At 46.2% G+C, this 123,018-nt stretch overlaps 4 protein-coding genes and 1 long non-coding RNA gene across 6 annotated transcripts; all 5 read right to left on the bottom strand.

Annotated features, from left to right (window-relative positions):
• Window positions 1-645: 645 nt before the first annotated feature.
• Window positions 646-7,827, bottom strand: MMP1 (matrix metallopeptidase 1). Its single transcript, XM_015073920.3, has 10 exons — window positions 7,644-7,827; window positions 6,979-7,223; window positions 6,737-6,885; window positions 6,383-6,508; window positions 6,066-6,221; window positions 5,818-5,935; window positions 3,654-3,787; window positions 1,989-2,151; window positions 1,364-1,467; window positions 646-1,183 (listed from the first exon to the last, which is right to left on the bottom strand). Exons 1-10 carry the CDS (start codon window positions 7,752-7,754, stop codon window positions 1,074-1,076), a joined length of 1,416 nt encoding a protein of 471 aa, XP_014929406.2. The 5' UTR covers window positions 7,755-7,827; the 3' UTR covers window positions 646-1,073.
• An 8,751-nt stretch (window positions 7,828-16,578) lies between these two features.
• LOC128311965 (uncharacterized) lies at window positions 16,579-17,235 on the bottom strand. Its single transcript, XR_008290734.1, has 2 exons — window positions 17,072-17,235; window positions 16,579-16,839 (listed from the first exon to the last, which is right to left on the bottom strand). It is a non-coding gene; the product is annotated as an uncharacterized LOC128311965 (long non-coding RNA).
• An 8,588-nt stretch (window positions 17,236-25,823) lies between these two features.
• Window positions 25,824-34,120, bottom strand: LOC106976485 (stromelysin-1). Its single transcript, XM_053204191.1, has 10 exons — window positions 33,896-34,120; window positions 32,889-33,133; window positions 32,650-32,798; window positions 32,401-32,526; window positions 30,664-30,828; window positions 30,330-30,477; window positions 29,264-29,397; window positions 28,681-28,840; window positions 27,486-27,589; window positions 25,824-26,217 (listed from the first exon to the last, which is right to left on the bottom strand). The coding sequence occupies exons 1-10, from the start codon at window positions 33,998-34,000 to the stop codon at window positions 26,117-26,119; spliced, it is 1,437 nt and encodes a 478-aa protein (XP_053060166.1). The 5' UTR covers window positions 34,001-34,120; the 3' UTR covers window positions 25,824-26,116.
• Window positions 34,121-48,281: 14,161 nt separating this feature from the next.
• MMP12 (matrix metallopeptidase 12) lies at window positions 48,282-93,268 on the bottom strand. Of its 2 annotated transcripts, none has more exons than XM_015073940.3 (10): window positions 61,451-61,617; window positions 60,048-60,295; window positions 59,287-59,435; window positions 59,074-59,199; window positions 56,634-56,795; window positions 55,993-56,116; window positions 51,639-51,772; window positions 51,118-51,277; window positions 50,279-50,382; window positions 48,282-49,376 (listed from the first exon to the last, which is right to left on the bottom strand). In XM_015073940.3, the coding sequence occupies exons 1-10, from the start codon at window positions 61,553-61,555 to the stop codon at window positions 49,276-49,278; spliced, it is 1,413 nt and encodes a 470-aa protein (XP_014929426.1). In that variant the 5' UTR covers window positions 61,556-61,617; the 3' UTR covers window positions 48,282-49,275. The 2 variants fall into 2 exon arrangements, with proteins under 2 accessions (XP_014929426.1, XP_026907757.1); XM_027051956.2 differs by lacking the exon at window positions 61,451-61,617 and adding an exon at window positions 93,050-93,268 and having other exon boundaries at window positions 48,283-49,376.
• Window positions 93,269-104,123: 10,855 nt separating this feature from the next.
• Window positions 104,124-117,742, bottom strand: MMP13 (matrix metallopeptidase 13). The gene is made up of 10 exons (XM_015073941.3): window positions 116,173-117,742; window positions 115,844-116,085; window positions 114,765-114,913; window positions 114,479-114,604; window positions 112,390-112,551; window positions 110,528-110,645; window positions 109,386-109,519; window positions 108,290-108,449; window positions 106,145-106,248; window positions 104,124-105,478 (listed from the first exon to the last, which is right to left on the bottom strand). Exons 1-10 carry the CDS (start codon window positions 116,287-116,289, stop codon window positions 105,378-105,380), a joined length of 1,413 nt encoding a protein of 470 aa, XP_014929427.3. The 5' UTR covers window positions 116,290-117,742; the 3' UTR covers window positions 104,124-105,377.
• Window positions 117,743-123,018: the final 5,276 nt, after the last annotated feature.

The raw sequence follows: 123,018 nt of genomic DNA, 5'->3' as shown, positions 1-123,018 counted from the left end.
AGCATGAACAGGGAGGGTCAGAGAGAGAGGGAGTCACAGAATCCGAAGCAGGCTCCAGGCTCCGAGCTGTCAGCACAGAGCCTGACGCGGGGCTCAAACTCACAGACCGTGAGATCATGACCTGAGCCGAAGTCGGACACTGAACTGACTGAGCCACCCAAGCGCCCCAAGGAAATTTAATTTTATCTTCAATTCTTTTTGCCTTTGTTCTCCACATCATTATGGGTCCCTTCTGGGCACAATCTGCTGGCCAGGACTAGTTAGATGGCGCTGCCCGTCCCTCCTCCGTGGCTACCAGGAGTGGGACCTTAGGAAAGCAGAGCCTTCCCTCATGCTCAGAGGGTGAGGGACATGCCCTTAAACAACTCTACCAGGCTGTCAATGCTTTTGCCTAAAACCAGTTTTGGAATCTTGACATGGGACATGGGAAATCGGTTTTAACCTCTTGCGTATGATGTAACTTCCATGAAAACGGGAGAATATTCCACCTTCCTGTGCACCCTCACTTCCCACATGAAGAGTTTGCCTATTCCCACTTCAAACTTGAAAACTAGTCTCTGTAAGCATGGCTTTATCACCAGGAAGTAACAAGGTAATGACTTAAATGTACTAGAAAGTTTATAAAACAGTAGAGATATGCATGGCTTATTCCAAACATAAAACACTTTATTTTCTGTAACAAAAGTTGTTCTTTGCATATAAGGATGTTCTAGCGGCTGCTTAGATGTTAGGGGACTGCTTTTCCTCTGGCAAAGGCTTGTATCTCTGGTCTCTGTTCTTGAAGAGCTGCACTCCAAGATCAGGGTGAGAGTCTTCTACTTTGGAAAAGAGCCTCTTTGCAGAAATGGCCCATTTGAATCTATAACCCATGAACTTGACTGTCTTAGTTCTCAGTTGTGGAACTAAATTACAGCAGTACATAATACATTGCATTCTAAAGCATAAAAAGGCATGTAGAATGAGATATAAATAAGATTATACCTAACAGCTCTGTATTTCTTTTAAACAAATGGCTCTCCAGGAAGACACTTTCCTTAGGCTCTTGAAATATATTTTTCTGCTGTAACAGTGGGTCAATAATTTCTGCAGTTGAACCAGCTATTAGCTTTCTTGAGAGACAGAACTCTCTTAGTTTTAGGATCAAATTCGTATTGCCTTGTTCCATGAAAGAAATAGAAAAATCCTAGAAAGAAAAGAAAAGAGACTTACTATGTTATACAAATGGTTTCTAGGCTTGACTTGAATTCTTGAAAAATCCTGTCATTTGTGAGAATATTTTTGGCGTCTGCCATCCCCCTAATAACAATACTGATGTTATTCTGTCACAACAACATAGAGGAAATATATTCATATATTCACTTACCATCTTTCTGGAAAACAGCATCAACCTTACTTCCAATTCCAGGAAAGTCATCTGCTATCATTTTGGGATAACCTGCATCCATGGATTGTTTATATTCATCATACCTGGTCAAAAAATAATTGGAGGCATCAGAATGCATCAAATGTGTAGACTTCGCAAAGTCATCACAGGGAATTTGGCAGCAGGAGTGTTTTAAGAACTTTTAACTGCAGAGATGTTGTGTGGCATAGGGGAGGGTGACATGGGATGCTGGATGGAAAAGATTTATAAGGTCCCTCTGAACGCCAACCACTAATTTTAATTCTCCAGGAAGTACCACACGACATCCCATTAAGGCAAACTGCAATCAAAGATACATTTCTACTGGCAGAAGGGCCCTGTGAAGATAAATGCCCTCCTTCTTAGGTGTCCTTTTTCAAATGTAGCCCCACGTATTCCCTGGATTCCCAGTATGGGTGTTGCACAATGATCTCTTAAGAATAGCCTTGGATACTTGCTACAGCCATTCACAGAAACAGCAGCTAGTCAAGGCAGTAAGAGACTCCCGTGGGCACGGTTCAATCTAGAATGTTCCCTCTGTGTAGAAAGAGCTGGTGCACTACCACTTTCTGTCCTCGGTCTTTACCTCCAGTACTTGTTACCAACAAAGAAGTACGTTTTCCCAGTTTCTTCCTCAGACACAGCAGCATCGATGCTCGTCACAGTTCTGGGGAAGCCGAAGGATTTGTGGATGTTCCTGGGGTATCCATACAGCATATCCTGCCCCTGGACAGCCCAGTACTTATTGCCTGCCAATCAAAAAACAGAGATGAAAATACTTATCCAGGGCGCCAGAAGACGGTAGGCTGATTTCCAGCTAAGTTCTCAGCTACACATGCCAGAGCAGTGTCTCATCTGTACGTTAGAACCATCCGGGGAGGTTTTTCAAGATGCCTAAGCTAATTTTGTGCCCAAGGTCTATTAGATCAGTATGTTTTTTAAATATCTGCATCTGCAGCAAGCTTGGAAATGGCCCAAGCGTTGATCGCGCCACCTCCGTGACACCAGGCTCGCTTCTGCGGTTTCCCCTTGACTCTGAAAGTTCCCGCCAATGGCTTCCCAAAGGCCAGAGTGTTGTAATGACTCACAGTCTGTAATGACTTGCAGCCTTTGTCACCAAAAACCATTGCATCTGGCTAGAATACAGTTCCAAACACTCATTTATGCTGTGTCCAGATCTATATATTTAGACTTAAAAAGCCCCATGTCACATAACACTGGTCTTCCACCTTGAAGCCAGGATTATTCTCATTGCACAGATATGCTCATATACCCCTTATGAAAAAGCAGCTTGAAACTTTGTGCATCTGACATCCTACTTAAGGGGCGCCTGGGGGGCTCAGTTGGTTGAAGATCGGACTCTGGATTTTGGCTCAAGTCATGATCCCAGTGTTGTGAGATCGAGCCCTGCATTGGGTCTGTGTTGAGCCTGGAGCCTGCTTAAGAATCTCTCTTCCTCTGCCCTGCTCCCCTTCTCACATACACACACCCTCTCTAAAAATTAAATAACTAAATTAAATTAATTGATTTCCTATTTAATTTCATGATCTGAGGGATAGAAAGCCGGTTTCCAAGTTTTCTGTCCACCTAAACTGCATTCGATCCTTTGCCTTGAGTGTACGACCGGGTCAAGTACTTTAATGTTTGCGTATATTATTTGCAGAAATAGTGATGTTGGCCACAGTGCCTTCAAAGCCAGGAGCCCATCATTGGATTACGTTTCATTGTGATAGAATCAAAGAAGCTTGTCACATTCAATTCATGATGATTCAGGACTTCTCACCCCTTAATGTACACGGCAGCTGAAGGACGTGGACAGACCTTGAGGATGTCAGGCTAAACGAGAGTCTGTGGTCTTAACAGACTCCTCAGGGATGTCCACGATACCTCCCCCTCCCTTCATGTGTCTGTGCTATCCTCTCTCTAACTTTGGCCTCAGTCTCTCCTTTTCATTCCTGAGCACCTCCAGGGGAGATTTGTAAAGAGCCCCACACAGAAAACATTTTCAAAATTCCAGGTTCATAAAGCAGCAGAACACGGATATCTGTAGTCACATGCTCTTTATGGAAAACAACTCAGAGCTGCACTGTACCGTTCTCAGCTACAGTGATGAGCTCCCACTGGTGTGAGAAGCAAGATCATCAGATTTCCCAAAGTGGGTGGAGAGAAAGTAGCTACAGCTGTCTTCTATCTCAGCCCCGAAGCAGATGAAACATTAATCCACGGAACGGAACCATCGCAGAAACATTACCTTTGAAAAACCGGATTTCGTCTCTCTCTGCAGCTTCGTAAGCTGCCTCAAGTCCATTGGGCAGGTTTGGCCAGAAAATAGAAATGAAATTCTGCTCAACGTCCGGGGAGTAGTGGCTTATGCGCATGTAGAACCTGATGATTAGAAAGTAAAGAAATTTGAGCTAATGGGGAGCCAGCGTGGGCTGACACCTAAGGGAGTTTACTGCCGGCCAAGAGGGTCCTGGTGAATGTTGAACGTCCGTCATCCGGGCTGGGGTCCGGGCGGCGGTGGGGAAGCCTGGCCCGTGGTGTCCACTCCCTTGCACGGTGACAGCACCACGGCAGGGTCCTGGGGCTTCCCAGGAGCGCACTGGTAAGTCCAGAGCATTGCTGCCGTCCACGCACGTCCGGCACAAACAACCTCAGGAACCTGGACAGTCAACTGCAGTAGAGTGACTACACAACCATCCGTGTCACTTATCTTTAGTGGCTTTGGTATTAATATGATTTAAGTTACTCAAATAATGGCTGTGATTGACAACCAGCTTGCACCAATTCCGTCTGACAGCTGGCGTCGGAGCCGCGAGGAGCCTGTGGCAGAACACAGCCACGTCCGTGCCCCTGCCAGCCCAGGCCCTTCCCCCCGTCACGCCTTTCCTCACAAGACCCTACGAGAGTGTGCTGCTCGCACCTCACAGAGGAGAGACAGGGGTCAGGGAGGGGAAGGGAGGTGTCTAAGGCAAAAGTCAAGTTTAAACTCAGAGCTGGCCGCCGGTCCCATTGTCCCCTTAGGCTGGTGGCTCACACCGTCGGTCCTACAGTCCACAGGGACTGGGTGATGGAAAAGCATAGACTGTAACGCGGCCGCAGAAGAAGGGTCCGGACCACAGGCCACGGGGAACGATGGGCCCGGCAGTCAGGAGCCCAAGTGGTGGTCCGGCCCCACCTCTGCCTGGCGGTGAGGCCCTGGGCAAATCCACTGCCATCTCCAGCCTCCCACAGCTTCCTGCTTTGGTGCCACTTACATGACAAAGGACACAGGTAGAGGAGTTCCTGCAAATCCTAGACTTGCTCCTGTTCCTTGAAGAAATCCCTCAAACACTTGCTTTGCTAGGGGTGTCCTGCTCTATTCAGAGCTTTCCTTTAAAGCCAGCTGCTTCCTTAGCTTTCAGCCACACCCTATATGGTTTGCGTGCAGCCTTATCTATAGGGGAGAAGAGGATGGAAAGCATTTGGGACCAACACCCTGCATTCTGGGGTGGATGTGACCACAGAGCAGTCAAACAGCACGGGCATGACTCTAGCAAGAGCGGCTGAGAAGTGAGCCCATCAAAGCACCCCTACTTTCTGTGCCAAAGCCCTGGTCCTTCTTCAGGGCTGTTCTTTCTGTGGACTGCATCGTTCAAAAAAGGACTATGTTATAAATTTACACGGTCCTTTAGGAATCAGGATGACACAGAGAGCGGGCCTATTCCTTGGGAGGGAGCCCTGGATGTTTTGAGGCCACACACGGTACTGGGGGGTCCAGGACCCTGCTGTGAGGAGAGAAGCATGTCGTGACCCCACATATGTGCTCGAGGGAGGGCTCTCGTGAACTCTTGGGAATTTTCCCCACAACGGCTCCTTGTCCTTCCCTAGGTCTCTGGGGATCGCAGGCTTTGGGGGAGCATCTTTACTAGGATAGAGGGGTGACATTTAAGGGTGGCTACAAAACCCCCATCAGCATAACGGTGCTGTGGAAACCACTGGCTTCTCCTACCGAAGTGCTAACGTGAATCTCATCACGAGAGTGGGCATGAACGAAGAGAGCTCGTCAGTACGAGCCAGAAGCTCAGTTGCTTCTCTGTCACCACTCCGTGCGCCGAAAGGATCTCTTTCCTTCTCTCTGCCTTACTTTACTGATCTGCAAAATGGGACTATATTTCCTGAATTTTCTACTCCAATGTTGTTGTTGTTGTTTGTTTTTTTTCTGAGCCCCAAACAACAGAACGCATGTGAGGGGAGAAGTTGTCGTAAGTTCATCACATTGTGCAAATGTATGTAATTGCTTGCACTTAATCAAAATTCTAATTATGCATGTAAGCGTAAGACAACATGTGGGGCAGAGTATAGCGCATGGGTTCCCCTAGTCATGAGTGTTGTTGTGGTTACAGACACAAAACACAGAGGAACTGATGTCCTACCGGTCTTTAAAGAACATCACTTCTTCCCGAATCGTGGTGATTGCGTCAAAGGTTAGCTTGCTGTCACACGGTTGTGGGGTTTGGGGGCCTGTTGGAGGGATGGGATTCTGGGAGGGTCCTAAAGGAGAAAGAGATCTGCAGTTAGTTCTGCTGGAAAGCTGCATGAACCACAAAGCCAGCTTCTTAAAGGTCCCCACTGACGGCCTCTCTAACGGCCCCTCGTCCCCAGTGTTGTTCTGTACACTCACCATATATGGCCTGGATGCCATCGATGTCATCCTGAGACAGCTGGACGTCACCACTGTAGATGTAGTTGGGGTACATCAGAGCCCCAATATCAGTCGAGTGAGAGAGTCCGAGGGAATGACCCAACTCATGAGCGGCCACGCGATACAAGTTGAAATCTAAAAGTTCCAGTAGACCCTGTTTGCAATTCTTTGGGAAGGGTGTTCGTAGTGGAAAAATACATACTTCTACTAATGCACCTTTTCAGTTAAGCCAACCAGTATTACAATGAACTGAGGAGGGGTGGGGGGATCAAGAGAGACAGGATTAGCTGGCTCACCCCTGAAGTCGTTGGTCCACCTTTCGTCTTCATCGAAATGGACATCTCCGCCAAGATTTGGGCCCGGTTGGAAAGCATGAGCGAGGTTCCCTCCAGGTCCATCGAAGGGAGAATTGTCATGGTGATCTGCCAGAAACAGAATTCAACAGGTGTCCCTCTTGGCTCTAACTCCGGCTAACCCAGGAGGGTCAGCTTTGCTGAGAGGGCAACAGATTCCCACCCAGTGTGGCATAGTCCCTCCTTCAGCCTGTAAAAGCAACACTCCTCTTGAGCAAGGTCCTCCAGCAGCTGAAGGGATCTAGGGTCAAGGCAAAGGGAAGGTGAGAAGAGTTTCCTGCTACAAGAAGGGCTTACCTCCCCACACAAAGGATAGCATTATGTCCGCTTGACCCTCAGAGACCTTGGTGAAGGTCAGGGGTGAGACATCACTCCAGAGTTGAAAGGCTTTCTCAATGGCACGGTCCACCTCTGCTCTTGGCAGATCTGGTGTGTAATTTTCAATCCTTCACGTGAAATAAAACAGAGACATGTCAGACCTCCTCTGCCATGGCTCTGATGGGGAATAGAGTCCTCGCTCTGGTGCCCGTTCTGGTTACCTGTAGGTCAGGTCTGTGTGCTCCCATTGAGGGTTCCCCTCAGTGAGGACATAGGGAGCCACGTCGGGCACCCCACACCTGGCCTGCTGCATCACGTGCAGGGTCTCAGCATCTGGCCGCCCAGTCACCTTCAGCCCAAAGAATTTCTGCATTTGCTTCAGCTTCTCAACCACTGGGCTATGGTTTCTCTGCTTTACCATTTTCTTCCCGTCGTCCTTCAGATTGTAGTAGTTTTCCAGGTATTTCTGAGGAAAGATAAAGGTACTGAAACCACCAGATGAGAACTTTCTCTTCTCTGAAGATTGACAATATGAAGTTTTCACAGAAGTGGAGAGCCACTTTTAAAGATTGTGCTTGGATTTCAGGGTCCTTGTTATTGGTGGAAACTAATCTCAGAGTAGGAATCTCCTGACCTCTCAATAGCATGAAGTCAGAATTACAATTGGCTCCTTTAGTTCCCTCCGACAGGAAAAGGGAAAAGAATCTGTTCTGGGGAGAGGACCCTTCCCACCACAAGTTTCTCCTCGTAAGAAACCCACCCTTTATTTATTAATCAATAAAGCTCATTCCTTAAGCCCCTTTATGCTACTACTGCTTCTCTATAAAGCCATGGGAAAATGCAGATAAAGGCTCTTCGTTTCTGGCATGTGAAATTCAGCATTTACCTGGACCATCTCCACATCTTTCTCTTGTGTGTCTGAGGTCACTGCTGGGAAACCGTGGGACCCCACGCCCCAGAGCAGCAGGAGCAGCAGCAGCAGAGGAAGGCTGGCCATGCTGACCTTGGCTTTTCTTCTCTGGTGAAGGCCTCTGATGCTCTCCACCTGCCTGCTGTTGAAGTACCTCAACTAGGAAAAGCTCCCTCTTTATATAGTCTGTGTTTCCAGAAAGCTGGAGGCTGGCTGGCTCACATTGCGTAACATCCTCTTTGATTAGTGATGAATACCTCCGGCAATTATCAGAAACGGTGACGCCACACAGATTATTTGGATCCACTCGGTGTCGCAACCTTATGATTAATATCAAACAGTCCGTGAGTGTGAAGGAGACACATTGGTTTTCTCCAGTTCCTGTCTGTCCTTTTTGAACAGGGCCTTGTCAGAGATGGTAGAGTAAGTATTCCGTGATCATGTGAAAAGGTAGGCTTTGCTACCTTTTGCCTTTGCCAAACTGTCTAGTATACTATTTCCACAGCCCACGGTCTCCGTCTTTACGTGGGCCCAGGATTTGAGAACCTTGGCTCAGAAGCCCTCGTCCAGGTCTGGTGAGATAACTCCCACCCTGTGCAGACACTGCCCATTGGCATCATGGGAGAAATATGACCCTTCTCTGAAACCTGTCACAATGTACCAGAGGAGGCAGGGGCTGGCCAAAGACCAAGTCTTATTGTCTTATTTTGAGTCTTCTGGGGCAGAGAGAGAGAGAGAGAGAAGTGGGGTTCACCTGATGGGTCAGGGGCGTGGGTCTCAAGCTCATCACCTGCTAGACTCGAACTCACGAACCGTGAGATCATGCCCTCAGCCGAAGTCCGATACTTAACGGCCTGAGCCACCTGTGGCCCCTCTGCTGTCTTATTTTTAATCATCCTCGTTCCCGTTGATGCGAGCACATGCTCGTTAGGGCTGGGCTGCAATTATTCTCTCATGTACGCATTCGTTCACGTATCTTTGCATTCATTCATCCACATGATCGTATTCAGCATCTTCTGGGCACCAGTTCCCATGGGAGGGAGTTAATTAGTAAACAGACATCGTATGAGATATCTTAAGGTGGCTTTAACAGAAGTCCATACAACGCTGCTCAGATTAGATTTACCAGGAAGTGCCAGGATGCACGAGACTATACAGCTGGTCCAACCCTAAATTTCCTAACGTTCACTAACCCTCCTATCTCTATCATAGTTTTTGCCAAATCTTAGTGCCACCTGGAGTATTACTTTTGTATTTTTCCTTAAGTTACAGTTTGCCTCATTATAGGCTATCATGTCTGTAAAAATCATCGTTTAATGGTTATTAGTTTTGTATGCATATTGGAATAAATACATGGCTATGTCATGAAAATGTTCATTTGTGTGTCCATGTGGGAATATGTGTCTTGGGGGCTATCCTTCTGGCCCTTGGTGAGAAAAGCTGATCTAAGTCCGTGGATTCCTCTGCTCACACCCCAGCCTCCTTCCTCCAAAGTGTTTAATGAGATACGAAGCTGAGAAACACCTGTGTCCTCTTTTCCCCTCCAGCACCTGATGGTGCCCCTGCCTTTCCCACCCTGGCTAGACAGCTTTCTCTGGACTTTTCTCACCGTAGCAACTTCTGCTTTCCTCGCCACGCTAAGAACAACACCTTGTGTATAAATATCGCTTCAATATCTTTTGGACTGACGTGAAAGGGCTCATTTTCTCCCTAATTACCTAGCCACAACTTCCTCATAAGTGGACTAGTACGTGAGTTCAAGACCGTGAGAGGAATTGGAAGAAGTTCTCACCAAGGTCAAAGCCTCTCCTTCTCATGGGCATCAGATGAAGGGTAGGGCTGAGACCAAAGAACACCAACGGTTGAACTGACTTCAGTACAGGCAAGGAAAATACTGGAAGAAGCTTTTATGTCAGAGGTTGTGTGCACAATGTCAAGGGATAGCACATCCCCCCTGACTCCTAGGGAATCTGGTCAGTGTGAAGAGGATGCACCCCACCCTCCGGGCCAGTGAGAAGCAAGGGTCACGAGGTTAACTCGAGAGCATGTGACCTTCTGGGATTGGGCAAGGCATTACAAAGATATCACCCAGGACGAGTCTCATGAAATATTCAATGTGGCGACAGCTTACGTACCCTATGGTCTACAGGTTTTCCCACTTTTGTAAATGACAGTATCCTTTAAACAAAATCCCTCTGGGAAATCTGAGGGACACAGAGCCTCACCTGCCTCACTCCCACCTGGTCCCCTGTCTCCTCTCCACTAGCAAAGCCCGGACGTCTGTGCCACAGGGAGGATCCAGTGGAACGAAGTTCAAAAACCACGGGTCTAGCCCAGCACTCTGGTCTTCCCCACAAGACCCTGGGCAGCAGGGAGGTTGCCCACAGGCCCGCGGTCATGACTCTGAAGGGACAGGGGTGGGGGGAGGACCTGGTCGGAGGAAGCACGTAGAGCTGGGACTCAACCTTCTGCTCCTGGTCTGGGTGCAGAGCTCCCGATGTAAACCGTGTTTTTCCCTCCAACTTCAGGAATGCTGACGTGGATCGGACACTGGTCACTTAAAATAGCTTTTTGTTACATCTCTTCCCAAAACAACAACGAGTTTTAAATTAAGTTTCAGTTCAGCAGACAGCTTCAAAGACTCATGGTGTCCTGAATCTTGAAATTTCCAGTTAGGTATTCACAGCAGAACACATGAGCTCCTTGGCTAGTGCCGGCATGTGAGAGATTTGAAAGTGGAGAGGAAAACATACAAATTGGGACCAGAAAGCTGGGGATTAAATCCTACCCAAAGCCTAGCAATGCCGAAACTTTGTATAGTTTCCAAGAAGCCCAAGACATGTTAGAATTTTAGTGCTTTTCATGTCTGAATGTTTTTTTTTTTTCCTCTGGGAGCTTCTTTTTCCCCCATAATCCCCTTTCGGATGTAGTTTTGTGGAAATGATTCCTCCATTGTGTATCCCCTGGGGGGAATGGCAGATTTAGGAGGGCTTTTGAGAGTGTGAGCACGTCAGCTGACTCCCGACTATTTCCAAATAGGCAAATTATTTCCAAGGTTTTCTTGGTCACTTCATGCTGCTCTATGCAAGGACTCAAGCATGTTTGTGTCTTTGCATATGAAGTTGAGTCTTGGAATATCCCTCTTGCTCCGTATTTTTTATGCTTGGAAATTCAGCCTCTTTCATTTTATAATTAAATTTGAGTCTCATTTTTTTTTCTAGTTTTTTGCTCCTACAGGTCTTGAAGTGACCTTTAGCCAGAGGTTTAATGTTTTAATAATTTTTGTTTTGGGAGTGACATGAGGGAAAGCTTTGCCCCGATCCGTATCTTCTCCCTCCCCGTGGCCACATGGTGGCTTCATGGACAATCACTTTGTGTGTGCCAGACATCTGACAGACACGTTGCACCTGTTGGTTCCTTCAGACGTCATGGTTTCCTTCCGGGTAGAAATGACGGACGCATCAACCTGGAGGCACTTACTGTCACGAGTCTGTGCAACTCTAGTCCACCAACCTCCACGGTGCTCTGTCGCCGGATAAGTCACACACGCTCTGGGTATGGAGACTTGGCCTCCCTAACGGGGAGATGCTGTGAGACACCAGGCCGGTTCTGTTACTTGTGTCATGTCTATGATAACGTCTCCATGCCACCACCCAATCCCTCAGGCCTGAGAGAATCTTAATTGATCCCCGAAGACCTCTTCATATGCTTGACGCTGGGATGCATTTCTTTGTTCTCCTAGGAAATTATTGTTGAAAAGCCGGTGATGTGGCACCATCCCTCTTTGCTGAAGCTGATGTTATGGTTCCCCTCCATGGTTTGGGGAAAGGAAACTAGGGATATTCCCAGGCCATACAGCTTTCGAAAGGGGAGAATGTGTACAGATATGGTGACTAGGGCATAAAGGTGTTTAGAGAAATAGTTTCCAAAGAGAAGAGCCAGAAGCCCTGAGAAGCCTCTATCCTACAAGCTACGCAACAGAGCATCGGGTGCTTTCTTCCCTGTCCTTGGAGATCAGCCCGAGATCACAGAGCCCCTCAAATCCCCCGGAGTCCTCTGCCCTCTGCCAAGGTTGCAAAAGCAAGCCTACATCGTCATTTATACCGCGGGGTTAGCACAGTCTCCGTATAAAAGGGGACCAGTGTGTTTTGCATATTTTATATATACGTGTAGATATATATTGATCTTCATGACTCGGTATCTATAAATATGCAAACCTGTGTAACTTTATATACACAGATATACTTAGCACAGTGCCTGCAAAAGAATACATACATACAATTCTATAGACAATAGATGTCATAGGATAATATATTGGGATGTAAAATTGCATTTTTTGTCTCATAGTTTGCCCTGACCTTGCCAAGAGCTCTGTATGCCCTAGTTCACAGGTGTCTTCAGGACTGCAATCAAAAGCGACTTGATCGAAGGCAAGATCTCTTTCCAACTGTGGAAAAACCTGAGAACACTTGGGGGAGGTTATGACAGGCATCTTTGGCGAAGAGGGGAAAGGAACCAGTTTTGAGGGAAGCATGAGACAGAACAGCAGTTTCCTTAAATGGGAAAAGGGAACGTTTGGTCAGTTCCACCAGGCGTAAAGACCCACGCTTGGCTTCCAGCACCCTGGAAGCTGCTGGGGTGGGGGTGGGTGGCCACAGGGAGGCTGGATGCTTCCACACTTTGGAGATGGAAACATATATCACCTCCTCCGAGGCACCAGTATGTGGCTGTCCGTTTCCAAGATCAAAGTGCATTTCGACACCGGCGTTTGCTCACACAACAGTGGCTTCCTACTGTAGGAAGCGTGGACAGTCACCTTGTATTTGGGGAGGGTATGGATAAGAGAATTTTCTTTCAGGTCCCCTCCAAAAGGTGTGGTAGAAAAACCACAGCATTTTGACTCAAACGACATGGGTTTGAATCACAGTTGAGCAATCTTGGATGTTATCATCTGCAAAAAGAAATTATAATGCCTAGCCCCCTTTTTTTTTTCTTTTTACGATGTGATTGAACAGGCAGGTACTTTGTAAATTGAATGACTGCATATGGTAATTATCATTACCTCCTGACCTTTGAGAGTATCTGCACCATCAGGTACTACCTAGTGATACAAGTTAACCAGGGTTCACAGACCCGAAACCCATTTTCTGGGTCTGCAGTTAGTATTTTCTTGAAATACGAAGATAGATTTGCCTTTAGAATATTAACCAAAATGTATGCGTGCATTACAAACTCGATTTACTCCCACTGACTGATATTCCAGGCGGCTTGATCGCAAACGTAGACTTATAATAGATGTACACAGACACAGAACACAGACCCGGCGGCAGCATTGGATGTGAAGGAAATCTAATCTCCACGTAAGGCAGATTTGAATTCAAAACTCAATTTCGTAGCTTTTTAGGCCTTAGGCATATTAACCTTTCTGATACCTCATTGTCTCGCATATAAAATGCAAACAACAACATTATGGTTTTCCGTGACGGTTTTAGGGATACGTGAATCCCCAAATGCAAATATACATCATGCTTACTGTGTAATAGCTGCCCATTGAGCATTCATTGCTCCGAGAGGGAGAAGACACCTAAAATCATCTACGTTGGCCATTTTACATTGGACACGAGGAAATCGAGCCCCTACATTTTTATTTGTTTTAATTCTTGGAAGCAAAACTGTTGCAATGATGAGTCCTGATGAGAACATGTCAATATGCCAGATATTGATAGTAAAAAACTATCTACAAATTAATTATGATTCTTGAAGAAATTGCTATTATGCAGTGACGTACAGCAAGTCAACGTCAACATAATTTTTGGCTACCTGCACATAAACTAACGCAGTGAGTTACCTCCTTTACTAATTTTGGAAGCTCGCCCGAGAAGCAGCCATACTCTAAGGTGTAATGTCATCGTCACCTTCACTGACACCGGCTAGATGTGATTCGAATAGTAAGTAAATGGCAAGGCAGCAAATTCGTTAGTTGCATAAATCATGGCCAGGAAGCCATGTGTCATTACATACTCACCTTTAGTTATATCTCGGGAAAGTGAAACAGTTTCCTCTTAATCATGCTAAGGAGTTTTTATTAATAAATGCAGTTATGTTACGAATCAGCTGTTGTTCTGTGACCTGACACTTTTCAGGACCGTATCCCAGGGCGGGATTTCCCCCAAAGCAGCTTTTTTTCTACTGACCAATATGGAGCGAATGATGGGTGTGGATCTTGAAGCAGCTCTCTGGTGAGTCTGGAAGGCCCAGTACTTATCACCCGATTCTATGCCCCTGTTTTAATCTACTTCAGAAAGGCTTAGGAAATATACTGTGTGTGCAGGAGGTGATGCTTGCTGAAGTTAATAATTCAATGTATTGTTCATAGCCTGATGACTTCTCAAATGAATTTACTGCTGAATTATTCGCTGACAGAATTAATTAATATGTTTTGAGGAGTGTTTTCTCTGTTGTCACCCTTATTAGTTGAAATGCAATGTTTTCAGCTATGTAATAGCAAGTTGAATTCTTAATACTCTTCCCTTTACGATATAACTCAGGGAAAAAAATCTTTTCTTCACTACAGTCCAACCAATTCTTTGTGATTGCCCAAAATGGATAAAGGTATGTCATTTTTACACCACTGCACATGCTGTTCCCTTATCCTCCATGCGTGGCCTGCTAGACTCCAATTGGCTGAAGAACATCTAGGATCAAGCATTGCTTCCTTCCCAAACTCCATTCATTCATTCATTCATTCAATAAAAGCTTAATAAGCAATTGTTAAGAGGCAGGCATGGTGCTGGGCACTGAGGACAGTCCAACGTAGGACATGTGTGAGGATAGTTACTGCACATTGTGGATTACTGGGTACACATAAGAGGAAGACTGAACACAGCCAGAAGGCAAGGTGGACAGGTCAAAGAATGTGTTCCGGAGAAGGCAATCCCTGAGCTGGATCTTCAGGAGCAAGTCAGCTGGGAATATGACATCTTTGTTTTCATGGGGAACCATTTCATTGGAAAGAATGACTGACTTAATTAAGAGGAAGTTTATTTTAAAGAACCTGAGGGATCTCGTGAAATGCAATAATGAGAAGAGATTTGAAGGGATAGGTTGAGCAGGTAGATCTCTCCCAGCCCTCAAGTTCTCCATGTCCCCTGTCCTGTTATCATCCTGAGAACACCCCACTCCTGCTGACACCCAGGAGGGCAGAGCATCAAAGTGCTGTGGTTGCTCCCTTTAGACATTTTCATAGTTTGAATGTGAATCACAGGCTGGAAGGGCTTCTGGCAACAGAGTTATTTACTGTTTTCCCCTTATTTCCAGTAAGGAAACATGGATCGTAAAATATGCTTTTCCTGGTAGACTTTAGATGACAAGAAGTAACCAACAACTTCAGACACCTTTACTTTCCATCCCAAGACCCTAAAACTTTGCCCTCAGAGAGCCCACAGCTGGAGTTTCAGTAGTGGAACCAGCTGCTTCTTCTCCCCTCAAGGGCTGTTGGCTTCACCTTGACCAGACATTTTCCTCTGCCTTGCTGGGTCCCCACCACCAATTCCACACGTTCTCCATGGTTTGTGCCCACTCCCACTTATGTCTAAGCCAAGAATCGTTGTGTTGGGAGGTTAATTCGAGTCGATCTACAATAAGAGGCTTGGGGACTCTCATGGAATACAATCTCGGGACAGCCTTCCTGAGGAATGGGAGGGTTCAGCCTCTCTGTCTCTGTCTCTGTCTCTCCCTCTCATTCTTAGCCTGAGCCTGAATGTTTGCTGCTTTTCCTTTTTCCATAGACCAGCTTTGCTCCAAGGATGATGCTCCCCTATGAATCAGCCTGTGTAGGACTTTGAGCTACCATGGTCCTAATCCTGGTTCAACCTGAGATGACCTTGTAGACCCTGTGCCCAATGTGGGGACAGGAGGGCTGGAGGAGCCAGAGGACACCGGCTTACATAGATAACTCCAAGCGGTTGGGTTTGTCTGGGGTTAGCGCTGAGGGCGGGACATGGTGAGATGGCAGAAGGCCTGAAGTTCTGAAGTTCCTGGATGCCATACTCAGGGGCTGACGCGGATAGAAAGCCGAGCTGCATCCCCTTTACAGCTTTGCACACGGTGTATGTACCTTGCACCTGGACGGGAACCCTCTTCCTCTTTGCTCAGGAAGTATTTACCGTGTGAGCTTCAGCTTAGAAGCACCTCCTCTGAAGGTCTTCCCTGACCTCCCCAAGCACGGTCAGTTGCTGTGTGTCTCCCCAGCTCTGCGTGCCTGCTCTGGGACGTGTTCACCGCCCACTCGGTATTCTAGCGGCCCGTTCACTTTTCTGTCTCTTCTGCTGGAGGATAAGCAGGAACCTTGTCTGAATGCATATTCCTCCCTCGCCCAGGGCCTGGCCATCTTAGACATTCAGTAAATATCTGCTTGAGGAACGAATAAATCACTGAACGAACGACACAGAGAGAAGTCAAGTCAGGGTCGTACCCCTTTTCTGGCCTGAGGGCCAAGTCTGGCTTCACTTCCTGGGTGGACCGGCCAGAGAGTTCTTGACCCCCGGTCCGTGGGGAACGCACACCCTCCCGCAGGTCTCCGGGCTCAGCTCTGGGACCCTGGACCAAAGTCCTCTGCAGACACCTCTCTCCTCTGTGTTCCTGACCCACTTCCTACAATACCGATCGAGCCTCCTTTCCTCACGTAATTCTGTCTGTTGTCACCTTAATCCGTTCCCTTCTTCACTCACGTTTGCCCAGTTTTCTCCTAGACCCGCTGAGACACTCTTACCCCCATCACCTGCTCATCGTTGGATGCTCCTTCAGAGTTTACAGGCTCCGGCCCCAAACTGCCCCTCTCCAGGTCAGACACACTTATGTACAGACAGTAACCCCGGGCTCTCACAAGTAGCAGGAGGAGGCAGCCTGTCAGTGTAGATTACGATACACCTGCTGTATGTTATTGACGACTGTGATGCTTCAGGTCTGTCCTTGGATGAACACACACGTCGCAAGCGTAACACATGCCGGAAAGTGAGCCCGCGGCGTTCCCCCACAGCCTGCTCTGCCCTCGGCCCCCACGGCGTCCCAGGTGGTGCCAACTTGGTGGCCTCTCCTCCAGCTGCTTAGTCGTCCTGACCCTTCTCTTGTTCTCACGGTTCACAGCCTGTCCGTCACTAATCCTGTGGGCTCTCTGTTCATGTAAAGCCAAATACATGCCTTCACTTCCACGCTGCCCAGGCGGGAGCCCCCTCCCCGAGCTCTGGTCCCCTGCCCTTGGTCCCCTCCAATCACATCCAGCAAAGCCTGAGGACACTCTTCTGAGCACCCCCCCCATGCCCTGCCAGTTCACTCAGAGTTAGAGCCAGGTCCCCCACCCCCCCCCCGCCCCGCCCCCTCGTGAGGTGCTCCAGCCCTGGCCTTACCTCTGACCGTGTCTTCTAGTCCCCCCTCCAGGCCCGGCTGGAAGTGGTTCTGTAACCCAACCATCCTCCTTCCTCGGTTCTCTCCTGGGTGAGTCACGGGTTCAAACAGCAGCTGCCCTTGTCACACAAAGGACCATTTATTCTCAGCAAACAAGGAGACGGTGCGGAATGAGTCCCCGGATGTGACTCTCCGAGCAGGGGCACGGGGGCGGGGGGGGGGGGCCCTCTGTCGCTCAGGGTTAGGGGCGTATGCGGAGAGGGGTTCGCCGTCCATGTACAGGTGGGCTGGTCGTGCACACGCACGTAGGACAAGAGCCTGGACACGCCCCGTGCGTGAATGAGCTTCCTCCTCGGGCACAGGCACCAACAGGGGAGCCAGGGGGTCACCGTGCGACACGCTGTGGTCAGCCCAGCACGTGCGGTACTGGCCCCTGCAGCCCTCCCTGGTTTTCGCCTCAGAAACATGAGGTTAACTTCCCCGCGACAAAGCGGGGAGGGCAGGGGCAGTCCCTCTGGTGACGGTCTCCATCTCATGAACCCAGTGGGGCCTGGTTTCCTACCTGCAGAAGCCACTTGAGAACGCATGTGAGGGCAGTCTTCACTTCTGGGACAGCTCTGCGAGTTTTAGCACCGATGTACTGTCTCTGCTGTGGCTGGGCTACCTCCTGGCCACATAGAGACGGCTCGTTTTTGCATTCGCGGCTGGAGGGTTTGCTTTCCTGCGTCCCCAAAGCTCCCAGAAGCTTCCACGAGCAGCGCGCTGGGGGCAGGGAGGGGGAGCAGGGCAGCACAGGTCACGGACAGCGGCTGGGGGCCTACGGTGACTCCCTGTGTCCTGAAAGCCGGGTCTCGTCTTTCTACTTCGGGGGAACAGCTCGCATTGGCCACGCGCGTTATGTTGCCAGTCCTACAGTCCTACGGCCTGCAGCGCTCTGTGTTTGCAATTCCCTTCCCTCCGTGGTTTTTCTTTTCCCCCCGAGGGCACTTCTCCTAAGGTCTGATACAGTGTGTTTACAGCTCATCATTCTGGTTCTTGTCCGCCTTCCCCCCGAGGGTCGGTCTTAAGCCAAACGTCTTCGTCTGTTTTGTTCCCTGACGGATGCAAGGTCTTTGCAGAATGCCCGCACCCTGCTATCGCCCGCAGTGTGAACAGAGAAACAAATGAGTAGCTCCGGTCAGGGTCTACCCTTTATGTTTGTCCCCACATCGGCCCGACCGTCCCCACACCGGGAGTCCCAAAAGGGCAGCGAACATTTCTGTCTGTGCCTAGCAGAGCAGAATTCTGACCCGATGGCCCGCACCCTGCAGTCTTGTGATGGTGGCTCCTGTCTTACGTTCATCCGCACAAGGGTGTAATCTGAGCCTGATTCATCACAGGACTGATGTGGGCTGAGAAGATTGAGACAAACACTCATCTGCTTCAGAGTCAAATGGTGACAAATTAGGGCTTTGTGGGAAAAGAAATTCAAAACCAGTTAACGTACAGAAAAAAATACAAGAATTAACTTGTCATTTTCAGGCACAGAACTCAGGGGTATTGATGTGAGGTCCTGTGCCAGGTCTGTGAAATATTCTCTGGCTTCAGAAATGTACTTGTGGTTTCAGGAGTGTGGGGTCCCTCCACGCTGGGGATTTATGAGTCACCACATCTCTTCCTGTGGGTCAGGTTTTGCAGTGATTTCTTAATGAATTAATCCACTGACAAATGAGCAGACACTCTTGAATTATGAAACAGTTGCTTTATTTATTAATAACAGACCATATTCCTACTCACTTAGATGCACCCGAAATACTCCACTACATGGCTTAACATTCCTCATCTAAATAGAAAATAGTAGCAGCACTTATCAGAACTTACAGGAACTTCTCAAGTTGTGAGCCCTCGACTTTTGAAACGTTTCAATGTCTGCATCATGTACCCACTCGTGGATCAGTCCGACCATCCCCTGTTGAGTCGACCTGCAATAAAGTGCCAGCCCCTTTGTCTCTCTTTTCCAACTCTGGCCCTATTACCTCTGTCAGTCTCGGCTCCGCTCTCTCCTTCTTGCTGTTAATCACGTTGGTAAATCAGTTCATGTCAACACTCAGAGAAGAGAGGCGGCAGAGAGGATCGAACATAAGCCTGGGGTCAGACAAGATGGAATCGACCCCCGGCTATGCCATTTGTCATGTGCACGACCTTGGGGATGCGGCTTAACCTCTGAGAGTGACAGCAATCCTTCTGTGGGTAAAGTTGGTTTAATAATACCTACCTCGTAAATGAGAATTAAATGAGATAATATATGTAAGGGATTTGTGTCCTTTCTGCATTAAAATAGGATTAAGTAATATATGTCAGCCTTTCAGCTGGATTCCTTAATGTCTGAGGGCAGCATTTTTTGCATGCCCATTACTACAGTTTCACTTGTCTTATAATTACTATTCAGTTTATTAAAAACTTACATCTTAAGGTTCTTAAGACTTTTTTTTTTAATTTTTTTAACGTTTTATTTATTTTTGAGACAGGGAGAGACAGAGCATGAACAGGGGAGGGTCAGAGAGAGAAGGAGACACAGAATCTGAAACAGGCTCCAGGCTCTGAGCGGTCAGCACAGAGCTTGACGTGGGGCTCGAACTCCCGGACCGCGAGGTCGTGACCTGAGCTGAAGTCGGCCCCTTAACCGACTGAGCCACCCAGGCGCCCAGGTTCTTAAGACTTTAAATTTAACTTTCTAATCTTGTTACTCTATCAATCTAGGAAATGTGCATAAAAATAATTATGATCACTTTCATTGGGTCTTTGATATTGATTCATATGGTTAAAATTGTAAAGTATCCTTAAACGTTTAATACTATTTGCACTCATAAATATTTTCATCAACACTTCAAATTACAATTATGATTTTAAAATAGCTGGTTCCTTCTAATAATCCAAATCTTCTTGTGCAGAAGAAAATCAAACAAGCAGAGTATTTGTAAGTATTTAAGTAACTCTTGCTAATATAATAAAGGAAAGAATTGAGTTAATTCTACCCAAAACCCAGGTTGGCAAGCTAAATGCTCTCTTGCTTTCACAGATGAGTCCTGCAGCACTGGAGAACATTCAGCGGGCTCTTTCGCCTGAGTGTCTTCACAGGGGGGCTGGGCTCACGACCAGTCTCGAGGTGGCTCTAGCCTTGACAATGGGCTTCTGGGATAGTAACCATCTGTACACCAGGTGCTGAGATTCTGTGCCTTCTTTATTTGTTGTTTTCTCACTGGTGTTCAATCCACCATTCTGTGGGTTTATCGCCAAGTTCCAATCTGGTTCCCAGGTCCTGCTTTCCTTCCCCCATCCCCCAAACTAGACTCACTTCCTGTAATGCAAATGTACTCTGAATTTCCAAGGCAAGAGAAATCAAGCCAGTTCTTGAACATCATCCTGGGATTCAGCGTCACGTCACCTTTAGGGCTGGGCTTGTCTTAACATGGGCTACAAGTCTGCCCCCCGGTGCTTGGCCTTGGCTTGGTGTTAAAAAACACGAGCGAATGGCTTGTGGGCACACAAGCACACTCCAGTCCTTCTGGAACAAGATTGCTTGGGGAAATTACAGAGGGGGGCAATAGTAGGTGTGAGGTCCCCCATTGTCCGTTATAATGTCGGATAGCACAGGGGAATTTAGAAAGGCCAGATGTCAGATGTAGATGCAAGAACCTTGGCTTTCGGGCCATGAGGGTTTTAAATTGTAGGACTGAGGAAGAATCAGCTCCCTCTCTGTGATCGTGCGGTATGATAGAGCACAACGTCTAGTTCAGAGCAGAGTCTAAACTCAATGAGATATGGCCATCTGGGCTGGGTTATTGTCGGTTACTCTAAACAAAATAAGAACGTGATCTTTGGACCAGGAAGAAAGGAAATCAGGTCCTGACTCTGCTACTTGCTCTGTGACCGTGGCAGAGTCCCTGAGCCGCTCTCAACTTGCGTTTCTGCACGATGGAAACACGGCCCCGACCCAACGGTCCTTACAAAGACTAAATGGATGCTTCACATCAAGCCCTGGGCAGTGCCTGGAAAATCCAGGCGTTCAGCAAATGAACAGTTGCTTGGTTCCAGTTCCCCAAACCAGCAAAGATACGCAGAAGGATGTGAATCGGGTCTGGTAGGACAAGAAACATGTATATTGTTTCCCTCCCTCCCAGCCCAACTTCGAAGCATTATCTGTACGTAGTGCTTCCACTTTCTCACCTGTGCAAGCCTCTTTGTGGTGGATGGACACAGATTTCTGCCTCAGTGTCTCCCCCGACCCCACTGCTGCGGCACCGTGGCTGGGTGAGATGGCTCTTCTTCACCACGGTGACCGTTATGGGATGACCCCACCATTACAAAAGATCCAAACAGGGGCAGCTCAGCAGTGTGGTTTGTGGTCAGCTTGCTTAATGGCGGGAGGTCTGACGCCCGGGGAGCTATCACAGGCGTCACCCCCCACCCTGAGGAGCACCAGGGTGAAGGTGTGGCTCACCCGCCGGCCAGCAGGGGGACCAGTGTGCGGGGAGGGAGCTGGGGCCACAATCGCAGCGAAGCCACCATCTCCACGACTGCTGTGCTTTTAAGTAATGTGAGTCCTCAAGCTCTTTTATTTTTACTTTCATTGTTTTACTTCTTAACATTTTTCCCGAGTTGTCGTGAGGTATGACTGACAAATAAAAATGCTGTATATTTAAGGTATATATACAGCACGGTGTTTGCATATTTGTACACATCGTGAAAGGATCACTACGGTCAAGCTAATTAACACATCCACCACCTCACAGAGTCACCTTTTATTGTGGGTTTGTGTGGTGAGAACAGTGAGGATCTACCTTCAGCAAATTTCAAGTCTACAATACGGAGTTAGTAGCCGTGGTCACCACGTGGTACCTCATCTCTCCGGAACCTATTCGTCTCACATAACCGAAATTTTCTATCCCCTCACCAAAATCTCCCTATTTCCTCCACCCCCTTGGTCCCTGGCAATCACCATTCTTCTCTCTGCTTTTATGAGGTTGACAATTATTTTTTTTTTTCTGATTTCACATCTAAGTAAGATTATGCGGTGTTTGTGTTTTTCTGTCCGCCGGATTTCACTTAGCATAATGTCCTTGAGTTTCATCCCTGTTGTCGTAAATGGCAGAATCTCCTTTTTTTTTTTTTTTTAGGGCTTAATAATATTCCATTGTGGGGGTGCCTGGGTGGCTCAGTCAGTTGAGCAGCAACTCAGTTCGTTGATTTTTGCACTTTGACTCTGATTTCAGCTCAGGTCATGATCCCAGGGTTGTGAGATTGAGCCTCGCGTCGGGCTCCATGCTGAGCCCGCCCTCTTTCCCTCTCCCTCTGCCCCTCTCCCCAACTTGTGCACGTGCTCTCTCTCTTTCTCTCAAACAAAATAGAAACTAAAAAAAAATAGTATCCCATTGTGTATACATACGACATTTTCTTTATCCAATCATCCATCAGAGGACACCTAGGCTATTTCTGTGCTGGCTATCGTGACTCATGCTGCAAGGATGGTGGGAATTCAGATATCTCTTTGAAATATTGATTTCATTCCTCGGGATACATACCCGGAAGTGGATTTGCTGGACTGTAGTGTGGTAACATAGTAGAGATGGTAAGGTAGTTCTATTTTGAACTTCTTGAGGAGCCTCCACACTGTTTTCCGCAGTGGCTGCACCCATTTGCACCCCCACCAACGCTGCACAACGGATTCCCTTTCTTCACACCCTCACCAACACTTTTCTTTTGTCTTTTTGATAAACTCTCTTATTTTTAAGCCAGTCGGCAGTTACTGCTACCTATAACCCAAGGCATCCCAACCTGCCAATGTTTGTGCCCTTTCAGCCAGCATTCAGCTTCATCGCTGCACCCGCACTGCTGGAGTAGATGGGGTGCAGCGACCTGCAGGGTGGACACCCCCCTCCCACCAGGCCCCCTGCTCCTCCCTCTCTGCGCAGGCTTTGGAGGCTGACTTTTTCACCAGATGCACAAGTACGTGTATGGGAAGGACAGTAAAATATTGAAAATAACCTACTGATACGTCGCCAGCCGAAAATAATCTGTGCGTCCACATAATTTTATTTGATGCATTTTCTATTTTTGATTTCAAACAAATTATATTCAAGTATATTTTTCAAATGTATATTTTATATATCATTAAATTATTTTCCTGATAGAATATTTCTATTTATGTCAGCTATATTTATTTTCTTCACTTTTGATGACGTTGTATTTTTAAATTTCATTCTTCGATGTATGCATTTATTGAAGTATTGATTTAGTCACCGAGAGGGGACTGAATACACAAATTACGTGTTTATGTCATAGACGGCGGCCAGCGAGAGGATGAAGCATGTACTTGTGTGGAATGGTTGCCAAGATGCGTTAAGTGAACATAGCAAACAGCAGTGCGAATTTGCACGCCACCATTTTAGTTTCAAGAGACAGTGTTGATGTTTGAGTCTCTACAAAACAGCTCTGAAAGCTGCGTGTACATGCCTGTGGTTATTTGCATGCGCTCTTTCTTGCTGGACTATAATCTCGATGAGGGCAGGGGCCGGGTCAGAATAGCTCTCCATGGTGGTCTCAGAGAAAATGCACTAGCTATCGGTGATGGGTGTGAGAAAGGTTAACTCTGCAGTTTTCTACCTTTTGGAATTGTGTTGTGACCACAGAGGACCCTGCAAAAAAAAAAAAAAGGAAAAGAAAAGAAAAAAGAAAAAAACTGAATAAATTCAGGTGATTTTGAGATAAAGAAAGGCTCAATTCCTAGCAAAATGCAATCTCACATGTAGTCTCTTTTGCATTCACGGTTTTAAGGAGGATCTAAATGCTGACAATCCGTATATTTATACCTCCCTCTTTTTTTTTTTAACATGAAATTTATTGTCATATTGGTTTCCATATGACACCCAGTGCTCATGCCAACAGGTGCCCTCCTCAGTGCCCATCACCCACTTTCCCCTCTCCCCCCCCCCCCCATCAACCCTCGGTTTATTCTCAGCTTTTATGAGTCTCTTATGGTTTGCCTCCTTCCCTCTCTGTCACTTTTTTTCCCCCTTCCCCTCCCCCATGGCCTTCTGTCAAGTTTCTCAGGATCCACAGAAGAGTGAAAACATATGGTATCTTTCTCTGTATGACTTATTTCACTTAGCATAACACTGTCCAGTTCCATCCATGTTGCTACAAATGGGTAGATTTCATTCTTTCGCATTGCCAAGTAGTATTCCATTGTATATATAAACCACATCTTTTTTATCCATTCGTCAGTTGATGGACATTTAGGCTCTTTCCATAATTTGGCCATTGCTTAAAGTGCTGCTATAAACACTGGGTACAAGTGCCCTGTGCATCAGCACTCCTGTATCCCTTGGGTCAATTCCTAGTAGTGCTATTGCTGGGTTATAGGGTAGATCTATTTTTAATTTGAGATACAATCGACATACAACATTGTACTCATTTTAGGTGCGTGAGGTGAAGACTCCATACATGTCCATGTTACAAAATGGTCACCACCGTGGGTGTGGTCCACACCCATCACCTCCCATAGTCACTGTGCCTCCTCTTTCCAATGTAGACTCCTTATGTCATGGCCTACCTGGATATGTCACAGACATTTCAAAACTTGGAAAACCTAAGCAACTCTTCCCAATTCTTACCTTTTCCTCACAAAGCTGTGCGTCTCCAAGTCGTCCCCCACCTCAGCAAAGCTGCCACCATCTGTGACATTTGTCCTTAGGCTCTAGGAGGCCATCTGGGAATTACTTCTCTTCTCAGCCCCATTGTGAAGTCCTGCTCTCTTCCGTATTCTTCTCTGACCCTGCAGTGTGACCGCTTCAGTCCCAGCCACGATCCCCTCACCCGGTTTCACACCTCCCTCAAAACCTCCCCAGTGCCATTCCCTCAAACGTTCAAAGCAGCCCCAAACAGAGCAGGTCTCCCTATTATTCTGTCAAAGACACCGATGGTTTTCCTTTATGACTCTTATTACACTGATGGTTGCATGTACATGTTTGTGGCTATCTGCATATATTTTTTCTTGCTGGATTATAATCTTGATGAGGGCAGGGCTGTGTCCATTTTCTGAGATCCCAATGCCTACAACCCAGCACAGTGCCTGGCACACGGAATATGATTGACAAATTATTCCCCAATGAGCAAGTTAAAGTGTGAGTACGCTCTTACTGTGTGGTTGCCCAGACATGCCACTTAGGGGCAATAAATCTACCTCAGGATAAGCATTTGCCCGTGGACTTCTCGCACAGACAGCCACAAAATGAGTACAAGAGGATACTTTCATGTGTGGGTGGACATGAGCAGACCACGAGGTCAGGCAAAGGGGCTCCACGGAGGGAACAGATACGTAAAAGGAAAAGAAGAAGAGCGGGTGTGTTGGATTTTCTCCACCTGAAAAATAAAGTGCACGAACGAGGTGACTTGTGCTAACCATAGGATCCCGCTTCACAATTTTCTCTAGAGCCTTCCCTGCAAGATCACTTCCCTAGATCCTTCTCCTGGGGTATAGCAGGAACACATACGACGTCTGGGGGGTGGACATAGGGACACCTCTTCTTCGGACACCAGGGGAGGACAAGGGGCACATTGTCTTCAGTTCGGGATGGGCTCATGGTGAGGCTGCCGCCATGGAGACCCTAGTACTGACACCACTGGCCAAGGATCTCAGGCTGCCTTCTGTTTCACCCCTACCCCACCCAAGATTGTGAGGACGACTCATTCTCGAAGCAAACGAAACAATAAAGCAACTGGCTGATCGTCTTTATTAAATAACAAGCAAACAGTCTATATACAGTCAGTCGTCTCGCACACGAGTGCTCTCCCTTCTCCTGGGGAAGCTGCTCCGTGTGACCCGAGTGCGCGCCGAGCAGCCTGCTCGAAGGGCCCGTCATAGGTGAGGCTGACCGGCCAGACACGCAGCTTATCCTCGTGCTCTGTCAGTGCATGTGCAGCAGGAAGCGAACCGTGTCGGTTCACAGAGACTCGGGTGAAGAATCATCGGCTTCGCTTCAAATGCCCACGTGGTGCTTCTAGACACGTCAACAGTTCAACCAGCTGTTGGTCTTCAACACGTGTGTCACTTTCTTTGCGTTGGGGTCAAACTCCAACTGCGAAGATCCACTGAAGAAATAGTAAAACCCTGGAAATGCGGACAAGGGAGATAAGGGGATATCTGTTCAAAAACAGAAGTTGGCAACATGCAGAACTCAGAATAGTAGATGATGAAAATTACAGAGCGTTTATAGAGTTTCAATGTGTGTCAGGGATGATGATAAGCGTTTTAGATGATTGTTTTTTCATTGATTTCTGCAACAATCCTATGAGGGAAGTATATCTAAGTCCATTCTATAGATGAGTAGGTGAAGGCTCACAGTCTGCTTGCCCGAGGTCACCCCTGGGCGGGTTGGAGACGGCACTCCATTCCAGCGCATTCTGGCAGTAAAGCCAGGTTCAGGTCATCAGGTTATTCTGCTCTGATCAGACAAAACTCTCTGCTTCTGTGGAAACTGTGATCTCTTTACTTTCGTTTTTCCTGACAGCCCTCCTCCCCTTTCCTCGCTTCATAGCCTGAGGGTCACGTGTGGCCCCAGAGAAGCACAGAAACTCTTTCCAAACACCACAGGACCCTTTACGGCTCTTCCATCATGGTGCTTGGGTTACCTTTCGAGAAGGATCACCAGCCACCAGCCATCTCTCTTTGATTAGGGGAAAAAAATGTATCTTTTTAAAAAACTTTGTGCACACGTCAAAGCAATGACAGTAATGCCTTGGTTTGTGAGCATAATTTGTTCCAGAATCATGCTTGTAATCCAAAGCAGTCGTACATCAAACCAAACTGCAAGGACCATTGGCTCAGTTGCGATCATATGACATTCGGCATCACGTACTACTCGTATTGCAAGACATCACTCGTGTGTCAGGTTAAAATGTACTAGAAATGTTTGCTTGTCTTGCGGAATACGCACAGAACAAGTTACTCACAATCCAAGGTTTTACTGTATTTGCAAGTGAGCCCTGTGGGCAATGGCTGACTACTCAGGAAAATCTCCCAACAGGATGGAGGGGAGGAGAAAGCCAGCCAGTTAAGAAACTTGGCCACACCCCCGAGGGGTTTTATAAGGACACGGGAATCTGAAAGACAACAGCTCTAGAGGTGAGGAAGTGACCCTCAAGCACTTTGGTTTTATCCACACGGACAAAATATAGGGATTTGTGTTGATTATTGTTCTGATTCAAATCAACGTACTATATAAAGTCGTCATAGAAGTGGTACAGAACTTCTCATTGAAATCTAGGGGAGGGAGGTGGAAACTGGTTGAAGGAAACCCATCATCACAAATCAATCCAGCTGCCCTCTTCCCTCTGACACCGAGTGGCCCGTTGCCAACGGAGCAAGTACCCTCTTACCAAATGCTTCAAAAGCAGCATCAACCTTCGAGTCAACCCCTGGAAAGTCGTCTGCTATTTTCTTGGGAAAGTCTGGCTCCATGGACTGTATCGTCTCATCAAATCTGCATCCAGTCAAAGAAACACAGCTCAGCATTGCACGGAGGCCACGTTACCCACATTCTTAAGTCATGTTTGGTTTCATGCGGAATTCTAGTAAACTTTCTAAGTACTGCAAATAAATGTCAAACGTGTTTAGCACTACGGAAATATGGGACTTGAATGGAACTGTGCACTCAGTTCTTAGAGCTGTGTCTCCACCAGGACCAGAGTCAACAGCCCGATCTGGAAGATGTTTGTTACCATATTTCTTAAGCCTGGACAGAAAGAACCTTAATCGTCTTTCAACCACAAAGACACAAAGGTATGTATGAGCAGGTACATACAATGGATTGGCTCATTTATCTCAAATACACATCTCAAGTTCTCTAGCATGCTTGACTCCTATACGTCCTCCCCACCCTGCACATCTGGATTTCCTACGGCAGCCTGTTAGGAAAAGGCAGAGTGGTGAGAAGGAAATCACCGTGAATGTGTTTTGGACTCAGTGGCTGGACCTTGGTTGGTCTGCCCAGTTGTGTGGGCGGTCAGCCCAGGAATCAGCCTCTGTGTGAGTCCTGGGTTCTATCCATAAAACTTAAACAGGCAGCACTAATGAGGGGCGGAGCTTAAGGGAAGCCCTTCACAATCATAGGGTAAATTTGGGAAGATGAGACAAACACCCAGGGAGGCAATGAGTCCACAGGAAAGGAATGCTAAACTGTGGCCTGGGTTCTTGAGGCTTCTTTCAAACTCTGGGTTTGGAGTCCGGCAGGAAAGGTCCATGGCGGGGGGGGGGGGGGGGGGGGGGGGCAGTGCGGGGACTCGAGCCAGGACTTTAGGGGGAGTGGGCTGGGGGAAGGGGCGAAGGAGAGAAGAGGCCGTCCAGGCAGGTGGGGCAACAGCAGAGGGAAGGTCCAGCCTGTGGCACAAGGGCTCAAGGCAGGAGCACTTAAGAAATGCCGATTACCAGGCGCTGCTGCGTTGGAAAGTAGGCGTGTATCCGTCCTCCTCGGTGAGATGGAAGCAGGGCTGAGAGTGAGGTGGGGGTCCCTCAGGGAAAGAACCTAACGTCCCTAATCAGGCTCCATACAGAGTCATTCCAACCGCGTCTTACCGCCAGTATTTGTCCTCTACAAAGAAGTATGTTTTCTCCTTTTCCTTATCAAAAAGAGCAGCATCTATTTTCGTTACGCTCGGAGGAAAACCCAGGGTGTGGATGCCTTTCGGATAACCTGCTTGTACCTCGGTTCCTCTGATGGCCCAGAACTGATTTCCTGTTAAGAAAAATAACTCACGGAATTACTTCATTATTTCTCCATTATTTACCTAATTACTTATAAACGCATTTAATTTGTAAAAGTTAAGCCTTTGAGTTTTAGAAATACTTGTTAGCGCCTTTGGTTTTCGTAGTAAAAATGTAATCCCCGCCTCAAAGTGGGCATTGAACAACAATGTGTGGATTGAATGAATGAACACAAATCAAAGAAGGGAATTTACAACTCTGAGTCACGTATGTTGCTATGTTCATTTCTATCATTTGTAAAACATAAAGAAAATAACATCCCTTCCCTTCTTCATTACCTGAGAGCAACAATGTAGACACAATTTGTGATAGTAGAGAAAATCAAAGTCCTATTCAATTTTCCTGTGAAAGGGTTTATTTCAACAAGTTAGAGAAATTATCGTAGAATAATTACCTTTGAAAGTGAAAACGATATCCTTGCTAGTCTCTTCGTATGCGGCATCCAAGCCCGAAGGTAGAGATGGCCAAAACGAGGAGATCAAATAAAACCCAGGTTCAGGCGTCCTGAGGGATTTGCGCCAAAAATGTCTGCAATATGAATAAAAAGAAATGAAAACTGAAACCCAGACCTTCGCCTGTAGCACATTTTTCTCATTGACCTGCCTCACCCATCTTCCCGCATTCTCTCATCCTCTGGCTGGATGACAGGCAGAAATTAGGTGTACTTCCAATGGGAAAATATGTTTTCTTTCTCCCGGGAAGCCTGCACCAGACCTCCTGGCAAAGAAAAGTGATCCTGCGGCAAAATTAATTAGCCAAATGTAACCTCTAAATACCTACAATTCACGCACACTGCTGTGTGTGGGACAACATGGCTTACATTTTCTTTTTTCTTTTTTTTTTAATGTTTGTGTATTTCTGAGAGAGAGAGAGAGAGAGAGACACAGCACGAGCAGGGGAGGGGCAGAGAGAGAGGGAGACACAGAATCCGAAGCAGGCTCCAGGCTCTGAGCTGTCAGCACAAAGCCTGACTTGGGGCTCGAACCCACGAACCGTAAGATCACGACCTGAACCAAAGCCAGACACTTAACCAACTGAGCCATCCAGGCGCCCCATGGTCTGCATTTCTGAAAAGACAGACCGGTGTGTGCATGTGCGTATCTGTGTCTGCAAGTATTTTTTGGTGTATGCATGGAAACCTTCTGGAAGGATGTACAGGGGTCCTTGAGTACGGGGATACCCTAGGGAACCCAGATTAGTGTGGTGAGGGAGACGTGCTTTCTACTTTCTGCCTGTTTGTGCAGCTTGAATGTTCTCTTAAGTGCATGTGTATCCGGCAGACAGGAAATTATTGATTCAATGTAACACTCTCCTGACTCCATTTTTAAAGGAGGTGAAGATAAAGTTGCGATTCTGAAGTTGGACTTTTGAAAAGCAAGCATGACTTATAGGAACAACAAGGAGAGGACAAGAATGTACGTCAAAAGAATAGATAGGGAAATAGAATCTTCTGGTCTGACCTGTCTTTAAAGAACAGGATTTCTCCCCTCAGAGAGCTGACGGCATCGAAGGACAAAGCAGGATCGCACGTGGCTGGTGTCCCAGGTTCTGGAGGCACAGATTCCGTGGGCCCCGCGGGGCCATCAGGGGATGACATAGGGGGAGGTCCTAAAGGAAACAGATGTGGGGGATCAAACATGAGGCGAAATGGGATGCTTCTGTCGATTTCTATGCTTCCCAAACACTCTCTGAGTGCATTGCGACGAATTGCAAATGCTTTGTGCAGCATTTTAAAGCTTTCCCGAAGACCATGGCTGCAAAGCTCCAATGCCTCCTTTTTCCAGCATCACTCACCATACAGGGACTGGATGCCATTCACATCATCTTGGGCAAGGCGGAAGCGGGTCAGGTCTGTGCGTGGGTTGTAGACGGGATACATCAAAGCTGTGGGGTCGGCCGAGTGATAGAGACCCAGGGAATGGCCGAGTTCATGAGCAGCAACGAGGAATAAGTTGGTCCCTATTTAAGAAATCATAAATAATAGTTCCTAATCCCTTAAGCACATGTACATCACACAAGTCAGCTGTATTTTATTGGCTTACTTACTGGAAGCACAGAGGGCCTTCTTTGCCTTGTTTTTTGGTTGACTGATCGATTGATAACACACTTAACGGAAAGCCTAGCGTTTTTTAATGCTTCTCATTCTCGAAATCAGTCTTCGAGACAAAACATCCAGTGTGTCCACCTACTGCCCTCTCCCACCTCAGAAGCCTATTTACTTCATGAAAACAAGGTCCTCTTTCTCGTACTCCGGAAGGGAACCGACCCACTTGTTTAGCACATTCATAAATATTTCTCTTCATTTGTCAATGAAAAGCTAAACACTGTCTCAACGTATTAATGTTTGCCAGTTATAGTCTCAGTTAAAGGAATCACAATTTATTCAACTCAAATCTGAAACCCTAAACAATCATACTTTTGTATGCAGACTGTTGCCTGCATAATTTTTCAACCCCAGTATCATTATTAAGTACACATTGGGTCTGGAAATATTAGTAATGATAATTGTCATAGGGCTTGTTAAGATTGGTCTAAAACATAGCATGCCTAATCATGCCCAGCATTTGTCACAAAAGAGACTTTGACCACGCGAACACTAGCTGCATTCATATTTTCTTTTTCCGCGTATTATTAAAAAAAAAAAAACCCAGGATGCTGACATTAGAAATCGTTGGGTAATTACGTTTGACACGCGAAGTTTACTTTTGCGAGCGTTATCTGTGTAACTTGTGATCCTACTAAAGTCCTCATTTGTGACTTTGCAGGAAGAAGTTGTTAATTTGATCAAACCAAAGAAATTTATCCAGCACTAACCTCACATTTGTACTCCCTATAGATATTCTGTTTGCATTATGATTATAAATCCCAGAAAATTTCAGAGGCTAGTATTATTTGTTTTAGCTAGTTGTTTGAAAACGTTGGAAGTCAGTCCTCAAAGTATACAGCTATGAACTGAGAAATACCGTCCTACCTAAAAAAATTGGGCATTGTATTTGGGGGCTAGTGTCTCCCTTTAGAACAAGTCCCTAAAAACTCCTCTTAACCTAGAGAGAGTAAAAGGCTGATTTACCAGAAAAACCTAAACGGGGACCTCAGTTTCTGGAATTTAACTCCCATCTCCATTTTGAAGAGTACAGAAGACATTTTCCCCAATTTGGATATAAGCACTGTCAAGGGCCCATGTTAGCACAGAGGCAAGGCAATACGTGGTCCCTTGGATATCTGCAATTCAACGCAATGAGAAAATACTCTTAAGGATGGTCCTAAGGTCATACTAGAACCATCGTCCTCAAAGAAGTACTTCAACGATGCCTCCATAGCGTGCTTACCAAGACAGAGAATAAACTTTTTAGACATCTGAAAGTGTTTTCAATAACGATCAAAACAAAAATACATTCTATTTCTTGAGCCATTTGGGAAATCTAGAACACACCACTTCTCGAAGATTTGTAGCCTCTCAGAATTTTCTAAATCTAAAAAAAAAACACAAAAATAACCCACCCAAATCATTCTGAGAGATGTGCGACTCACCTGATGTATCCTTTGTCCACTGCTCATCATCGTCAAAGTGAGCGTCTCCATTAATGCCGGGCCCCGGCGCGTAGGCATGACCCAAAATATTTCCAGGTCCATCAAAAGGGATAAAGTCTCCATGATCTGACAGAGAAAGTGTTTTTATTTGAAAGACAGGTAATTAAAATACCTTTGGAGTCTTCCTACCCCCACCCCCCACAAAAGCACTAAATAAATGGATGCATTTCATATTGTTTTGGTTTTTACCTCTAACTGCAAAAAAGATCATTATGTCAGCCTCTCCTTCGTAAATCTTGGAGAAAGTAAGTGGTGTCACCTCCTCCCAGGCTTTCAGAGCCTTCTCAAAGGCAGAGTCAACAGCCTCTCTCGGCAAATCCAGTGTATAATTCACAATCCTTTAAGAAAAAAATTGAAGAGATTATTTTCTCCTGTGATGGTACTTGGTAAAATCGCAGTGTGATGTGAACACCTCTTTGGACCCCTACCTGTAGGTGAGGTGCGTTTTCCTCCACTTCGGCAGGCCAGGGAAGGTGGTGAACTGGCCCACGTCGGGAACGCCGCACCGGGGCTTGCGTATCATCGCCAGAGTGTCAGGGTCCAGCTTCCCTGTCACCTCCAACCCGAGGAACTTCTGCATTTCTCGGATTTTTTTAATGACAGGTCCGCTGTCCCTTCTTCTGACGAACTGTTTCACATCCTTGGCGAGGTCGTAGTAGTTCTCTAGGTATTGCTAGTGGGGTAGTAAGTATAGTCATGATTTTTAGCCTTTCGTGCTAAATTGCAGCTGCAGCCCTCATCTAGTTCCGGTATTCCTCCAGTGGCTAAAATCAGAATAAGTGTCATATTCCATTCCACTCTTCAATTACAGATTCTTCCTTGCGTCTGTTTTGTCTCTGTTACCAACTAACGTCTGGAGCTTAGTCTACTCCCCAAGCAATGACAATGGCGTGGAAGCAGAGACCAATATCTAATGAACTTAAGGCAGAAACACAAAGCAAAAAGGCTTCTTTGGGCATATTTGTGTTTCAGTTACACTTATTCAAGCCCTTCAACTTTCTACTTTGTGCTTCCCCCGGGGACCTGACTTAAGAGAGAAAGTTGGACAGATCTCTGGGTCCGAACACGACACTAGCCATGTAAATACCTAGCTTAACTTCCCCTGGATTAAAATACCTAAAGAAGTTCCATCGCAAGATGCATTTAATTACACCCTCCTCTTGTACTCCTGCCCCTCGAGCCCCAGTGCTGCTGCTCCCAGGGGGTCAGGATCTTAGGCAAACACCTAAGGTTTCTGGCCTCTGTTTGCTCCTGCATGAAAGGAGACACAGTAGGCTGGGGAGACCCCTCCACATCCCACACTTCCTAACCTCCTGTCCCTGAACTTCTCCTCCACAGTGAGCCCGAAGCATCCCGTGTGTTTATGAATGGAAAGCAGGGGTGGTGTTCCCACTCGGCCCTGCCAATGCCTGTGGGAGACGCGTCCATCAATTACCTGAAGGAGGTCCATGTTGCTGTCCTTGTCCTCTGCGGCTCTGTCCACTGGATAGGCTGAGCACACGGCCACACAGAGCAGCAGTAGAGCCGGAAGATTCTGCATTTCCACTGGCTCTCCTTGGCTCTTTGTCGTCTTAGTGCTTTCCTCTCTGCCTACCTTCTCCTGGGTCCGCCGAATAGAGCCCTGACTTTTATAGGGCGACAGTGTTGGTTTAGGTCACCCACAGCTTGACTCATGACTGCTTTCATCCGAATGGCAGCAGGACCCTGTCCAAAAATTCCAAATCCAAAGTAGGATGATACAACCTACTTTACTAATTTCTCTCAACCTTTCCAATTTTGCAAATCAAAACAGTGATTAAGCTCCAGGAAATGCTTCCTGTCTTCGTAAGATGAAAACTAGGGCTGTTTTTTTTTTTTTTTTTTTTATTCTGGAAAGAAAAAGTGACTGGAATTTACTAGACAATTTCTGTTTGCGGCGTTTGAGAGGAGAAATAGGCTGACTCGGTAAAAAGTCAGAATTGAGTAGGACTTCTAGATGCGGTCTCATTTTAAGAAAAACGTACTTAAAATCAAATGTAATGAGATGTGAGTCAATGAAAAGCTGTGCATCCGTAGCTAGAGTCTTATTAGTTTCTGTCAAAACGGAAGAAGCAAGATCTAGAATAAAGCTGGAAGGGAGAGTTCAGTTTTTGAGTCTTTGATTTGAAATACGTGCTGTTGGTATCTCCTTGGGTTCCTTAGTTTTTGAGGAGAGAAAGCTCAAGGGGAGGAGAGAACAAAGATCGCAAAGAAGGGAGTGTATGCTTCTCTTCTGGTCTGTGCGGGTCTGTGCCTGGTGTATGCTCACCTTCTGGTCTGTGCGGGTCTGTGCCCGGTTTATTGGCAGGTGGCCCTCCTGGAACAGGGGCTCTGTGAAAACAGTGGCAGCATTGGATGATTTACTTTGCGCAGGACTGGAATTCTCTGTCAGTATCTCCGACACATTTCTTACTCTCTTCCAATCCCTTTCCCTCCACCTTCCATTCAAATTCGTAGACAGTTTGAACTTCAAAAACAAAAGCCACCCTGAATGGTCTCCCCAGGGTGCTCACCTGTGTTTTCTCTCTTCTTCCCTTTCTCTCCCTGCCCCTCCCCTGGCTTCCTCTCACTCCTCTTCTGTGACCTGCGGAGTGGGCTGTGTAACAGGTGCTCGTCTGGAAGACAGGAGACACCCCCAGGGGAAGACCTGGTTGAACGTCTTACAATCCTCCGGCCCCCTCTCCCCGACCCACCCACCTCCCTTACCCTCAGGAAAATAAAACAGCAAGAGAAGTGCAAATCCTAGAGGGCGAAATTCACAGTTGCTAAACGTTGGCTGAGGGCACATTTTATCCGTCACCACACTTTGGTTTTCCTTTGTCTGCTTGCCTATCCGCCGGCCACGCGACGGACGGCCGGCCAGTGCGAACCTGTGAAATGACCCACGTGCTGTCCGTGTCCAGAACATTCAGTAAGGGCAAGTGCTGCTCTCGATGCCTTACTGGCTTTACCTTTTGTCTGCTTCTGAATAAACACCAGGGGTAGCTCATCGAACGTGCATCAGAGATGTGGTAAGACCCTGGATGGAGGCGCCCAGGTGACCGATGGCCACCGGGCAGGGGCTGGGCATCGAGTGTGAACACTGGCGTTCGGACTCAATTCTGTCGAAAGACACCTCATTCCTTCAGAGGAGAGAATTTGGACCTCGTCTTGACCGAAATCAGGGGGAACGCTGGTCCTCACTGACGTCAGCATAGCTGAAGGGGCTGGGACTGGGGAAGCGGGTGGGTGGGCAGGGGAGGTGGGCGGGGGGACGTGAAGCACAGGTCTCGATTCCTTCTGGATCAAGGGTTTTTTCTACATTTCCTCTGGTGTCATAACTCAGAAAACACATTTCAAGGTTACGGGGAAACCTTACAGACATCACGTTTATTTTCCCAGATGTCCAAACAGGATTGGCACAACGGGCCGCGCTGTTGTTCATGAAATAAACGCAAGAGTCTGGTCGTCCAGAGTCTGTCCTCTTAGAAAACGGCGTCTGAGAGGTCTCGGGAAGTCTCGAACCTGCAGAAGAGTTCGTTTTTGGTTTCTTAGTGGTGCCTTGCACCCACGTCTCTTGTGGATTTTTCCTGCTGGACTGTTGACCTGTCTGCCTCCCCTCCATCGCGGGGGCTCCTCGTTCATCTCTGAGCTCCTAGTGGTGAGCATAGTGTCTGGTGAAAAGCAGATACCCCAGAACTGCTGACAGAATTCATTAATGTATTAGTTATGAATGAAGGGCTCACAGGAAAAAGCAAAGAGGTGAAGGAAAAGTTAAAAAAAAATACTCACAAATCATGCAGATGTTTCTAAATCCCCAGAACCTACATGTCATACTTACCAAATACCCTATTAACTGAATTCTTTTGCTTCACTGTCTTCGGAAAAGAATCAGGCAATCATCTTGAGTCTCTCTAGTAAAGAATAAATCGAAGGCTTGTGTACTCATATCCCTCGTTCCTTTGTCTGTAAAATACTCAAGATAGCAGCGTCAAGGGATTTTCTGACAATGGGTGAGAGTCAATTTGCATTTTGGAGATTAAATTTTAAAAGGCAATGCGTTGATGAGGAAGATAGGTGGGTTATGAGGCAACTGGGTGGAAGAAAGAAGGAAGAGACAGAGAATAAATACCCCAAAGGTGGAGGGGAATCTGTGAACACTAGGAGAAAAACACTGGCTTTTCCAGCACAGCAGTGAGAACGGCCATTCGCCGGATGACCATTTATCACAGGGCTGAACACGTACAAGGGCCACACGCCGGCAGATTGCGGAAAGCTAGCCTGAAGGGATCGGGCCTGGCAGGAAACTTAAATTCGATCTGACCCAAACTTGGGTTCAAAAGCTGGCAGCCAGTGCAAGCCTCATGCCTCCCGATAACTTCTCCTTTCTGTCTTCCCACTCACCACGCTTCTCCATGACTAATGAGACAAGATAATACATGAGGCTTGCTGCGGCCAGCTGATACAATCATCCCTTCGGCTCCAAACTCATTTACCATGTGTCCGAGTCTCCGTCTTGAATCTTTCAGGACTCCCAAACTAAGAGTGTACATTTGGAGGTAATAAGCAAAAGAGAAATTCAGAGAAAACGTGACCGAATTATCTATTTAAAAAGAGGAAACAAGGAAGGGGGAGATGAAATGAAGGAATGAAGAAAGAAAGACCGGGAGGGTGCCATCTAGCTGAGGTGATTCCTGCATAATTAGCTCTGCACGGAATAAAGAGAGGAGGTGTGTGGGAATTGTGCATAAGGGAAGATGTTTCCTCCAGGAAAAGCCCACTGAAAGAAAGCCGTGGAGGAGCAGACACGGAGGAAAGTCTGGAAACAGAAGAAACAACTATGCAGAGTCAAGAAATTTGAACGTCTGTTTGGGAAAAGACAGAATTAATTTTTACTGAAATAAAAAGTGTGTGAAGGGTAGTAATGAAAAGTGAAAAACGAAGTTGTGGGCAGGCAGGCTGGAGCTCATTCGTGGAAACCCATTAGTCTCCAGCTGAGACGTCAGTTTATTCTGCTGGTGATGGGAAGCCATGTTTCTACAAAGTGTTTAAAATAAAGTTTTATGTCTTTCAATAAAATTTCATATTTTTGTTATAGGAAAATACAGAATATAGAAAAAGTTAAAAGTAGAAATCATAAATAGTCATACCACAAAGAGAAAAACACAGTGAACGCTTTACTGTACTTCCTTCTAAGTTTTAGTTTTTTACATCATGATGATCAGGGGGAATTTAGAAAATTGTATCCATTTTTTTCCACAATTGTGAATCTCACCAGCCAGAAAGGAGTCCTTATAAGGCAATATATCTCCTTTGAATTATAGGATAAAGCATGTTGCTAACAGGGTTTTTTTAATGTATGTTTTTCATAGTTGAAATCTGACCACATATGCTAATTTTCACAAGTATTTTGCCCCATAAACTTCCAAACATTTTAGTTGGAAGATGAGCCAGAACAGAAAACGGAATTAGGAACAGATAACATGGGCACGTGGATGGCTCAGTCTTTCTTCATTTCTGAGAGCATAATGACTCAGATCACCCACTGTGAGTGGTAAAAATGTCGAAATCCATCACTGACATTCCTGGGTGGTGGCAACGGCCTTTATGTGGCTCCGGGCAACTCTGATATTATGGAAAGAAGGAGAGTGTTTTGTAATGTTCTTGGCATAAATATTCCAGTTATGCAAACAGAATAACATGAACTAAAGTTTTGAGTGGTACTCCGACAGGCAGCATATTCCGACCGATGGAAAAGACGCCTGAGAAGCACGTTTTCTGATGTGATGGTCACAGGGGCGACAGCACAGTGGGGGCACGGCCATCTTTCTGTTAGAAAACAGACTTGCTGGGGTGCCTGGGTGGCTCAGCTGGTTAAGCATCCATCCAAATTCGGCTCAGGTCATGATGTCACAGTTTGTGGGTTTGAGCCCCACGTCGGGCTCTGTGCTGACAGCTCACAGCCTGGAGCCTGCTTCGGATTCTGTGTCTCCCTCTCTCTCTGACATTCCCCTGCTGGTGCTCTGTCTCTCAAAAATAAATAAACATTAAAAAAAAGAAGACAAGAAAACGGGCTTTGCCAAACTAACTGTGGAAAGAAAGCTCTGTTATCCTTCCTAGAGCCTGACCTATACATTCTGGAAATGTTCATTTTGAGCCAACTGGCCCCAATTTATGCCTGTATGTAATTTTTTTTCCAAGGGTGGTTCAAGAGTGAAATTTGCTGATTCCACCATGTCTGAGAGCCTCTTTCATTAAGCTCTCCTACAGGAGGTGCCTGGGATGGTTATGAAATGGGACACAATTTTTTCTCTCTTTCCAAGTGAACACTCATCCAGTAGAGACATAGCTTCATGTTGTCTAGTGAGAAGACAGTGATAGAAGTAAGTGTCCTGTGCCCGAGTGCACATGTGAGGAACAAAAAATACCTTTCTAGTTCCTTCCAATTACCAGAGTTCCCGAGGTTTCCAAAGACAAAGATGGGCCTTTATTCCAACATAACTTCACAGCCTCTAGAAGCAGCTGAACAATTCATTTAAAGAGGCAACTTTGTTTTCAATGTCACAGCTTTTGTTTCTTTTCATTTTGTGTGCAAGTCTGGGAAAGGTTCCTTCAGTGACTCCTAGCCAGGGTCACCTTTTTTTTTTTTTTTTTTTTTTTTTTTAAGAAATGCTTCTTGTAAGGATAGATATAAATATAGAGACAAGTAAGTTTCAAATTTCTTTCTATCTTGGAGGGTAAATTAACATCTATATGGGCTGCTTCCCTTCAATAGATCCTATCCATGGAATATTAGGGTTTTAGGAGAAGGACCACTTCATTTTCTCACATTAACTTTTTTTTTATTAAAAAAATTTTTTTTAATATTTTATTTATTTTTAAGACAGAGAGAGACAGAGCATGAGCAGGGGAGGGGCAGACGGAGAGGAAGACACAGAATCCGAGGCAGGCTCCAGGCTCTGAGCTGTCAGCACAGAGCCCGACACAGGGCTCGAACCCACGAACCGTGAGATCATGACCTGAGCAGAAGTCGGACGCTCAACCGACTGAGCCCCCAGGGACCCGCTCACACTAACTTTTTAAAAAGGACTTTATTATTTCAGAGAAGTTTTGGTTTCATAGCAAAATTGAGGGAAGGTACAGACATTCTCCACATACTCCCTGCCTCCAAACATGCACAGTCTCTCCAGTTGTAAACATCTCCCACCAGAGCGGTACACTGGTCATCACCGATAAACCTGCCCTGACACGTCGTGGTCGCCTGAAGTCCACAGTTTACATGTGGTTCCTCTTGCTGTTTGGACAAACGTATAACATGCATCTGTCATTATGGTATCAGACAGAGAGCATTTCCACCACCCTAAAAGTCCTCTGTGCTGTCCCCTCACTTCCACCCCCTTGGCAACCACTGATCCTTTTACTGTTCCCATAGTTTTGCCTTTTCCAGAATGTCATGTGGTTGGGAACATACAGTATATAGCCTTCAGATTGGCTTCTTTCACTTAGAAATATGCATGCGAGTCTCTGTCTTGTGACGTTTTGACAGCTCATTCCTTTTTAGTGCTGAATAATACCCACTGTCTGGATGGACCACAGTTCCATCGCCTATGGAAAGACATCTGGGTTGCCTCCAAGTTTTGAAAGTTATGAATAAAGCTGCTAGAAACATCCACATGCAGGTTTTTGCGGGGACATAAGTTTTCAACACCTCTGGGTAAGGATCGAGGATCATGATTGCTGGATCATATGGTAAGAGTATGTGTAGTTTTGTTAGAAACTGCCTGTTTTCCAAATGATACCCTTTTGCATTCCCACCAGCAATGAATGAGAGTTGCTATCGCTCCACATCGCTGTCAGCATTTGGTGTTGGCAGTGTTCTGGATTTTGGCCAATTCCAATAGGTGGGTGGTGGAGTCTCGTCATTTTTAATCTGCATCTCCCTGATGTCACGTGACGTGGGACATCTTCTCGTATGCTTGTCATCTCTGTATTCCCTTTGATAAGATGTCTGTTAAGGCCTTTGGCTTTTTAAAGGCTTTTTACATTGGGATTGTTTTCTTATTGTTGAGTTTTAAGAGTTCTTTACATCTTTTGGATAACAGTCCTTTCATCGGGTGTGTCTTTTGCACATATGCTCTCCCAGTCTGTGGCTTGTCTTCCTGCTCTCTTGACACTGTCTCGCACTCAGCAGAAATGTTTAGTTTCAACGAAATCGAACCTAACAATTCTTTCTTTCTGGATTGTGCCTCTGACTGTTGTATCTAAAATGTCATTCTACACCCAAGGTCATCTGGGTGTCCTCCTATGATTTCTTTCAGGAGTTTTATATTTTATGTTTCCCACTTAGGTCTGTGGTCCATTCATTTTTGTGAAGGGTGTAAGACCTGTGCCTGGATTCACCTTTTTTGCGTGTGGACCTCCATTGTTCCAGTGCCACTTGCTCAAAGTGTTATCTTTGCCCCATTGCACTGCCTTCCCTCCTTTCCCAGAGATCAGTTGACCATGTTTATGTGGGTCTATTCTGGGCTTTCTGTTCTGTTCCATTGATCTATGTATCTTCTCTTTCTCTTATACTGACTTGAAATCAGTCTTGAAATCAGGTAGTATCAGCTCCAACTTTGTTTTTCTCCTTAAATATTGTGCTGGCTATTCTGGGTCTTTTTCCTCTCCATATAGACTTTAGAATGCAATTGTTAATGTCTATACAATAACTTGCTGGGATTTTGATCCAGATCACTCGTCTTCCTAGACCGAGCACTTCGCCAGTTAGAGTTCCTGGCTAGGTATGTGACAGCACCAGAACTATGTTCTAGAAGATTTATCTGGTAGCAGTGGTTGAGGTAGATCAGAATGTGAGGAAAGTGAGGTCGATGGGGTTACGGGCCATTACAATCATCCCAGCAAACTAGAAGGAGCACCTGAAGGACTACAGACACAAGTGAAAAGAACTGAGAAAGGAAAGGGATGGTACATACAGCAGGAGGGAAAAGGCAGGGCATGGCAATGAGTCTTGTCAATTGAGAAATATGGAATCCAGCTGGTCTGCAGTTAAGGGTGAGTTCTCTCTTTGGGACTTGGCAATAAATGAAGACCGACCAAATGAGAATAAGAAATGGTTATTTGTTCAGAGCTGGCGGTAACAAGGGAGTCAGCCACCATCACTTGCGTTTTGGCAGACACGCAACGGCAGACAGAAGAGTAGGAAATGTTATTGTGGAAAGAGAAAAGGCTTCACATACACCTTGATCAGAGCTGTTGGCATGAGGAGGCTGGAGGTGAGCTAACTAGAAGCCGGGCTCCCATGCTGTGTGTTTGGAGCTCGTATTTGGCTTTTTCTGACTGGTCTGGACTTGGAAACAGGGAAAGAATTAGAGAAGCTATCAGTTGTCAGTTAAGTCCTGGCCATTGTGGACTGATTGTCACAGAAGTGACTGTTTAGATTCTTGGATTATTACTAGAGATAACAATTGGGCTTCCTGCAAATTTGATGAGTGGGCTGGCTTCTGAGTTGTTTATTGGAGATAAGAGAATGGGTTTCCTTGGCAGGTTGCTGTGGATTGTGGGTCAAAGTTCTATTTTTATATAGGATCTGGCCATTGTCCATGTTATATTATTTTCAGACTCTCACTGGAAAAGTTGTTTCCAACCTATGGTTTATGTGGCTCTGTAAGAGATCAAAGTCTTGGGAATGCATCCTTGGCTGAATGGCCTCTTCTTTTCCTATCCACATATCTTTGCTTGAACCCTAGAATTCCTAAGTGCTTTACTCTGGGGAGTAGGTCTCTTCACATTTTTCTCAAATACCTGAAACCAGTAATGCCCACTGCCCTGACAAATCTGTGGACCTGCGGTCCTAGGCACTGCTTTGCCACAGCTCTGAGATGCCTCACTTTCTTCTGAGTCATGAGTTGTTAATGTTGACACTTCTTTGGAGGGGTCACATTATGTAAGAATGACAAAATGAAGTTTTGTATTGTAGTCATAGCTAGAAGGAAGGTTGGATAGCTACCAAGGCACGGCAGACTCACAGCCTCACTGGTGGCATTGTTCCAGTTTATTCTCCATTAAAACTATACCGCGACAAAGATGGAATCAAGGGCCCTGAACTTCCATTATTTTATATAGTTTTAGGTAATAAATGTCTCTGCGTCTTCCAGCACGTGTAATACAAACAGATGTCTGTTCAGAACCATTCTTTAAGGAAGAAAGAAACTGCATATCGATCATCTACTATGCATCCCATGTGTTACACGGAGTATGTCTTGGCATTACACCTGCACTGCAGGTCAAGATCAGTACCCTCATTTCACAGGTGAAAACCTTGACGCTCAGGAAAGTTAAAACACTTGCTCAAGTCCATAAGCAAACTAAGTGACAGAGATAATGCAAATGTCGAATCAAAACCCAAACAAACAGGAACGCGAGTTTGCAGTGTCTGCAGACTAATTTCTGCCTCTCGTCTGTTAGTAAACCCTTCTGAGCCTGGACTTAACTGTCCCACAAATGTTATCTCTCGAGCTTCCACATTCTTGAAAACTGAATCCTCTATGTGTTTCTTAACCTGGTGTCTGTCTGATAATCAGGCTTCAGTTTGGGGGGCAGCTACTAGCTCTCATCGATTTTAGACCCCTGACTTCTGTCTTCCCTTCTCAAGTCCAGCCTTTCCTGCTCGTTTCCTTCACTCATGCTGCCCAGATGTGACCCAGTTAGGACACATATCTGTGAGTAGTCACTATGCATCACTAAGATTCAGAAATCCACAAAGCCTCCTTATTCACCAAGGTTAGTCAACGTTTCAATTCCTGAAAAAGTTAGCAAAATCCTGCTGGCCATGAATTCCTGAGTGCTTGTCAAAAAATCCAACTCTAAGGTTCTGAGCATAAACACCCAGTGTGATACCTTTGCGTCCCAAAACACATTTCACAATCCTTGTTTCTTTTCAAAATTGTATGTTATTCAGCGACGAGAGGGGAACATGCTGTTCTAAGTCATGAATTCAGAGCTTAAGTGGAAAAACTTCTCTTCGAACCTTATTTTCACATCTCCCTTAAGATACTTTATTGCTAACTTGGCTGCTCCAAAAAAGCACAAAAGAGGACTAGAATTTTTGGTTTGGATGATAACTTATTGACTATTTTATCTTGCCGTTAGCAATGGGACCAAACAATATCAGATCATGCTCCTTGTTCGTTGAAAGATTATCAGCCAAGAGAAGGAGAGTGCCGAACTAAAAAGAGCATGAGTTTGGGGCTGAACGGCCCTCCGTTCCAGTCTTAGTCTGGCACCTACTAGCTCTGTGACACCAAACAGACTGCTGTCTTCTCTGTGCCTTTTCATTTTCATTCTAGAAATGGCAAGAAAAATCTGTCCTGTGAGCTTGATATGTGACAGAAGATACATATAAACTTCTAGGCATATAATAAACATTATTATTCATTAAGAAATGGAGATCTAGAGTGATAACAACAAAATTAGGTGACTCTTTCTAACTTTGAATGCTCTTTAGTAACTGGGGATGAAGGAAACATGGAGAAAATGGAAGAGGGGCCCGGTGAGCTCCCTGCCTTTCCTGAAAGAGAGGTTCTTGGGTGTGAACATGCCTATGGGGGAGGGGAGCAGCAAGTCTGGGAGATTCTGGGTCGGGGGAGTTGAGATGGGAGGAAACAAGCTTCAGGGGAGGAACTACGGAGTGTCAGGAACTTCGCCTACAGTATCCCTCAGATCAGACCTACGAGACATCTACGGTTTTCCTGGAGACTCAAAGAGGTCAATTACCTTTGTTTCAGATCAGACAGTGAATCACAGCGCAAACTTCCTAACTTATCAATATTAAGGACTTTATACAACAATTCACTGCTGACATCTCTACTTTCCAAGATTTTTGCAACTGGTCAAGAGAAAAGCCACGCTTTTACTTCCTGCAACCTAGCAGATGATGTACTCCAAAGGGTCCTTTCACTGTAAGACAACCTCACACTTATTAAAGCTTACTTTTCTAGGCTTTCTTGGGCTTGGAGGAGATATTGGAAATCTCTAGGGCTCCCCCAGCCCTGCTACACACACGCACATGCATGCACACAGTGAGCTGAAGCTAAATTAAGGATGAAAGCACGGGTGAGCAGCTAGCCAGAACAAATGGGGGGGGGGGGGAAGGGAAATTCTCCATGGTCAAATGCTTATGTCAGAAGGACCTTGAGGGTACTAAATCCTGAGCAATTTGCAAGGTAGAGATTCTGCATCTAAAAGCCCCAGCCACAAATCCTAGAAAGAGACCCCAGAAAAATCCTCTTGCTTCCTAATAGACGCAATAACCACTATTGTTAAGAAGAAAAAAAGAATTACTCCAATATGGCCAGAAACAAAAATGCTCCTTGGAAGTCATATTTATGTACACGTAATATCCAGACCTTTTTACTGGGCCTGGATGCCATACCATTGTCTATTGGACATCCTCTTCTGAATGTCCTGAGGCTCCCAGACTCAACAGATCCAATGATCTCCACTGCACCAACCACATCACTACCCTCTCCACGACCCCCTTTTCCTGGTCTCTTCCCTATTCAAGATAATTTCTTAAACCAGATCCTTAAAGGTCATCCTCTATTAGTCCTTTTCAGCCATAACCCGCATGGAAAGCAGTCACCAGACTCTATTAATTCTCTCTTGTGGCTGTTATAATATCCCCTCTTGAACATCACTTCCACCCTCCCCATGACTTCACCTCTCTCGCATGGTCTAGTGGTGATAGCAGAGAAGTGGTTCTCCTTTGCATCTAGCCCTAATTCCTTCGGATCTACTTTTGAAACTTCCATCACGAAAGATCTTCTAGGGGTGCGTGGGTGGCTCAGTCGGTTAAGCGTCCGACTTCAGCTCAATCATGATCTCACAGTCCGTGAGTTCGAGCCCCGCGTCGGGCTCTGGGCTGACACCTCGGAGCCCGGAGCCTGCTTCGGATTCTGTGTCTCCCTCTCTCTCTGCCCCTCCCCTGCTCATGCTCTGTCTCTCTTCATCTCAAAAATAAAAATAAAAAACATTAAAAAAATGTAGAGAAAAGATCTTCTGTATGCAATTTGCTCATTTCCATTTTAAACCCCTCCAATCAGGCCATGTCATTTACGAGACAAAGGTCAAACTCATGGCAGGAAAGGTCCTTCACGGTCTGGTGTCTCAACTCTTGTCATTCCTTCCTTCGTATTTCATGCTCCCATTTTGTAAAAGCTACTCTTTGCGCATTGGGGGCCTCTGAGGAGGCTTCTGCCGCTGCTCTCAGTCCCCTCAGCCGAACACTCTGCTGCCTGACAACGTTCTCTCATATTTCAAAGCATAGCTCCGATACTGGTTTCCACAGCAGGCATTCTGTGTCCCTGAATTTCTGGGCAGAGACTGACTGAGTTTTCCATCTTGTGCTTAAACTTCAGTTACTCCACCCACTTGGCAACATGGCAATCTGTCATTAGAATGTCTGTCACCTTTTGTGCCTTTGGGGGCAGAGACTCTCCCAGTTCTCTCTGGGCTCCTCATACCCATCACGGGGTCGAGAATCCAGCAGATGATAAATATTCTTCAGTGAATGAACGAAGGCAACACAAGTGAACGGGCAAACTGACTGCCACCCAGAAGTGGCACGCTTTTCCCTTCTCTTCTGCAGCGGTGACGTCCTTCGCTACATTAGAGGGCAGGAGGGAGACAGGATCAGGAAGACTAGCTTCTGGTTCTTTCTGGGTTGAGGATTTGCTTTAGTGGCATGGGGGCTTCTCTACCTGGTGGCCCCAATGGTGGGCAGCCTCTGCTCCTTCCTGGTGGCTAACTAGCGCCGAAGCGTAATTTTCAAAAAAGTTAAAAGTGTCTTTTGTGTACATAAAAGATGACCACGTTGGAGATATTATCCAACTCACTAACTAGCGAGGGAATTGGTTTTAAGAAAGATTTGAAAAATACGTATGCAGTAAGATACGCTGAAATGAATTTACTTTTCTTAAAGTTTACTTTTGAGAGAGAGAGAGAGAGCGAGCAGGGGAGGGGCAGAGAGGGAGGGAGAGAGAGAATCCCAAGCAGGCTCCAGGCTGTCAGCATAATCTGACACAGGGCTCAAACCCACTAACAATGAGATGATGACTTGAGCCGAAGTCAAGAGTCAGACACTTAACCGACTAAGTCCCCCAGACGACCCTAAAACGAATTTATCTTATACGGCTATGAAATGTAATGTTTGGGGTTGTCTCTTCTACAAGGCAGAAATCAATTATATTAATTTTTTTATTTTAGAAAGTGAGAGAGAGTACGAGCAGGGAAGGGGCAGAAGGGGAGAGAGAGAGAGAGAGAGGGAGAGAGAGAATGAATTCCTGACATGGGGCTCGATCCAACAACCCCAGAATCATGACCTGAGCTGAAATCAAGAGTCAGAAGCTCAACTGACTGAACCACCCAGGAGCCCCTCAATTAAATTTCTAAGAGGTAACATTTATTTGCATTGCTACAGAAAGGAACAATTTGCATTATTGCCATTTTTATACTATTTCTATCTTTACAGATTTATGGATAGCCTGGTCAGTGCCAAGTCAGAGGTGCTCACCCTCGTAAAATCAGCTGTCCTCCAGAGGATCTGCTAGACAATGTGAGTCACTGTATCGTAAAGACAATCGTCATTTCCAAGTCTTGGGTATTTGCTCTCTGTCATTAGCAAGATAACGCTACTACATTTCCCAAAGCAAAATGATACTCCGTGGACTGGACAAAGAATCCTTATGACGTATTAAAGACCTTGTAACTGAGAGGTCAAGTGGAGGTACAAAGTGGTACACAGTGGGTACTTTGATTTTTCTCCACGCAATGATTTTAAAAGGCAGGGTTTTGTGGTGGTTAATAACACAGATTCTGGAGTCAAACTGACTGGCTTTGAATTTCAGCTCCAAGACTGTGTAGCCTCGGGCGAGTTGGGTTTACCTCTCGGTGCCTTGGTTTTTTTCATTTGAAACAAAAGAGAAAGACAGCATTTGCCTGGAGCTTGGGATGAAAGCAGGGAGGTGTGTGTGTGTGTGTGTGTGTGTGTGCGCGCGCGCGCGTGCGTGCGTGCGCATGCATCACTTAGAACAGTGCCTGGCACACGGTTCCCATTCTAAGGATTTGTTAAACAAAATTTAAAGATGCAGCACAAACAGAGGTAGAGGGAGGAAGGGTCCACCTGTAAATCTGTGGAGGCATTTGTCACGAGTGCCGCTGAGACTGAGAAGGGCACGCTCTTGGCTTTTACTCCAACACATTCATCTGTTAAGGGAAATGGCTGCCCCTGAATTACCTAAGGCCAAAGACAATCCAACCCAGATACCACTGTTTTCTTTTGATGTTAATCCCGTGGGGAAGTTTCTTCTTTTGAAGGATGTCCAGCGTGTAGTTTGCTGTGGGGAAATAACATTCCTTCTCAGAATGGCTTGACCCTGTGCCTTGCAAAGACAATGCCAGGATTATTATACTGAAAAAGCACTTACTGGAGAATGGATCTAAGCCCCAAAGGACAGAGAACTCCATCCCCATCTAGAATCGATCTGCTCCTCATATTTTCTGACCTCAGTTCCTCCCACTAATCAAAAGGGATCATCTGAGCTTAAATGGGATTCACTATTGCTTGGATCTTGCCATCAGCAGTGATGGTGTGCAAATAAATGGAAAGCTACAAGCATTCCACAAACCCGTATCATACGAACTGGAACTTTAACATGTGTATATGCAATCCAGAAATAGGGAAAGTGTGGGTCAAGGCAGCGAACAAAATCGACACTAGGCAGAACAAGCTACCAGCGTGACGTGCTCATCATGTATCTTGTTTTCTCAATGAATAAAAACCTTGAAAGAAGGTAACACTTTCTAATACTTTTTACTAAATTTGGGGAAGCTTAGATTTAATGCCTTGTCAAGGTGACACAGTAATTACAAGGCCCACATGGGGAGACTCGAGCCACAGTGGGAATCACAGGAGACCAGAAAGTTCCCATTACATCTTTTCTCTCCAGGCGCATGGTCGTACACTGGGCGTGCCCCTCGGGGTCACACGCAGTCCAGAGAATGCTTTCTTGCCTTGAGACCAGGGATTTAGGTAGCCTTAGATAAGTGGCCACGGCAAATATGACCTCTTCCATTTGCCATACTCCCATTCACACCTCACTCATGTAGAGACTCTTTATTTAGGAGTAGGTCCAAAACTATTTTCAAAATACAGTTTTTCATGAAAAAATTCCCAGGAACCAAATACTTTCTTTCAAAGTTTTTATTTGAGCAAAAGAAAAAAATATATATATATATGTATATTTCAGATACGATTTAGAAAAGTCAACACTGACAACAGAATAAAATAACATTATCACCATAATTATATAATTTACTTATATATTACTTACATTAATTGTCATTTCCTGGTATATTCTGTTTTTACTCCAAAAGAATTAAAAAAATGTACTTGTTGAAACCTTCAATGGCCACAGAAACAAATTATTTCTTAATATTAGTTAAGGCAAAGAAATCATGATAATGTCTCAGTTGTGGGATGGTCAGGGACCAAGATAGTCTATGGCCCCTTGAAGGTGTCTGTTTTGAAGCTGAATCGTTGAATCAAGTAAAAATTGACAGTGAGGGTTTTCAAAATCGAAAAATCTTATGCAATTTGTATGACCATTTACATGTATGATCGTTTATCTCTGGCCTATAGACTTTACCTTATTTTATGAAACGCACCAGCATGCACTGGTACTCTGGCCACAGAGCAAGGAAGCAATAAATTCTTATTTAACTGAAGTGAATGGACAAACATTACTAATTACACCCTTCCTAACAACCTAACTTGATATCGTGTTTCAGCCTTTTGGTGACACGATGGGATAGGACATCATATTCCGATACATGAGATCCTTGGAAGAAATAGTAGTGTCCTGAAAACGAAAACACATTGAATAGCTTAAATCCCCACTTGCATTTTTTAAAAAAAGAAGGTAACACACATCTGTGTTTTTACAGAATATCTATATTAGACCAGACTTATAGATGGTTTATATTAGACATTTGAGAATATAAACGTTGGGTCCTGGCACTGGGTATCCTGTCCCTGGATATGTGTTTATCATCATTTCACCATTAAGTATCTTCAGTAATTTTATTGAGAAGATTGCTTGGTCTTAGAAACCGACTATTAAGAGGTGAGTTTTTGAAAAGTAACACTCCAGGTGGAGAACTCAGAGTGAGAGGGAAGACACTGGGCCCAGGCAGGGCACACGGAGGCCTTGATGGAGAAGGAAGACAGACAGGGGCATTGGCATAGAAGCCAAACGCCTTGGCCCAGCCAACAATTTGCTTAGGCTGACCTTGCTTGAGGATATTGCTCAACACAAACGCAAACAAGCTCAGTTTTTTTTTTATCCCACCCTTAGCCCTGCTCCATGAAAACCCACAAAGGGTGGAGGGGGCTGCCAGGAAGGGAAAAAAAATGCAAGGCACAAATAAGTGTGTGAGTCCAGCTTGCCCGAGACTTGCCATGTGCCCACTTGCACAACTGCGAAGCTTGATGGGAACAGCAACTCCAGAGACTCAGACACATAGACGCGGCAACAACCATATGCTCCCACCTGCTAGACCACCCTAGAAATAAACTGTTGGTTCTAGCTCCCTCATTCTTCAAGCCTACCGATTCTCAACTAAGCAGACTATGAATTTTCTGTCTGTGGCCCTGTGGAGAGATTCAGGGTTCTGTTCTTTTCTGATTTGATTCCACATCCTCTGACCTTGAAGCCTTTATAATCTTCAGTGTTTTAAAAAGGGATTCCCATAATCTACTTACTGTTATTATAGTAGACTGCATCGATTTTAGGCCCAATGCCCGGAAAGGCTTTGGTAATGAATTTGGGATAACCGGGGTCCATGAGTTGTCTCCTCTCATCGTACCTGAGCAAAAAAACAATCAGTAGGACCTCCACTGAAAAATGGATTTCATGATGTAGACCTTGATATTTTATGACATGAACCACAAAACCCACCTATTCTCTCTTGAAAGGCTTTTTCTGAACAGGCTTAAACTGCGCTGATAAGAAGATCAAAGACCTAAGCAGTTCATTGATTTATTCCTAGTCCCCACAGGACTCGGACCCTAGGAGTCCCAATTTCTGGTCAAGAACTTCCCTCGCTCCTGCGCAAGGCTTGCCCCAGGACCTGGTCTTGCGTTACAGAGCCAGACTGTCTAATATCCTGTTAGGGAAGACCTTGCAGGATTGCTGTCACTCAGAAGATGGTCTCCTCATTTTGTCTTCCTGGGTCCAAGGTTATAAAAAGGAATCTGAAAATACCCACACTCCCTAAAGAGACTGTGTAAATTCTGGGTCTCGTACATTATACCACTATTTCCCAATGTGTCTGCACTATGATTAATAATGGAACATTTTATTTAAAGTGTTCCTTTAAAAAAAAACACATCGTGTGCCATCTTACAAATCAGAATCCAAAAGTCCCGAGAACTGACCCAGGATGATAATTAACTATTCCAGACGTATGTTCTCTTGATCTCTCTTCTAGGAAGGTCAAGGATCCTTAGGAATTTAAATAGAAAAACTACCTACTGGAAAACCCCACTCCCTGCCCATTCCACAAATTTTAGGAGTCAAATAACCAATCATTAAAGCTCACCTCCAATATTGATTACCTACAAAGAAGTAGGTCTTATAGAGAAGTGGATTAAAAACAGCTGCATCAATTTTTTTCACAAAGTTAGGAAAGCCCAAAGAACGTACATTCTTGGGATAGAGTCGTTGTGGTCTTAAGTTGCTAATTACCCAATACTTATCATCTGTGAAGATAAAGAAAAAGAATACACTGGAGTCATATAAAAAGAGTCACAGAAACACTGACTCACTACAATGTCATTCTTTATCCATAGTTCTAAAACATACTGCTCTTTGTTCTTGAACATGATTTGTCTCCAGTGGTTCTGTATATTTTTCACAAGTATTGTGATTGATATTTGACAAACTTTTCCTGAAATTTTTACACATTACCTAGGTATTTAAGCTATTTTTGGCTCATAGTTCAGACTCACCATTAATTAGATCTGGGGTACTTTTTTCTATGTTTATAAAAATGAGTAGTATTTCCTTCATGTATTCTCTTCCTTGAAGTACACTCAATAGCAAACTAAACATGAGAGTTACCTTTAAAAAGAAAGACTTGATTTCTGTCTCCAATTTCATAAGCAGCTTGAATGCCAGATGGTAAGGTTGGCCAGAAAGAAGAAATTAAACTAATATTGCTCTTTGGACTCTCAGGATTCCTCCACCCAAAGTATCTGATGAAAAACATTTAAAACATGTTAAAAAATCACTGTAGACTCAAGAGCCATGAAATGTTCAGTGGGAATGACCTAAAACAATGCTGTTTTTCAATATTCTTACATTCTGTTCCATGAATGTCTCTCTAGGAGCACGAGGAAAGGACCTTAATCAAGTCTTTCATAATAACAATGATCTGAATGGGCAAACCACCATATGCAAGCTTTGATACTTCAAGGGATCTAGGTTTTCATCTGCACCCACAATTCATTCACCAGTTTTGTAATCTAAATGAAGTTATTCAACCTAAATGTCCAGTTTTGGGATCTCAAGAATGGAGAATAACGAAACTGGAAATCATTTACAAGAAGAAAATTGGAAAAAAAAAAACCCACAAATATGTGGAGACTGAGTAACATGCTACTGAACAACCAATAAAGAATGAAGAAATCAAAAAAGGAATTAAAAATTGCCTTGAGACAAATGAAAATGAAAACATAACAGTCTAAACTCTTAGGGAAGCAGCAAAAGCAGTTCTAAGAGGGAAGTTTATAGCGATATAGGCGTACCTCAAAAAAAAAACAAGAGAAATCCCAAATAAACAATCTAACTTGACATCTAAAGGAACTAGAAAAAGAACAAAGAGAGCCCAAAGCTAGTTAAAAGAAGGAAATAATAAAGATCAGAGTGGAAATACATGAAATAAAGACTGAGAAAAAATTTACAAGATCAATGAAAGTAAGATTTTGGCCTTTCAAAAGATAAACAAAATTGATAAGCCTTTATCCAGACTCACCGGAAAAAAAAAAAAGAGGGCTCACATAAATACATTCAGAAATGAAAGGGAAGTTACAATGGATTCCAAAGAAATACAAACAATCACAAAAGACTACTATTAACAATTATGTGTGAACAAACTGGACAACCAGAAGAAATGGATATAATTTCTCAGAAACATCCAATCTTCCAAGACTGAATCAGAAAGAAATAGAAAATTTGAACAGATGCTACCAGAAATGAAATTGAGTAATCAAAAGCTCTCAACAAACAAAAATCCAGGATCAGGCAGTTTCACAGGTGAATCCTGCCAAACAATGAAAGAAGACTTAATACCTACCCTTCTCAAATTATTCCAAAAAAAAAAAAAAAAAAGTGAAGGGGAAGGAATGCTCCCAAACACATTCTACAAGGCCAGCATTACTCTGATACCAAAATCAAACAAACGCACTACAAAAAAAGAAAATTACAGGCCGATATTCCTGATGAACATAGATACAAAAATTCTCAACAAAATATTAGCAAAGCCAAATTCAACAACACATCAAAAGGATCATATACCACCATCAAGTGGAATGTATTCCAAGGATGCAAGGATGGTTCAATATCCACAAATCATTGCAATACATCACATGAACAAAACGAAGGCTAAAAGGCATATGATCGTTTCAATAGCTGCAGAAGAATAATTGGACAAAATTTAACAGTGATTCACGAGAAAAACTCTCAACAAAATGGTTATAGAGGAAATATATGTCAACGTAATAAAGGCCATGCATGGCAAACCCAGAGCTGGCATTATACTAAATGGTGAAAACAGAAAGCTTTTCCTTTACCATCAGGAACAAGACCATGAAGTTCACTCTTATTGGAAGTCCTAGTCACAGAAATTAGGCAAGAAAAAAAAGGGGGACATCCAAATTGGAAAGGAAGAAGTAAAACTGTCACTATTTGCAGATGACATAATACTACCTATACAAAACCCTACAGACACCACCAAAAAACCAGTACAACTAATAAGTGAACCTAGTAAAGATTCAGGATAAAAAACCAATACACAGAAATCTGTTGTGTTTCTGTACATTAATAATAAACTATCAGAAGAAATTAATAGTACATTCCAATTTATAATTGTATCAAAAAAATAAAGTACTTCAGAATAAATTTTGCCAAGGAAGTGAAAGACCTGTACTCTGAAAACTTTTAAGATGCTAATGAAAGAATTGATGATGACACAAATAAATGGAAATCTATTCCATGCTCGTGGATTGCAAGAGGAAATATTACTAAAATATCCATACTATCCAAAGCAATTTACAGATTGAGATCTCTATCAAAATAGTTACATCACTTTTCACAGAACTAGAACAAAGACTCTTACAATCTGTATGGAACCACAAAAGATCCTAAGTAGCCAAAGCAAACTTGAGAAAGAACAAAGCCGGAGGTAAAATGCTCCAGATTTCTACACAGCAAAATTAATCAAACCAGTATGGTATTAGGACAACAACGGTCACAGAGATCAATAAACAGAATATAGGGAGTAGAAATAAACCCACACTTATATGGTCAATTAATTTATGACAAAGGAGCTGAGAACATACAACAGGGAAAGGACAGTCTCTTCAACAATTGGTGTCAGGAAAACTGGACAGCTACATGCAGAAGAATGAAACCAGACCACTTTCTTACACCACATACAGAAAAAAACTCAAAATGGATTTTTCTGTAGAACCTGAAACCATAACACTTCTAGAAGAAAACAGAGGCAGTGAGCTCTTTGACACTAGCTTTAGAGACTTTTTTTTTTTTTTAATCTGTCCCCTCAGACAAGGACAACAAAAGCACAAATAGACAAGTGGGACTGTATCAAACTAAAAACCTTTTGTACAGTGAAGGAAACCATCAACAAAAGGAAAAGGCCAACTATTTAATGGGAGACTCTTGCCGGAGATATATCCAATAAAATGTTAACATCCAAAATATATAAAGAACTCATACAACTTGATATTTAAAAAAAAATCAATCTGATAAAAAAAAAAATAGAGGCCTGGCACAGATATTTTTCCAGAGAAGACCTACAGATAGCCAACAGAGACATGAATAGATGCTCAACACCACTAACTATCAGGAAATGCAAATAAAACCACAATGAGCTATGAACTTACTCCTGTCGAAATGACTGTCATCAAAAAGACAAGAAATAACAGGTGGTGGTGAAGATGTGGAGAAAAGGAAGCCCTCAAGCACCGTTGGTGGGAATGCAGATTGGTGCAGCTACTCTGGAAAATAGTATGGAGCCTCTTTACAAAGTTAGTTATAAAAAAATGCCATATGACCTACCAGCTCCACTTCTAAGTATTTATGCAAAGCACACAAAACGCTCATTAGAAAAGACATACGTACCCTTATGGTCATTGCGGCATGATTCACAATAGCCAAGATACAGAAGCGACTTAAAAGTCCACTGATAGATGAATGGATAAAGAAGATGTGGTATGTATACAATGGAATACTGGCCATAAAAAAAGAATGAAATCTTGCCATTAGCGACAACAGGGGGGGCCTAGAGCATATCAGGCTAAGTGAAGGGAGTCAGGCAGAGAAAGAAACATCATGTGATTTCACTTAGATGTGGAGTCTACAAAACAACAAAAACAAATGAACAAACAAAACAGAAGAGAAGCAGACTCACAGATACAAACTGATGGTTGCCAGAGGGGAGTCAGTCAGGGGTAGACAAAATAGCTGGAGGGGATCCAGAGGCATAAACTTCGGTGATGAAATAAGTAAGACACAGACAGGTAATGTACAGCATAAGGAATACAGTCAATAATGTTGTAAGAACTTTAAGTGGTGACAGATGGTAACTAGACTTACTCTGGTGACCTTTGGTAATACACATAAATATCAAATTACTGTGTTGAGCACCTGAAACTAATACGATGCTGTATGTCAATTACTCTTCCATTTAAAAAATGGAGAATATTTGTCCCATCCATCAAATACTAATTTTCTCCACTCCTCATACCTCCAATACCTGCTTCAATCTGTGCTCTAAGGCAGAAACCATTCTGTTATCCTGGAATTACTTTCTCTGTAATCAAGAATCAAGACTTTTAATAGGTACTGTCACACCTGTAGTCCCAGACTTAACCATTTTTACCTGTGATTAAAATAGCCTTGTTCCACTTCTTCCTGTCTTGTCTTTCCTCACCCCAGATTCATACTGTAAATCCTTTTTTTTTTTTTACTTACTAATCTTATCATTAAACACAAATGCAATCACACCATTCTCTTCCTTCAAAACCTTCAGGCTGTCTACTTCCTACAGAAGTCCCTCTTCATTTTCATCTACGTCATTCTCTATCATTTTCCACAATTCTCTGACCAAAAAAAAAAAAATAAATCCAAGGACAGAGCCTCCCATATTGGCTAGATGTAAGGAGGATTCTTCTACCTGTCTTTAAAGAAAATGATTTTATTTCCCACAGTAGTGGCAGCGTCAAGACTCAGACTGGGGTTGCAGGTGGCCGATTCTGTAGGGTCCGGATGTGATGGGGGTTGGCGCCTTTCTGGACCTCCTGAAAAATACATTTCAAGAAGCATTAGGGAAAAAAATCTGCATTTTAGCTGCTAAAGGGAAGAACCATTCTTTTACAACATTCACTTTTCGGGATGAGAAATGCATAAAAAGCAACTTAGGCTTCCTATAATATTCATAGGAAGCATATAATAAAGATCTTTCTCCCACGTGGTTGCAACATCATGGGAGGGGAAAAATCTGATCACTCCAGTTTTCCTGTTCCGGTCAGATTATTTCTCTGTGTGCCTTCGTCAAAGGCAATGGTATGTTGGACAGAAAGAACACGCTTGAGGCCAGAAGACTCAGAATGTGCCCCTGTCACTGGCATTAGCACACCGGGTCTCCGTGCTTTTCTGTAAAATGAAGATAATATCTGGGTGACCTACCTCACAGGGTTTTCAGGGGGCTCAAGAGAAAAAGATCCATGTTAAAGTTTTTTCAGGTGCAGATATTATGAGACTATTCATGAGAGTGAGTATCTTTGTGAAGCAAAATGGTAAAGCAATTCAACTCACCATAGAGAGACTGAATGCCACGTACGTCATCAGAAGAGAGGCGAAAGGTGTTGGGGTCAACGTAACTGTAAGTAGGGAACATTATGGCTTTTGGATCACTGGAATGGCCAAGACCCAAGGAATGGCCAAGCTCATGAACAGCAACTAGGAACAAGTTTGTGCCTAAGAGGAAATCAGAGGAGGGGGAAAGAGCAGTGAAATATATTTGCATCCAGAGGACAATGACACAACTGAAATCTGACACAATGAAAGGGGACGCATTTGCGAATACTTTACTTATTTCCTTTCTCTCTTACATAAGGTTTTTTGATGTCAGCACTATCAACTTTATAGGCCAGATAATCCCTTGTTGTTAGGGCTGTCCTGTGTATCACAGATGTCTAGAAATCTCTGGGTCTGCCACTTAAAATTCTTTGTTTTTTAACATTTATTCATTTTTGAGAGAGAGATAGAGAACGTGAGCAAGGGAGGGGCAGAGAGAGGGGGACAGAATATCTGAAGCAGGTTCTGTGCTGACAGCAGAGAGCCCCTTGTGGAGCTCGAACCCACAAACCGCAAGATCATGACCTGAGCCAAAGTCGGACGCTTAACCGACGGAGCCACCCAGGCGCCCTCGGGTTGGCCACTTAAATTCAAGTAGCATACTCCCTCCACTTTGACAACCAAAAATGTCTCTCCACACCATCAAATTTCCCGTTGGGGGCAAAAAGGATCACAGCAGCAGCTCACATGACATGTGCTCTGTCATGAACACTTCTAGAATGTTGTCTTGTCGCTGTGTTTACTGGTTCTCACCACTTCTACAACATTCCCGTTCCATTCTGCAGGTACACTTGATCAGACTTCAGTGGATATGGAAATGTCTTTACTAACCATCCTTTACTAAACCCAAATAAAAGGCCAAATTAAGTTCCAGGTCCTCTGAGCCACCAAGGAATGTATCATACCCTGTCTGTTCCTTGCGAAACTCGAAAGGAAGCCAGCACTCAGTCTATTTACGGACGAGGACACAGTATCAGCAAGATTAATGGACCAAATTAAGGGCTTGAACCAAGAATCAAATCTAAATGTCTTGGCTCAAAAGCTCCTTTTTTTACTATACATGACTCAAAATGAAGGCAAAGTCTATGCTTACAATGTAGACACAGTGACGTCACCAAGTTACAGTCTCACCTGTTCATTTTTTCTGTATGTTCTAGAGAGATGCACATTTGTAGGGAAGAGAGAAGGGGCGTGTCCTTTCTCTCACATTTCTCAGTTTTCAGAAGATTTGACTAGCCCTGGACTGTTACGATTTTTTTTTAAATCTCTGTTCTCTCACACCTTCATTTTTATCTTTCTTTTTCTACGGCACAACTGAAGCTCAGAAAAATAGATTTTCCCAGAGTCACACGCCATTTAGCTGCAGGGTGTGGCCAGTACCCAAGAGTGAGCATCTCTGGAGGGGTCTTCAGGAACACAGACCCCCTAAGCATTCCCTCTAACACTGGGCTGAGCAACTAACTCACTTCTCTCCAATAATGAGAAAGAACCAAAGACTGTCATTCTCTGCATTCTGCCTAAAACCGGGAAAAGTAAACAAAACCTATTACATTTTGACCTAAATCCTAAATTTATCCTAGTCTCCATCCCTGTAATGTGTTGCACACAAGACCACCACCCGTCCTTATCTCAAAATCCTGGGTGTCTGTCTGTCCTCTGTTTCCCACCCCATTGTGTGCTTTTTGTCTCAGTGCAAAACTCCTCTTCTCGATAAAGAACTTAATAAGCCTTGGGGCATGCATCAGACTAAAACAAACAGCCTTTCTGGTCTGTAAAAACATTGCCATCCGATGCATGTAGTATCGGCCAGAGAGAGGGGGATGCTGAGAGGAGCTCATTCTTGAAGACCTTCTCTCCAATGACTTCCCTCGTAAGTCAGTCATACAGCATAGAATTTCCCACAGAGAGATTAGGAAGGCTTGTGATAGGATGGTTTGAATTTTCCAATGGGTAGTGATTCCTTCAAACAGGGGAGAGTAGTTGTTCCTCTTCCCCAACTGCCTGAGAGGGATGGTGAGTTACAGCCTCCTCCGTAAATACACACAAGGTATTGCTTTGTTCAAGGGTCAGCTGGGCATCCTGAAATTTCTATCCCGGAAGCTCAGGAGACTATGTGACCATATAACCTTGTGTTTTGCGACAGGCATTTCTAAACTTTCTATTATAGAACTTCATCTTTCTGTGCCACTAGAAACCTAAGGAAACGTCAGCATATGATGACATGTGTGGATGACCACGTACATGAGGACGGCTGTATGCCCAGGGTTGGCATCTGCTTTTGCTGGACTTCACGGACTGTGCCGTCAAGAACTGACCGCCTAAATGCTTTCACCTTTCCAAACTATGGCTTCTCAGCTTCCCGAGTTCACACTCCGGGTGAGCTTTTATTTTTGCCTACCTCTGTAGTTTGCAGTCCAGGTTTCAGCCTCGTCGAAATGTGCGTCTCCCCCAATACCGGGTCCGGGTCCGAAAGCATGGGCTATGATTCCCCCTCTGCCGTCAAAAGGATTGAAGTCTCCATGAGCTTTTGAAAGAGTAAAGACAATTAGTCCTTCTTTACAGACAACAGGTCGTGCCAATGACACAGATGAAAGAAGTCCACCTCCTTTACCTCCAGAGGCAAATCCGATCATAATGTCAGCCTCTCCTGAGTGAATTTTCCTGAATTTCAGGGGAGTCACATCACTCCATACTTGAAAAGCTTTTTGGATGGCATAGTCAACATCTGCAGGCTTCATGTCAGGAGTGTAACTGTTGATTCTGTATGAGAGGGAGAGGGAGAGGGAGAGGGAGAGGGAGAGGGAGAGGGAGGGAGAGAAATATATGGGAACCATGTGTTAGTTCTTATTGTGACACCTCACTTCTGTCTGCATCGCTGGAGAAAGAATCACCTCGTAAATCGATACTCTGGATAACCAAACCCCACATCATTAACTACTAAAACATGTATCCTTGGACAGCTTCCTCCTGAAACAGAATCTAACTGGATTTCTTCTCATTTATGATTTATGGGTTTTCTCTGCGAAGGACTTACATTCATAGAAGACTATGCCTTTTGTCCCCACTCCCAGACGTCTGGATTTATCCACCTTGACTATCCTATAAAATGCTCTCTTGTCTCTTGTTTATCATAGATATAGCTTAATTCTCCTTTTATTTGAAGGCTTTCTACTCTGCTCTGGGTGGACAAGCCAAACAGTCCCTCTTTGAGTGAACAATCCCCCCTTCCAGGAAGAACGAATTTTAACACAGGGATGGCGTTGACAATCGAGAGAGGCTTCTCACCTACTCTCAGACTTGGGGCTATATCTAAATGGTTCAGGCTTCTGGAAGTCAGACCTCAGGGAAAGGAGAAAACCGCCACGACGTTACCTGTAGGTGAGAAAGCGTTTCCTCCACACTGGCCTCCCTGCCAGTGTCCTGAACTCGTGGACATCAGGAACCCCACATCGGGGCATGTGCATCATGTCCAGAGTAGAGGCGTCCAGTCTCCCAGTCACTTTCAGCCCCAAGAACTGCTGCATTTCCTGAAGTTTATTCTTCATCAAGTTCGGACCGACTTTCATTTTTGTCACTGGAACTCCATCCATGACAAAACCGTAAAAGGATTCCAGGTACCTCTGGAAAGATGTACTTCGTTAGACGCTCTACTTTAGTTAGACGTTCTACTACACGGAAAGGATTCTGAGGCACCTCTGTATATATGACTCAACGGTACACTGATGCTTCTGAACCAGGTATCAGACAATTAATTATAATGAGAAAAAAATCTTTATTTTCTGTGCCGTCAAGGTGAAGTCATAAACCATTAGCGATATTGATTGCTGGAAGCCCACTGAAAACACCTTGATGTCTCCCTACCTCTCTGAACGGGCTTCTGTTTTTTTAAAATATATTTCAGCATCTAGCACATCACAGCATCAAGTAAAGAGCAAGACCTTCATTGTCAGGATGCACACATTATTAGTTTAAGTTGGGATAAAATTTTCCTCCTTACAAATCCAAAGCTCAACACAATGGACAACCACGACAAGTTCAAAGTGAAAAGAGTCTTGGAAAATGGGGAGAGCATCCAAACTCATACTTAGAGGAAAGAGACAAATGGAAAAAAAAATCCTGTTTTTTATTTTTAATTTTTTTTAACGTTTACTTATTTTTGAGACAGAGAGAGACAGAGCATGAATGGGAGAGGGTCAGAGAGAGGGAGACACAGAATCTGAAACAGGCTCCAGGCTCTGAGCTGTCAGCACAGAGCCCGATGTGGGGCTCGAACTCATGGACCGTGAAATCATGACCTGAGCCGAAGTTGGCTGCTTAACCGACTGAGCCACTCAGGCACCCCAAAAAATCCTGTTTTTAAAAAAAAGCTCATGAAGAAACAGCTGGGATGACTGAAGGTAACAAGTCGTCTTGAAAGATCATGGCGGGCTGAAGCGGTTAAATAATGAAGCCACTGTTTAAACCTCAGATTGTTAAATGACATTAAACGATGATTGTAAAACACGGACCAGATGTACGACTCCAATTATTTTTTAACTAAAACTCTTTGGCCACAGCATTTTAGCAAAAGAAACAAAGTCATCCCCCAATTTTATAAAACTTTCAAAACCAGTACTTCTCCTACATTCGTCTGTGGCAAAGAAAAATACAGCGTTCAAAGCAAAGAGCCGCCTAAACCAGTTTGCAACTAGTCCGTGTCAAGAGAAAACTGGTCAATGTGGTCAATTTTGAAGACAAAAGTCAGGCTTCGTAAATGCTGTGGGGTCAGTACTTACTTCAGCGAAGAGCACATCATTCTCCTCAGAGCCTGTGGAGTTAGTCAGAGGAACAGCTCCAGAGGCAGTGGCCTGTAGGACCAGCATCAACAGAGGAAACTTCATTCTCCACTTCTGAAGGGTTCTCCCCAACTAACCCTGTTCCTCCTCCGTGCAAAGTTCCTCAAATGTCCCTGCTTATATAGCCCTTAGGCCCTGTTCTGTGAATATGAAATCCTGAGTGACTCACAGTTGATATCATCCCTTGACTTATCTCAAAAACCCGCAAACACCAAGCACAGATATTTTTCTAGGATCAACAATGGGTCAATTAGCACCGAACTCATGACTCAGGCAATTCAGAGTATATTTCCTCAAAATGAAGAGGCCCTACGAAATAGGGCATTATATGAGGACCACTAAGCACTACAATGTTACAGTAACTTAGAAACTTATGTCTAGAAAGCTCAGTGTCTGAATTTTTGCTATAATAATTTCCTTTTATTTATTATAGGCAAAATAAGCTTTTTGAAAAACATGTAAAAAGTTGGATGCATAAAGCCCTTTTTTCTAACTTGGAAGAATCCTCTCCAAGCTGAGTCTAGCTCCCTAGAGAACTGTGATGTATGGAGACATCGTGTTGAACAAGGAAAAGTCTGTAACATCACGATGCTTTGATGTTTTGTTCTGTGTGCAGGCTGTGGAGACAGATCCCAGAGGCGGATCCCCGTGCCTCCCTAACTGGCTGGAGTCAGCAGCTTACGGTCAACTGTGTAGGGGGAAACGTTTGCTCCCGGAATCGATCTCCCTCTCCGCTCAGCTCCCCCCTTTTCCCTTGATGTGGTTGCTCTGTTCGCATAGCATCTGCCTCTCAGTCAGTAGGGAATGCTCGAAGACGAGCATTAGATTCCATCCAAGAATCCAGGAATAAACCACGATGGTGGAAGCGTGAGCGGTGGGGCTGTCCCCCAATTCTGTGCAAACGGTCTGGTGGTTGAGGGGTCGCATGACACTGGGTTAGGGTTCAGCCATTGCTGTCACCCACCTCCCAGTGGGTCCCCAGCACTTCCCTGAGGCTGATGCTCCGGGAAAACAAGGGATGTGTCTGCCCTACAGCCGGCATCCCACCTCCAACTCTGCCCTTTCAGGCTCTCTGATTTGACCTCTAGGATCTTCAGCTGTTTTGTCTGAAATGAGGCTGATAACCTTCACCTCCTTATGCTTTTGTGATGATTACACAAGACGGTGTATTATAAATACCAGCGCATAGTCGTATTACCCGTCTATAGTGGTATAGACGAATATTCATGTCCTTTCTCTCGGCCCAAAAGGAGAGCATCATGCACCTTTAGGGTGCACCCAGGTGAGGCTGTATGCCCCACGAAAACGAGGATCAAGCACAAGTATTGGAAGGCAGTTCTGTCAGATACTGAACTTAAGAATCATTGGAGAAGCATGATGGTCTGTCTAGGAAGAGGCAGAACATGGGATTTAGAGAAAACATGGGAGGGGCTGGTTCTTTGGCCGCAGAGCGTTGCCCCATGAGGGCAGGGTCTGGCTGCGTTGTTCAGCCCTGTATTTCTGGTGCCTAAAACCACCTTGAGGTTAGTAGGTGCTCAAGAAATAGGTATGGAGCAATCTCGTTGGAGAATAGGGCCAGTAGAACAACAGTAGTGAACTGTCTTTGTGGGAGCCGTTGTTACACAGCAGGTGTGCCCCTAAACCTCACTTGAAAGCACACGAGAACCCGTCATATTCCTAAGCAGGAAGGGGTCGGGTACGGGGAAGACTTTCAGGAAGTCTAGAAAGCGTAGGATGTAAAATACAAGGTAAAAGCCGCCCAACTACAAAGGAAGTGAAAAATGTCCTCACTGGAAGCTGTCTTTAAAAGAAAAAAGCAAAACAAAAAAAAAACTGGGGTAGCTCGTGGCTTAGTAGGTTAAGTGTCCGACTTTAGCTCAGGTCATAATCTCACAGTTTGCGGGTTTGAGCGCCACATCAGGCTCTGCGCTGACAGCGTGGAGCCTGCTTGGGACTCTGTCTCTCTATCCCTCTCTCTCTGCCCCTCCCCCACTTGCTCCCAATCTCTCTCAAAAATAAACAAACATTAAAAAAAAAAACAAAACCCTATACTCAAATTGTAATAGTTTCTCGTCTTGGCTTATCAAATGCCCCAAATGGGTTAAGTATGAGCAATAAGGGCCATTTGGGCAGCCATTGAATGTTACAGAGGGTGCAACCTTAGGTTCTGGGGTCAAGTCAACAAGCTTGAGAATCTGAGCTCATGTCACGATCTTTCACAATCACTGATCTCTTTAGGACTTAATGTCTTCGTTTGTGAAACTGGAATAAAAATAGCAGCTACCTGCAGAGTTGTTACCTTAAATTACAGGGAAAAGTACTTAGTCTAATGCCTGACACACCTTATGGTTTCAGTGAGACTTCAGGAAGTCTTGCTTCCTTTACTGCACACTTAGGCGAGACACTTAAAAGAGGGTGGTATTGGGGACGAGAAGGGAAATCACGGGCATGTCCAGACCTCCCTCCCACGTTAGGGTCACAAAAAGATGGTGATCCAGGCCCAGCCTGGGAGCTGAGGGTCCCAGCAGGCACATGGCTTCCAGGGGATGCACTGAGGGGGGTCAGAATCAAGGGCAACGCTCCCTGTAAAGAACAGTGTGTCTACGCAAGTACAGAAAGTACCCCAGGTCGGAGACCCTCATAACGGGGACAACTTGCTGGAAAGACCTTCTTATTGAAAAGCAGATCCAATAGCACAAAGCTTCCCTATTACGCGGTTTCCCTCCTGAGCCAGATACCAGGACATTCTGAGGCATGTCCCCGATATAATCACCTTCAACTATTCGGGGCGTCGTCCCTAAGGATCTAGAGGCAAAGGGCAGTGTGGTCATCGGTGAGGACCAGGGAGGAGACACGTTCCCCAAATATAGAAAAAAATCCCCCAGCTGACCCTTTCACCAATTGCGGGGAGAAAACTTCAGCTAGTTAATCCTCTCCTTTTATGGATGAAAAACTGAGAGTCCAGAGAAAGGAAGTGAATTGCCTGAGGATGCATCAGGGAGGTCTCCTGACTGTCCTGACTTGTTGTTACAACAGCCATGGTTCTGTCACACCTCACGGGTTTTTCTGCAGAGTTCTGTCTTCCCGGGGTTATCTTACTACCACAAACCACTACGCGTGTCCCTGTGATGCCCTCAGTCCTTTCCGTTGAAGCCACGCTCTCCCCTTGGCTGCTGTGGGGCCCGGAAGAAGCAGACAGCCTGAGACGCCGCAGGGGATCTGGATGCCCAGCAAGGTGGCAGGCCCCGTCCGTCCCTGGAGAATCACCTCGGCACCCCTCCCCCCTGCCCTGGCCCGGGCAGTGGCCACTGCCAAGGTGGCTAGCTGCCAGAGCCCCCCAAGAACGGGCCCAGAGCACCCCCGAGAAGCGCGACGTGAAGAGTCAACCAGTTGTGCGCACTTAAACCTAACTTCTCCGTGTCCCTGCTTCGTTTCCTTCATGGGTAAAGCAGGGACGATATTAAGGTTGTGTAAAAACCAAATGACATAATTCGTGAAAAGCATTTACCTTCCTATGACAGCACCTCAAAAATGTTCATTCTTCGCCTTTTCCCTTTCCCTCTTGTCCCTGAATGTCGGTCATGTTAGGGTTGGGTTAGACCTGCTAACTTTTTCCACTTGGGAGAAGAGTTCACCTAAAGACCAATTTTCACCCACAAGAGTACCCACGTACATCCAGCCCTGAATCGAAAACAGCCTGGAGAAGAGTGGATGTTGGTGGGGGAGACAGCCTGAAGAGTCCCCTCCACCTTCTTCCAGAATGACCCGGAACTTGACCCGACCTGGAGCTGCTACTAAGCCCTAAGGCAGAGAATGTCAGAGTGACTGGTCAGAAATCTGCTGCCTTCAAATGGCTGCTCGGCCCCGCATCGTACCCCTGAGTTCACCAACCCCAAGCGGAAGGTTGCGGCGTGTTGGTGAGAAACCCAGAGCGTGTTGGGTTCGGGAGTGGGGCCGGCCCCACGGGGTGCAGCCCACAGAAGGGGCGCAGAGGGAGGAAACACGGAAGGTGAAGGTCGCCATGGTTTCTTTCCGTGGTCCCTTTCCTCTCCCCTGCAAGCGGCCCCCCCTCAAGCGACCATAAGCCAAGGCACAAACTGCAGCAGGAAGCCAATGTCTGACGCGCACATCACAGAGCAGACACAGTGTGAGAACACAAACACGCATGCTGTTAGCTGTCTATTTTCCTGTTCTTGCTCTCCAACAACACGGTAAATACCCAGGGGTGGAGATAAGGACGCAGATATCTCCCCACTGGCTTCAGTTGTAAGGCCTGGCTTCACAGGAGGTTCAAAGCTTGGGAAAGAGACTTGGCCTCAGACCTCGGCTACGCGACCTACGCACTGTGTGGCTTTGGGCAAGTCATTAACATGCAGCTCCCCGATCCATAAACGACTGTTGGGAGGATGAAATAAGACGATGCGTGGAACCACCGGGCACTGCTCCCGGCACCTGAACAGTCTGTCCGTAACCTCTTGTGCCACCCACGCAGGGCCCCCCATAAACAGACAGTTGAGACCTTTCCCCATGAAATGTTCACACCAGAGATAAACTGTATCTGTTCAGGGGCGCCTGGGTGGCTCAGTCGGTGGAGCGTCTGACTTCGGCTCAGGTCATGATCTCGCGGTTTGTGGGCTCGAGTCCCGTGTCAGGCTCTGTGCTGACAGCTCGGAGCCTGGAGCCTGCTTCGGATTCTGTGTCTCCCTCTTTCTCTCTGCCCTTCCCCCACTCACTCTCTGTCTCTCAAAAATAAATATATGTTAAAAAAATTTTTAAAACTGTATCTGTTCATATGCCACATGGATGTCTGTCCTTTATACATAAAAAATAAGATTTTTTTGCCCCCAGGGACCAATTTCACCCACTGAGGAGTGCACTGCTCCGCTGAGAATGTATGTCCTGTATGGCACATCCTCCACACTCCCGGGTCAGTACCAGACCTGTGATACCACTTCTGCCTGGCTGACACGACACCTCACGGCTGACCTGGGCAGTCTCCGGAGGAGCGCATCAAGCCCAGAGGCCTGGATCTCAGAGAGACTCTTTAGGCCACAGAAGGCAAAGCTGTTGAAGCGTCATTGAAAAGTATCTGCATCCGCAGAAAAGACGGACTGGCTGTATTTGTGGGCCAGATCAACGCAGAGGGAAAACAATCCAATGGAGAGAGAGAGGGGAAGAGATCAGAGAGAATCCGCACAGTTCCCTTCGAGGGTGGGACAAGGTAATTTTTAAACTACGTGATGTTTTCCTACGTTTCTCTCCTTTCCTTCAAGCTCCACTCAAGCTGCTAGCCGACTCTGTGGTTTTTGCCTTAACCTTTGTGACGTTGAACATATTATTCTCATTCAGACTTTTTCCCAAGAATCGAAATCTCCCGAAATGGTTACCGTTTGGGAAGAGAGGGATGTTTTCTTCACCGAGCCAGTGCCGGAGGTGGTTGGGGAGCCTATGGGTTCCGGGCACCATGATGAACTGGGCCCCGCTCAGTGGGATGAGGTGGGACCACAGAAGCTATCATCGCAAGGTGCAGCAACGAAGTGAAACCCCGGGCCTGAGGCTCTGGCTCCCCTCAGGGGTCCGGGTCCTGTGGCCACAGGTGCCACAGGCAGCAGAAGTCAAGAGCACATGGGCTGGGCAAATCGATACGGAGGGCGCAGAATGCCAGCATGACTGACTGAATTTCCTGCCAGTCCAATGATGTGGAAGCTCAGACCTGAAGTTAAAAATTTAAAAACGATCGTACCTGGCACAGCTGGACTGAGGTTCATGCAGGCTACATGTACCAGCTACTTAACACGATCCTTTCTGCAGAGTGGGTGTGGCCTATCATCACCATCATCATCGTTGCTGCTATCAGCATACTTTAAGCATAATTTTTTGAATGTTTTGTCTATCTTTTCCAGAAAGTGTATATATTTTATTAACTAGCAATTGTTGTAGACCCTCTCTTAGCCCTCAAAGAACACAAAAGGATAGTGTTACTAAACAATCAATACCTAGGCATCTGAGTTTAGAGGAATTCAAATAGAAACATGGAGGCATCAACATAGCCCAGGTCCTCTGGGTCCTCTAGCCTGGACCTAGAGGGGCACGGGCTCACATTTCCGCAGCAGGAGTCTCTCGTCTATGCATGTCCTTAAATCAGGGATGATCCCAGGCAAACTTAATGAAATATTGAGATGCCTGCCCACCTCAATTCCTGAGCCGTTTCCATCCAAACAAGTTAGAGCCCTCGGAAGCCTCTCTTGCTCTCAGCTGCCTTTCAACAAACTTTTCTACCAGATGTTGTTCGATGTCCCCTGAAAGAGCTACAGTATCATGGACCTTTTCATTGCCATAAAGCACTCTAAAAGACATAAAGAACTTCAAAATATTGACCTAAGACTCTCCGCTGGAAAGATGCGCAGTCATAACCAGTCTCTACTGGAAGATTCGGAATCAGCACAACTAGCCTGTGAGGGAGACGGTTTCTGAGTGAGGACTCTTCCATTGGAAGCCCTCTTATTATCCAAAGTTGGGATATGCCAGGGTCGTGACCAAAAGTGCACCGTATGGGATCCTGCTGGACAATGACACGGGCCCACACAGAGGAAGGGAAGGAGGGTACCTAGGGAAGGGAAGGCAAAAAGAAGGACGGGGACACACACACACACACACACACACACACACACACACACACACAAGGAGGAACCAAATGAAGCCACCTGGGCATGGCTTTACAAAATTCCATGTGGAACACTCTCTGTGCATGACGGCTACCTAACGTAACTTAGACAAACACAGAGAAAGATAGGCTCTTCCTTAGCACCAAGGAAATTCATGAAGTCAAGTTTCATATCTTAGTTTCACTATGAATAACAAAGCTCTTGAGATTTCCAACCCAAGGTGGCCCTAAAAAGATCTATTCTGTGGAGACAGCAAGGAACTTCCTCCTTTCCAACACCAACTCGATCAGATGATTAATAAGTCCTGCAAGGAAGCATGAATCATGCTGAGAATTCATTTTACAAATGGAAAATATCTCACAGTGAGTGACAATAATGTCTAAACAACCATGATTTAGGCATCCGTCAAGGAAGTTCAAGAAGGTCCCTTATACATCTAATCACATTCTTGTCTGCTTCTGGAAAGACCAGTCCTGCTGTTCATCAGCCCCAGGGAAGCTGGCCTTCCGGTGCCTGTCCACAGGTATGTTCTGGTCACACACCACGCGCGAAGCCCACTCCTTTGCTTCAAGCCCTGCTCAAGCCTCTAGCACGTTCTGTTTCTCGTTTCCACATTTGGGACCGAGCAGATGATCCTCCTTCTGACTTCTTTCCCGGAGCCTAATTCCACTGAAGGAAACCAGATTATGTCACCCCAAAATATGTCTCTTTGGCACGAAAACTGTTTTGGGCTGAAGACGATTAAGCAACGGCAAAGGCAGAAAAAGTTCCCCCTTTTCTGCCTAAGGGCAAGATCCAAATCCTCCTTTTACCGGAGTCGGGAGCCCGCACACACAAACCTCACTCCATTAACTTCCCCCCACATTTACCTTCCCACAGCTTGCCACCCTGGGAACACTAAAACTGTTTTTCTCTGTCTTGTCATTTCTCTGCAAACATATTGTTCTTTGTTGAACATGGACGTACGCTGGAATTCTAAGCCAGCGTTCCGAGTTACTTCTCTTCTAGGTTTTTGCTGTGTGCAGTCCACAGCTGCTGCTTTTCTCTTGGGAAGTCTCTCTTACTGTTCAAGAGCTCCGGCTGAACGCCTAAGGTGAATAGAGGTGAAGTTCCGCCTCCCCTACACCACTAATGTGGACTTAGTGGGTTTCATCTCAACTTTTAATCTAGTCCGTTGGTGCCAACGACATGCCATATCCTTGTTGAATCTGCCCAAACAAGTTACATGACACAGAGATCAGGATTTATGTGCTATGTCCAAGTTCTTTACATAATACTTTTTAAAGTTATTTATCTTGAGAGAGAGAAAGCACGGGGCAGGGGCAGAGAGAGAGACAGAGAGAATCCCGAGTAGAGAATTTCTGTGCTGACAGGGCAGAGCCTGACGCGGGACTCGATCCCACAGACTGTGAGATCACGACCTGAGCCGAAATCAAGAGTCGGGCACTCCCTGAACATAATTAATTTAATGGCTACTGGATTTATACACCGAGAATGAGAACTGCCACCTGAAATAAAAATAAGCCAATATTTTTCATTTTATCACAAGGAAATTTAAATGTTTTTCTCTGATTATATAATAACGCATGCGAGTCATAAAATATTTGAACTACAAAAGATATAAGGAAAAGAATGGGGCTCAACTTTGTGAAACATGAAGAACAGAACATCAGTCAACGTTCCATGCGTGAGATCACTGCTACTGTAGTCGCTGTGCTTTGCATGTCTCCGTGCGTAAATGCACATGCAGCTAAGTCCATTCAGAAGACTTCATACCGTGCATGCAACTTATATTATGGACACCTTTTTTCAGGGCAGGGGACTTGTTTGTTAGTGTGTTTCACACGTGTGCTCCTCGTTTCTTCTCTCTCCACTGAATAACTCACCTCTTCCTGCTCTCTGGTTCCTCTTCATTAACAATCCAGATACAGACTTCTATATTTTTCTTTCTATATATATTCTGTATTTTTCCTTCTTGATCATATTGTATCGTTAAAAAGCCATTCATGAATCAGGCAGCATCCCATCCAGCATGTAGAGGGGAGCTCTACAGAAGAACTCTGTCGAGCTACAGAAAAGGAAAGTGTTTTCAGGAGTAGGAAAAAGGAAATTATTAGCAAAGGATGTGTTGTTTTAGGTGAGGTTGCCTTCCTAGAGGTCGAGGGGCAGATTACCTCCTTGTGTTGACCAGGACATTCCAGGCTGGCTGGTTAAGGTCACACTCCGGGCACACTTCAAACTGTAGTTAAGTTAGGTATTAAGTCTGAGTTTACTGAGTGAGGTGTTAGTGTAAGCAATGCCATTGCCACTGTGGGCCTGTGGTTTGCCTTTTAACAGAACACACACACATCTAAGTGAGAAGGAAGTTTGTCATGATTTGTTCTATGAAATGGAATTATATTACATACATTTCTCTGATTCTTGCTTTTCTCACTAATGACTGCCACATAGAAACACCTCCAAGGCCTCCAGGATAGACTCAGACCGCCCTTAAAACATCCCATTACTATACTCCAAAGTTTAGGTGCACTGCACTCTTCAAGGCTTTTCTCACTGGCACGTGTGTGCTCTGTTTCCAGCTCTTCCCTCCACAGAAGGGAAGGGCATCCTAAATCCACAGTACCAGAGCACTTGCCTTCCCTCTGGGTCACAGATTTGGGAAGTAATTTCTGTTCTTCTCCATATGTCTGTCTAGTGACTTTTGTGGAGCAGTGGCTCAGAACACTTGGAGATTACGAGGGTCTTCAAAAACCTCCGATGCAGTTTGTATATACAATGGAATACTACTTGGCAATGAGAAAGAATGAAATCGGGCCATTTCTAGCAACATGGATAGAACTGGAGGGTATTAGGCTAAGTGAACTAAGGCAGAGAAAGACAGATATCATATGTTTTCACTCATGTGGATCCTGAGAAACTTAACAGAAGACCATGGGGGATGGGAAGGGGGGAAACCATAAGAGACTCTTAAATACTGAGAACAAACTGAGGGTTGATGGGGGGTGGGTGAGAGGGGAAAGTGGGTGATGGGCATGGAGGAGGGCACCTGTTGGGATGAGCACTGGGTGTTGTATGGAAACCAATTTGACAATAAATCATATTAAAAAATAAATAAATAAAATAAAATAAAATTCAATCACTAAAAAAAAAACCTCAGCAAAGTGATAAAACCTCTTAGGAAAATGTACTCATCTTTTTAAAATTACTTATAATTTTAGTGGCCTTGGTCCCTGGTGAAGAATTCTTGAAATTGAGAAAAATCATGCACAGCAAAGATGATTCTGCCATGGTCCTAATCATCCCCTGAATCTCCAGACCTCTTCCTTGTGATGGTGGCCTGTAGCAGATGATGGGCTCGTAGCACAGAACAAGCAGGCAGCTGAGAAGGCGATGCCCACCCCCTTCTCTGTAGAAGGAGCAAGGGACCTCACAAGCCATTGGACAAATGTTCCTGCACATCCTGACATGTGTGAGCTTAGAGGCTTCTAGCAGGCGATTGCTGACTTCCATGCAACCTGATTAGTAAGCTCTTATCACTTGCGGGTCCCTTTATTCTCACAGACTGTCATGCCACCTGTCACTGTTGATGTTGTTTCGGTTCTCATGCTGATAGCGACAATGGGCATAATGACTCCTTAAACCCAGATCATTCAATGATGTGTAGGGGACAAGGACAGGTCCCCCCCGACACTGGTCACTTTGACATGCAGATTATTTTGAGCTGAAACAATCAGGAAGAAACTTTGAGCTTCCCCCTCACTGCCTAAAAGAATAGAGAGGACCTGTTCCAGGAAGAGAACGGTCACCACACATAACCGCGTTACGATACGAACGAGCGACAGTGGACAGGGAGGAACCCGGCGAGGCCTGTTTGTTCAAAGCCTTCTCTGCGTCCCACTCTTTCTGATCACCCAGCAAATTCTGTTACTAAACATGTCCTTTTTTTCATCCTCCTGTGAATTCATTCCTCCCCTTTGAAGGCCCCTACCTCTACTGCCTTCTGCTTTTCCAGGATGACGTTTACACCTCACTGTGCCTGACTGCCTTTAGCATCTCATGTCTGTGTGGGTTCCCCACACAAACGAGATTAAATTTTATTTTCTCCTGTGAATCTGTCTCCTGTCAATCTGATTCTTAGTCCAGTTAGAAGAATCTTAAATGGTAAAGTAAAATTTTTCTCCCCCACAGATGCACACAGTCTGAATTCCCCACACCTTTGATGCTTGCCTGTTGGCTACAGTTCTAATGGCAAAACGTAATCCCAAACTCCAGCCAAGAGCTGCCTTCACCCCCCCTGTTCCCATCTCCATAGGACAGGAAGAGCACTGGTATCACAGACTGATGGGTGAGAGACCAAGAGCCTTCCTGAGTACCAGCCCCTGTTTCTGTAGTAACAATCAACAAATGGACTGGAGATGCTAAGGTCAAAGTACTCGACTCCATGTGTCACCTCTTCTATATGTTTCCCCTTCCTCGGGTGTCTCTTCAAAGGTAGAGGCTGGCCCAAGGCCATAGGGCATCAGGGACAGACCAGGTCAGATGTTCCACTGAGCCACGGATGGAACCCTGGTATCCACATGTGGTATCACCATTGGAGTATCGTTTGCATTTAAGCACTATGTAATTTTCAATAACAAATGTCCTCTAAGTCACAGTTTGGTGGGCTCGATCATTACTTTACAATGAAGTGAAGGGAAGGAAAATTTCTTCCTCTGACCTTCAAGGTCTTCCAGCTGGACTAAGAATTAAATTTACATGAGACAAATTAACAATAGAAAAAACCCATTGTATAACGTGTACGTGGAGGCCCAATAATGAAATTGAGACCCAGAGAAGAGACTGATGCAGAGAGCTGTCGTAGTTTCGAGACAAAGAAACCGTAAATCTGTGAGGCATTGACCGAGAAAGGAAAACTGAACTGTGGGATTTTTAATTAGTAAGGAATCCTCAACAGACTTTGGACTGGGGGAGCACATCAGTAAAAAGTAACAAGGGTTGTTTACACAGCCTGCTTGGCTCTGAACGTCCCATCTCTGGTGATGAGGATGTGTCTTTACGTCCTGGAACAAGGACGGCAACTTTCACCTGGAGATGTATTCCTGTGTCCAGGGCGGCAGAGGAGGGTCTCGGTGTCCTTCCTGCACAGGCTATCTCTTAAGTAACTTATTTCAAATAACTGATATGCCAAAGTGGCACATCTTGGGGCAGCCTGCCCTTGGCCCCCACATAAGAAATACACAAAGAGAAAAATGCCACCTACTGGGGACTAAGGTGGCATAGTATTCAAGAAAACAGCGACCTCCTCACCCCAAGGAGACGAGGTATCAGTGGGGGAGCACTGAACTGGTGATGTGTGACGAGGAAGGGATCCCTCAGGTCACCCACCATTCAAGCACACCAATCTGCAGCCTACGGCCGGGGTAAACCTGACGTGAAGAAGGCACAGAGGAGGAGACACGACGAAGGCAGGAGGGTCCCCAGGGAAGGAAGGGAGGGAGGAACCTGGGGAAGTTTTAGAGCTAATGACCATGCAGATTCTATTGCTAGATGAACCTTGATTGAGTTACCTTAGGCACCACGTGAGGGAGAGCGGACAACTCAGGGGAAACCATTTTAAGAAAAGCAAGTTCATGTCACAGGCTGCTGATGACAGGATATCCCAATTCCCCAAAACCCCATGTCAGAAGATGGCACACACGAAAGTTGCCAGTGAGTGGATTTTAATGAGTCAACCAAACGTTCCTGTAAGACTGGTACCGAAAAGTAACCCCAGATTCCCTGCTATACTCATACCCTGGGAAAATCCACTATTTTGATAGATCGTATTGCCGTTTTTTGACCTACTCCTCCTAGTTTTCTGTGGGGAAAATCTGCGCGGTGAGCAAATACTCTAATTTCAGCTTCTCTTGTTATCGTTGGCACCCGGGCGGCCGCATCTGGCCGGGTTTCGACAGTGACAGGGATCCCTTCACATTTTCCTTGTTATTCATGAGTGCCAGCACCTGGCTGACCTCGGCTCCTCCCGGGGCCTCTCCTGCCTCCCAGTCCTTGACATATTTGCCCCTTAGCATCTCCCTTTGGCTTCCCTGGGAGCTCAGATGGAGGAAAGCCCATGAAGGTGGGAAAGAGAGACATTGTTGGAGCGAGTGAGGACCCAACATTCATGAGGGGGTTCTGTGCGGCAAAGCCTCGACCGGACACAGTAAACACGTCATCCTGTTCAAGCCCGTAATGACCCCGAGAGAGTGATGTTATTCCCATTTTGTGGATGGGTTCCACGAAGCTCGGAGAGTTTTAATAATGTGCCAGCGGTCAACCAGCCAGTGAAGTGGAATTAGGATGTGGTGTGTCCCCATTGACCGAGCCCAGAGTCTGAAGCCTGGAAAGCTGCCTCGAAGGTTCTGCCCTAAGTCTGCAACCATTCTCCTCATCAGAGAAACAGAGACAGATTCTCCCGGTTTGTTGTGTTCTTGTTTTTTTTTTTTTTAGAAGATGCTGTATCCAGAGCAATTTTGCTTTTAGATAAAATTTGTATTGCTATGTAATATATGTACAGAGAAAAGTATCCAAATCCTAAATCTCAAATGATTGATCTCAAAGTACCACTCATGTAACCCTAATGGGGCCATTTAACTTATTTAGTGCTTTTTTCTTCTGAAGTTTCTTAAATTTTCTAGCTATTGACTATTAAGGGACTTTTTTATTAGTGAGACGGATTCCCAATTTTCCTCACAAAGGAATCTGGCCCGTTCACATCTGGCACCAACGAAAAAGTAGCCATTGCACAATCAGGGGTTTTTATGCCTCTGTCTCAAACAAGTGTCTCCTATGTCTCTGGCCAGGAAGATGCCATCTCACCACATGTGTCACAGCCCTGAACACACATTCCTCCCATCATCACCGCGTATGCTCGGGGGGATTGAAGGAATATGTCTGTGCTTTGAACATTCTTTCATGGACTTTTTTTTTTAAGTTTATTCCTTCAAGAGAGACAGAGAGAGCATCTACAGGGAGGGGACAGAGAGAGAGGGACAGAGAGAGAGGGACAGAGAAAATGCCCAACAGGCTCCATACTGTCAGCGCAGAGCCCTCCCCACATGGGGCTTGAACTCATGAAATCACGAGATGATGACCTGAGCCAAAACCAAGAGTCTGAGGCCTCACCTACTGAGCCACCATGGCGCCCCTTTCAAGGACATTTTAGCGTTCCTCGATGGCTCTCCAGGCCTAAATCTGAGAGCTCTCCCAGAGGCACCACATTCCCACCACCAGAGCTGACTCTGGACAAGGCTGGGGGCTTTGCTGATGTGTTCACTGATGCACCTGTTACCCTGAGGACGAGGGGCTGCGGTTCAGGGGACACAGGTCCAGATCGAAACCCAAGCAGTGCCCCCACATGCGGGGTGGAAGCAAGGGGACGTGTGAGGAAAAGGAAGACACAGCTACATGACCTGGAGGAAAACCATTTCCTACCGGGGCCAACGGACTGAGCTGTTCTGTGTTACACGGTGATGACTCCTGGCTGCTCCTCCAGAAAGCCCACAACCGCCAGTCCACAATCAGCATGTCTGTTCTCTCATCAACTTCTCAAGAAGTTGCTTAAAACGTGGTCACCGTGGCCAGTGCAGGGGTGAAGGCGAAGGGCAAACAAAGCCGTGTGGCCGTGTGGTGGCACACGCTTTCCCAGTGAGCAGACCAGCGCGGGGGGCAGAAGACATGCCTGATAAACATTTGATGAGGGAGGAGATGAGGGCAGGACACCTCCGTTCACCCAATCTCAAAATCTTCCATTTATTTAGCTGCGTATTAACCTCAGGTCAGCAGACGGTCCTCCCACTGGCTCACCACCGCCCCGAATCAATGTCCAGGCCCGGCCACCGAACATCCTGGTAACCACGTGCATCTCAGGCCTCCCTTCGTCCCATCTGGTCCACACGCTTGTCATTTTATACCTGGAGTCTGGACCCTCTTCTTTTTTTTTTTTTTTCAAAGTTTTTATTTCTTTTTGGGACAGAGAGAGACAGAGCATGAATGGGGGAGGGGCAGAGAGAGAGGGAGACACAGAATCGGAAACAGGCTCCAGGCTCTGAGCCATCAGCCCAGAGCCCGACGCGGGGCTCGAACCCACGGACCATGAGACCGTGACCTGGCTGAAGTCGGACGCTTAACCGACTGCGCCACCCAGGCGCCCCTCTGGATCCTCTTCTAACTGGTCTTTTAATTCCATTCTCTGTGTGAGACACGGTGTTGCCAGAAAGTTCCCACGGTCTCCTTTTTACGTGGTGTCCCCTTTCTCAAGATTAATGCATCAACTAAAAGGGGCTATCTCGGAGTAGGGGGGATTACAGCTGATTTGAACTTCTTGCCTTGGGCATTGTTGTGCTTTCCAAATTTTCTAGAATACAAGTTTTATTTCAAAATTCCACAGTATATATTTTTTAATTTTTTTTAAATGTTTTATTTATTTTTGAGACAGAGAGAGACACAGCATGAGCAGGGGAGGGGCAGAGAGAGAGAGACACACACACAGAATCCGAAGCAAGCTCCAGGCCCTGAGCTGTCAGCACAGAGCCTGACATGGGGCTCGAACTCACAAACTGCGAGACCACGACCTGAGCCGAAGCCGGACGCTTAACTGACTGAGCCACCCAGGTGCCCCATATTTTTTTTTTTTTAAGGTAATATTCTTTCAACCACTAATTCCATAAATATTTGCTGAGTGTATGCTAGGCCTGGTGTTAGGTTCTGGGGACACAGTTCTTTCTCTCAAGGGGCTCATGGTGTAATGAAGGAGGCTGTCCTGGGGTAACTGCCCTGGGGGCCCTATGGGGATCAAGCAGTGAGTATGTTGTCGTGGAGCCTGGGAAACACACAGGAGGGGCAGGGAGGGCTTCCCAGAGGAAGTGTAAGGGGAGTCTTAAACCAGGCGAGCATATAGACGGAAAGCAGGGGCTGAGGCAAGTGAACTGGGAAGTGAGTGTGCAAAGCCAGAGAGAATGGCTGGAGCTGAGGGGAGTGTGTGCTTATGTATGTGCAAGCATGTGTAGGCATGCTTGCATGTTAAGTGTATGCATGCATGCGTACATGTGTGTGCGTGTGCATGTGCATGTGTGTGGGTGTATGTGTGCATGCATGTGTGTTGGGGAGGGAAGGTATCTCTAGGGATGGGACTGCAGAGGAAATCAGGGGCCTCGATGATGCAATGGCTCCAATTCAATCCTAAGGGCACTAGGAGGCAATGAAGAATTTAAGCAGAGGCAGGAAAGGGTTGAATTTTCATCAGAAATGTCTTTCTGGTAGCTGCATAGAGAATGCATGAGAGAAAGGCGGAGTTGTAGCTCAGTTTTCCAAGGTCAAATCTCTTGGTCATTCAAAGTATGACAAAGACATCTCTCTGATCTGGCCCCTCCCTTCTTTTGCGGACTTCTCCCACATGACCCAGGAAGGGTATGAAATACCCACCTGAGATGGGAGTGTCCCCAGTGGTGGGTGTGGCGGTACTGGGTGATTTCCTGGGGGTGGGGGGAAAGCTTCCTTTCCATCTAAGTGAACACCTAAATACTTACCAGAGGATCACCCTATTAGCTCACAAATTATACTCCCTCTTAAAGGCTCATTCCTTAATGTGAACCAAAGCTTTTATCAGTTATTTTTACTTCAATTTGAAACAATCTTAGATTCTTTTTTAGTGATTCGATAGATGCTTTTTTTCTGCTTTAATCCTCTTTTGTCCTAGCCAGAGGACAATGATGACATGGTTTACTGTCCTACAGGACAATAAAACCACCACCATCGGGGTTATCTTTCCTACTGGACAGAAACCACTGAGAGTGCTGAGAGGCAAAAATTATAAATTAACACGTTGCTTCTCTAAGCCTAGATTTTAATCAATAGTGAATAACAGTCCAATAAAATTGCATTCTCCTACCTGATTAAATAACCCAGGGGCGGACCCGTCACACGATGCCCTGATAGGACACTAAAAGGACACGCTGTCTTCTGCCCGAGTGACAAGTTTTGTCATTTTTTAAAACAGAGGCTTTGTTCCCAGAAAATGTCAACAGGTGAGAATGCCTATAGGTTCTTGGGCCTGTGTGGGAGGGAAAGTGTTGAAAAGCAGGAGCCAGGAGAGCCGGCCGTCCCTGGGAGCTGGGTGTGGGTTGCGGCTCTGGCACTGCCTTCCCGTGTCTAAGCAGCTGTCCCTCTCTCGGTCAGGTGTCCAACCTACACTATGCATTTGACCTTCTCACCCAGTAGCGCCCACCTTCCAAAGGAAATAATAAATTTCACATTATACTTTGAAAAGCACTTAAGAAGGCAACGTCCAAAATACACCCAAAGAACCAAAGAAATGAGAAAGCGAACCCGTGTTCGCCCATCTTAGCAGTAAAATAACGGCATCTTATTCCTGGCTTGATTTGAGGGCTACTGGAGAGGGCCAACATTTTTACACTCATGCTTTCCTTTGCATTTCCTGCTCAGGTCGTTAGTTTTCACATTTCTTTCTTTCTTTCTTTCTTTTTTTTTTTTTTTTCTGAGTTAATTTCTTTCATCTTACAAATCTGTAAAAGCTCTTTTATAATTATAAAGGAAATGACTCTTTATTTATATTCACAGCCAATATTTTCTCCTGGTTACCATTTTGAGTCTATTTATAATATCTTACGGCATTCCAAACAGTAGAGAAGGTTTTTTATGTGATAATACCTGCCCATCTTTTCTCTTTTGGCTTTTAGTTTTCCTACATTGTTTAAGTGCGTCTTCTCCACTCTTAAAGTGACCGGCATATTCTCGTAAACTTTCTTCTAACATCTTTTATATTTGCTTGTATACAGCTCTTACATACGGATCTTTAACCAAAGCTGAATTTAATTCTATATGTAGCATGAATAGGAACCTAACGTTTTTCTTCTCATAGCCAATTGTCCCAGGATTGCTTTTCAAATTAACCATCAAGTCCCCAATAGAATTAAAATGCCACCTTTGTCCTACACCAAGTTCCCTTGTACGCTTGCCTCTTCTTAACTTTCATCTTGCTATAGATTAATTCCTAAGCTCTTGCTACAATCCCCATTTTGGACACAGGCCAGAGTTTCTTCAGGTTCCTGTAAGTGTGCATATGATTCACTACTCACAGCTGTCTAGACATGTCCACTGGAAACAAGCCTGGTTTCCCCGAAGCTCTGGGACCATACAGCTGTCCGGCCGAATAACACCGCTGTGGTTCTCGGTTCCACATCCATCTCTATGTGGGCTCTTTCTACAGGTTAACCCTTTCTAAACATGACTCAGCTAACGAGCAACATGTTTGAAGGAAAGTAGATAAAACATCAACATCTGGGTTGTGGTTACCAGGGGTGCTGTTTCAATGTGGACACTGGGTGAATGCACGTTCAGTGCGCAATGTTGGTTCCGCACCGAACACGGGCTGTGTGACAGGTGCTTCCCAGACACTGAGGATACAGCAGTAAACAGAACACACACCAATCCTTACCTCATACCATATACTGTCAAGCACACGACTCGCTTAACATTCACATATGCATATACCTCTGTAACCGCCCCCCATGGCAAGAGAGAACCATCCCAGCCTCCCAGGCTTCCTGTTCTCCCTCCCTCCACGGGAAAGACCCCCCGCAATGTAACTACTACCTGATTGGTATCAGTAAATATTTGTTTTGCCTCAATATCAATAGAATCCTAATATGTACTATCTCGTGTCTGACCTCTTTCACTCATGTTGTCGCGCGGAGCTGAAATTTATTCTTTATGTTGTGTGGTATCCCATTTTATGAACATGTCATCAGTTTTTTAATCTATTCTAGATATGTCATTATGTCCAGTTTGGGGATATGGGGAATAAAGGTGGTATGGACATTCTTCTAAATGTGTATGGGTGATCATATAACTCATCTCATTTCTCTGAACTCAGGAATGGATTGGGCTGGTTCAATTATACATATGGTATATTTGATATATACAGTCAGTTATATATAGTCAATTATACATACTATCTATATAGTATCATCTATAATATGATGTCTTCGTGTCTTTTATCATCCTGAACACCAAAAATTTTGGGGGGATGTGTGATGGTATCTGTCCACCTTTTCTCTTTTGGCTTTTAGATTTCCTGTGTTGCTTGTAAATCTATCTGTATGTTTGTACATATAATAAATGTATACATGTGTTACATAAATGACAAAGAATTCATATACAAAGTACATAAAAAACTCCTACCGATCAATAAGAAATTGGTAAGACAATTCAGTTTTTAAAAAAATAGGCAAAAACCTAGGACACTTCATAAAATAGAGACTATCTAAGCGGTCAATAAGCATATGAAAACCTAGCAGTCGGGAGATGCAAATTAAGATCACAGTGAAAGACGAGTACCCAAGCTACCAGGATGGTTAAGATGAAAATGTCTCAACACACTGCCCAAAGCCAGCTAGAGATTTGGAGCACCCCCCATCAAAGCACCACCAGCACTGTTCACAGAGGTAGAACAATGAAATTTGTATGCAATCATAAAAGTCCTCAAATAGCCAAAGCAATCCTGAAAAAGGAAAACTGGAGGCATCACAGTTCCAGATTTCAAGTTATATTATGCAGTGGTAGTGATTAAAACAGTACAGTACTGACAAAAACAAAAAAAAAAACAAAAAAAACCCAAAAAAACGGACACATAGATCAACGGAATGGAAAACAAGCACAGAAATGGACCCATAACTATATGGCCAATTAATCGTTGATGAATAAGAAAGAATAACCAATGGGAAAAAGACAGTCTCTTCAACAAATGGTGCTGGGAAAACTGGACAGCAACGTGCAGAAGAATGAAACTGGACCCCTTTCTTACACCATACCCCAAAATAAACTGAAAATGGATTAAAGACCTAAAAGTGAGACCTGAGGCCATAGAAATCTTAGAAGAGAACACGGGCAGTAATTTCTCTAACATCAGCTGTAGCAACATTTTTCTATATAAGTCTCCGGAGGCAAGGGAGACAAAAGCAAACATGAACTATTGAGACCTCATCAAGATAAAAAGCTTCTGCACAGTGAAGGAAACAATCAATAAAACTAAAAGACAACCTATGGACTATGAGAAGATATTTGCAAATGACATAGCTGATGAAGGGTCAGTATCAAAATATATAAAGAACTGATACAACTCAATACCCAAAAAACAAGTAATCCAATTACAACAATGGGCAGAAGACATGAGTAGACACTTCTCCAAAGAAGACATCCAGATGCCTAACAGACACATGAAAAGATGCTCCACATCACTCATCATCAGGGAAATACATATCAAAACCACGATGAGGTACCACCTCACCCCTGTCAGAATGGCTCACATTAACAACTCCGGCAACAACAGACGTTGACGAGGATGTGGAGAAAGAGGAACCCTTTTGCATTGTTGGTGGGAATGTGAACTGGTGCAGTCACTCTTGAAAACAGGATTGAGGTTCCTCAAAAAGTTAAAAAGAGAACTACTCTGTGACCCAGCAATTGCCCTACTAAGTATTTACCCAAAGGATACAAAAATATAGATTCAAAGGGTTCCATGCCGTCCAATGTTTATAGTAGTGTTGTCAACAATGCCAAATTATGCAAATAGCCCAGTGTCCACTGACTGATGGATGGATAAAGGAGATGTGGTATGTACACACACACACACACACACACACACACACACACACACACACACACACTGGAATATTACTCAGCCATCAAAAAGAATGTAATCTTGCCATTTGCAACAACATGAAAGGAGCTAGAGACTATAATGCTAAGTAAATAAATCAGTCAGATAAAGACAAATACCATATGATTTCATTCATATGTGGAATTTAAGGAACAAAACAAATGAGCAAAGGGGAAAAAAAAAAGAGAGAGAGAAACCAAAAATAGACTCTTAACTATAGAGAACACACTGATGGTGGGGTGCCTGGGTGCCTCAGTTGGCTAAGCGTTCAACTCTTGCTTTCGGCTCAGACCATGAGCTCATGGTTTGTGGGATTGAGTCCCGCATTGGGCTCTGCACTGGTGTGTGGAGCTTGCTTGGGGTTCTCTCTCGCTCTCTCTCTCTGCCCCTCCTCTGCTCTCACTCTCTCTCAAATAAATAAACATTTAAAAAGAGAGAGAGAACACACTACCAGGGGTAGTGGGAGGGGAGGCGTATGGGGAAAACAGGGGATGGGGATTAAAGAGTACACTTAAAAAAAATTTTCAAAAGAAGAAAAAGAAAATAACCTCATAGCTCCAAAGGTTGGATATGGTTTGGAATAGTCAGAATCTCCTACTTGCCTGGGAGCTGCGTCAACAGGTACAACCATTCTGGGAACAAAATTGGTAATATCTATTAAAGCTAAACATGACTTACAGCTGAATAATAAATAGAATTTTTCAAATTTAAAAAATACAGTGTATAGTGTATTTGACGTTTACATACCAGGAAGAAAAACAAAGCAGTGACAAAGAGCAGAGAGGACAGGGAGAAGTCTGAGATGTATTTTCAGGGACACGGCATTTGCCGCATGGCAGGTCTCATGTAAGTAACTGGGTCTATAACAGAGGGACAGGATGAGTCACCTGTTGCTCATGCATTCCCAAGAAGAGACGGCCCATTAACTACCCCTTGCAGCATCGTGGGACGAGTGCTCCTCTCCACCTGGCATGGCTATAAGAAGGGGCATCTCGAAGGTCTGGAAAATTCAGTCCAGTCTCCAGTCTGAAACTGTGCAGGAAGGCAGAGCTTTGGAAGGAAAACTGACAATATGAAGCCAGAGGCAACGTCACGGAGCCTATGGAAATGTGACAGGCCGCGTCCAAAGCTCCCAGGCGAATTTTGACTTTTTCTCGAGGCAGAACTGACACAGTATTATGCTAGAAAACAAACACAATCTTTCTTTCCAAAAGAGGGAAGGATGAAGAAGGAAATCAGTCTTGTCACAAAAGTTTAGGGTCCGATGGCCCTGAGTCATGTGCCAGTCTTTCTAATGTGCCAGCCTGTCGGTCTCCAGGTCTGCTGAGAGCAGCCAAATGGGTCTTGGAGCTGGGTGTCATGCAAAATCTGAGCTGTATCAGCCCTCCCAGGATTGAGGAGCCAGAGAGCGAGCCTTCTGCTAGTCTAGCCTCAAAGGAAGAGAGAACAGGAGCATCCTAGGCTGATCTCCAAACCATACTCTTCGGGAGCTTAAATGTTACCAAGTAATTTTCAGTCAGGCATGCCATTATCCTAGAGCAGTGAGTCAACTTCTAGTTCAAACAGAAAACTCCGGATCCCTGGGACGTGGGGATCTTCAGTGATATCTGTAATATTTTCTTTCTACCATAAATAGACTATTTAGGGTAGACATAAAATTATAGAAACAACGAATGCAACAAATTATTACAATATACGTTAAATATACGCATCATAATACATATCATATATAAATATATAATAGATTAGTTTTTAGAAAAATAAAGAAAACAAGGGCGTGAGGCAACTACCACAAACTCAGAGCATCTAACAACACGCCCACTGCCTGGGTTTGCAGGATATGAACTGGAGTTTGCCTTTTGTGACAGTGGATCGCGGGTGGCAGAGGCGAGGTCCATGACTGGACGGTGGATGGTGGTGGGACGGAGACCCACGGGGAGGAAGTCGAGACTGCAGAGCGGAGGCTGGAACCAGAAGCCACCGCCCAGAGGTACGAGCACTGGAGAAGCATGAGGAAACTAAGCCACAAGCAAAGTACGATACGAACAGATGGCAGGACACTCCTCCACCAGGGCTCCGCTCTCATGTGCCGCACGGGCACCCGGTTGGCCAGGGAGAGAGCTTGGCGAACGTGGAAAGCAAGGGCCATAAACACCTGATTACAGGAGATTTATTGAAGGTTCCTGTTTGTATCTAGTTCATGTTAGGCACTGCCAGGCTCTAGCAAACCACGGACAGTAGAAATGAGTGATGCAATTAGGTTGGGGGGAGAAGGACAAAGTGTCAAAAACACCAGTCTAGTTAGCATTTCAAGCATCCCGAATGTGGATTGGAATCGACACAAATGCTCCGTAATCAGCCAGATAAGATTGTCGGGTGAGAAGAACCAATGGGAATTCTTGTCCAGGTGACAACACTCAGACGATGGAAAGCTGTCTTTTTTCTTTAGCTCTTTCAAAGCTCACTTCATGAGTTGCTGGATTATTATCATCCCTGTTGACACGGGGGGGTAGACGAGGCTGAGACCGTCTGAGACCGTACCGCCCCTAACTGGCAAAATCAAGGATCTGACTGTAAGGTCTGGTTCTCTTCACTCTTTTGACAGTGGATTATCAAAGAAGAAAACTACATCCATTCATTCAAAGAAATGTTAACGAATGTCCACTACGTATCAGACGTTTGTTTAGGCACTGAGCAGTGGTACATGTAGGATGCAACCCACTTTTTATTTAGAAATGGTGATCCCTACGTGACTTCCTCACCATCCTGAAAAAGAGAGTGTGGCTGGAATCAATTTTGAGAATAAAGAGAAAAAAAAAAAAAGAACAGTTAAAGCAAGCATAGCCTATATATCAGAAAATTTTGTCTATGCAAGGCTATTTTCTAAGCGGAATTGAATGACAGATATATAAATTGTTTGGTGCTGAAGGATGGTTTCTAGGAGCAGTTTACAACATACTGCTGGCTTACAAATTTTTTGTGACATTAAAATTTTACGAACTTATTTTCATCTCATTTACTGATGTATAATTTTCATACGGTAACATGTGTATTTTGGTGAATTTTGGGAAATGGACACAAAGCAGCACCACAACGAGGACGTAAACCGCGTGTGCGGCAATATCAGCCAGACGGCAGTGGGGGCACCCCCACACTCGCCCTCCCCACCTGCAGACACGGATCCAACACCACCACCCGGGCCAAGTCCGTTCGTGAGAAATCCGGAAGGCAGCTGAGTGGCTCCTGCATCCCAATGAGGGCAAAACTGGCAGGTACTCCCCAGAGGACGCCCCTCCCCGGATCGGCACGGCGGGTAAGCAGAAAAGTGCCAGCTCCCAGCACCTCCCTTGGGAGAAAAAGACTAGACACTGTTCAGGGGGCCGCCAAGGAGCTGGTCTCTGTCTGGCTCCACTCCAAGCACTGGCAGGAAGGGGCACAGGTGTGGGGGCCCGGGAGAAGGAAGGGTGCGGTTGGGACGCTCATCACTCCGCCCGCCTCTGGCTCAGCGCCCTCACATCGCAGTGCTGGTGCACAAAAGACATACTGATAACTGATGCCTCCCAAAGCAAATGCGACACCTGGGCAGCAGAAGCCGTCCTGAGCCACAAGCGGGTTCAGAGGGAACTCGTATCTGAAGTCAGGCGGACTTTGCTGAATGAGTCTGTCTGCTGACTCCAGACACTCTTCCTTGCCTGTCTCTGGTGGACTGAGTCCGGTCCTCTCCGAACCCAGGTCCTTCCCCCACAAGACGGGAACGGCAGCAATGTGTGCACCTGCCACCTAGGGAAACACGGTTTGGGCTCCTGGCTGGAGTGCGGAACAAGAACAAATATAAGCGTCTCATCCGAATCACTGGCTTCAACCCTGCCTGAGCCGGAACACGACCACTAGAATCTGAGAACACAAGCACTCGCCCGTCCTCGCCCCTGACTTTGGCCTCAGAACCTCCAGGTTTGTGCTAGAGTGTGGGCATCTAAAACACGGCGGTTGGCCCCAGGGAATAACCAGAGTTGAGAATCCCATGTTGAAATTCTCGGTTCTGAGAACTTGAATTCTCTAGTGACAGGAGACTCAAGCTTCATCTCTTCTCAGCTGTTTCTACCTCTTTTCCCAAGATAAGGCAAAGACTTGGGGACAGGTCGCCCGTGGAGAGGCGGGTGACATCCACATCCACACTCTGTAGAAGTGGCTGCAGGGAGTCAAGAACCACGACCCTGGAGGGTCCTGGGGGGCCCATGACCCGATCCCGCTGCCCCCATGGAGGTGGGGGGCAGTAAGGAGCCAGTGACAAGCACGAAGAAAGACCGAGGTCAACTTACTGGCTTACTCTTACGCACGGCACAGGACTCACAGTGATACAAGCCCCACGGTTTTACGAAGGATGGTTAGGTCTTTGTGACCAAACTGCTGGGCTGAAAACTGGGCAGACGAGTTTGTGGGCAGCTTAATGAGCAGATTATAGAAGCTCTGTAACTCACATTATGTATGAATTCTACAAAAATAGTCACTACAAGTGCCCCAAACTATTGTGTCATGCAAAGGAATTAATCTGTTGTCTATATATAGACATGGCTTTTATCCCCTGTCTTAATTTTATGGTGACCACTGGAGAGGAAGTGAAGCCATTCCTGGACACATGAGCCATTGCTGATAACAGAGTGAATTTACAGTGAAATAGCTGACCACATCTTCCTAAATAATCTGAAACACTCTACAGCGGGTACTGAAGTTTGAAGAGTTCTTATTTTTCCTTCCTCTTTTGCAGAAGACTCCGAATGATCTAATTTAGACTCTTACACCTTTGCTTAGCTGGCGTGGTTTAGGTGGGGATGAGAATAACTGCATACATAACTTAAAGCAAGTGGGCCTTCAGCGGGCGAAGGGAGGCCGCAGGTACCGGCTGGGCGCTCTGAATGCCCAGCTCGCAGCCCCTGTGCAGCCAGCGCCCAGCATGGTTTTCTCAGCCGAGGCCGCCATGCTGCTGTGGACAACTGATCTGCCTTTGTGGCCACAGAGGTGCCACAACGCTCGTGGGCTGGCAGATGGTCTGGAGACACGGGCACTGGAGGTCTGCCCCAGCGGGGCTCCGGACGCGGGGTGCTCAGCCAACCGGCAGGATCCCCTCGGAGGGACCTTGGACGTGAGCAGCTCAGGCAGGAGTGGAATCTACAGAAGCATGTGTCCAAAGGCGAGTGACTCCCTGAACAGCAGGTGACACAGAGTAATGATGCCCAGTGACCTCCAAGGAGCCAACTAGCACAGAGTCCTGGGCTATGAAGTGAAATCCCGTGGGGGGAGCACCAGGGAGGATCCAGCAGACGCCCACCTACTCCTCGTCTAAATACTGAGAGGTTATAAATCCTCTCTGATCCCCGCCCGACAGCCCGCGGCAGAGGTGGGCTCACGGGCCGTGGCCCCACGGGTGCCAGCGGTCCGTTGGCACGAATGTGGCGCACGTCTGCTGGGGCAGGATGGAAGCTGGACTCTGGCCAGGACCCTGGGAGCCACGGGCCCTGTCCAGACCTGCGATGGGGGCTCACGCGGCTGAGCACTTCGGGCCCCACCCCCCCCCGTGCCTCACTTTCCTGACTCAAGATTTCCAGACTACGTGACACCAACAGAGGAGCAAAGGAGAGAAGGTATCTGGGGGCCATCTGCAGAGATGCACGCATCAGAGACGAGGGGTCTCCCCACCACACGCACACACACAGCCACACCCCAGCCGTGCCTCTCCCAACGCGGAGGCCGCGTCCATGTGAGCGTTCCTCTTCAAGATGCGGCTCACTCAGGGGGTAAGAGACTTGCAAAACACCTTCTAGGGATGTCATGTAGAAAGAAAGCTTCTCTATTTCAGTGTTTCCATATTCAAGACTCCCGACAGCATGGGGCCCAGTTTGTGGCCCAGACGGTGGCACTGGCTGTGTGCCCGTCTCCTCCAGTCCACAGCAACCTCCCCATGAACTAACTCCCTCTCTGGGGTACCCCAGGCTTTCCTGTACCCAGCACTCGGAGGGACCTAAGGACAGGGCACCGGATCATGAGAAGTGACACAAATCAGTTTACCTCTTTCCTGTTCAATTTGTGCACATATGTGTGTGCACACATGTGTGTGTGAGCATATACACGGCTCTCACCTCCCTGCCATAATCCAAGTTTACGATCTTAGCCGAGAATACGGAATAGAAAACAGGCAATTATATGGGAATGCAAGCTGGCGTGGCCACTCTGGAAAACAGTATGGAGGTTCCTCAAAAAACTTAAAACAGAACTACCTACGCCCCAGCAATTGCACTACTAGGCATTTATCCAAGGGATACAGGTGTGCTGTTTCGAAGGGGCACAGGCACCCCCATGTTTATAGCACCACTATCGACAAGAGCCAAAGTATGGAAAGAGCCCAGTGTCCATCGATGGATGACTGGATATAGAAGGTGTGGTATATATACAATGGAGTATTACTCAAGCAATCAAAAAGAATGAAATCTTGCCATTTGCAACTACGTGGATGGAACTGGAGGGTGTTATGCTCAGTGAAATTAGTCAGAGAAAGACAAATATCATATGACTTCACTCATATGAGGACTTTGAGACACAGAAGAACATAAGGGAAGGGAAACAGAAATAATATAAAAACAGGGAGGGGGACAAAGCATAAGGGACTCATAAATATGGAGAACAGAGGCTTACTGGAGGGGGTGTGGGAGGGGGGATGGGCTAAATGGGGAAGGGGCATTAAGGAATCTACTCCTGAAATCATGGTTGCACTATATGCTAACTAATTTGGATGTAAATTTAAAAAATTAAATTTTAAAAAATGCAAAAAAAAAAAAATCAGAAAACAGGCAATTATAATGAAAAAAGGAGTCACACCCTTAACCCAGACCTAAGGTCAGCCGAGGCTTCCCAGATTAAGTGACATTGAAAGTGAGATCCGGGGGCACCTGGGGGGCTCGGTCGGTTGAGTGCCCGACTTCGGCTCAGGTCATGATCTCATGGTTCATGGGTTCCAGCCCCGCGTCGGGCTCTGTGCTGACACCTCGGAGCCTGGAACCTGCTTCGGATGCTGTGTCTCCCTCTCTCTCTGCCCCTCCCCTGCTCATGCTTGCTCACTTGCTCTCTCTCAGAAATAAACGTTTAAAAACTTTTAACAAAAAAAAGAATAAAGTGAGATCTGAAGGTTGAAGAGGGAGTTAGCCACGACAGGAAGAATGGCAAGTAGGGGACAGGTGTGGAGTCTTCAGGAAACTCAAGCAAGAATCAGAGAAGCAAGGAGGGCGCTGGGAAGGGGGAGGGACGTTAGGGGATGGAGCGCACGGAGCCAGAGACGGCGGCAGGTGCACGGGGTCAGACCCCGTTTGTAAGCCACGCGGGCGAGTGTGCCTCTAGTCCCGACAGCTGACTGGAACCACCGGTGGGTTTTAAGCAAGGGAGTGACACATCGTTCAAGAAGGAGGAAGTGCCCGGACCCTCCCCTCTCCTCCCTGAACAAAAGCTATGACTAGTGCCTGACTTTGGCCTCTGGTGTTTGCGCTCCTGACTAACTTGGAGCTGATTTGAAATTTTGCTTTTCTGTGAATTATTAATAAAAGAAAGCAATGGATAGGCCCTCATTTTAAAGTAGAAGGAAGCAATAGTTTCACCTCTTTAGATCATGTTCTAAGTAGAATTAACTGAGCAAAACAATGCCTGAGAAAACAAAAGGTTTTAAAATTCCGTTTTATGGGGTTTTTTTTTCCCCAGTGTGTTTTGAATAATCTATATAAACTTGGAAAACCTTCTCCGTTTTTCTGAAAGTTTCTTTCAACCTAGAAGGTACTTCCGTCTCATTCACACCCAGCCCTGACATTCACGTGACGAGCACAAAGGAACAGTTTCTACCGACTTGTGGCCGATCGGAACCCCTCCGGCATACGTGTGGACATGTGAGGTCTACCTTCAGGACTATAAGCATGTCCTGACATCAGAGATTATGATGTCATCGGAGGAAAGAAGGGCAGAGGAAGGAAGCCCGGCCAGGAAAGCACCCCCCGGGCGGGAAGCCCCATCTCACACTGCAGGAGTTGTTGCCTCTTGCTGTGAGGCCCGTGGGCGTCTACTGGACGCGAGCCCCTGGGGTGTCACCTACAATCTGCATTCCCGGTAAGGACCCCGTGTGAGACACACGCTGCCTTTCGAAGGAAACGAAAAGGAAGGAGCGAAGATTTCATTTTCCCATAGTCAAAGCGGAGCACGGGGTCGGGTCGGGACGAGAGAGGGATGAGTCAGACTGTGGAGGAACCCACGGTCTTCCATGGAACCTCTCCCTTCCCTCAGATCGTCCCCTGTTTTAGATGTGGGCCAACCTGTCACGAAGGAAACCCTGATCAAGAAAATGTTCTACTTTTTTAAAAAAAAATTTTTTTTGTACATTTAGTTGAGAGACATAGAGAGACAGAGCACAAGTTGGGGAGGGGCACAGAGAGAAGGAGACACAGAATCCGAAGCAGGCTCCAAGCACAGAGCCTGATGCGGGGCTCGAACTCACAAACCGTGAGATCGTGACCTGAGCCGAGGTTGGACGCTTAAGTGACTGAGCCACCCAGGCGGCCCGGAAATTTTCTACTTTTGACGTCTGTGGCCCTGCTCCTGGGCTCCCACGGAAGCCCTACATTAACATTTGACATTTTCCAATTTTTTACGTTAACATTTAACATTTACCAAGGTCAAAATGATTCCGTGAAACCTCACAGCACGGGCTCTGTTTCTGCCCCGAGCACACATTGCAGATCTGCTTTTTTATTATTTAAAAAATATTATTATTATTATTTGTTAAAAAAAATAAATAACCAAAAAGCAGCATTCTAAACACAAAGGTGAGAAAAACCAAAAACCTCCCTGGCTCCCTTAAGATTACACTTGAACATACTTGCACGTATTGAAAACGTAACGTAAAGTGTGTAACTTTCTGGAATGTCCCTCGTGAGGATGGTTTGTAAGTCTTTATGTAAGAGCCATACATAACCCTGTGCCAAATGTCCCCTCCCGGGAGCCTCTCTTCCTTGTGAAAACCGTGTAACCCAGGCACCTGTCCCTACCGTGGCTCGAATAACGCTCTTTTCCATTCTCTGTGACATTTTTAGAAGGTTTGTCCCCCACGGGGATGCAGCAAGGAGCGAGACCACGGCTGTTAGTTGTGAAGGCCAGCGCACAGGGCAGGGTCGCCTGGGTTCCCAAAGGACCTGGATTCTGTCCGTTTCCAACTGGTTCTGCCCGGATGCCTCTGGCCCCTCCCCAAGCCCGCCTTCTACGAACACGAGTGACACGCGAAGTGTCCCTGAGGTGGGCACGTCCAGCCCGGCAGTGTCACCTCCCGGGAAGGAGTCACAGTCTCGCGGCGAGAGGCAGGTTCCGAGTCCCTCCAGCCCGGCCAGGTGGCGCCGAGGCTGGGACCGGGACTCCACCACCTTCGATCCTGCAAAGGGACAGACAGCCCCCGAGGGCCTTATCTTCATGTGAACCCCAGATCCGTCTAAAACGTGTTGCTTTTACTTAACGTTTCCGTCTGTTCTATGTGCGAGAGTCAAAATAACCCAGTCTTCTCTGTGCACGGAGACTTGCTGTCTACAGAAGGGCCCCACGCACAGCCCAGGTGTTTTTCACAACCCGGGACGTCCCTTAGTCCACGGACACGGGGTCCACCGGACCAGCCACCGAGGGGATTCACCTGAGGGTCATTTTGCTTTCCAGACTTCCTTTCCACCACCGTTTGCTTCCTTGCCGCCGTCGGCAGCCTGTCCTCCCTCCGTCTTGGCCAGCGCGCCTATAACCTGTGTGGGCTGCGGTTTTCTCCAGGGTAAGGGGGCTTAGTAACACAACTACCGCCAAAGTCAGACGACACGCGGGAGGTAGGACGGACCCTCGGCCGGTTCGCAGCTCGCTGTGTGCTAAGTGTTCTCCAGAAACGGGAGTCTTGTGAAGGTCGAAAGGTCCAACAGACTTGGTGAACGGACCCTGCCCTGGAGGGGGGGGGGGGGGTGCGTGCTACGCGCCTCCGTGGGGCGGACGCGAAGACACCCCTGCCAGCAGTCGCGGGCAGAGGACGGCGCTCCGGTTCGACGTTCTGTGTTTGCCTGCAAACGTCCTTCCCCCTTCCAGAAGCAAAACGCAGCCTTCCTTCATACAGAGCGGCTCGGCTCCCGGCTCCCCACTCCCCGGGGTCACCCAGCTGTGGAACTGAGCGTCGGTTAGGGCTGGTGTGGCCGAGGGGTCAGGCCAGGAGAACTGGACTCTTCCTGGCCTGTGACTCCCTGGGGGGGCAACGGAGGCTGGAAGCAGTGGGTGGAATCGTCCCTTCGCCGCCGATGAACGCCGGCCCCCTCCCTCCTGCGTCTCTCAGGACTGTGTGGGCCTTGCCGAGGTGGCGCTGGGTGGGAGGGTCCCAGAGCCTTCCCACCAAGGCCCCCTCTTACCAATGCCCCGCCCTCCACACGTGCCTTAGGGGGCCTCCCGGATGGTGCACAGACTGGTGGGGGAATCACCCTCCATCCCTCCCAGGTAAGACTGCTGCCCTAACAGGCAAAGTGCGTTTTCCCAGGGCTCACAGCTGATCAGCAGGACGGTGGCCCAGGTTTCCTAACGCACAATCCACTGGTGGACCGTTAGGGCGCGCGGCCCTGCACGGGTGCTGGGGCTGCGATGTGACAGACCAGGTGGGCAGGGGACAGGGTGGCCCGTCCGGGACCCACCCGCAGTGCGAAGAACCAGGGGACTGGGCTCCACGGAGCAACGGCAGGTGCAAGGACCCTGAGGCAGACATGAGCCTGCTTTGTGCCAAGAGCCAGAAGGGCAGAGGACAAACGAGGGATAAATACTACGGGGCGCGTGGGGTCCGAGGAGCAGACTGGAGGGGTCAGGCACCGTCCTGCTGCGTGAAGGCCGGTGTGCCAGCAAGACTGCTGAATGCCCCGGCGCGCTCCTCCAGGAGGGCTGGCCCCTGGAACAAGAGGGGCGTCCCGGAGGGTCGCCAGACAGGGGTACACAGGCGGTCCTGGAAGGACTGGGTTTGAACGGCACGGGTCCACTTCTACGCTTTTCTTTCTGTAAGTGCTGACGGCAGAAGCCACAAGGCCTTAGTTCCCAACCGCGCCCCCTCCCCACTCCGTCGGCACAAGACCTTACCAGTCCGGGAGCGCGGGGGTCCTGTGCGCTGACCCTTCGCACCTGGGAGGAGGGGCCTGGGCTGCAGGGGCCGGTTCCCAGGGGAGGTCAGGCCTGGAGACGCTGGGGGCCGGGTCCTCCCCGACCGGGGGGTCCTCCGGGGCTCCCCGGTCGGGGTGTCTGGGGCTGCGGCCGCCAGGCGACCACTACACGTGCGGGCAGGCCGTGCGGGCGCCTCTGCTCATGCGCAGTGTCTGGCCCAGCCCCGCCCAGCCCCGCCCAGCCCGGCTGTACCGCCTTCCAGTAAATACACCCGCGGGACTGTAAACGTATTTTCCTTCTTTAGCGTTGTCTTAACCACGTTTCCTCTTCTCTAGCGGACTTCATTAGGAGCATACAGTATATAGTACGTATAACATACAAAATGCGTTATCGTTAATTGACTGCAATGCGTTGCTGTGGTGAATTGACTGCACCGTGTTGTTATTGTTAATTGACTGCATTGCGTGACTGTTAACTGACTGCATATGTGATCTATCCTAAGGCTTCCGGGCAACGGTAGGGTATCAGTAGTTAAGTTTTGGGGAGGGGGAGTCAAAAGTGAGATGCAGATTTTGATTAGGGTATCCCTAACCCCCACATTGTCCAAGACCCTCCTCGTCGTCTTGTTCCGAATCTCCTGGATGGTATTCCACCCTCCTGGAAGGGGACCTTGATGGTAAAACGCGTGCTCCGGGCTGGGAGGTCAGGTATGTGGACTGCCACAAGAGACGCAGCATGGAGCACGAGTGTCTGGGTTATTCGTGAAGCATTTGCTTTAAAGCATATCTCTGTAATAAAATTGGCTTATGCTGTAAATTGGTTTTCTTTTTTCCCAAATTAGTCACTTTCAACACTACAAATGACGTACAAGCTTCAGCCTGTTCCAGGGCTGTATCGTCTCGGTCCAGTTTGTCTTGGCTCAGCCATCATGCAGTAACAAAACTCGTCCTAATTCATTGTTACCACGAGATGCCCACTCGAGAGTCAGCAGGCTTTCCAGAAATTGGTTTTGCAGGACTGGAGACAGAAAGGGCAGAATATTTCTCACTGTGGGCAATACACCAGGTGCTCTTCTGTAAAGTAAATGAGCCCTAAATGCAGTGGGTGGGCTCGCTGTGTTTCTCTTCCTTCCTATCGGTCAGGGTCTGATACCTGAGGAAAACTTGGGTTAACTGTGGGAGGAAGAAGCTAACTCATCAGAGTGAGATAGTGTAACATTAACTTCCCGGGATGGACGCTGACCTCCCCTGTGCATGGAGCCACGCCCTTAGCTTGCGGAGGATGTAGGATGTACGCACCCCTCCTGTGGCCCACGCTGTGGTCTAGACGCTCCCAGCACCTCCCCTGCCGAGTGCACACACACAACACGCCCCCGACAACACTCTCCACTTCTGTGCCGTTGAATCTGTCCGACTTTGGGCAGATGCATTTCCCAGGTGTCATTTGGGCACAGCTGTCTCCAGCAGGATAAAGAGCTGCAAAGAACAGTGGCCTTCTAGTCTCCAGGACCCTCATGCCCTCCACCCCCAGGACCCCCCGGGTCCTGGGAGCGAGCCCCTCCTCCAGGCCACTGAGCCTACATATACACACAACATATACGAAGGTCTTTCCGAGTTTGAGCCAGGAGCCTGGGAGGCTTTGCAGTCAGTCTGATTCTCGCACAAGTAGAATGACGGCTGGATGCGACTGGCCCTGGCCTGAAAATGATGTTATCCAGTCCCCAACTCACCATCATCCTTGGGATGGTGGCCATGGGGACCAGCAGCCATGAGGACCAGCACCCATGGGGACCAGTGACCATGGGGACCAGTGACCATGGGGACCACCGCCCTTGGGGACCACCACCCATATGGACCACCACCCATGGGGACCAGCAGACATGGGGACCACCACCACCCATGGGGACCAGCAGACATGGGGACCAGTAGCCATGGGGACCAGCAGCCATGGGGACCACCGCCCATGGAGACCACCGCCCATGGGGACCAGCACCCATGGGGACCAGCAGACATGGGGGCCAGTGACCATGGGGACCAGCAGCCATGGGGACCAGCAGACATGGGGACCACCGCCCATGGGGACCACCGCCCATGGGAAGACACATTGAAGTTGCTGTCCTCTGCTGCAGATAAGGACTGAAACTGCTCAGTGCCACATAAAACCATAAGCACCTGTGTCTAGTCTGAATTTGGTGACTGCCTGGACATTACATGACAGCTCCAGGGCCCCAGGGAGCAGCTGGGTAAAGACTCACTGGCCCAATCAATTCCAGAGACACATGACTTTCCACCCTCCTCACCCCTTGAGCGCCAGCTGTGTTCCCTGTGGTCAGGGGCTTTATTCACCTACTGTGCACGGCTGTCCAACCCTCTTTTTAAAAATAACCTGATATTTTGTGACTCCAACCTGCACATCAATTCACATGATTGACTAATTATGTTTCTGTCACTTTTTACTTGAACTCCTTGCTTGGGTGGCTTGGCTCAGGTTTACATCCAAACCTAATTGCAGCTCCTGTCTGAGAAATACACCAACAGCCTCAGTAAAGCAGAAGTCGGCTATGTACACAGAGTTACCGCAGAAGAGGAACGAAGTTGAATTTTACTCTAAGAAATGTGGGTGACAGGTAGTCTGGAGGGCATCTAGCGAGGGCCTTGCCGAGCATGACTCAACTCTGATTACTGTGATTTCATGTTCACTAACAGGCATTCAGCGGGTGTAAAACCCAGGCTCCTGCTGGGTGTGTTTCTGCCCCCGGCACCAAAGCCTTAGCTCTTCTTCAGCACGTAAAGACTCATCAGTGATTGTACCGCCAAGGGAAACACCTTCTTCTTTCTCTTCCCAGGGAGGTGGGATTAAGGAATCGAAGGCTGGAGATGGGCACAGAGATGGGCCAGCACATCCCCCCGGCAGCGCTGGACAGGCTCCCCGTGCCGTAACTGAGGGTGAGGCCGTGTGAATGTGCGGATTATGGAATGACTACATCTACTCCACATGGTTTTATGACAATGGGATTAGACTCCGGATTTGGTGTTCTGGGCTATGTCATGAGTGCTCAGTTGATTGAGTTCCCGGTGTGCAAATAAAGACAGGCACGTGGTTGGAAAACGTGACCGCCTTGTGCTTCAGCGGACGGGTCACGGGGCACGGCTGACCTGTGTGGGTGTGGGAAGTTACGGGTTTAGTAAAGGGCCAGATGCTAACAGCCCCCGTGTGTGCCCGTCCTGAGGGCTCAACAGGGTTTGAGTCTCAGGTGGGCCATACTCCAGAGTCAGCGTCTCCGTCACCCCATCGAGTCCTTACCCCTCCTTGGGAGAAATCCTTCATGACCGGCTCATCTCTGTGCAGTTAGAAGCCACTGGGTCTTTCCCCTAGGATAGATCTAGGAAATAACAGATCAGATTTGAAACTAGCCTAAATAACACATCTAGTTAAAAAAAAAAAAAACAAAACCTATTTCCTCCAATAAGCCTTAAGACATATTTCACAGACAAATAATGGCCAAATAATAATAAATCCTTATTGGATACTCTTGCCTTTTGTCTGCATAGTGCGTTTCTGTGCGGACATCCGCTCTCGGTATAGACTGCACGATTGTTCACCAGTCGGTCTCCACCACCGTAGGAACAACCCTCACTTTGCCCAGAACCAAAGGGAGGCAGGACTTCTGACTGTAGAGAAGTGGATGATGGATGTTTTTATTGTTAATTCCATAGTGCTCCTTCTTGGAAGTTTTGAAATAGAATTTCAGATCCTCAAGAAGCAGAACAGATACACAAACACTCATTCAACCAGACCGAAGAGAAGTGGCCTGTACGTTGTGGGAACAGGAAGTGCTTACAAATCGCGGCTGCAAATCCGAAAGCGTGACTTCAGTTCCTGCTCTGACCATGAGCTCCACGTCCGCGTCTCTGGTTTAGCGGGAGCCGTGACTCCGCCGCCCACGGCCCACCCCCACCCCCACCCCGTCTTCCCCGGTGTTCAAGTAGCAGCCTGGTGCTTGTCCTTGCTACGTGCCTGGGGGTCCACGGAGTGTCAGACCAGGCATTATTTCAGTCTGAATATCCGGGATTTAAGTCCCAAGCCTCCCCCAACAGCTGCATGACTCAGAACAAGGCCTTTAACCTCTCTGTGCTTGGTTGCTCACTTCTAAAGTAGGAAGGGAAACGGAACTTCTGTGACAGTAAGTAAACGAACACACGTGAAACACTTCAACAGTTGTGGCAGCTGGAAAAGTATCAACGTCCAGTACTGTGAGTACAACCTCATTTACGGCGGGATGTGCTCTATAGCTGAGACCCGAGAGGCCGAGTCTCCCTGCGGGCTGTGCACCAGGATCCCGGGTGGGTTAGGCACTGCCTGGGTGCACACAGTTTCATAGATGGTACCTGTACCCGTTACAGCACCAGCTCTGGCCTCCCTACTACAGTGTTCCCATCACCCACTCATCCTCCAGAGGTGGGGACTTCATACTCCCATGGTTGTGCAGGTCCCTCCAACAGCCCCTTTGGGACCTCGGGAAGAGCAAAGGGTTGGTAGGCTGGGGTGACAAACTGGACAAAGGAGCTGAGGGCTCTCATCAGTTGGGATTAGATGCGGAATCACAAATCTAACTTGGAAGACAGCAGGCAGCTAATAGAGGAGAGAAACTGAGAGGATGGACAGTGAGAGGCCACAGTCTTCCACGGTGCCGGCCACGTGGCCTTCCTGCGTCCACACGCTTCCTGCCGTGTCTCTTTCATAGCCACCAGGCTACTGAGCACTGGACATGCGGTTAATCAGGACTGAGATGCGCTGTAAGTGTAAAAAAACACAATGTAAATATCTCATCATTAATTTTTAAAAATTTTAACTGTATTTGAAATACTGATATTTTGGATATATTGAATTAAATAAAATGTATCGTGAAATCTCATTTTATCTGTTTTTAATTTGTTTAATATGGCTACTACAAAATTTAAAATTATGTATGTGAATTGTGTTTTATTTCTTGTTGCACAGAATTGCTCTAGATCATGGGTCCTCTGAATTCCCCGCTGCCATGGCCTGGATGGGCTCCTGCACTGGCCTGTTCAACCAGGGTGGGCCCCTCGATATGTTTGTCCCGAGTGCTGGCCGAGGGGCTGCTGCATACAGTGGGTGGGGATGGTCCATAGGGTCGGGCGCCCGTACCTATGGGTTGAGATTTCCTGAAGTGCCAAACAAAGCCACAGAGAGGAAGAGAAAAGAATCTTCTAGAAAGAGAGGCTCTCATAGATGTCAGAGACAGGTATAGGCTTAAGGTGGTTGTGGGTTGTGAGGGCATCAGAGAACCTGGATAGTTCTGGATAGTTCTAGGAGCCGACACTGATAGCTGGGAGGAGCAAAGGTTGTGATCGGCTTTGTGCTGACGCTGTCCAGAGTAAGGCTCCAGGTTGCGTGCCCGAGCATCGAGCAGGGGCAGATCTTTGCAGCTGACAGCTATTTTCTTTGTGAAGAAGCTGAGTTGACCTCAGAGAGCAAGAGGGAGACGAAAAATTTAAGACATTCAGGACGGAAACAAAGCTGAGACAGGTGTATGTATTTGTCTCAGTATTTATGTCTTCACCGAAGGAAAAGGCCAACCCCTCATTGATAAATTGGGGGACCCAACCTCAGGGTGGAGGCAAGGACCAGAACTTGAGTTACTCAAGTCTGGCAAATCACAAACAGAATGCGCTGGGCACAGAGTATTGAAAAGTGGGGACGACGGTATGGGGAGTGAAGAGGGGTACAGTTTGTAGCCAAAGTAGGGACCCCAACTCAAGAAGAACACAAAAACCGAGTTGTCAAAATTGGATGCAAAGCCAAAGTTGTCCTGGCAGAGAAAATATTTTGCTGGGTCCCAGGAGGCTGAACTGGCTCTCCCTCAATTGCTCCTGACCAAGGTCAGTCAAGGTCAAATGACCTCGGCTGTGGGGAGATGATGAGCCACAAAGGCTGAGAATCTGGCCCGGACAATTACCCAAAGTCATATAGATACAGCTCCCCTTGAAACATCGCGTTACTGGTCTCCTTTCGGAAGAAAGAAGTGTGTTTCGTGAGCTTTGACGAGTCGTGGCTGTCTCCACACATAGTATGCTGGCCCACGGAAGGCGGGGGAATTGACAAGCCGAACAGAGACAGGGCGGTGATGATTTCTATGGAAAGTCTCCAAGACAACTGTATGATCTTGGAGAGACCATTCTTTCCCTCAGGGCCTCAGTTTCTCATTTGTAAAATGACAGACTTGAATCAGATGATCTAGCCAGTTCCTCTAATTTTTTTCATCTTCGGTAAACAAAGGACACACGATATCGTCATATCCCCACACCCCCAAATTGGCTGCATTGGAAGATTTCAGGAAATGTTTTAAACTTAACTGTAAAACATCAAACGGAAACAAAACACATGTACACAGTGCATAACGCAATTCTAGGAAAATAGCTGACTTATGAGTTCCTTCTCCAGCTAATCCTACAGAAAGTCCCGAGTCCGTGTGTCGCCCAAATAGCCTGCTTCCATTGCTGCTGCTGTAAAATATGGCCCAGCATGTCACTTCCGCGTGGCCCTGCTTCCTTGGCCTTCATTTTATCTTGCTGTTACTCAAGCCATACATCAGTTTATAAGTTCCCTGTGAAACTGGGAACAAACTACTTAGCGGGGATCTTACTTATTAAGGGATAAAGCCTGATGAGTGGACTCCGAAAAGTGAGCGTGGCTAGAGGTGAAGATTCTGTTCGGTGTCCAGGCCCGCAGCTCAGCTTGAAATGGTCCAGACCAGGACTTTCCAGAAACAGAGCCAACATAAGCATACACACAGTACCCCATGTGCTCAGAGGTACTTAGAGCTCTCAGAATCCTTTTTCCCTCCATTGCTTTGCCAGCACAAGCCACTGGGGACCCAGCCAGCTGAGGCACAGGCGGGCTAAATCATACGACCTGGAAGGTCCGTGCCTTTAACCATAGAAAGTAAGTCCTTTTGAGATAGAACTGGAAGGGTCACAGGGGTGCCTGGGTGGCTCAGTCGGTGAAGTGTCCGACTCTTGGTTTTGGCTCAGGTCATGATCTCGTGGTTCATGAGTTTGAGCCCCACATTGGACCCTCTGCTGTCAGTACAGAGCCGGCTTTGGATCCTCGGTCCCCGTCTCTGCCCCTCCTCACTTGTGCTTTCCCCTAAATAAATAAATATTTTAAAAATAATAATAATAATAATAATAATTAAAAAACAAATAAATGAAAACACACTTTCATTACTGATTTTTTTAAGTCTTTCTGGCACAGGAGGTAGGGACATAGCTAGGGAAGCTTGGATGATGTCTTGCACCCAACGTGGAGCTTGAAAAACAGGAACCGTAATATCTTCATACCTGAACAACTATTAACATTTAGCAGGCGGATCCGTGTGAACCCAGCTCCGTTACAACCAAGACTTCAGACGCTCAGCAACTGGCTGGATGCCGCGTACTTAACGATGTTTCTTGTTCCATTGACGTGTGGTGACATCATGAAAAGATTGGTTCCAGAGTGGGTTATAATGAATTTTAAACATATGCACATTTCCCTTCTCTGAGTATGTAGTCTTAGGGCATAATTCTGCCCATCAGGTGGAATCAAAGTGCTCTATGAGCAGTGAGGAATTCTAGATCAGCATTTGGCACACTCCGGCACATCAGGCATGAAAAGTCCAAAAAAATGAGAAAAACTAAGTCACGTGGGAGAAGGAAACTTTGGAAACCTCAAGCATTCTCTTCCTCCGAGAAGTGATTGTCCCAGGTGGTCGGCCCAGCGGTTTGGGGACTTCTTCCTCTTTGTTGCCGGCTGCTTTGTTTCCTCTTTAGCGGGCAGTTCCGTGTTCTGCGAACGTTGTGTATTTTTGTGGTTCGCTTTCCAGTCTACCCTCCAAGGCCTGTGGTGACTCACAAGTCCCGGCTCCAAGCGTTGGCCACAGTCTCAGTGGCTTGGCAGGACACCCCACTCTGACTCCCATCTCCTTGAAGGAAGCCTTGTAGCTGAGGGAGTCCATGACAGGGGCACAAACCTTATCCAAAATCGATGGCATTGTGTCAGGAATTAAACCATCGGTGATTTGGCCGTGCTTCTCATCCCCACACTAAACAACACAGCACTATTTTGGTGACTTAATCCAATTACAGTCTTTGAAAGAGTACTGTCAGTGCCACCTAGTGGAACTATTGTAAATCCCACCGCCTCGTGATGAGTCCCTAAAATCAGGTTGTTTTCCGGTTTCAAAACCGTCTGGCCTACGGATTCACGTCAAGAGGTTCTGCAAACTTGTCCCCCGATTATGTGCTACACAGAGTCTTACTAGCCGCAAGGCCACTTGAGTGATGTTGGACGGTAGCTCTTACTCGGCCTCCAACGTTTGTAGACGTGATATTCCTTCTCAAGAAAAAGTCGCTTCGGTTCCTCACGGCATTCACGGATATCTGTGTGCACAAGCCGGCTCTCTGTGCTTTAGCCAACATATTCTACAGCAGATCCTACAAGGACCAACTGCCCAACTCATAACGAGCTTCTCTTGAATACCACGCTTACCCCCATCGGTAAGCTCCAAAGAGACATTTGGTATTTGGATTTGATGATCTGGCCACAACGGAAGGACACTGATCTGAGTAACACCAATCAAATTGGGAATTTGGAACTGAGACTGGAGCAGAGACAGGATTGGGAAATAATCCTGATAGTAGGTCTGTATCTATTTATGTCTATGTATCTACCCATCTATCTATCATCTGTCTATCTATCTATCTATCTATCATCTAGCTCTCTAATCTAGAGAAGAGAAAACAAGCAAATGAGGAAGTTTTTTTCTGAAATCAAGTTAAAGATTCTCTTTAAAAATGAAAGTGAAAGAAAGAAAATGACCTTCCATGTTCAGATATGTTTGGGAAATCTTGTTCCACAAACTTAAACAGTTTATTCTCCACAGGACCACTTACAGTCTTTCGTACGCCAGCACGCACCACGAATCTTCTGGAAGAGGGGTAGAACACTGATCTCAAGATCTTTCCAGGAAGCTCGGAGCCCCAGCAACAGTCATGCAATCTCTCAGAAGCGCTGCTCAGAGTGCTTCCTTAAGTACTTCCTGAGGGCCCGTGGAACCCCAGGGCTTACTCACACATAGATTTCCGAATCCCAGGCAGGGTCCCTCGTGCGGCAGGTCTAGGGTGGTGCAGAATGTGCTTTTCTAGCAAGTTCCCAGGTGATGCTGATCTGCTGGCCTGAGGAACACATCAGAGAAGAACTCTCTAAAGCAGCCTTTCATATTCAGAGAGGAGCTGGAGTGTCCCCCAGCACGGAGTCATCTGCTGAAGACCGAGTCCGGGGGCAGTGAGTGGCCTTGAACCACACCAGGGCAATCCACTGGCCCAGGACTAGAGAGAGGCCACCAGGAGAGACCTCGAAGCTTCTTACAGAGACAGGTGCCCACCTTCTTCCAGAATAATGTTGAAAATGCACCCATGTGCTCAACAAGTCAGGATTTCCATCAACTGGCTAAATTACTAAGAACTAGATAGTCATATGCTGATCCTTAGAATGACCTCCCTGTATTGTTTTTTCAACTAACAGGCCTTAGCACTCCATAAACTTTCGGTTTGCTTGCTTGTATGTTTGTCACAGAGAAACGTGCAGATTCCTCCGTAGCTTCGGGAAAAGTAGGAGGAACAGGGTGGAATCCAGGGGCTCCTTGGTATAGTTTACCCATTGCGGGCTGCGCAACTCATCATAAACACCCCTGTGACTCTCTACTGGGCTCCAACAAGTCCTTTTTAGTCTGGAGGGCTGACCTGGAGCCCTTTCCCTGAGTCTCTTCACCACCCCAGAGATGCTCGTGCTGGATGCTCTTGGGCGTCTCTTCCACGGGGAAGACTTCCCCGAGCTTCCCTCCTGTGCCCCTTGCCCCATCCATACAGTAGGTAAAATCCCTCTTCCTGGAGGGTCTCTGAGGACTGTGTGTCTTTTCTTTACAGCGTGTATCATAGTTGTATTTCATGCTTATTTGATTAATGCCCATCTCAGCAACCAGACTGTGAGCCCCAAGAAAATAGTAAGGTTCTACTCTGCATCGTATCCACAGCATCTACTGAAGTTCCTGACACAGCAGAGGTGCTCAAGTAAGATTTACTGGGTGGATGGAAGGAGGGAAAGGGAGAGGGAGGGAGGGAGAGAGGGGAGGATGGACGGATGGATGGACAGATGGATGGATGGATGGACAGATGGATGGATGGATGGACAGATGGATACACAGGTGGATGAACAGATGGATGAACGGGCATGTTCTACTCCGATAGCAAGCCTTAGAAATCAGGAACCCTATGGCGCAGTCAAGGAAGACAAATGCATGGAGTCTGACTCTGAGGGGCGCCCTGGGAGGAAATAGCCAGCATTGCTTCTGCACCCGCAGCCACCGGTCATGCTCTCCTAAAATCATTTAACTTACTGAGTTTTGATCGTTTTGCCTCCACGGTAGGATATAAGTTCTCCAGGGGGTAGGGAGCAAGTTTTTCTTGTCAGTCTCAACGTCTCGGCTGCCTGACCTGTAGTGGACCCTTACCGAATGTTTGGGGACGGCAGTGTTTGCCCTCCTCCTGAGAGGCCCCTGTCCCCCGTATTCCCACAGCCTCACCAAGTGGCACCGGTCTCGTGGTAGACATCACGACAGTCAGGCCCCAAGAGGTTCAAGAACTTGTTTAGGGTCCCCCGCCAGGGGTCATGGCAGAGTAAGTGGCAGAACTCTGTCTTCCTCACTCCAGATCCAGGGACCCTCACACTTCCTTCCCAACAGTGCTCTCAGCAGGTTGAGTCTGAGGAAACTGTGCTCCACGCAGGGAGCTGCCCGCCCACCAACCCCGCCAGGGATCTTGTTAACACAGCCTGGGACAGTTCATTCTAAATTCTGGATTGAGTCTCCCTACAAACACACAAAACAAAAACAATGAGCGAACTACATTCACCAAGAGATGGGCAAGAAACAGGAATGATTTAAAAGGACCCTCTTTGTGTGAGTAAAGTCTAAAATTACACCGAAAGGCAAAATACACTGCTCTCTGTTCAAAACATGTTTTTTATTAGAAACAACATAGACGCTTCCTAACACATTCTGCAAATATAATACACTTTATTTTCTTTGCCTGAACTTCTGTGAACAAGATGTTCCTCCCTCGGTGGTCATTCCTATATTCAGTGTGAACTCTGTGCCAGGCAGGGAAACGTGCTGAGGGATCACAGGAATGGGAACGAAGGAGAGAGAAAGCTAGTTCGCACCCTCAAGAAGACTGCGGCCGTGTTGAATGCAGAATGTTTTTATTTTGGATGTGTCCGTTTTAGCATACTTCCAGTTTATAAGATATGTTCGAGTCTCTATCTTCGGAACATAGCCTGTGCATCCAAGGTAAACTGGACAATTAAAACAATTATCTGGGCGAAATAGGGCTAAAACACGACTTTGAGTCTTAATCAGATGAGTTATGAAAGAGTGATACCATGGCCTTCGATCATCGTGATAAGAATTTTAATGCTCTGATATTTTTGAGAGACCTGAAATGTTTGGATACAAAAAGAAACTGTCTCTCTTTATCTTCTGTAACAGGCAAAAAACGCCTTCTTTGACAGTAGCTCTGGAATCACGGTCAAAGGGAAAATTAAACAGAACCCACAGGCACATGTATTATCCTTAGCCTTGGCCTCTGTCTCTCCTCTTTAGTGACTTTGATGCATCCTAGTGTTATGAACGGGGCCATGTACATTCAGATGTTGTCAGTGCAAACCCAAAATGGCTTCTTTGGAAAGTTGCCCTGCAGTATCTTTATGACAGATAGTTCCCTCTGGTTTTTGTCTTTTCTTGGTGCCTTACGCTCCTGGCAAATTCCACTTTCATACTCTTTGATGCTTTTTCATAAAGATGATTCATTAATTACGTAACTATGATTTACTTCTATACCTTTGCAAAGTTTCCTTATAAATATATTTTAAAAAATGATGCTAACTGTCTCTGACACCCCATATGTCCCATTTCTGCTGCGGGAAGCACTGTTGAGTACGACTTCTGCAGTGCGCAACGATGAGGCGATCCTTAGAGAGGATCCGTTCCATCACTTGAAGATTCACTGTGGTTCCAGCCACGTCTAGCTATACACATCCCACCCATTCAAAGATAAGTTACTGACGCTTGTTCACGGAACGAAGCTTTCCCCTGACACCCCGTCATCCCCCACACCCAGTATCACTGGAAGTGTTATCTCAAATGCTCTCCAGGATTTAAATAACAACAGTATTTAAACGACAATTAACACCACAACAGGGAATTTGCTGGCAGGACGCGAACAATACGGTTACTCCAGATGCTGTATTCAAACTGGATGGGCCCGTTGAAAAAATAGATGTAACCTGTAAGAAAAAGACCAAAAAGAAAATTTCACCGTCTGGAAACAATAAGGGTTTATGCCAGCTCATGTTAAAAGTGCAACCTGTGGGGTCCCATTTTTTTTTAACATGGCAACGTTTATGTTTAAACCCTTCTAATGCTTTACTACATTGCTGATAGCTTCAGGGAGGAGAAAGTGTACAAGGTTTCCTGGGTCTCCTGAGTGGTCACCTTGAAATCATCACCTTGCCACGAGCTCCAGTGTGGATGCTTCACGTGTCGATATTAGTTATTTAAGTGGGGGAAGAATACCCCTTTTCAAGATTAAAGCAAAAACAACAATATAGTGATTAGGGTCATTTTCCTTATAAACGACACCCCACTCTGCCCCTGATTTAAATTATGGCAATAATCTTTGCCTCTTGGCACGGTTAAGCACAATTCAAGAAAATGTTTCAAGTTCGGCACCCTTTATTTGGAGAATTCGCAGTCATTTAAGCACCGTTTTCATTTATTCTAACTGAGCGTGTTATGTTTTGTTTGCTGCCTGTGTGAATAGTCACAGTAATTCCTTACCTGCCACACATTTACTAGCACGTCTAAGTCCTGGATAAAACTTCTGTGTAGGAGAAATGATTAGGAGGGGTACAGAAGCCCCCCGTTAAGGTCCGTGTGATGGAACTCATTACCGTTTTTCTCGTAGACGGCGTCCACTTTATCACCAATCCCTGGAAAGTCCTCTTCGATCAGCCTGGGGGAGTCCTGATCCATGGCGTGGTTGCTGTCATCATAGCTATGTGGCGAGGAAAAGGAACTCTTCAGTAGGTCGTATTGCTTAGAAATTCTCTTAAAAATGACTCAAAGGATAGCAGGATGCCTTTCAAAACTGACAAAAGTATTAAAATTTTTAGGCGCGTTTAAAATATCCGGGAGCCGGGGCGCCTGGGTGGCGCAGTCGGTTGGGCGTCCGACTTCAGCCAGGTCACGATCTTGCGGTCTGTGGGTTCGAGCCCCGCATAGGGCTCTGGGCTGATGGCTCGGAGCCTGGAGCCTGTTTCCGATTCTGTGTCTCCCTCTCTCTCTGCCCCTCCCCCATTCATGCTCTGTCTCTCTCTGTCCCAAAAATAAATAAAAACGTTGAAAAAAAAATTTAAAATATCCGGGAGCCTTTTCAAATGAGTAATTACGATACGGAGTGCGCGGTGGGTGTTTCCTGAGTATTTGCTGACTGGGCAAAGGCCATCTTTGTAAAGACAGTTACCAGCTCGTCTCCATCTCCCAAACGGCATATCTGTTATAAAAGTGGGTTATTAGGAAGGGGTTCTTAAAGCAAAATAAATCCATGCTTGTGCCCTGAAAAACTGTGTCCTGATCTCCAACCGTGGGTGAGACGACTCACTAAGTTGCAGTAAGGGACGCAAGGATATTGGACGTGTACTTTCGGTAACTAAAAAGTCACAGGGGCACATGATGGCACTGACGCTAGGGAGGGGAGCACAGCGCTGCCCCCCATAACTACGGTTCAGCATCCGCCACCCCTGCACGGGCACCCCCGCCAACCACACACATCCTGAAGTCAACCTAGAGCGGTCGTCCATCCTGTACTACTGTTACTGTTGCCGATGAGTCTCTTGTCCTTGAGGGACGTTCCGATTGGTGAGAGACCAGAGCCGCTGACCTATGGAGACAGCTAGGACCTGGGCACACCGCAACACTAAGCAACAGAAGCTAGGCATCGTGACAAGGATGCAGAAAGTGCCATGAGAGTACATGAGGAGGGAGAGAGCCTCAAGGGTTCCAGAAAGACTTTGAGGTTAAACGGTATTTCTGGTTAATTCGAAACAGTGGGTAGAGTTTCAAAAGGGAGAGATGCAGGGAAAGACCCTCCAGCCAAAAGGGGGGATGAGAGCACGGTGCGTTTGTGATCTGGTGAGTGATACGCCCTCAATGAACCACAGACCTTGTGTTGGGCATGGGGACCGGCATGGCAGGACTAGGAGAACTTTAGACAGTAGTGAATGTCACTGTCAGAAATACAGGAGTCAAACGGCAAAGAGGACATATACAGGGAATGCGTGTGTGTGTGTGTGTGTGTGTGCATGCACATGTGAGTCCAGATAAAGTAGAGCTACTGATTTAAACATTTTAAGTATGGGATCCCTGTGAGATATGAATATTCTCTCTCTCTCTCTCTCTCTCTCTCTCTCTATATATATATATATATATAGGCATGCCCTAGCCAACCAAAGACATCCTAAAATCATATATATATATGAAATATATATATTTTCATCTATCTACTTATCTATCTATATCTATATCTATGTCTATATCTATATATCTGTCTATTTGGCTCTAGAATCTTCAATGTTGCCAGTATCAAAGCTGCCTTGATATCTACGTATGTTCTAAATATTCTAACTCCACCTGTCCTTCAAAAAGGGGCTGACTTCAAGAATTGTAGGCCTAGCAGCTTCCTGGCCAACCTCCCCTTGCGTCTGGGTGAGCAGACACGAGGAAGGGGCGGCCTTCTCTCTCTCAGTCTTCTCCTCCGCCTGCTCTTGTGTCTTCTCCGGCCACAGAAGGTGGAGCTGCCTGTGAATTACAAGCTGACAAGAAAGAGGAGCCAGGAGAAAGACCAGTGAGAACGAAGATGTCCAAGTAAAAGATGGCTTCAGCAGGGCTGAGGTACAACAAGTGGCCACGAGAGAAAAGAACGGCTCCGAGGAGGTGGGCACTGTGCGTATACATCTGTGTTTTCAAGAGCACTGAGACGATTAAATCCCTACCACGGGATCTGCCCCCAGGCAAATCAGTAAACATGGCGGCCATACCTCCAGACCTGGTTTCCCGAGAAGAAGAGCGTCTTCCCTGTGTCCTCAAAGTGGACAGCAGCACTTATCTTTTTAACATCTTTTGGAAATCCCAGTTCGGATATTTTTTTGGGGTAACCTTCCAGAATGTCATAACCATTAAGAGCCCAAAATTTTCTGCCTAGAATAAGTGAAAGAACGGTTTTATTATGCAAGGGAATCTATTAGGACACATTATGTAGATACGTACGTTAACAAAGAAAGACTCATTTTATACATTTACAAATAAATTAGCATTTGTGGTCACCATGTTTATGAAGCATAGAAATAAGAGCATTTGTCAAACAAAAACAGGATCTAAGATACTAATTTCCTAATTCTGAGTATAATTAGCAATGAAACCCCATCATTAATTGGTTATTTATTACCTTTGAATGTTAATCTGGAGTTGGGTGAAAAGGACATTGAGATTTCTTCGTGAATAATGGTGGGAACAGTACATTAGATTGAAAGCTCAAATATTATACCAGATAGAAAGTTGTTACTTCCTTCTCTTAAAAGTGACTTTATTAGAGCGCTAATTATAATGGTCAAACAACAGAAACAATGTTAGTAGAATGCTTGTAGCCTTTACAGATTATGATCACGAAGACAGAGTAGCAGTTTGGAAAACTGTGATTTTATGTCAAGGGAACAAGTAAAATATTAAAATGTACATACGCTATGACAATAAATATTCAAAAATATACACTACCTATGGCGAAGAACTACTAACACAAGTAAGGAAATGAAATAAATTGACTTTTCAGAAGTGGGAATTATGGATAATATCTTTTCCCATTTTTCTGATCAGGTTTGCTCAGCAAATAATTTCTAAGAGGAAATAAGAAAAAACTGGCATGATCGCTATAAAACAAACAGTAGATTTGTAACGATAAGTAATACCGCAGACTTTTCACTTGTCGCATTTGGGGACGCTTGGTAGAAAGGTTCCAGGTACGTTCGGCTTCCTATTTTGTTAGCGTGGGTTCTTCTTTGGGGTGCTTTGGAGGAGGGTCATTTTGCTACGGCTCTCGCAGCATCAGGCTCCTCCCTGCCTCACTGGGGAAAGGCTTACCTCTAAAGATGAAGATAAGGTCACGGGAGGCGTGCTCGTAGGCGGCGTCGATGCGGTTGGGAAGTTCCGGCCAAAAGGATTTTGTTAAAAACAGCTCTGCGTCCACCTGCTGGGGGTGCAGGCGCCAGAAGAATCTACCGGAAAAGGAGAAGAGCACAGTTTGCTGTCACAGTCTTGAAGTGTAGGTATTTCTGGTCCTGCTAGCCACCCCCCCCCCCCCGTCTCCACATCCACACAGGGAAGTTGGGGCGATCATCCCCCTCACTTCTGGACGTTTCCCTTCCGTGCCAGCTGGAAAAGCTGCTGTCTAAAGTAGGAAGGTTTGAAATCTCACAGACCCTCGAAGGCCCCGCGGCCTTCGTGAGTTACGGCCACGCTTTGTTCAGTTTTGCAAATGGTGCAAGCGGTGAGCGAATGCGCCAGGCGCTGTGTTAGGCTCCGGAAAGAAACCCGGGGTTACAAAAACTATGTCTTCCAAGATTTTGGGGCCTAGATGCAGATGCCTGAGAAAATGCCTGGGCTACAGTGTAACCAGAGCTCTACTAGGGGAGGTAGGAAGGCTATTGGACCACAGATAAGGGAGCGGTTAATTGATGGATGAATAAATGAACAAGTTAACAAATCAGCATATGAGAACAATGTTCTAAGGTGAAGTTAAAAATTCATTGTTCGCTCCCCACAGGGAGGTCTAGGTTTTAAATAACTTGCTCTCCCAAATTCCCACATACGTTACCAGAAAAAAAGTCTTCCCAAACCAAAAGGAATTCACGTGGACACTGTAACCACTTACTAATACAGGGATTGATTTCAAAATGCGTATTTTTAAAATAAACAACCTGGTTTTCTACATTTACTTGGTTATCTTTACAGGAACGAATGTAACCAAAGTCATAAAGAGAGGCTACGTTAGGCCAAGAATCCCCATTGAAAAGTAAGGTGTGTATCTATCAGTCATTCATTTCATCCGAAACACGTCAAAAAAACACCAAAAACCGAAAAAGAAGAAAACCAAACTGCCCAAAGATGTCTTATTTTCGCTGTTAACTTCACAGGTGGAAATCTGCCTGGATGTGCGGCAATGCACGGGTCTAGCTGATGAACGTCTGTGACCCGCAAGTTGTGCAAACTAGAATCACAAGCACCTGTCTTTAAAGATCATGGTCTCTCCTCGGAGACTGGTGATGGCGTCGAGGGTCAGGGACGGGTCACATTTGTCCGGCGTTTTGGGATGTTTCGGGTTGGGGTCCTCATCTCCCGGGCCTGCAGTCGTGACACAAAGGGCAGAAGGTGACGAGGATGGCCTCTCGGATGACCCAACCCCGCTAACGCACAGCAGGCGGGTCCCCTCCAGGGAGGGCGACAGGTCCTCAGCCTCTGCGTCATGATGCACACATGATGTGACCCTGCTCCCTGCCCCCACTCTTGTGGCTCCCCCTGCTCTCGTCCTTCCAAACCCCTGGACACCCTTCTCAAGTACAAGTTCAGGTTTGAGGCTGGTGTTAGGGATGGGTGGGCTGTGGGAGGGCACCCTCCGTGGGCTTTGCCCCAGCTGCAGATGGGCTGCTGCCGAGAGACACATTCGAGCCACTCCTGGTGGCTCGTCATCCCCAAGGGAGCCTCGCCCCAGCTGTCACCTGCTGGCAGCGTCCTGTCCGCGCTGGCTGCCTCCCCAGTCCACCCCAGCACCGCTCTGCATGCCCAGCCAGGTCCCCCGGCCACACTCGCGTGCCATAAGCTTGTGGCCCCTGCACCCCCCGGCTCACGCGCGTGCCGGGCACAGTGACAACTCTGAGCTGCCTTCTCCCCACTGAGTTCGTCCTTTGCCCCATCAAGCACCTCACTCCCAACCCTGGAGAAGTAAGGAGAAAGGCTGGCCCACGCCCACGCTGGCTGCCCCCGCAGACTTGAGCGCACAGGGGGAAACAGGAAGTGTCCCAAGCTCTGTGCTCAGAAGCGTTTACACCGACGACCCTTCACTGCGGCTTTAGCCCTCTTTTTTTTTTTTTATAACGTTTATTTATTTTTGACAGAGAGAGACACAGCATGAACAGGGGAGGGGCAGAGAGAGAGGGAGACACAGAATCTGAAACAGGCTCCAGGCTCTGAGCTGTCAGCACAGAGCCCGACGCGGGGCTCGAACCAATGGACCGTGAGATCATGACCTGAGCCGACTGAGCGTCCTGAAGTCGGACGCTTAACCGACCAAGCCACCCAGGTGCCCCGCTTTAGCCCTCTTTACAGCAGGCAAGTGTGCTTGTTTCGGGAGAGATTTAATTACTTTGTAAACGTGGCTGAAAATTTGGAAGGAAGAAAGAGGAGATTCTTACGACAGTCGCTGTAGATGTTGGTTAAGTCACCACAGGCCGCTTGAACGGTTTCTATGGTGGCAAACTGAAGGGGTTGAAGGAACACCCAAGATTTACGGAAGCCAGTCAAGACCTCACTGTCACCCTTGGCCCCTGTCCTGCAGATTCTCTACTTAAGCTCCGGGGCTTAGTTGCTTCATTGGCCAAATGGGGAATTAATTAAATATTTTCCTTCCTTATGGCAGAGGTGTCTTAAGGGTATCAAAGTACAAAATACAAATAAGAATCTGCAAAATCTTTGGAGAATAGAACACTTTCTACTTGAGCAGGTCGTCTGATTCAGAAAAAAAAAGAAGAAAAGGGTGTGTTTTTCCAGGTTCTAATAACAACCAGGAGGTGCCTGGGTAGCTCAGTCAGTTAAGCATCCGACTCTGGCTCAGGTCATCATCTCACGGTTTGTGGGTTCTGGCTCCGTGCTGATACTCAAAGCCCGGAGCCTGCTTCAGATTCTGTGTCTCCCTCTCTCTCTGTCCCTCCCCTGCTCGTACTCTGCACCCCCTTTCTCTCCCAAAAATGAATAAACGTTAAAAAAAAAACCAGAACCAGGACAGTAATATTGGTCATGAGAAATTCACTAATGATTTTGAAAATAAGTGCCTGCACCTATTCTGTTTCTAAACTGATAAATTAAGAGTTACCATAGAGAGACTGGATCCCTTGTACGTCGTCGTCAGGAAGCATGAAGTGGCTTTGGCCAGTGTAGGTGTAGATGGGAAACATGAGTGCTCCTGGGTCCTTGGAGTGGTCGAGACCTAAGGAGTGGCCAAACTCGTGGGCAGCGACAAGAAACAAGTTGTAACCTGTGAGGAAACGAGGAAACGATGAGAAAACCAGGTCGTCTGATGACCAGTGGACAGAATGCTATTTTCTTCATGTATTTCTCTTTCTTGGTAATTTTACTGTTTTTTTAACATTAGTATTCAGTTGGTTGAAGGAAGATTCAAAATACGGACTTAATCCTTATAAAGAATGGAGTGTTTTCTTTGATTATCGCTGCCTACGTAATTAGAGTATCAACAGATTGCTCTCGAATAAGTAGTCATCAGTGAGGATTTACTGCGAAGACACTAAAAATCATTGTTCTCTCAGGCCAGGTGAGGAAAGGGGACAGTGGTGGCCTTAAAGGAGGAGTCACGGGAAGTCACATAGGGCGGTACAGATCAAGGGTGTTTCTAGAACATCATCAGAACAAGAGGCACCATGACAAGGGATGATGGCCAAGTATGGTGGATGCACTAAATAGCATCTCTGGGAATCTACTTGGGAACAAATCCCAACCAAACGATCCTTTCCAGAATGTCTGTAGACGCTACAATTTAAGAAATACAGGCCCTGAGATGATCGGTCCGCTGTCCCCTATTTTAGCAGGCCACTGTGTCACCGTTTCTATATGACGTCCTCTAGTCATTCTTTCTGCCAATATCTGAGCCTCTTCGTACTAGTATTTTAAACTGGAAATATATATATATATATAAAAGGTTGGAAAAAACACATGGAAGCTGGAGTCGGTGGTTTAAGTTTGACCTTAAACACCACTTGCCATCAGAGCCTGTACTCGAAGAAAAGGTACAACCAACTTAGTAACACGTGCAGACCGTAGGAGCAACGAAAGCTCACGTGATCCGAGTGACAAGAAATTCTTCACTGAAACGACCAGCGGTAGAGCCATTCCTGGCCTTCCCATGAAACATTAATCGTGGTTTGTGTGTGAATATTTTCCTTCATTTCAGCTAAATATTTCAAACCCAGGATTTATGCAGGAACCCAAAACTCAGGCTCAGTGTGGTTCTATCTTAACAGCACTAGATGTTATTCTTTCTGCCTAAAATCATTCTTACCCGTGTAATAATTCAGAACACAAATATGCAAAGTCTCACCTTTCCTTCCAAAGATAGCTTGGAGGCATTGGAGCTCAGGCATTGGTCAGGCAAGGCCCAGTTTTACTCTTTGGAAAAACAATCCATCTGATTTAAGTGAAGAACTTTAGCCTCTATGAGGACTACCTCTAATTATCACAACCAACAGTCAATACAGCTCCATACTTAAGTCCTAGTTGGAACAATCTGGCTTTTCTTCCTAAATTAATATTTTGAATTCTTTACAGTTTTGAAGATTCAACTACCGACTGAATTCATTCAACAATGGGTTTCATTTTGCGCTTATATGCTCTGTATATTTATCTGTTTCATGCCGTTTCGAGTAAGACATATCTTGATCTGTTGTAAGGGTGTTTGTAAAATCAGTGACATACACATGTCTCAAACAAGTAACACATATAACAGAAAACAGAAAATTGACTGCACTTGTGCTATTTCTGTCAAGGAAAAAAAAACTATTTCGACTCACATCCAACTCATCTATGACTTGCCTATCCAGCCCTAATAGTTTTTAGGTACGTGTGTTTGTAACAAACTGCACTTCCTTAACATGCCAAAAGGTAATCTGTAGTAACACCACCTTGGCTGATAGAAGGACATGTTGGTCCTAATTTAAAGTTACTAGTATCCCTCAGGCTGCTAAACCGAACTGCTCACTTCTAATATTTCACACAGGTTTGTAGAAATGTCACTTATAGAGACTAATAAACATAAGACACATTTGTAATTGTTTTGAAAAATAGAAGCAACTATCAAATATAACTTACGGTATGCTCCGTAATTTCTTGTCAACGGAATCACTGTCTCATCTAATCTAGTAATCGTGACATATCTTCATCAGAAATATTACCTTTGGAAGTACTTGTCCATGTTTCGTCATCATCAAAATGGGCGTCACCTCCATAATTTGGCCCAGGAGGAAAAGCATGAGCCAGCAGACCAGAGGGTCCATCAAATGGGTAGAAGTCGCCATGCTCTACACACAAAAGCAAGAGTTCAGCATCTAATTATACCCACTAGTGCCCGGCACAATGCTGGGTGGATTCTGTAAAAAGTGATGAATGACCGAAAGGAGGGAAAAAAGAAGGGAGACAAGTAAGGAGCAGCATGTAAAAATGTCTCCACAATGTCCTCACCTTTAGTTCCAAAGGAGATCATGATGTCAGCAGTGCCGTCATGGAGTCTGGTGAAATTCAGTGGTGTCACATCAGACCAAACTTTGAGGGCTTTTTTGAATGCCTTTTCGACTTCAGAATGAGTCAGATCAGGGGTATAATTCACAATCCTATTTAACAGAGAAAGTTTCGATTACATTTCTGGAAGGCAAAGGGTATTTGAGAACATATTTTCTTGGAATACTGCTTTTTGACTCTAATGCCATGCCTTCTCTGAAAGTTCTGGTAGAGGTCCATCATTTCAAAGAACTTAGCAATTATGAGCCCATACAAAGGGAACAAAATGAATTCAGTCAGACATTTGACTATCTCCAAATATCTGACCACTTGGAATCTTACATTTAAAGTATTCACATATTTAATTTAAAAAATTTTTTTAATGTTTACTTATTTTTAAGAGAGAGAGACAGAGCATGAGCAGGGGAGGGGCAGAGAGAGAGGGAGACAGAATCTCAGCAGGCTCCAGGCTCCCAGCTGTCAGCACAGAGCCCGAGGCGGGACTCGAGCTCACGAACTGTGAGATCATAACCTGAGTTGAAGTCGGACGCTCAACTGATTGAGCCCCCCAGGCGTCCCAAAGTATTCATATACTTAATAAAACTTATACTGGATGATACAAGTTTGCAATTGTATCGCTATACCCCCAAAATGCAATAGCTCCGTGAAGTTCCTAGAGACAGTAGGACTCTCCACTTTTAAGCACTGTTAGTAAATATGCCTGATGTAGTACATTTGCAAATTTTATTAAACCTACTTTTACTTCTAATTTGATCTCTTTTCTAAAAAAAAAAAAATACTTTGAGGTTTTTAACATACAGTAGTGCTGGGTTAACGAAACAATAATAGATGTTAGGGGACGTTCTCACCAATAGTATTAACGTCATCAGTGGAATTCTTTAACTTCTAGTTAAATATTTAAAGCCAATCTTTAAAAAACAGGACCAAACATGTTCTGTCCTCTACAGCCTGTGCTGAAAATTAGGCATTTCATGCTGTTTTCTAAAGTAGCAAATCTTAAAGAAAGATAACCTCGGACGTACCTGTAGGTTAAGTTCGTCTTGGACCACTTGAGCGTTCGGGGGAAAACGTTGTACTCGCCCACATCGGGGACCCCACATCTCGGTTTCTTCATGATGTCTAAGGTGTTGTCATCGAGCTTGCCGGTGACCTCTAAGCCAAAAAAGGCTTGCATTTCTCGGAGCCTGTCGGCCACGGAGCTCGTGGCCGCTTTCTTCAGGATTCCAGCGGGATTCATCGGGTAGTAGTAGGATTTCAGGTAGCGCTGGAAGACAGAACAGAAGCACCTGCTGGAAAAGGGAAGGGCGTCGGGGAGACGGGGCGCACTGCTGGGACCGGCCGGATACTGTACCTCTGCCAACTGGAAGTCTTCCTCGGACAGGTCGTCGTCACCATCGCTGGGAAGGGGCAGGGACCGACAGCGAGCCCAGCTCCAGAGGAGGAGGGCGGCGAGGAAGGCCCGGTGCATCCTGACGGTTGTGCCCGGAAGCTGCTGGCCGCCCGCAGACGCGCACCTTTATTTTATAGACCTGCAGGGGTGACTCATCGTCTGAGGACACGCTCCGCTTCCTAGGGAGCTGAAAGTAAACATGCTTACAGGGCGACTTTTCCTTTCCTCCCAAGAAGTGTGGTTTGTGGGAGAATTTGAGGGAAATAGGAAACAAGGCCATCTCTCATTTCAGCAGGGGCCCAAAAACCATCTGGCCAAACAAACGGCCTCAGCACATTTAGGGATGCTGTGGGAAGAAACAGACTAGTGAGTTGTTCACTCCACTGGGAAAAAGGTTGTTCCCTCCATAGGAAAGCAGCCACTTTTACTTTTTTCGGAGAAGAAAATCAAGACGCTGCACTCCTTCCTTACAGGCACACTGAGTCCTGCTTCTACGGCATCTGTACCCCTGTGACCTGCAAACATCACTGTCCCCAAAGCAATTACAGAGGGCAACGCCGTCTACCTGAGGCCGCAGACTGGACCAGACCCACGCTCGGAGCCCCCCGGAGGCACCAGGGGACATCCACGGCGTTGATGGGACAGTTGAAATCTAAAGGCTCTGGTGTGACCCCTAACAGACGTGGAGTCCTGCTCAAATGCCCGGCAGGTCCAGGACGAGGGAGGAGAAGATACTGGAAGGCAGCGTAACGGCTACCACATATTGAGGGATCACTACCCGCGAGGTTTAAAAGGCATGATCTCATTTAATCCGTATGACAGCCGCGTGAAGTAGGGACCGCTGGAAGGCTTGTTTCCACCGTACAGATGAATAATCTGAGACACAGACAAGTTAAATGCTTGCTTTGGGTCACAGAGTTAATAGACAGTCCTCTCGGCATTCCAATCCAAGCCACTAGACTCAAGACTTCGTGTTCTTCACCACCATCCAGCCCGGCCTCTACCCCATTAATTCTCAGAAACCGAACTGCTTTGTTCCCACACGTCTGGGAGTATCCAGGAAAACTGGGGGGGCTAGGGAAGCTCATGGCCATTGTCAAGTTTCTCAATTTTTAAGTTTGCACAGAAGTGCCTTAGGTCCGACACTCAGGAAAGCCGTCCACGAGGCCTATTTCTATTATCCCGTTCAGAACCTCACACAGTTAGTTCCATGAAATCAGAACGCCGTCTTTGGTCCCCCGGCGATGTAAATAGATGGAAGAATATGAGTCATGATCTTCAGATCGAACGACAGAAATTGATGCAAGTTAATTTAAGTGACCAAGAGTCAGGGCTCAGGTCCGGAACAGGAAGAGAAAAAGAAGGAGCGTGAATACAGATTCGGGTGGGTCAGGAAGGGGCACCCGCGTGTGAGTAAAAACGCCATCACCTCCACTGGCCGGTGCCTCAGGGTGAGCAGAAAGCCTGTGAAATGTGGGCGGTCAGTTGAGGAATTTGTTTTCTTTTTTGAGAGAGAGAGAGAAAGTGCGTGCAAGTGGGGGACGAGCAGAGAGAGAGACAGAGACAGAGACAGAGACAGAGACAGAGAGAGACAATCTTAGGCGGGTTCCACACTCAGCACAGAGCCCCACGTGGGCCTCGATCTCATGACCCTGGGATGATGACCGGAGCCAAAATCAAGAGTCAGATGCTTAACTGACTGAACCACCCAGCTGCTCCACTTGAGGGAAATTTATGCTTTCCCCAAAACAGAGCCAAATAGATCCTTACAATAAATATTTCTAATGAGTCCAAGATGAGGTTTGGGCTCAACCAGCAATGCAAAACAGTAACTTCAGTCTCTTTACAACAGCGTATTTTAGATTAAGTGATAATTATCCAAAGCTTTGATTCATGTACTAAGCGTCTAGGAAATCAGTTCATTAGATACCATTTATTTTTACCAATAAAATAAGGCTTTTCAAGCCTCAGATATTTAAAAAGAAGCCCAAAAGACCTCTGGAAACAAATGACATTTTATGTAACATGTGGAAGGGGGAGAGACACATCACATAGGTTAAGTACTTGCAGGTTCTCATATATCTGTAGACATGTTACCACGTTAAGCTAGAATGTTTTAGTACGTAGGGGCGTCTGGGTCGGTCGGTTAAGTGGCTGACTTCGGCTGGGGTCATGATCTCATGGTTCATGGGTTCGAGTCCCGCCCAGGGCTCTGTGCTGACAGCTCAGAGCCTGGAGCCTGCTTCAGATTCTGTGTCTTCCTCTCTCTCTGCCCCTCTCCTGCTCATGATCTGTCTGTGTCTCAGAAATGAATAAACGTTAAAAGTAAAAATGTAGAGTGTTTTAGTCTATAAGCAATGAATCATGGGAATCTACCCTCAAAACAAAGAGCACACTGTATACACTGTATGTTAGCCAATTTGACAATAAATTATACTTTTAAAAAAAGAAAGAGAAAGAAAGAAACAAATAAACCAGAATGTCTTAAAAAGCCGCTTTAGTTATTAAACCAGCGACTACGGATTGGGCATCAACTCCGCGGGATACTGTGCTAGTCCCTGCGAAGGTAGAATGAAGATAAGAGCCTTTTTCTTGGGTCAGTTACAATATTACCTCCCTGCAAAGACACATTTTTTAATGAGAAATGACGATAAGTAAATGCCATGGTATTTCAACTTCACAAATAATGTTAATTACAAACACGTTAGTATTTTATTAGTCTCATTCCACTCGAGAATATAAACGGTGCAAAATAAGAAACAGGTTGATGAGAACACACTGTCCACTTTCTGTAGTGTTCTTGGGAAGGTAAATAAAAGTTGCTCAGAAGGTTGAAAGAGAAATTGATTCCTTAAGAAAACAATCAGACTGCTTATCCGTGGGCTACTGTTCACAGAGGAGTGCGCTTGGCCGGTGATTAGGATGTGTCATCACAGGGAAATGTGTGGGCAGATTGCTTGTCAACACGAGTCCTTATCTCTGGCTGTTAAGCGTTGGAATGAAAGCCAGTCTTAACCGCCGGTGAAGTGGTTTATGGTGTCAAATGACACCTTTAACACAATTAGCTGAGCTGGTATTTACAAGCGGTTCTAACGAGCCTACTGGACACTGGAAGTTTGAAAAGCTGTAGAATGAGCAAACAACACTGGACCCAGTGAGAAATGTGTATCTCCTGCTGATTCAGACAGAAGCAATATGGGACTTTTTAAGACCTACATCATCATCTAAGCTCAAGACATCACCCAGGACAGAACCAGAGATGTCCATGACCAACCCCTGAGTAAAGCACAGGAAGGTTCCAGAACAGGAAAACCGGGAACAAAGGGTCAGCTGCGTTGGATTACAATTCTGAAAATTCTAGAAGTCAAACAATCTTTAAGACAAAAAGTCTGGTTTCAGTTTAGAGCGCGGTAAATCGACAATGTTGGTGGTGACGCTTGGTGTCTTCATTCTTCTGCAAGTTAAGGATTTGAGTGTGCAGAAGCAGGAAGCAATGGTTGGTGGAAACACATCCGATGGTTGCCTAGTTTCTGACCCCCCTGCAGCCCCACGGCATGGGTTCCATGCCTTTAAAAACAGAATTTCTGATTTAAAAAATAATACACAAAAAAAGTAAATAAACTTATTTCATGGTGGCTGGAAACTAAGGAGAAACCTAGAAGGGAATATTACCGTAATACCTCGAGATTTTTTAGATAATCCCCTACATATATATTCTGAAAGTTGATTTATTTAGACAATAGTCAATCTCAAACGTTTTTTTTTTTTTTAAAAACAGTAGTTTCTGGAATAGAAAAACTTGCCATGTTGTTGCTTTGTTGAATCTGCCTTTATTTTCAATTCCAGGAAGGCGACGGGAATGAATCAGGTACGTGCTGCCTGGTTCGCCCTTCCCTGAGCCTGTCGCAAAACTGAGAAGGAGCTCAAAACTGCACACGATGTATCTTAATAATACTATGTGTTAAAGAGGTTAATACCTGAAAAGTTTTCATAAGCTCCAGTTGGATAATTCCGGAAAACCGTAGGCAGGAAGTATACACTGTCAACGGTGACTCCCCGTGAGTCCCGCTACCAGGCTGGTTTCACACCTCCATGCGCAGGAAGAAGGCAGTCATCCCGGCCTCAGGATCGGGGCCAGCGTCCGGGCCTCGGGTGTGCACTAACTTCACTCATTTCCTTGGGGCGTCCACCAGCGCGATGTGAGGGCCCCCAACTTTTTCCCTGTTAATGACAACGAGTCAAAGAAAGGCCTTAAACTTGGCGGGAAGGTTATGACCAAGCTCTTAAAACACGTCTCAGGCAAGGAACATTATAAGCTGACATCTAAATGGAAAAGGACTGAAGGATGGGTGTTTGTTTCTTTTCCCTCTCCGTCGATTCAGCTCTTCGCTGAGTCTGCAGAGACCATGCAGAGGGGCCTTGACGACCGTTACACCCGCCCCAATCCCAACCCTGCCATGCATTAGCCCTGTCACACGTGCCACCTGTTGGCTGTCACTGATAACAGCAGTGAACAAAACACGTCGGAATCCCGGTCCTTAAGCGGCTGACACTCTAGTAGGGGAAGAGAGGTAATTAGAGAGAAAAACAGAGCAGGAAAGAGAGACAGAGAGCGAGTCGGGGGTCAAGGGGGAGTGTTGCAATTTATATAAGGTGGCAGAGGGGCTCACTGAGAAAGGGACTTGTGAGTAAGAATCTGAGGGAGATGAAGGTTATTGAGTGATCTGGGGCAAGAATGTTCTCAGCAGAAAGGAGACAAGTGCAAAGGCCCTGAGGTGAGAATGCGGCTGGCATACTTGAGGAAAGCGTCAGGAAGGCCAGTGTGGCTGGAGCAGAGTGGGGAGGAAAGGCATTTTCTTCGCTTTACAAATGGGATCATCACAGGACCTATCTTACAGGTTACATGATCATTGAAGGACGTATGGACTGGAGACCGTTTGCGACCGTGCCTGGCACATGGTAAGCGCTTGATACATTTAACTAATTCACGGTAAGTAACCACAGAGCACCCAGCAAAACCTGGGCTCAGCACAGGGGCCACATCATCACCAGTGTCCGCGGGGAGATATTTCAAGGAGGTATGTTTACAACCAAGCCTGGAACGACACCGGCACCTACAGATCCGCAGGTCCGCCCCCCACCCCTCCCCTGAACATCTGTAGGTCCAGCACCACCCCCCCACCCCCCATGCCCCCCACCTGCAGATCGCTCAGCCTTGGACTTGGCCATGTCACCTGCTCCCAGGTCCCCGAGGCCCCAGGGGCTGCTGGGGCTTTTGATGTTTCTAATTTCTAGGTTGATTCACTCTTTCCTGTTTATCTTCTTAGCTCTTCCGTCACCTGTGAAACTCAGTCCTCTGTGTAATGCCTAGAGTGGCTGCTGGTCCTGACTGGATCCCGACTGATACAGGTGACAAAATGAGGAATAAAATGGGAAACAGAGGTACGTTTTCAGTCCCAATCAGCACTGACTTACTGTGTCTTCTTGTATAATGTAACATACATCTTCATGTACGAATTATAGATTTATTTTCAGATATGAATAAGGATAATAATAGCTCCCTGTTCTTAAATTTCAGAGAGTGAGAAAACCATATGAAATAAAGGTTTTATTTTGAAGTCAAATATAATTCTGTTCTACCTTATCCCCAAAGCGTACGAGCAAGGAACATCTTATCCTGGTCTGGCCAAAGACCGAGGCCGTGTTCCTCAGTAAAAACATTGCACATTAAGTCAGCCATGCACTCCCGAGATGGGAAAAAGACTCGGAGAGGCGTAGACCAGATGTATAAAGATCATTTAATGAGTACAAAATAAGTTCTTTGAGACTAGTTAAAAGTTGGGAGGAAAAATAAATGGAGGCCAAGCTGCTAAGCCTGATTCCCTCAGATCCAGACGTCCCAAAGTCAGGGAGAAAGACTCCTCACTGGTGTATGTCTTAGGACCGCATTTCCCACAGGGGTGCTTTGAACCCCAATTCCATGCGATGTCAGAGGTGTTCTGCTAATATTGATAATAGGAGGAAAGGAAGAGGGGAATTTCTATGGTCGAGCAAGTTTAGGAGGTATTCAGTCACACAACCATGAGTAGTTTTTTCCTGGAGGACTCCTCAGGGCTTCGACACGGCATGCAAATCTAGGAGGGGCCTAGAGCTTAGAACATGCTTTCAACATGCAATGAAAATTTAGGAGAAGGCTAGAGCTTGGAACATGCTTTCAACACGGCGTGCAAATCTAGGAGGGCGCAAGAGCTTGGAACACGCTTTCCAGGTAGCTTCTCGCAGCACTGGGGCCCGGCGGCACACAGACCGGGGGAAGCTGTTTTAGGGGATTCGCATGGGAAATGAATCTTCAAGAATGGGAAGAGTCAAACGGTAGCAAACCACAGAGAGCTAGAGGCCTTTGACATCAACCCCGAGAAGATCCTTCTCTTGCCAGGGTGCATGTGCCCCGAGCGGTACCTCTGAGCCTTGTGGGTCCCTGCAGTGACGGAAGCCCACGGTGTGGCCAAATCCAGGCGTAGCAACAGCCAACAGGTATAAGTCCACAGACACACCGTGGATGATCTACACAAAAGCCACCCAAAACCAGCTCTTCTAAAAGATACTTTCAGACGTCTTTTCCAGGCCTTAATTACGGCCCTCCCATATTGCACATTTAGGGAAGGGGGACAAAAGGCAAAACCTGTAAGGACAACCCCCTCGGTGGCCTGCGGGAGTGACCCTGACCCGGCATAGCGTCCAAGGGGTGCAGGTTGGAGCCGCTGAGACTGCATCGCTGAGGTGTGCGTCCGGACGACTCAGTCGTTA

This window comes from Acinonyx jubatus, chromosome D1, assembly GCF_027475565.1.
Source record: "Acinonyx jubatus isolate Ajub_Pintada_27869175 chromosome D1, VMU_Ajub_asm_v1.0, whole genome shotgun sequence".
Classification (NCBI taxonomy): Eukaryota; Metazoa; Chordata; class Mammalia; order Carnivora; family Felidae; genus Acinonyx; species Acinonyx jubatus.
Note: the sequence above shows the minus strand (reverse complement) of the source record. Positions and strands in the feature narration are given on the sequence as shown.

Coding starts and splice junctions, on each gene's coding strand:
- MMP1 (XM_015073920.3), bottom strand. CDS start 7,754: ATGGCCAGCCTTCCTCTGCTGCTGCTGCTCCTGCTGCTCTGGGGCGTG. Junction 6,886..6,978: donor CACACAGACCTGACCTACAG/GTAACCAGAACG, acceptor TTTCACGTGAAG/GATTGAAAATTACACACCAG. Junction 1,468..1,988: donor GTTGGTAACAAGTACTGGAG/GTAAAGACCGAG, acceptor TTTTTTGACCAG/GTATGATGAATATAAACAAT.
- LOC106976485 (XM_053204191.1), bottom strand. CDS start 34,000: ATGCAGAATCTTCCGGCTCTACTGCTGCTCTGTGTGGCCGTGTGCTCA. Junction 29,398..30,329: donor ATCCTGTTCTTTAAAGACAG/GTCAGACCAGAA, acceptor TTCATATTGCAG/ACATTTTTGGCGCAAATCCC. Junction 26,218..27,485: donor TGCTGCTTTTGAAGCATTTG/GTAAGAGGGTAC, acceptor CCGCATTTCCAG/GGTTTTACTATTTCTTCAGT.
- MMP12 (XM_015073940.3), bottom strand. CDS start 61,555: ATGAAGTTTCCTCTGTTGATGCTGGTCCTACAGGCCACTGCCTCTGGA. Junction 60,296..61,450: donor ATGATGTGCTCTTCGCTGAA/GTAAGTACTGAC, acceptor ACATCTTTCCAG/AGGTACCTGGAATCCTTTTA. Junction 51,773..55,992: donor ATCATTTTCTTTAAAGACAG/GTAGAAGAATCC, acceptor GTTTTTCATCAG/ATACTTTGGGTGGAGGAATC.
- MMP13 (XM_015073941.3), bottom strand. CDS start 116,289: ATGCACCGGGCCTTCCTCGCCGCCCTCCTCCTCTGGAGCTGGGCTCGC. Junction 114,914..115,843: donor AAGACGAACTTAACCTACAG/GTACGTCCGAGG, acceptor TCTGTTAAATAG/GATTGTGAATTATACCCCTG. Junction 105,479..106,144: donor CGCCGTCTACGAGAAAAACG/GTAATGAGTTCC, acceptor TTTTTCTTACAG/GTTACATCTATTTTTTCAAC.